This window comes from Dermacentor silvarum, chromosome 7, assembly GCF_013339745.2.
Source record: "Dermacentor silvarum isolate Dsil-2018 chromosome 7, BIME_Dsil_1.4, whole genome shotgun sequence".
NCBI classification, from domain to species: Eukaryota; Metazoa; Arthropoda; class Arachnida; order Ixodida; family Ixodidae; genus Dermacentor; species Dermacentor silvarum.
In genome coordinates this window covers 22,689,377-22,833,555 of record NC_051160.1, presented here as the reverse complement: position 1 = coordinate 22,833,555, position 144,179 = coordinate 22,689,377, and the positions used below count along the sequence as shown (strand labels likewise).

The 144,179-nt window shown below is 45.3% G+C and overlaps 7 protein-coding genes and 1 non-coding gene across 9 annotated transcripts; 5 read left to right on the top strand and 3 right to left on the bottom strand.

The window, feature by feature from the left end:
- Positions 1-17,762: 17,762 nt before the first annotated feature.
- LOC119459817 (U6atac minor spliceosomal RNA) lies at positions 17,763-17,885 on the top strand. Its single transcript, XR_005193818.1, has one exon. It is a non-coding gene; the product is annotated as a U6atac minor spliceosomal RNA (small nuclear RNA).
- A 19,658-nt stretch (positions 17,886-37,543) lies between these two features.
- LOC119457718 (leucine repeat adapter protein 25-like) lies at positions 37,544-49,604 on the top strand. Its single transcript, XM_037719368.2, is given in 3 exon segments — positions 37,544-37,876; positions 42,159-42,343; positions 42,345-49,604. Coding segments are annotated over 3 exon segments (681 nt in total). The 3' UTR covers positions 42,508-49,604.
- Positions 49,605-51,001: 1,397 nt separating this feature from the next.
- LOC119457715 (unc-112-related protein-like) lies at positions 51,002-80,030 on the top strand. Its single transcript, XM_037719365.2, is given in 13 exon segments — positions 51,002-51,358; positions 57,650-57,808; positions 64,524-64,757; positions 65,404-65,468; positions 65,470-65,598; positions 66,952-67,151; positions 69,886-70,096; positions 71,326-71,498; positions 72,503-72,633; positions 73,384-73,490; positions 74,862-75,077; positions 76,533-76,682; positions 77,072-80,030. Coding segments are annotated over 13 exon segments (2,154 nt in total). The 5' UTR covers positions 51,002-51,273; the 3' UTR covers positions 77,366-80,030.
- Positions 68,012-85,091, bottom strand: LOC119457721 (hydroxyacyl-thioester dehydratase type 2, mitochondrial-like). Its single transcript, XM_049670330.1, has 5 exons — positions 84,767-85,091; positions 83,432-83,514; positions 82,268-82,365; positions 82,090-82,159; positions 68,012-68,045 (listed from the first exon to the last, which is right to left on the bottom strand). Exons 1-4 carry the CDS (start codon positions 85,015-85,017, stop codon positions 82,106-82,108), a joined length of 486 nt encoding a protein of 161 aa, XP_049526287.1. The 5' UTR covers positions 85,018-85,091; the 3' UTR covers positions 68,012-68,045; positions 82,090-82,105.
- Positions 85,092-86,396: 1,305 nt separating this feature from the next.
- LOC119457711 (AP-4 complex subunit mu-1-like) lies at positions 86,397-92,556 on the top strand. The gene is given in 14 exon segments (XM_037719362.2): positions 86,397-86,724; positions 86,835-86,920; positions 87,419-87,540; positions 87,653-87,749; positions 88,273-88,389; positions 88,467-88,538; positions 88,659-88,724; positions 88,793-88,916; positions 89,345-89,454; positions 90,037-90,125; positions 91,088-91,186; positions 92,111-92,172; positions 92,175-92,227; positions 92,327-92,556. Coding segments are annotated over 14 exon segments (1,350 nt in total). The 5' UTR covers positions 86,397-86,666; the 3' UTR covers positions 92,522-92,556.
- A 68-nt stretch (positions 92,557-92,624) lies between these two features.
- Positions 92,625-97,293, bottom strand: LOC119457712 (NAD-dependent protein deacetylase Sirt6-like). The gene is given in 2 exon segments (XM_037719363.2): positions 92,625-96,698; positions 96,700-97,293. Coding segments are annotated over 2 exon segments (1,071 nt in total). The 5' UTR covers positions 97,168-97,293; the 3' UTR covers positions 92,625-96,095.
- A 1,316-nt stretch (positions 97,294-98,609) lies between these two features.
- On the bottom strand, positions 98,610-140,012 carry LOC119457710 (nuclear pore complex protein Nup133). The gene is made up of 31 exons (XM_037719360.2): positions 139,747-140,012; positions 139,475-139,611; positions 139,227-139,333; positions 136,275-136,484; positions 134,306-134,377; positions 133,517-133,627; positions 132,822-132,938; positions 130,677-130,736; positions 128,706-128,767; positions 128,526-128,593; positions 126,762-126,853; positions 125,458-125,560; positions 123,693-123,755; positions 121,352-121,439; positions 120,683-120,737; positions 119,091-119,162; positions 116,507-116,779; positions 115,714-115,820; positions 114,502-114,601; positions 113,045-113,164; positions 112,081-112,203; positions 111,337-111,541; positions 109,892-110,025; positions 107,384-107,423; positions 106,506-106,684; positions 105,160-105,235; positions 103,407-103,468; positions 102,125-102,181; positions 101,129-101,268; positions 99,268-99,353; positions 98,610-98,968 (listed from the first exon to the last, which is right to left on the bottom strand). The coding sequence occupies exons 1-31, from the start codon at positions 139,866-139,868 to the stop codon at positions 98,829-98,831; spliced, it is 3,381 nt and encodes a 1,126-aa protein (XP_037575288.1). The 5' UTR covers positions 139,869-140,012; the 3' UTR covers positions 98,610-98,828.
- A 223-nt stretch (positions 140,013-140,235) lies between these two features.
- LOC119457713 (protein ZNRD2) lies at positions 140,236-142,177 on the top strand. 2 transcript variants are annotated; one of them, XM_049670328.1, is made up of 4 exons: positions 140,236-140,362; positions 140,473-140,785; positions 140,868-140,955; positions 141,625-142,177. In XM_049670328.1, the coding sequence occupies exons 2-4, from the start codon at positions 140,636-140,638 to the stop codon at positions 142,116-142,118; spliced, it is 732 nt and encodes a 243-aa protein (XP_049526285.1). In that variant the 5' UTR covers positions 140,236-140,362; positions 140,473-140,635; the 3' UTR covers positions 142,119-142,177. The 2 variants fall into 2 exon arrangements, with proteins under 2 accessions (XP_049526285.1, XP_049526286.1); XM_049670329.1 differs by having other exon boundaries at positions 140,334-140,424; positions 140,515-140,785.
- The last annotated feature ends 2,002 nt before the right edge of the window (positions 142,178-144,179 follow it).

Genomic DNA, 144,179 nt, shown 5'->3' with positions numbered 1-144,179 from the left:
CAACATGCTGAAGCCCAAGTCTGAAGACTTCATGGATGGATGGATGAGGCTGAACCCTTTAAATCGGGCGGTGGCATACGCCACCTAGCCATGACTCACGCAGGCGATAAGAACGCCATCTCTCGGGGATATACAAATTGCGCGAACCCCCCCCCCCCCCCCCCCAAAAAAAAAAAAAAAAAAAAAAAAAACGGAAAAAAAAAGAACGCCGAAGTCCAGTCGTCCTACCAAGACTTCGCGCCGGCTATGAAAGTGGTGGCGCCATCTGTCGGGAATAAACAAAATCACGCGGAAGCCGGTGCGTCCTCCGAGAGTTGGGGAGTGGCGCACGGCGCGCGAAAGTTCGAGCGGAGGCAAATTTACGGGCAGACAGAAAGTACCGCGCCTTTCCCTTTCCTAGACGCCAACTATAATGGACCCCCGGCTTACGAATTACACAGCCTGCCCAGATACATTTCAACTACAGAATATCGGCCACGCCCCCACAAGTACACGCTCTTCTAAGCTCTACCATCGTTTCTCTACTTCTACCACGTGACTGGCTTCCCACACTTCACAAACGTACTACACATTCCCCCCCCCCCCCCCCCCCCCACACACACACACACACACACTTTTGCACTCCTAATGCTAGCGCATTAAAAACTACTAGAGGCAACTGTGGTGTCTACGACTAGCTGCAAGCATGGCGGTTCAGCCAGGAGTTGCTATCATGAACATTGTCGAATCGACCATCTTGTCAGCTCCGATTGGCCCTGCTACGGCCTCTATGACTGGCTCGAAACGGCCCCATTCCAGAATTCGACACTACGGCATTATTCGACGATGTCCGAAATGGCACAGCAGCGTGCATTTATCAAACTTATCATTTCTGCGCTTCTAAATGAAACCTCTGTTTTGTAAATACGCTCGCGCGCTAAGCATCACTGCCTTGCTGTTCTTAAAAAAAAAATAACTACGAGTGCTTGGAAACTTAGAAACATAGAGCACAATCAATAACGTCAGAATAAAGTTCGAAGCCACCAGCACCAAGATTTGGCAAATCAATGAAGCTAACAACCACTTCCTCCGTGACAGCCATTCCCACGGTAGCTCAACGACCGCAGCGCCAAAGGTAATTTTTATATGAAACTATGCAACAAACTATATAGCCTCCGAGATTCGGCGCACAGCGAACGAAGGCTCCGTGCCTGGTAGCAGTAGTACAGACGCCAGCCACGAGCCGGCGCCACTAGCCGAAGAAGCGTGAAAGAAGCGGGGGTACAGTGTAGCGGGGGGAGGCCCGGCGGGCGAAAAGCCGGTCCCAACTCGAGCCAGCCGAGCGGCCAGCGCCGCCAAGGACGACCACCTGGCGGCTCGTCCAGAACCGGGACGAACAACGGCGGGAGGGAAAACGCAAGGTAAAACAAAAATACAAACACAATCCGGTCATCTCTCCCACTCTCCTCCGATCGGCAACGGCACACACCATCAGAGGGGTGAAGGTGCCCGAGGGATCAGGGCACGTTCGACGTGGACCGGGACGCGTTTACGGCATTACGGGAGCCCAGGTATTGCGGCGTTGTAGCGGGATGAAAGAAATTATGGTGTTTTACGTGCCAAAACCACGATCGGATTACGGGGCACGCCGTAGTGGGGGGCACTCCGGAATAATTTGGACCACCTGCGGTTCCTTAACGTGCACCTAAATTAAAGTACACGGGTGTTTTCTGCATTTTTCGCCCCCATCGAAATGAGGCCGCCATGGCCGGGATTCGATCCCGCGACCTCGAACTTAGCAGCCCAACACCACAGCCACTAAGCAACCACGGCGGGTTGTAGCAGGATGAAACGCTCACGCGTTCGTCGTCATTGTACCGACAACCGAGAAACTAAACTCGAGTTCTTTATGTGCACGTACTTTTTTTCGTTGCCTTTAAAGAGATCTCACGAAATGCGAGACCGCTTAACACAATAATGCGGTGATATTTACCACTAGCTTGGCGGCGCGTATCTCGAAACTGCATGGTGCCCCCCCCCTCAGAATTCATTCCCACTCGATATGCCTTGCAAACCACAATTTCGTAGGTCGGAATGTGTGCTGTGAATTAATTTGTCGGAACTTAATTAGTGAGGTTTTGTTAATTAGTACATTACGCATTCGATTGCTCGTGGAAGCAATGTCCGCCTCATCGATTAACTCAGTTCATGAGTCAGAATTGTGCTATCTGCCAAAGGCGGTTTTTAAAAATTTGGTGCCGCCGAAAGACCCTATATGCAGCACTTTTTACTGATTTCATTTCATTTCGCAGTTTGAAACGTGTGTTCGTATTCAACAGTTATGTCCCCACCCGTTAAATACAGGTTTCTGGGAACCTTTTGTAAGTAAAAAAGATAGGCAAGAACCGGAGTTTGATGGCGCAATCCAACGGCCCCGTTTCAAGGAGGACGCGCACAGCATCCATCCATTCATGGAGTTGGACACCACCTATCAGGATCGAAGCGGGCAGCCTAGGCACCGCCACGTTGTTACGTGCAGTAACGGTGACCTGATGAAGCCGTTCCGGTCATAAGGTTAATATAACTTTCAGTATAATAACTCCACGTTGCCAGTGAACTTACCGGAGACAGGTATAAACTTTGCGCACGCGCAGTCGTAGCGACCGGTAGCAGTATCGAACGCTATGCGCTAAATCTCTAGAATGACAAAACCGCAGAAAAATGCGGAATGAAGGACTATAATAGAACAGCCGCTTCACGAAAAAGCACGCGAGGCGCGCTTTGATGGAGCGGGCGTGGTTACACGTCAGCATCAGGAAGCTCACTGTCTCCGACGGCGACAAAAGAGCGGAAGCGCAAACCGGAAGAGAGCACGACCTTATCTCGGCCCTAGGTGCTGCGAATGCTGTGCGAGCCACAGGGCGGGAGACGATCGCCTGCGGCAAGGCCGGGAGATTTCAACAGAGGGGCCCCCACAAGGGACTCGCGTTCATAACGCGTGCGCCCTTATTTTGTTCATTTTTTTTTTTTTGGACATATACTAACGAATTTCCTTTCCAGCCGACACTGAATATACGCACGGTGACTTTCTTTGATTACGTATCTCTGATGACGTATGCGTGCAAAATTTTGTAGTCTCTTTCATGGAGCTTATCGCGTCAGGAATCCTCCTCTTCCTTCGCAAATATGGATACGTTATAGTTGATCGTAACACTTTACTGTAGACAAGTAACTTCAAAGAAGGAACAAATAGAAAGTTGAGGCACTTCGGATCACTGACACCCGTTATATATACGGGGTGTTTCAGCGAACACTTTCAAAATTTTTTAGAAGTTGCCCGTGGCAGACAGCACATTCTATAGTTCGTTAGCTGGTCTGCTCGAAAAGGCGGACATTCCTTGCAAAAAAAAAATTAAATGCATAATAGACTAATTAACAAACATTCATTAATTAAGTGTTTAATTACCTTATGGCCCATATTGCAATGTACAAATTCCAGCCGTAGAGTTCGCAAGGCTATCCACTTGGAACGAATTCTAAGGATGTCACCACTTTCGAGATATTAATTCCCGAACTTTGCGGAGAAATGCATTGGCGTTCCAGTTACTGGTGTGCTCCAATGCATAAAAGGACGTTTTGTTAAGAAAGAAACTGGAACGCCAACGCATTTTTCCGCATATATTCCATACATATTTACCGAAAGATAATTTCCCGAATCGCTTTTTCTTCTTTTCTATATTTTTATTCCGGCTACCACTATATATAACCATTTTAAAACGGACGACAGGGATTAGTCCTAGGACTTACGTATAGACAGACACGACGAACGCATGAGAAGCGCGGTACAATGCTAATTGCCCTGCCAATTAGGGCCCGGAATTAGTCCTGAGGCATACATCTTGCTCGAATAAATTAAGCCTGGGTCACGCATCGCACGGACATCCTCTTATAATAATTCCATACAGATCGCTGCGGGATTTAGAGAGATGGTGGAAGGAGATTCATCCCGGCCGAGTGGGCATGCTATATATTCGTCCATGACGACAGTGAGGAAGAAAAGAAGAAAAGAAAAAAGTATTTCGCCATGGCGCCAGTATAGTTTTCTTTACGAGCGTTCCTCGCCGACCGCTCGACTTGCAGCTATCACTGAGGAGGCGGATTATGTTTATATTGCATTCATGCGGTAGTCACAGGAATACAAGAGCAGATATCCCACAAAACAAACGAACACGGCACAGAAGATGCACGTAAGCGCGCTGACACCTGGATCGAACTCCAGAGCGACCAGCATGTGCACAGAGCAGGATATGCTATCGAAAACAAATGAAACACGCACGATGAGTCGATATAGCACGATTACGAGGAGCAAATTTAGTTGAAGCGGCACTAAAAAAAAAAAAGAAAAAAAAAGAAATTTATTTGACCTGTAAATTACCCTTATACGGTAAAAAAGTCACTCTTACCATGTGTATACCAGCCTTGGTAAGCCACAATACACGCAAATATATATATATATATATATATATATATATATATATATATATGGGTGGCGACACCTAGCGACGCCGCCTTGAAGATCCCGCACCAGGCCACCGTGACGTCATGGATTTTGACGGTCTGCGGTTTGTAGGTGCTTCGTGGCCTAGCCTGCCATATATGTGTGGCTCGGGCTATGTATTGTTCAGGTTTATTGCGATTGCAATTACACAGAGGTTCTAGGCACGCGTCGTGGTCGTGCTGTCACGGTATCGACGCGCATGCGCAGACCATCCGTGCGAGCAGTAGTAGATGCTCTTTATAGGGACGCGCACTGCGCATGGCTGCAAAAGCGACGAAACCAAGTGGACACGCACGGTCACGCTTCACTCAATCAGCTCTGCCGGAGCCAGGTCAGCCAGAATTTACAAATACAATGCTTTGAAAAGAATACTTTTATTAGTTTTAACTAAATTAGTGTATCTCTTTATTGTCCATTTCTAACGCAGTGTGATTGGTTCATCTTATTTTTTTTTTATAACGCTAACTGACCCATATGTCCGTGAACTGCCCATGCGGAGAAGGAGAAAACTATTTGTAGAAGGAAAGCTTATAATTAAACACCATTGCTGGCCGAACTACAGCTGCTGCAACTAACAAGCTGAAAACACGAGCGTTCTGGCATTTCGCCCCCAATTAAATGCGGCCGCCGCGACTTGGAATTGCACCCACGGCCTCGAACTCCGCAGCGCTTGACGCCACTATATAGGATAACGCAGCGGGTGAATGACAATCTTCCAATTTCATAAAACTTCCTTCTTTTCGCGGATTTCTGTAGAACTGATTTGTCATGCCAGAAGCAGTTCCCAGTGTTCTCAATTATTCGAGCGAAAACGAAAAACTTTAAGCTTCTTAAGAGTGGAACGCGACACACATTTAAAGATCCCCGACTCCTCCTCAGGCTTCCCGGCAACTGCAGCTTACGTAACCGTAATGTTTACCGGGAAACGCTGGCGGCGAACGCTTATCGACGAAGGCGAAGCTTTCGGGATATAGAAACGCGGCCTCTTGCGGGGGCCGATCCCGGAGGTATAGTACACAGCCGCGCCAACCAAATTGCATTAGTTTCAGGTTTCTGTTATTGTTTCGCACTTTGATATTTCGGTCCGCGAATATTTAACATATTAAAGGCACGCGCTGTCGGTGTTTTGTTTCGTGACATTGGTTTGTGGGCTGTCGTCCTCAAAATTCCGACGCATAACTTATGTCAAGAATGTAATACAAGGTACGAGCAACTTTCGTGACATGCAGAATGGTGCGTTAATACAAGCCGTATGTACCGCATGTCATATAGCAAGGCGTAGCATATACACATACCTAAATTTATACGGAAACTTTAGCTCACGAACAACTCCGCCGACGCCGACACCGTATTTTCTGCGACACGGGGCCCTTCACGCTTTCGCGTTAAATTTCTTTGGCGCAAAAAATAACAGGCACGCAACGGGCGCCACATATTTAAGACACGGAGGTGGACCGGTGTGTATAACCCGAAGAGGGTTGAGTTTACGTGCAAGCCTGTGAAAAAAGCCTCTCAAAGACAACAGTGCCCGGCTACACGGCGAAAAAAAAAAAAAAACAGTAGCCGGCCGCTCGCTTCACGCCGAAACATCCGGTTATTCGACGCAATTAAGCGCTGCGTCTGCGCGGACCAATACCTGTTGCATCTCATTACACCGTTGCGCGACTGACGCCAACCGGGCGGCTTAGCTCGTCGCCGTCTGAAAATCAGCGGCGCGCGCCTTGCTTACCCCGTGGTATGCCAACACAGAGGACGGGAAACGGCCCGTCGGCAAGCCGCGCACGTGTAACACACACGGAAGGCGCGCACAAGGCCGCCGGATATTGCGAGCCATCGAGAGCCGGCCATGCGGACGAGGGCTCCCGGAATATGCTCCCGTACATGTACACAATGTCCGTCGGCAGCTACTGCAGAACCACACGCGCCTATATACAGTCGAACCCGGATATATCGAATTATTGTGCATAACGAACAGCAGTAAAATCCACTTGAAAATTTTTAAATATTTTTTATCTTATATATCGAATTACCTATATAACAAACTTTTGGGATCCCCTTCAGATTCGGTATATCCGGGTTCGATTGTATATGTAATTCGATATGTAAAATAAATAAAAAAATGTTCTACAAAAACTTTCAGGCGGATTTTACTTCTGTTCGTTATACACAACAAGTCGTTATATGCGGGTTCGATATATCCGGTCTCGACTGTATATTTACTAAAAGCGTATCGTGTACGGTACGCTCGCTAGTTTCGAGCACTGATGGGCACTGTACTTCAAGGCACGTGGCGGTCGGGAGCTGGTGCACAGAGCTATACTTTATGGAACGATATATGCAAAATCTACAAGTGCGCTTCTCCACACGCCTCGTCTGACCTAACAAACATGACGGACACAATCATGCCGCCTTCCATTTCCGCGCATCGTCCAGCCTGTCAAAACGCGACCCTCAGCTTTTGACAATGCGCGAACGAGACCATCTCGGTAATGGCAAGTTAGATGCGTGGGAAAAACCTGCTTACGGAGTTCTGCATATGCGGTTCCCGATTGCCTAAGTACGAACGCGCGCCAACTGCCCACCTCTCCGTCGCGAGCGACCTAGACGGCTGGATGTAAACGACCTCGGAGGCTCAGACGTGTCGTCTAAGAGGGTCGGGAAAACAAACTAATATACCGACCGAACGAGTGCCTTGTTGTCTTATAAAAATGGCCTCCGAGGTCCGACGGCGAAGTCCGCGCGCACCGCAAGATCACGGAGGCCATGTCCTAAGCAGTGAACTGCACTGGACGTACACATCGGTTTGACGTTGGGCAGTGAGCCACGGACAGGGGGCCGTATTTGAATAAAGTTTTCACTCGCTCTCTCCGATCAGGAGGCACGACCCATTCGGCCCGTGCCGTATGCCCTATGACGTTGCGGTCAGCTATAGTTGGTGCGTACATGTCGAAATGGCGAGGCCACCAGTCTTCCGTTTTAAAGCGAAAGCTTTACTAACCTAGTCGAGCCGAGTTTTGCCGTCGCCAGCAATATGACCTTCATTTGACCGCAGCTGCGCCGTAGCCTTGGCAACGCATCACGTGACTCGCCGCGCCGAGCTCCGCCGCCGCCGGCTTGGCACATGCGCTCTCCGCAGCTGGGTCGCCGCCTGACCACGTGACTCGCCGCACGCCTGGCTAAGAGGAGCGCCGCGTTCGCCTAGTTAGTGCGAGCTTGGCAGGGCAAGGCCGGGCCGTATTCCGTGAGCGTTGCGCGGGAGGTTTTGAGCCGTCGTCGGCAAGCGGCGTCTGACCACCCGCGGATATCGCCCGGCGAACTGCTTCACTGGAGAGGGTCCGGAATGCCAAGCGCGCAAAGCTAGCGTCGGAGACTGGGGAAGAGAATTACAGCTAAATCAAAAGTTAACCAAGTGAAACCAAGACTTAACCAGGCTAAATAACCAAGCTTTCGCTTTGCATATCCAGGGTTAGCTGAGCTAAGCCGCAGCAATTTTTTTTTGCACGTGGGAGCGGCCCGCGGTCCTCCCTCCATGCATGAAAACGGGGGGTGACTACTTCAGGACCTCAATAAAGTTTACTACCTACCTGCCTACCTACCCATTCCAGCATCCGAAGCTTCCGATGACGGTAAGAGTGACCAACGTTGCATGCCAGACGTTCTAATAAACCATATAACCTATATATAAAACCGCACATGACGCTTTGGTTATGTACATTTAGGACCCTGTTAATGCACAAGTGTCTCGCACTTGAATTTAATTTTGCCATTTTCAGTGATAGTGCTTACTCTACGAAACCACGTGTGTCCTGTAATAGTGTCTGCGAGCCTTGCCAAGTTGCTTAAGAAAAAGAAACTTCATCTTATCCCACCGTCGTGTCTCTCCAGATATACGAATAAACTTATTGTTGAAAGCCCCGCCATTATTCGACGCAAGTACGAGTTCGGAACAAAGGGTCCTCGTCCGAAAGCATCGCTCACGTCTCGACGGGAGACAAGCGGTCTGCCGTTGCTCCAGCGCAACGAACGGCAGCAGATGTTCCCGAGAAGACATTTACATTCGGCGCTAAACAAGCACGCATAGACACGCATTCGAGGTACAACGCAGCGAGGCAGAACGACGCAGATGAGCTTAGCGCGCGTAACACCTGAACGACATACATAGAGGGGAAAAAAAGAAAGAACTGACAGCTACGGGCTCTTCTTCCCAGCTGTTCTCAGCGCCTGCACTACGGTTGCCTCATGGAAACCACGCAGTGCATATGGAAGCTATGTACTATACCTCGCGCAGCGCCGAGTTCATGTAAGCCAATCAGGATATCGAGCGCGTCCACGCGCCGTCTGCTCCAGAGGGCTGGTAAAGCAGACGACGCGCCGAGAAGGGTTGACAACGACAGCTGCTAGGCCACAAGCTCGTATTGAGAACGGCGACAGACAAGGCTATCGGACGCTTATATTCTCACTGGCATCATTCTACTGGCTGACAAAAGAAAGGAGGAAAGAAGGAAGGCGAAATTGCTTCCGGTCAGCTCAGTGATTTTCCAGCACAACAGGGAGGCTGACGGCTAGCTGAACATCGGTCAGCACAGCGAACGAGTACGTAAGCAGATTGCGTGGAAATAAGAGGAATGAGATAATGTAGTCATTCCAGTAGACAGAAGGAATATTGGATAGAGTGAAGCGCGAAGATGCACAATCGCATAAATTGGTCAATTCAATTCGATACCTGGATTTGCCTCGTTTTTTAGGGGCGAAGCTCCTTAGGGTGCATGTGGGTCGTTCCCTCCTCTGTAGTAGTAGTAGTAGTAGTAGTAGTAGTAGTAGTAGTAGTAGTAGTAGTAGTAGTATGTTGCCACCTGTAGTTTTATGAAGTGTTCACTAGATGGCGTTCCGGTTCCGCTTCCACTTCCGGTTCCACTTTGCGCGCGTTCGGTGCGAACGCGGGCAAAACGCCGACGGCGTCGACAACAGTTCTGCGCGTTGCTGTGCTGCTGCATGTCCAAGTTTATACAGCTGATAAAACTACCTTGAGTCGACCCCATGGCTGCTTCGCATACTACTCAGGGTTCCCCTACGGGAAGATGGTGTAATTTTCTCTCTAGTTCCCGACGCGCGCTCTCTTTATCTCTCGTCCGTAGCTGTGGTTTACCCGAATGATCCCCCGGTGCTTCGCCCACTCATCATTCACTTCGTGGATATGCTGTATTTTCTGTCTACAAATGACTTCGCGACTTCGCAAATCGATCATTTTCAACAACATAAGGCGTTATAATAGCAGCAATTCGCAACAATTATGCGTGTGCGCGCAGAGTCATATTTACCTTCGTGCGTTTAAAATAACACGGTTGCTTGGAAATTTTAGGCCAGCATGTGGTGTCCGAATGCACGGCCCAGTGACGACTCGTACCGCGAGTAACGGAAACCAATCTCGAAGGCTATGTTTTTGACGACTGCACGCACCGGAATCAATCGCAGTGTCGGAAACGCGTCACGGGCGCCACGTTATGGAGACCAGCCAGAAAAAAAGCGTGTTAAATAAAGTCGCGAGAACGTTCGCAGCTATACAGGCACGAAGATACTAGACAAATCCATCTAACTACCACAGCCACTCGATCAAAAGTCTCGATCGAGCAGCCGCCGTGGTATCGCTCACTGTTCCCACGTCAGTTTAGCGATCGCAGCGCCCCATCCGTGGTTTTAGTAGGGACGTCTACGAATGCTCCGACCCACGACACTAATCAAAGAATCAACGCTATCGCAACTTCGAGCCCTACTTTCTTCCACGCGCGCCACCGGCCGATCTCGCAAGGCGTTTGCAGCACTGCGGAAGCTGCAGGACGCCTTAGCCAATAGGAAGGCCCCTCCATATGAGTTCATCCGCGCCGCGTCGTCTGCTAAGCGGCTGCTGAATTCTTGGTAAGCGATGTACACACGCAAACTTCCTAACATGTCACGCAGCGCTGTAACGTATCGTGAACCAAGCAAAAGAACAAAACTATCTAATCCTGCCAATAATCAAACAGTTAAGGCCGGAACTACATTGCGCTGCGCAAGGACACTGCCAGCATACGCCTCGTACCTTCGGCAGCGATGCAAACGACTTGTGAGGTGTAATCATTGGTAGTGAGACACTGTATAGAACGCCTCCGACAGCTTTCGCGGACACTGCACGGTATTAGGGAGGCGCACACGACCCGGGTCATCCTTTCAGAGGCGGGCGTGAACAGCAACATCCGCATATAATACATTATACGGGGTGGGGGAGAGGACGCGCTGAGCTCTCGCGCTGTCAGATGATGCGGCGCGCGCACTATACGTGCAGTTTCCTGCTCTGCTCGGCGGTATATCGCCGTGATATACAGCATTGATCGACGACGACGACGCCGAAGACGACGACGGAACAAACACACAGCTCGTTCATCCCGCAGCTGCTGCTGCTGCTGCTGCTGCAAGCCTCGCCGTCGTCCTCTGTGCTGTCAGCTGCCATCAGCGGGGGCAGAGACTCTTGTTTCGCGCGCGCGTTCGGAAAGACATATAAACCGAACCAGGATGACGACCGTATACACAGACGCATAGCGTATATTTGACGGGCGCCTTCGCGGGAAGTTTTCGAAGCTTTCCAATGGGGGGCATATGGACGTCCGCCGAGGAGACAGGCGCGTCTTTCGTCTTTGCGTCTATAATACCAGAGCTAGCAAACAATATACTTCTCAAAGACGAGATCAATCGGTTTCACACGGTGCGACTGCGGTCGCGATTTCGCAGGTGCTGCACATATGAGCCTTCATGGTCCGCTCGTGCGGACGATTTTTCGACGATGTTTGGAGGTGCTGAGCTTCGATGCGCAGTGGAGGCGGGACCAATAAAAAAACGGAGATCGTTAAACACGTCCCACGGCTGCTCGCCATTTTTTTTTTTTTTGGGGGGGGGGGGGGGGGGGGGGAGGTGTATACGAGTTCCGACACGCGAAAAAAAGAACGTTTCACGAACAACAAGATTCTTGGTTTGTTTCACCTTGTTTTAAGTGATGCCAAGAGTAATTTAGTCTTCCACCATAGGTGCTCGCAAATGCGAGCATAGCAGCCGCTATACGATCGGCGCATGTGTATAAAGCAGCAGCTGCGAGAAACCCAGCATTTGAAAAAGAAAACAAGAACAATTGCGTTTTTTTTTTCCTGACACTTCCGCGAACACGAAAATGTGTAATTCACGAATCCCAGGCCAGAACGCGAACGTGCAGGAAGACGTATACGTATGAAAATACCGATCGTGTGTCATATTTAAAACGTTTACGAATGAACAATATGACAGTTGAGCAAGTTGGCATTGGCACGAATCCATGGTGAAATATCGAGGCTAGCGCGACACACAAGGACGAAGAAGAATCGACAGCACAAGCGCTTGCATACTCGAAATTGAGAACGTGTTCGCGTAATAGCTCCTAAAGATGGCGGCGCCATCATCTACATAAGTTACCGCAGATAACGTTATGGACTAGTGCTGCCAATTGTTACTCGATTTTTTTAACACTCTCGAACGGGACACGCCTCCGTTACGACAAAAAGCCACGACCCACGGACAAAAAATTGCTGGCTCTCCCGTAATCGAGAGTAGATGTAAGCATGAAATGGGTACCGGCAAAGCAGATTGGTCGGAGATGACACTAGCCACAATCTTAAAATGGGTGTAGTGCATGTTCGCAACGGCACACCCCACTACACCGCAGTACGCCATACTGTGCACTGGTCCATATGGACGCTGCCCAGCTGGAAGAAGAAAACCGGCTGAAGGTGGCACGACAGGTAGCGAAAGACGCCAGGGAGACAGAGCGCACTGCCCAGCTAGAAGGGAAAAAAAAAAAAAAAGCACCTGAAGGAGGCGCCACGATGCGTGGCGCCATCTCTCGAGGCGACGCAAAACCAGCGCCGCGGAACTCACGGGCCGCTAGCGTTCAAAAGAGCACAGGCAATCCCTACCTCATCGGCAAAAGGTGACAATCAAGTGTATGGTGCCCTGTATCTGCCTTTTGAACCTCACTATTGAAATGTCAACTAAAACTTCAGCGTACTAGAAGTTACAGCGTGAGTGATATTAAAAACAAACATTAGGAATAACTCGGTAGCAATATTTTTGTAACTTGTTTGGGCAATAACTAGCCTTCGTAATGCGGTCCTTTACGAAGGGTTGGTTGGTTGGGGGGGGGGGGGGGGGGCAGAGACCGCATTTTCTTAACTCTTGACTGGTTGCCCGGATGATTTCGTTTTGCTTTAGCAACTTACCAGCATGTTCTCGTTTTGAGTGTCCGGATAACGGCTCTGTCTGGCTTTTGACTCAAGGTCACTCGAAGGTCGCCGCCAACGGCAGCTAAAATCATTTCATGCTTACAAGCACCCGAAAATATTGCCGGTGACGCGACTAGCGTATAAATCTGAATAGAATTCACGGAAACAGGGAATCAAAACTTCAGACAAGAGTTTCAGAAGAAAATGAAATAATAACCGGACATTAGCTGTCAGGCAAATCGCCTCCCGTTACACCCTCTATCGGAACGACCCGACAACGCCATTAGAGGGGTTATAACAGCTGACACGAATGATCCGCACGCGGAGGCAAATGCCGCCGCCGCATCAGGAATACGACACGGTCCTTCGTGCGGGCCGAGGCCGAATGGCTAATCGACAGCCGATAGACGTCGCGCGCTCGCGTGTGTAGCCACGCAGCGGGTGAATATTATACACGCACCATAAGGGTACAACAAGCTCGCGTAGCGAGAGAACAAAAACGCCACCGCGAGGTCATAGGGCGTGTGCGCCAGTGGGTTAATGGGATGCTTCACCTTGCGGCAAGCAAGCAGCAGCCGGTGCCCATGCACGCGTCGGTTGGCAGCCCCACAGGAAGGAGCACGCAACTTGTCTAATTCACGCACACGCGCACAAACACACCAGACAAGCGCGCACACAGAGAGACAGAGAGAGACGCACACACACAACGCACACACGAGCGTGTTGTGTGGTGGAGCGATGCGCGCAGAGGATGAGGCTGGCCGCTGATACCACGTGATCTCCCCCACTCTCGTCGTTGCGGGGTTGAGTTGCTCTTCCGGAGCTTACGCTCGCACGCGTGTGTACTACCATAGTGCATGCGCAGGCATGCGCACAGGAAAAGCGATTGCGTGTATAGCGCGCTATAGTGATCGAAAGGGCTATATAACATATACGCCGAGGCAGTTTACGGTCGGGAAGGGAGGCCCGGTTTTCGCAACACGCGTATATGAGCCGCCTGGGTGCATACCGCACACGATGCTCGATTTACATATACAAGCTCGTGCCGTTTCCGGATCGGCTCGCGCGCGTTCAATCGTCACGCCTTCTTCCTGCCGTTGCGCTATAGTTGTCCGAGCGCCGAGTTGTCAGAGCACATCGCGAACGGCGACAGCGCGTGCGACCTCTGCAATCGAGGAAAGCCCCGCGTCAACATTGCATTGGCCTTGCACGAGCGCGAAGCACACATGTAGTGCGCAGCCATATATTATAGCTGTCGCGGAGAATTACAGTGACAGATATACGTGAGTCATACAGCGTCTAAAAAAGAAGGAACGTCCGCACGTTAACGAACTAAATGCTAAGACGTTACTTGTCACAAAATGTCCTATACCTTGCTAGTAAGTGAAGGTATAGTAAAAGTGGCGATGACAATGTGATCCGCAATCGCAATGCTTGCACCGTGTTTCAAAACAGCTGCGGATGGATGTACGGTGCCCTACAATAAGGATTTCTCTTAACAAGTCGCAAAGCTCTGGCCTGGTGCACGAACTCTTACTGCAGCGCACTGCCAGTCGTACATTAGCATATACCTCGTGAGTTTAAACAAAACTGCACCGTTTCCAAAACAAGGCGACTTTCGAACGCGCGAATGATCGTCCGATCAAGTGCTCTTTTCTGTGTTCAAACCTGGTGTAGGGACGTCGCGAAATGCTCCAATCGTAAGTCTTAAAAGCTACATAAAAAATTTACAAATAAACATTAGGAGAAAATTCACGGCAGTACGTATACACCCGGCACTCTCAACAGTGTTTCGGCGGCCATTTTCACCGTCCCCTTTCAATGGCACACACACACGCACGTTCGTGCAGCTAGTCGGTGATAACCTAAGAATTACGAGGTTATGTGCACGTTGTCCAAGTAAAACAACGTTTGCATGCATAGACGCGCCAGCCAATCAGATTCGCTTCTTTACCTGACGTCAAGCGGTTTTCCGCGTGCTTTAAACAACTATTTTCTCCTTAAAGATCGGTCGTCGTGTCGCTGGTTTCAGAATGAAACCTGAACGTCTAGGCATATTTTACGGGGCATCCTGACGTCACTGCTCAGCCCAAAGGTAACATTTTAGCTTAAAACAAATTGCTTTTATTTTCTACTTATAGCATTTACATCAGCCGACCAAAGTCATTAGGCTGTGAGCAGACCTCCAATTGGTTCAGCACTCTTTCAGAGGTGAACTGGCAGATGCACTACGTTTTAGTGGCTGCAGAGCTTCTTTGTAATTCGTAGGTTGTCATCGACTATCGGCCTGTCATCTTGTATTAACCCTACACTCTTAGGAATGGCAAACGCACACAAACACACGCATACTGAAGTCCGCAGGCCCCTTTCGTCACGGCTTCCCATAAAGCGAGCTCGCACACTGCTAATAAACGAGACGCCGACTGAGGACGAATCCAAGAGAGGTCCACACCGCAAGATGATCGGCCGGCACAATCATACTCCGGGCTCTGCAGTGCCCTCCTCCCCTTATAGGTCTGCCTCAGAACTCGCCTTGCAAGAGATATACGTCCCTTAGTTCGTCCACGATTGGCCCAAGCGAAGTTATGACGGAAGCACGCTATACAAACACGTCTCCACTCGACGTATAATATAAACACTACCCTGGAGATGCCGGGCCGCCCAGCACCGAGTAGAGCTGCATATATATATAGTACACCGCGGCGTGCGGTAATTCTCGAGACATCGAGGCTGTTGCTGCAAACAGGGTGTATACAACATTCTAGAACGCACACGAACACCAGCAATTATGCTGTAATGTATACGTGGAGTGTGGCCGTCGCTTGGGGCACGTATATATGTAAACAGATGCCACTTCCCATTGTGTCGTCCCTATAATGCCGCCCGCGCCGTGTTGTTACAAGGTTTCGACGGAGACACTTTACGCCGCCGCTGCTATATGGTCCGAAGATTCAAGCGTACTCGCGGGAACACCACGTCGAAGCACCGAGCGGCGGCACAGACGTGTACCGAATACGGCATTCAACCTTCAACGCGGCATTGTTTACATGGGAAAGCCGCACTGGCGGCAACGTTTCTCCCGCAATGCCGATTTATACGTGTGCTTCTCCCCTCACGTCATAAAAAAGCGCTTACACCGCTGCTTCGTTCTTACTCGAATCGCCTTTTACGGTCCGGATCCTTCAGTATAATAACGCTTGGCGCTGTTACTTGCCTGCTTTTATTGCGATAGCAATTATATGGACACTCAAAGCGGATTTCTGCCGTCGGGCGTCGCAGTCGCCGTGAGGTTCCGTATGACGTGTAACGGCGATGAAATCCTCGGCGCGCGCCGTATACTTTGTGTGCGAGTAAAGCGCGCGAGGGATCGCGCGCGCTATCACGGGGAGCGAACGCACGGCGGAGAGCAAACGCGCTTTCTGCGCCGTGCTCCCTGAACGGCTGCAGAATTAAGCGTCTCTTTCCTCCTTTAAAATCACCATATATATATATATATATATATATATATATATATATATAGAGAGAGAGAGAGAGAGAGAGAGAAGAGAGCAACGCGACTTCTTCCGTCGCGCGAAAGGCCATGGGGGACGGGAGGGAGCGATGGGAGGCGACGTTTAGCTGCGGCACCAAATGCGTACTTATATAAAAAATGTCACAGTTTCGCCCTAAGGGCGAAGCAATGAATGCGATAGCAACACAGCAATGTCATACGAAGTAAGGTGAGCGGCTTTGGTAGCAATATGAATTGTAGTAAACATGAGCTGATTAAGTAAGCAGGTGTGCTGCAGGCGTAAGTAGACCGACATGAAGAGAGACTCGATGACCACGAGAAGGCGCGTGTGAAACGGTGGTGTTGATGAGAAGCGCTTCCCGTGGGCAGCGCGTGCGAAGGGACACACCTGTAGCGCTGCACTGCCGACCCGGGCAGCATTGCATGTGTAGCGTGCGTTGGAAAATGTGGCCCGACTATTGCTAACTGAATGAACAAGCGTGGTGTGAGCGCGCACAAACAAACATGAATAGATCACACTAAATGACTGCAGACAACGACTGTCAAAACGCTGGCAGCAAGCGCATAAGCCGCAGCAGCGGGCGAAGGTACGTGCGGTCTATCGCTTCAACGGAAACTGAGCGGCGAATGCACGGCGCATAAAGGTCAGAGCCGTGTGGAGATAAACGACGGTGCGAGCGAGCGACGAGCGCGGTTGTTGGCAGAGTAGAAGGGAATTTCACGGCGACGGCGACGACGACGGCAGAAATCCGGTTGAAGTGTCCATATAATTGCTATCGCAATAAAACGTTGCGAGGCGAGAAGGTGGTAAAGACTTCGGACGCTGCTCGACGAGTGTGTTCTGATCTCGTCGAAAACCTGCGAGCCGCCCCCAGAGGCACCGACAACAGTAACCAACGCCGCGCGCGTTCGGTGCGAACGCAGGCAAAACGCCGACGGCGTCGACAACAGTTCTGCGCGTTGCTGGTGCTGCTGCATGTCTAAGTTTATACAGCTGATAAAACTACTATCCTTACCACGTATAGCTCTACTAATTTGCTATCGCAATTGATGCTTCGCCTTTCGGGTGAAACTGCGACATTTGTACTACGCGAAATAAACAGCTGTAACAAACTACTTTGACCGAGGCCGTGCACAAAATAATTTAAGTGTACTTGAAATACTATGACAATACACACAGAGTCAGGAGTTGATTATTCACGCGGACGGGCCTCCTTCCAGCAATAGTTTATTTGTATCCTGGAATTAAACTTTCAGGAAATGAAATTTCCAATAAACAGATCGATGCACAGAACCTACGGTAGTAGGCCCATCCTCATATACCCTGCGTAGATTACGTAACTTACCTTCAATTTCGCCGCAACGACCAGACAGTCAAATGTGTGGCGGTCGCAATACGAGGGCTATATATAGCCGCGCACGACTCCCTTATAACGTGTTGTATAAAAGGAGAGACGGTTAGCACTCCCCTTGATAAGGACGGAACGGCCCCTGGGCCTCAACACACATACGGTTAAGGCACAGCCGCCTACTTCGCGGCACTTAACCACATTTTTTCATGGAAAGAACAATGAGAATTTGCCCTTCGTCTGCGATCCCACCCACCCACCAGCGAGAAGTGAACACCAATCTCGAAGGCCATGCTTTGCCGTACACAACAGACAAGACGACGGAGGAGACCAACGTATTCTTCCACCGTGGAGGAGACCTCGTGACGTCATAGCCGCCACGTTGCGAATCCACTCACGGCGGGAGGAACCTGACATACTTTTTTTTTTTTTCTTGAAAACCACGCAGTGAAAACGGCGCCAAGTGTCTATACTGAACGATCCGGACCAAAAAATGCGATCTCGACAAGAAACTTGAGCAAGAAGAGAGCAGCGGTATAAGCGCAAGATCACTCTATTTTATGACACGCAGGCAAAAGCAGACGTCTCTGCATGCGCGAGCTATAGCCATATAGGGTACTTTAACATTTACAACCTTCAAAAAAAGTACTTGACTGTGCATGCTGCAGCAAAGAAAACAAGAGCACACGCCCGAGATGCGATCGCTCGCCCGCGCGCTTCGTGCATTCGGCTCGAGATCCATACACTGGCGCCATCTATACACAACTTCCGCAGAGATGCACGGACAGACGCCGCGCAGCTAGCGCAGGCCGCCAAGTTACTAAGTGGTTTTGTTCGAGAAAGGAAAGGTTGGACGTTATCTTCTGCAGCCCTTGAGGGAGCACGGCTCAGCGCCAATGGCCGCCAAGTTTCCAAAGCGCGGCATTCATTCCTTCATCTAAAGAAGTCCTTCCTCCCTCCCCTTTCCTCCTCCGCCCATTCCTGAAGTGCCGCGCTTATCGGCTTGTCCGTTAGCGCGAATACCATCCACCAGCGGCCGTTGTTTTACAGCATCTCTCCCCGCCGGCCTACCTTTTCCCCCAAGTTGCTCCAGCGCTTGTTCAGATTCCGGTTCTGCCCGCTCAGCCCTTTCGCCTCTTCTTCGATGCCTCATTATCAATAGCTGCTCGGGCTCTCATTTCTTGCGTATTTTGTGTAACGTTTCGTATCATCTCCCCCAGCCCCCTCTCCATCTTCAAGGATCTGACGTCAGCACAGAACCGGCGCTGCGACGGAGTATGCGTGCGTTCAGGGGCGGCTCTGTGTAATGAGCCCCCATTACACGGCAGCCCGGTGAAGGGCGCCGATATAATGGCGACCGCCGGAAAGCAAAGCAAAGGCATCGCGATAGACGAGAAGCGAGATGCGCGATTACAGAAGAGACTGCGCGCTCGAGCGAAGGGCCCTGAGCGAGAGAGCGCCCGACAAAAGGCGTGTCGAGTCGGCTCGAAAACCGGTCGTCGGGTTCACGAAAAACGCTAGCAGTTCGACCGGGCCGGGCCTGCAAGAGGTGCATTTGCAAAACGTAGGTTGACTCGTTCGACCCACTCGGCAAGCTGCGTGTAAACGCGGTCTGTTCTAGAACTGGGTCGGTTCGACTTATACGACTCGATTTCGCTCGCGTCCAGGACGTTCACGCAAACGAAGTGAATGAAATCAACCGACTATACGTTACGTCTCTCCCCTATATTTCGTCGCTTGTCTGTTTCTGCGCTGTAGTTTCTCATTGTGGACTACCGACTAGCCCGTTCTTGAACCTGGCTTCAATAAATTTCTATAGATACCCGCCCGTCTTGAACCACGCATAAAAAGAGCACGCAAAATTTCGAACGCCCCCCTAGCGCCAATAGAATCCATTAATCAATCAACTTCGAGCGCTGCCGCAGGCATGCAGTCAACGTCACTAGATTAGTTGGCTTAATCCGCGCCGTAACGATGACCGTGGCCCAAAACCACCGCGGCCAAAACTAAACGTGTGGCCATTACGCCCCGAGGCGTCGTTGAAGTGCCGTAGCTCAGCCACGATGCGCTTGGCTGCCGAGTCGCTTGGCGACTCGGCAGGACACGTGTATGATATCAAGAAATACACAAACTACACGCGTTTGCGCAGACTGGAGAAGAAAACAGAAAGAGAGATGCTGTGCTGCCTAGTTAGTAGAAAAGCGATATGTAGAGTTGGGGGGGAGTCTGCTGCTGACCAGCATTATACACGCGTCAGTTTATCGCCGCTCCTCCGGTTTATCTCTCCCAAGGTGTCGACGGCGGAGTTGCGTGAGCTTTCGAAATCGCTCCTGCGCCCACTATCAAGACTACACGCACACAGTCTTTCTCACACCAGGCAAGCCGGTCTATCTATCTATCGCTTTTTTTTTCTTCTCTCTTTTCTACATTCCACGACGAAAAGCGGAGACGCACGCAACAGCGTGCATATGCCAGAAAAACCCTCGGCACGCAAGGCTTTGCCTCTCGGCAAGGACGACGTTAGCCACCATAGCGACGTGGACGAGTTTCTGTGCAGCAACAGCCGCGCCACCGAGTCCTAGCCATCTACAGTTCAAAAGAGGGCGCGCTCGAAACACGTGCCGACCGCAACGCGCGTCACCGAAGAGTCGCGCAAAAAGCCCCTTTTCAAACTGCGTGCGCGCTGTGACTCGCTCTCGGCAAAGCCGTCAAAAGTGCGTCGGATCGCTGCTCCGTTTTTTTTTTTTTTCCTCCCGCTTGCCGCCCTTCACTTTCAGTTCTCTCTCTCACTCTTCTACCTATCCTTTTATATACTATTTATTTTTTTTTCCCGGCTTTCTCCCCGTCACCATGCGCCTCGTTCGTAAACCGGAAGGTCGCGCCGCCACTGCCGCCGTCCCGCCGATCGCACAATGCGCGTCCCGAGTGTATGTACAGGCGTCGGCGTGGCTCCCGCTCGCTCCCGTGACAGTTGCGTGCAGTGCCTAGTTGCCACCTAGTTGGGAGTTTACCGAAGACGTCAGGCAAGGATTCGAACTTTCTCGAAGTCTTACACGTCCGACTAATGAATGACGCAAACTCAGCCATCGGGCAACGCCGTAGTGTAAATGTTGCGCCGGTTATTCCCGACAACGTAGACTGAAATCTGCACATTTTACAATAATTCACCGCCACCTGTCGACGAAGTCACCTCCACCACGTATGACGTCTCACTTGGGACGACGTTTATTAGGTCCGGGAGCTCGTCCGCGAACCAAAGCAGCAAATACGCGATGATAATAAACGCCCACAACAACAACAACAACAACAACAACAACAACAACAACAACAATAATAATTTAATGCGACTAGCATTTTTAGTTCCTCCCCCTCACAGATTGTACAAATACAGGTGTCTATACGGTGTCTCGCTACATTGCTTCAATGTTAATCGCATCAACGTGAACATTCACCGTGCGATAGGTTCTGCAGGATTTTCTCTTATTTTGCCACGTGGGATTTGCCGCTAGTCATACACAGCATAAAAATTACTCCACCTCCTGCTAAAGGGAACCATGTGTGGATGCGAAGCAGCGGGGAGATGGTTAGCTTGAGCGGGAGATGGTTTCGCAGCAGCGGCCCGAGCGCTCATCGCAGCGCTCCGTCATTTTCATACCGCGGAACTACCTTGGCGCCCCCAGCGGAGTATGCAGCTGTCGCACCACCTGTCGTGCGCGCCGCTCCGGATTCCTAGAGGAGAGAAAGGGGGGAGCCTAGGAGAGGAGAGAGTGGGAGGGGACGCGCATGCGCTGTGGGGGTGTGGGACGCGGGCGCCGCTTCGTACAGTAGATGATTCCTAGAGGAGAGAGAGGGGGAGGGGACGCGCATGCGCTGTGGGACGCCGCAGGAGGGACGGACAAAGCCCCCGCCATAAGCTGCTTCGCATCTAAAAGAAGCAGGGGGGGGGGGAAGGGGTGGACATCGTCTGATTTCGCCTTCACCTATAAATGCGGCCGGACATCGCACCGGCGACCTCGTGCTTAGTCAGCGCAACGCCATATAGCCGCTAAACCACCGCGGCGGCGGGTAAGGACATCAAATCTGCAAGTGAGCTTTTTCTTTTTCAGTTTATCAGCCCATGGAGGAACGTCAACTGTCACACCGGCGATCTGGCGTACGACATCGTGCTCGGCCGCTGACCAGCACTCACCGAACTGAACCACTCGTGACGATGCAACCACTATGTAGAGATTTCTGCCACTGCATATCGCTGTGGCCTGCCTCTCTTCATTGTCTCGCTAGTTCGAGCTGTTTTCGACAATCATCATCATCGGCAGCCTATTCATGTCCACTGTAGGACGAATGCCTCTCCCAGCGATCTCTTGTCTCGTGGCAGCCGACACCATCTTATGCATGCAAGTTTCCTAACTTCATCGCACCACCTAGTTTCTCTGCCGTCGACGAGCTTACGCTTCCCTTCTAGACACCACGTGCCAATTATCCCAGCAGCCAACTATCTCGAACACTCGGGTGAGGAGTCAAGCGCGGTTAACGGAGATGGAAAATAACGTTGCACGGCGTGGCGTCAATCACACAGTGGCGGCTGGATACATCTGTAAATGCTGCAAGAAAAAAATTGTGGGTTCGAACCCAAAACCTACAGAGAGAGAGAGAGAGAGAGAGAGACCGATCTCCTAATGGCAGGGTCACGTGACAGCCTCGGCACGACCGCTTCGCCCTGCACCTAACTGAACGCAGGCAGCCCCGGAAAGTATACAAAAGAGCGCGCGGGCGGAGGGAGGTTTGCATCGCCGAGCGTGAGTCATCGCGCTCGCAAACGGCTCGGCGCATGTGTGCGTAAGCGTCGTCTGCAAAGGGCAGCTTCTCCAAACCACACCTCGCGCCGTCGGCGAAAGGCAACAGAATCGGGCAGGCAGCGAGCAGTTGCAAAAAACAGAAAGAAAGAAAAGGAAGGGGAATAAAAAAAAAAAAAGAAGAAGAAGAAGAGAGACATGCCCTCTTCGGTCACGGTACGCTGAGAACCTCGACCATGTTACCCGAAAAAAAAAAAAAAAAAGAAAAGAAAGAATAAGCTGGAAAAAAAAAAAAAACTAAAAGAAACCGGTGGAATCGTGCTACTGTATACAGGGCGTTTCGCAGCTTCACACGGCGCGCCATTTGCGCATCCCCCACGCCCCCAACCAGAATCTCCTTACCGAACACATATTGCGGTTCAATAATGTTCGTTGGCGATGTATATTCCTCGTGGTAGTGTTTCAGCGCCCACAAAGCGTATAGCAAAGAAAGTAAGAACGAAAGGAAAAGACAGAGTGCTTTATTTGTCAATGCTTACATAGCGTGACAGCCGGGATTTTTTTTTTTTTTCCTATACACTTTCTATGAGCTGAAAACACTGCCCCGAAGAATAAATTGTAGGACGCCCTCCATCACGGGTGCGATCTGATATAGCGCTTCGGAAAGCGAACCGTTATATAAGATCGCGCTCCACACATTTCATCCCCTCGCGCGTCCAATATCTTGCATTCAGAACCACTTGACCTATTCGCGGTGAACACATGCGAAAAAAACAAAAAACAAATCGTCACAGCCTCCGAGATCGGCCCAGAGTACATCCTGTTAGAGTGCCCGGCCCATCGAGGAATGCTGTGCGTCGTTGAATAGACACACACCCAATCAAATGGTACGCACATTACTGAAAGACAATAATGATGTTTAATTATTTTTAAGTGCCCCGGCCCCATCGAGGAATGCTGTGCGTCGTTGAATAGACACACACCCAATCAAATGGTACGCACATTACTGAAAGACAATAATGATGTTTAATTATTTTTAAAACAAAAAGGATAGCTGCGACTGGCTGTTATGCATGTGAAACGTACACGCAATTAAGGGTAACAATACACACATAAAAAAAATACTAAACAGGGTGATAACACCGACTTTCGTTGGTGTACGCAGAGTAGATTGTGCCCGCTATTTTTGAAACTCGCACTAATTTTTGAAAAGTCGCTACGGGACAAAGACGGCGTAGATGCACGTGGAGCTGACGACGCCCATTCGTTGATAGATAGATAGATAGATAGATAGATAGATAGATAGATAGATAGATAGATATAGATAGATAGATAGATAGATAGATAGAATTCTTTTTTTTTTCGAAGGGATGGCAGTCCAATGTTCTACACCAACCTCCGTTCTGTCGTAACGTTTTCAAATTAGCGCCAAGTACGAACCAGCCATCCCAAAAACAAGGATTCTCGTCCGATTCTAAAGTACTCTATCTCGACTACTGTCGTTGGCCGAAGGCTGCCACAAATGACACTCGCAAAGGCTGAGAGGGTACACATCTGCCACGCATATATACTCGTATATAACTGCCACTCGCTCGTGGCGAGCACCCGCAACAATCCGTGGCAGATATGACGGGTCATCAGCACCGACCATTCCAAGATGCGATCTCCACACGAAGCATTCGGCCAGCCTCTTGTTTGGGAGACTGGAGTACTTGGAACATGACGTGGCTGACCGCTATTGCAAGAAAAACACTACCCTGGGTCTGTTGCGAGAAAACAACCCGGGTCCGTCGTTTGTGTTGAACGTTCGCCATTTCACTCAACTTTCCACACTGTAGCTTCGACCGGGAACGTTTATTTATCCGCGTCCACAAAGTTTTGCTTACCCCCCCCCCCCCCCCCCCCCACACACACACACACACTTGCACGTACCTCGTTTTTTGATGCCACCGATACGAGTCAAACTAAAACCACGCGTATTGTGTTATTTTTTTTTATTTTTTGCGCCCGTCATTTGCACACAACGCCGGAGGAGTGTCAGGGAGACGCTGACGTCATGGGGGGGGGGGGGGGAATTGGAGGCCAGCCGACCTCGCAGTCTCGCGTTATCGGCGTCGGTAGGCGTGGATCCCCGCACTCGATCTCTACATAGACGAGCCAGTGCTAAAGGGATCACCCTCGTTACGGCGAAATTTCATTTCGGCACCGTCGCCGCGTTCACTGCACCTCTCGGCTGCCGAACGTGCGGGCGCGGCGCGCGCGCATGCGCGGAACTGTCGCTGCATGACGGCGCCTCCTCCGGCAGGGCGCGGAACTTCTTTCGGGCCAGTCACGGCCCGCGCCGCCCGTACTTGCCGGCAGGTCGTAGACGAGAAGAGAGCGCCGGCGATGGGTCGAGCTGATATCCAAACGAGGCCGCCGTTGCCAGGCCAGAGCCATTATCACAAGGGACTAGGGGGGAGGGAGAGCACTCGCGAAGGCAGCGACGGGGATGACCCGAAGCACGTGCTTATAACGCGAGGAGAAGCGGGAGAAGGTGCCGGATCGCCGAGCTGAGATTGAAGCGCGAGCCTACGTACATGTGTTGTGGTGACTGGCCTGTGTTGAGGGCGCGCCAGGGTATAATGCCTAGACGTGTTAATTTTTCTTGCGCTACGTACTGTGTAGGACGCAACAGGGACGAAACGAACACTGGATATGAAGCGGACACGAAGTGACACGGGGCAATGAATACACACTAACTAGCCCAATTAATAGCTCGTGTTCAAACGCGTGTGAATGTATGTAAGCTTGCGGCGCGAACAGTGTATAAGCGTTGGATAACGAACGCGAGTGAACATTCGAAGAAAAGTATCGAGTGGCCGATGTTGTATCTGCATCACTGCTAGAACAGCTGAGGGGGTGAGACAGCGATAAGACACTGCGGAGGCCCATTCAATGGAATCCTCTCAGTGACACACAAAAGGCAGCGTTGGCCGACCGAACTGAAGACCCTCAAAGGCAAGGTGACGACCACTCGTTAACGTGGGGGGGATCAGGGGGGGGGGGGGGGGGGTTCCCTGCATTTGCGGGGTGCGCGTGTTTGTTCCAACACGGTAATGCTTATTTAATGTTTGCAAAGACATCTCGTTCATCGCACTTCGTTTTATATATAAATAAAGTTTACTACTGCTACTAATCGACGACAATATCTTGGCAAGTTGTATGGATGGACCCACCAAAAGCCCAATGAAACCATAACAGCTGTGCGAAATTTACTCGGCTCATATATACTTAAGTAATTTCCCTGCCACCCTATCTCACCCTCCTTCCGAGTGAAAAAAAAAAAAGTATTGGAGGAAGAGTGTGGGGGATGCTCGCTCGAGAATTTAGACCCGAAAACCAGTGTTATCACAACGCATCGCGAAACAATCGCGGCCGTACACAGGCAGGTACAACTGGACAGGTGTTGAACCACTTTTCCTTCTCCACCATGCGTGTCTCGCTTCTCCGCCGCGCGCGCGAGAGAGAGAGAACTTCGCGACGCATTCAGTTCAACGCTCAACGCAACTAACGCAAAGTGTGTCGGCCGCACATCACACACTTTGCGTAGGTTGCGTTGAACTGAATGCGTTACAAATTTATCTCGCTCGCGCCGGCTGCTTGTACGGTGCTCAAAGAGAGAGAGAGAAAGGAGGATGGAGGGGGGGGGGAGCGGACGGTATGGAAAGCAGAAATAATGGGGAAAGGGCGGCAGCTAGGAGAGCTCCTACAGCGACAGCGGGGGATAAACACGACGTATACAGCTTATAACGCTGCGCGCAAACCCCAAACACACACACGGTCCGCGACGGAGTCGAGTGCTCTCGCAGCAGCAGCAGGAGGAACGGGTCCGGGCCGGACGACCCGCTTATCACGTCGGAGCTCGCTGACCGCGAGAGACCAAGTGTTTACGCAGAGCGGTGGGACGAAGACGAGCGCGTAGTGCAAACGACGTGCCGACGGCAGGAGCGGATGGAGAGATAGATAGCCGAACCATCAACGCGGGAGAGATGGGGAGAGGGAAGTGCCTGGGAAGAGGGGGGGGGGGGGGGGGCGAACGGGGAGGACAGGCTGTTGCACGCTTGGAAAAAGTGCGCTAACCAATACAGAAACGAAACGAAGAGATGCACACACACACACGCAGCTCCAGCGCGAACGCGCACACACAAACACTACTATATATAAACGCGCAGCGGAGAGAATCGAAGGAGACCGGAGCAACTGTTCCGGAAAGAGAAGGCACCATACTACACACACGTCCGTACCACAGTCTCTTAAGAAGGGCGTGGCCCAAATTCGCTGCTCCCCCCCCCCCCCCCCCCCTTTCACTCACACACGTACGCCAACTTCTCATAGGCCACGTACTTATTTCCTTCTCCTCCCCAGCTAGCGTTCTTCCAACCAACCCATTTTTTAAATTTTATTATAACCCCATCGCTCTTCAGCCTGGATAAATAATCGCGTACATGCTGGTCGCACGGTTTACTCGGCAGAAGCACCCTTCTTGCCCCCAACTGCCAGCCAAACACGAGCCAGCGCACGCACAAGCTCCCATCTCGGTCAACCGGGAGGTTTGGAGAACCGTCTTTGGAGCGTACTTATTTCCTGGCCTAGCGTACTTAGAGCCCAGGCCCTCCCTCGCATGCCTGACTGTTTCAAGGCTTTTTTCTGCGAAACTTTCTCTTGGCGTCCTCTTATCGCGCGCCGAGCAGACAGTTTTTTTTTTTTTTTTTCTCGCGATGTCTTGCGCGAGCAAGTTGGCAGGCACAGCGAAAGGTATGGTTATCTCTCGCTCTTCTGACGGCGATAAACAAGCTCCACCTGAAAAAAGCTACATTCGAGTCCGTGTGGTTATAGTTACCTAGTAGGGGAGGAGAGAAGCTTCTGTAGTCGAGACGCGCAAGACAGCTGCCGATGCATTCAAGGTGAATCAGATACGTAAACTCAATCCTGCGATATTCAGGAAAAACGCAGTTGCAACGTTTTTTTTTTTCGCCGCATGTGTTTCATTGATTTACCGATAAATCAATCAATGAAACACCGGAGGTTCGATAGGATCACAGAACAAAGCTGAATCCAGAACAAGAGGCTCGTGTTAGTAGTTTCCTGTCGCTGAGCTCGAGGTGTTTCCGAAGGGCGCAGAACGAAAAAAAAGAAAAAAAAATGGGGGGGGGGGGGGGGGGCTGTGAAATTTCAGCGCGCTCTGCAGTATTGCAGGTGTTTCAAAATAATCCAGAGCCATCCGCCAATCCATCACGCCAGGTTTGAAACACAGAAAAAAAAGAATTAATATTGGCAAAAACGTAAATCGTGACAAGAGCACTGCGGAAAGCGCTCGATGTGACTCAATACCGCCAAACCAAAAACACTATCTCCCTTCTATAGTAAACCATGACCACCTTCAAAGATTTATGAAATTCCTTCGTTATGACGCCTGAAAAAAAAAATCAATTGCAATTTAAGCGATACATCCACACGGGCTCTGCGATTACGTAACAGCAAAAGAGAAGGGCCAAATACGTATTATGTATATCCCACGCATTGTGCGTATCAGTGTTATACGTGAATCATCCTGCAGTTAGCATGACTATTCAGGATATCTGTTCCCGCACATTTGGCTTTTTTTTTTTGTGTGTGTGTGTGTGTTCTAGGTGTGAACAGGGCTCCCTAGGTTGAGTTTTGGTCAATTTTAGAATAAACGGTACTATCTTTAGTTACTAATCAACATCGATCTGCCGATGTGCTACTACCGTGTGCGTGTCACGACGACCGCTTTGCTGCACTCCGACGGAGAGACGTTACAACCTGTTTCGTCACAACCTGGGTCGATCCAGACATGTACTGGAACAGGCAATTGTCACAGAGTGTCTCAAGGCGGTAGTTGCACCACAAGGGAAGGAAGGTGGTAACGCTGGTATCCACTCGTACCACGCCTGTGCCCTAATGGGTAGAGCTTCGAATCACAATATATATATATATATATATATATATATATATATATATATATATATATATATATATATTCTTTTGTAGACCCGATACGAGGCCAGAAAGACTCACAGCAGGCGCCCAAAGTGGCTGATAGAGGCAAAAAAAAAAAAAAATTGCTGCACGTCAAAACTAAAGGTCGACCCAAGCCATATGTTACGCAACGGCCAAACGCATTCAAGATTCACGAAAAGTTCGCTGCCCTGTCAAAGAGGAATAATTGCCTCCGAGATTGTCGCGACGATTTCTCCCGCGCCACGACCACCAATCTCGAAGGCCACGGCGACCAGTAAACACAACGCTACGCAAACGCGAGTCCTTGCGATGTAAAGATGACCTACTAGCCTCGCAGTAGACAGCCAATCAATTCATGGCGCGCGAAAAAAAAAAAAATTGGGGCGGCCCGTGCCAAATTATCGGCGGCGAGATCGTGTCACGACGAAAGCGTCCAGCTTCACCTTCCGAGGCGTTATACCGCGGAAAAATGATTTCGACCGGCTTGGAGGACTTGAGCAATGGAAGGAATGTCATATTCGCAAAACTATGTCAACAACGGTACACTTCGCGTCGAGGTGCTTAATATTTACATCTCGGTGCGCTATATGCGTATACCTATAGTCAACAAGCATTTACAGGGGGATTAAGAATAAGGAATAGAATAAGGAACTACTTTGGCACAGTTTCGGCGCTTAGTATGTCAAAAGATTGGAGCCAGCCACTGGTCGCACACAGCAGCACAAGCCTGCTCAGGATTGGCGGATACTCCGATTTCCCTCTTCGATCTGCAGACCTTGCGATGCATCGTAAACTGGTGTTGGTGGTATGTATTTTTCTCGTAACATCTAATTTATGGTGAACACCATAAAAGGTCGATAAATTGACGGCCAAATATCACGTCACGCGGAAATTTCCAAAGAAAAAAAAAAGTTTAGCGTGGTTCCATCGACTGTGCGTTAGTAACATGATTTTACGCTGTGCTGCCTTGTACACGAAGCTGTTGGCTGGAAAACGTGGCGCATATATATATATATATATATATATATAACAGACGAAGACGAGCGCTACTTCCGTGTGTAAATCTTTTCGCGCAAGTTTTCCAGTCAGCATCTAGCCCAACACTCAAGACCCTTCTGAATTATACGCAAATCAACCTTCAATATGCGGACCATGCTTCCATGCTGAAAAATCACCCGGAGAGACCCTTCAATTGAGCCTGTCTCGCTTGTGCTTAAAGAGTACGGTTAAGTTGTTGCGAAACTTCATATGTTTTCTTTTTATCCGTCTCCTCGCATGCTACTGATGTTATTGTCAATTAGATCCCTGTCATTTCTTATAGGCTTTAGTAAATGGACGCAAACATCCAGTGATCTTATAATGCCATTTTCTTTTCGCTCGCCGATGTTGCCGGGCCCAGTGTAGGTCTCTTTGTTGGCTTTGACAGGCCCGACGCGCCACGTATCATATTACAAGATGGCAATAAAGTATTATTATTATTATTATTATTATTATTATTATTATTATTCTTATTATTATTATTATTATTATTATTATACACGCAGCAAGTTCTCTTTCCAGTTTACCTGACTGGACCCACAACGTTCACTAATTGCACGGATCTGGTGAGATGGGACGTAATCAAGCCTTTATTTCAACATCACATACACACACACACAATGCTGTGGACGCAGTCCAAAAAAGCCACTACGAGGCTTGACGGGGACTGCGCCCGCGTCATTTTAATAATTAGTGACGAATATCTGGCGCCCCTATCCTATACACGGACGACTTTGAAAGAAGCGGGTAATGATCTTGAATGGCTTCAGATTGGTTTTGAGCATCGTGCAATTTATTCAACCTGCACGTGCACCAACGTACTACGAATGTTTGTCGCATCCCGGCGGCATCAAAATCCGGCTGCCGCGGGGGACGGTGTATAAATGCAAGGCAACATGTGTAATGAGATGAGTGAACCCGCTTCTGAGAACTTGTCGCCCCTTCCAGTCTTGTCAATGCTTTTTAAACGTAACGAGAGCATGGTAGTAAAGTTGCCCCAAAAACCCGATGCAGTGCTTTAAGGCGAAAGCCTTAGATCTCTATGCTTGAAGGTCGCCTTTGTGAGGTACAGAAAGTCACGTGACCCAAGGAAGGCCAGAAGCGAACCAAAGCAGGTGCAGCCGTGTATAAGAGATAATTAATGATTAGCAAAGTTAATGATTGATTAGTGATTGGATTAAGGTGAATTATGGTGTGTTAAGGAGGCTTAAAGTGGATTAGGGTGAATTAAGGTCGATTAAGGTGTATCAAGGAGGATTAGGGTGTACTAAGGTGAATCACAGTAGGCTTTGCAAGGCTTTCGCCTTCGCGTCCCTTAGGCGATAGCTAAGGACACCTGAGATTTTTTTCCCCCTAGATCACTTCGCAACAGAATAAAATACAGGGAGCGTTCGCCAGTCACCTCCAGCAGGAAACGTCGACCTACTTTAATGGCCACGCGTCGCAATTCTAACAAGAGAATAATAATAATAAAAGTACAAGCAGTTAGGCGAATGAAAGAGGCGGTAGGAGGCTTACCGCAGCGCTTGGCTCCCTAGGTCACCACAGCAGAACGAGGTTCCAGACAAGACGAAAATGACATTCTCGTCGCGGGCAGACGAAGGCCGATTAGTGGGCGACGATTCTTCCCTCGCTGTCACCGCACAAGAGGATGGCCAATTATTTGCGCAAGAAAAACGCAACGCGACCATAGGGGTTTGGCGACCGGAAAAAAAAAAAAGAAAGACAGAAAAAAAAAAACTTCCCGTTTATTCGGAGTCGTCGCGCGATTTCGCCGCTCGTTTGCAACATGCATGAGCTAACAGTCGCGCAACGACGTGTGTTCTGGGGCGGCCGGGGACCCTTGCGATGCGCGGAAAGAAAGTAGTTCCTGTTTCAAACAGAAATTTTACGCTCATTTCCGTTCAAAAACACTTTGCGACAACCGAAGCAAATGGCGATTGTATAGGCGAACAATAACGTGGTAGCGGCACATTTCTCTTTCGGAACTCTTTCCGACGTCGTTCGGTAGGAAAGGTGAGCTTTCGACGTGGTAGATGACCGTATTTCGTAACGATTAATTTCCCGTTCATTCCTTTCTAATGCGTCGCGTGAACTGGCCGATCCGTGCACGGACCGGCAAGTCGGCGTGCGAGCCAATGACATAAGACTGAAAAGAAGTTTGAAGTATTGAAGTTCCGTTACATAAGCTGATAGAAAACTTAATATTTTTGAATTTCGCGCCAAAACTTCGGGTCCTATGACGTCAATGTGGCGTCACGCATATGTGTTCCCGCACATTTGGCTTTTTTATGTGTTCTAGGTGTGAACAAGCTAAACAAGTTAAACAAGCTCCTAGGTTGAGCTTAAGTTAATTATAGGATAAACGGTACCACCTTTAATTAATTACTAATCAACATCGCCACGTATTCATCGAAGCAGACATTCTATCATTTATATAATTTTCGTGGCGGTTCAGTGTCCTGCCGCGTGCAAATGATTTCTTTCACAAAGTTGAAACCGTTGAAAACAATTTCGACGCCACACCTCGCATCACGCTTCGTCGTCTGGATCGCTTCGTGGCCTGGATGGAGTTCCACTCGAGGACAGCTTCTCACAGCAGGCGACAGCGGCATTCTGCGAGGCGGTTCAGTGACTGCAGCATTCAAACTACGCGCTAGAGTAATTTCTTTCACGAAAGTGCACGCGTAAAACCATTTTGACGTCCCACCGCACGTACGTCATGCTTACGTACGTCTTCTACATGGAGGAAGAAGAAATGATCCGTCTGCACAGAGCTTCATTTGAGGCTGGTTGCGTCCCAAAGCAGACGACAAGCAGCAGGAGCAGACGTGTCGCGGAAGAACACACTGACTACGTAAGAACAGCAGACTACGTCGCGGACCATGCCTTCCGCAGAACTGCACCGTTCTCGCGAGACAACGCCAAACAACGCGCAGATGGGCGACAAGGGGTGTGTGTGGGGGGGGGGGGGGGGACAAAAAGAAAAGGGGCGCGAAATGAAGCGGGCGTCGAACCTGGCCAGGCGGTTAGTCAAAAGCTGAGATCAACGAACCCACGCACGGCAGCACGTCACACAGCAGAGGCGTGTAAGCGTACTACGCCAAATGCTTCGGCGTGCTGGTTTGTAGTGTTTTCTTTAGCCCTCCCCCCGCGTATACCCACACCCGACACCGAAATGCAAAGCGAGCCGGCCGGCCTACGCAAAGCAATGCCGCCGCCGCCGACGGCCATACGTGCCTCGTCAAGAAATATGCGCGGCAGCAACTTTTGATGCCCCGGGGGAGTTGTAATAGACCATTGTTCTACGGGACCTACCTGCCAGGGCAGGAAATGTCGATTAAAAGTACTGCACCTACTTAATTCGTTTTTTTTTCTTTTTCTAACGTCAGCAGACAGAGAAGGTACTGCGGGCGTAAAACGAAACATGCCGAGCAGGTGAACTCGCGTCACATACCATGAAAACATTATCGCATTGAATTCGACCGAAACAGCCAAGTGCTGATTTTTCTTACCGTGTGTCCCAGCTAACGCTAGCCAAGCTATTTAACGAAATAAAATCCGATGCAACATTGAACGATAAGACACGACGTCGTCAGCGTTCTGACTAACACCGTAGGTCTTCAAATCGTGAGATAAACCAAATTTACAACAATATCCCATGAAATATATTTTTTTTTCTATCTTCCATACAAAGTATGCTCTCGTCGACTGGATACAGCAAATGACGTTTTGTTTCAGCGCCTTCACTGATATCAGTTTCGAGATGCGCGTGCCGTCGACAGCTGAACTGCGCGCAGTTTCAGTTTTGCTCACACGTGCGTACAGCTTCGCAAGCAACTGGATCATCGAGTTCACCCCCACTGCTCGCGAAAGTTGCAGCAAGCTCGACTAGAATTTGTGACAGTATCTGACCGGCGTGCAAAGCGATCACGACAAGATGAGTGATAAGAAGAACCACGTCCGAATGTCCTTCGGCGGAGAGGCAGCGGCTTCTATTGTCATATTTCGCAACGTGCGGTGTAGCGCGCTGGCGGATGCGATATTTCTCGCCAGACAACGAGCCGTCGTTCGAAGATAAGCTCGCGCCGCGACGACTACAAATCACCGGCCAACGACGGCGATCCGCGTTGTCGATGCCGCCAGACATGGCGCCGCGGCATCAATGAAAAATCCGCAATGTCAGCACAAGCACCCTCATAGCGCATGCGAGTCTGAGAAAAAAATACAAAGGGGAAAAAAAAATATAGCCACGGTGCACGTCATACAAGCAGCAGCAGTGGCAACGGCGTGCAAACAGCGTCCTTGCCGTTCTGTGCCCCAGCCTTCGCGGCGTGTTTGTCACACGGGCTGGCGCGAGCGAGAACATGGGAGGGGGGGTTCCGGAATAAGCAGCAAAAAAATGGTGTTGCTATGCGACAGCCCGGCGGTTGGCGGCGTAGCTCACAACGACGACAGGCTCGTTCACGAAGACTGCTGAAAAGCGAGCGAGCGAGCTACGAACGTCAAGAGCGGCAACTCTTGATCCGGTTTTTTTCTTTTTTTTCTGGCTCGATGTGTAACGGCGGCGATTGGGCGACATGAAACTGCAACCGCCGCACGCCGTGTTTTAACGCGTCGCTTTTTGCAGACGACAACAAAACGCGAGCTATCGGCGGCGATAGCTCGCACTCATCGAAAAAAAAGAGCGCGACTTCACGAAAAAGGAATCTCCCTGCATAACGATCTCGCCGCAAGCGGACCAACAAAACACGGGGCGCCGAAGTCTTTGCACGACGTGCTTAGGCCTGGAGAGTGAGAGAGAGACCGCTTCACTCACCTCAAAGTGCCGGGTTCGTTCCGAGAGGCTCTCTTCCCGACGTTCGTCGTGTCCCCCCTTCACTAGCGCGTCGTCGCAACTCCGTGGCGTTGCTCCCCCGGCGACACAGAAGCTGTGTAGTAATCCCGTCGGTGCACGGCCGTCGAGGAGCCGCTCATAATCCCTTCGCACGCGGCCGTCGTCTCGTCGGTACGGCCCCAGCGTCCGCGGCGGCAGAGCTGCCACGGCCTGTAGCCTTGTGCATGAAGAATATCTCGTCGTTCCGCCGCGCACAACAGCACACACACGCACGCACCACCACACCAGCAACCAGCGGAGGCAGGCTTCTCCCCGAGTACCGACCTGTCCCTCTCGAAAATCGAGTCAGCGGCAGCGAGCGCACAGCAAGCACCAGAAAGCTGACGTCATTTACCGGCCCGGTCGGAACTGGTGGCGCCACCTACGTAGAGTCGACGTAGGCTCGCTAGCCGCAGTGTGAAACAGGTGGCTAGCTATTTGTGTTTCAACGCGCTTGGCGATAACACCGATAGGACCACATACCGTAGCACCGTTATGCCAATATCTATGCACGTTTTACATAGAATTAATAAAATAATTTCTGTCTTTTGAGACACTGCAATTACGGCGGTAAAAACAAACAAGCCAAATATTAGTATGTTGCGGCAATCATAGAGTTAATATGCGACAATGTATGAGTTGGTCGGTGCGCATGCCACATAGCACGTTTGTGCAAAGCTTACAGAATGAATTCAATAGTTCCATTAAAAAGATTACTTGTTGTAAAGCACCAAAGAACTTTGTAAGAACAAGTGTGGACGTCTTGAGTGCTTGTCTTTTTTTTTTTTTTTTTTCGCGCTGCAAGCTGTTCACCATGACCCGAAACCAACCAGCCCACAAACAAACCATAACGAATTGGTTGATTACGACATGATGCGGTGTCAGTTTGTGCCATATTTTTATTCGTACAATTTCCTAATGTACACGGTGTCATCAAAAGCCAGTATCTACAACTGGAAACCACAGGTTGGCGGCGTGAAGCTGTGGCTTCTCCTCACAACACGCGCCGGCCTGTGACGTGCTGTCACCTGTCGTCAGTTAGGCACACTTCTGACAACCGTTTTCCTCTCTGTACGCCCGGTTCGTTGTTGCGGTACCGATGTGATCTGATCAAGCTGCCAGTACCGTTCAGCCGACGCGGTCGCAGTCTGGTCATTATTTCAGGTATTTCTGTGTGAATGTTTTTCACTACTTTTGGCTATGACGCGCTGCTCATTGTGCGATTGCGGGAGGCTACTAATCTAAACATACTACAAGTGCCGATCGTCTCATGGTCTGACATCGTGATCTCATTTCAGCGGTATGAAAGTAAAAACAGTGTTTTTCTTTCTTTCTTTTTTTTTTTTTGTTTTCAGAAGAGAGAGGCTTTTATCGAGATCAGAGGCGCAAAGCTTCTGCTATGTGTAACCAGAGTATAGTGGCCTTGGTAAACTTTGTTTCGTGGATCGCTTAAAAGTGATCGGCGTGCCAATTTAGTTCCGAAAGCACCTACGTGACTTTCGATAGCCGATAACATGGTTTCAATTTTTACTGTTACCCACGTTTGTTTAAGTTCGCGCTCGAAGTGTTGGTTCGCTTGTGCGTTCGATCGCAGAGCCTCGGCGACATGAATGGCCTTTAATCGCCTGCAGCGCACATCGGATACATATGCCGCTCTTTTAACTGTTTAGCGTGCAATTAGCTTAGCCACGCCCGTGAGCGAGAATTGAAGCGTTTTCTTCACATTTCGCGTTGAAGCACGACGGAAGACTTTCGCACATTAAGTTTCGATTTTCGTGTATCCCTGACACCATTTGCCATTCCCTTCCGCATGCGCATTTCCGCGATTGGATGTTGAGGCGCTGCGTAAATGACTCCAAAAATGTTATGCACAGAACGATGAGAGGCATTTCACCGGTAAACCTCAAATTCATTTTCGAAAGTAAATCTTTCGCGGTCATAAGTTTGTTGAAATGAAGAATATACGTCCATATCAAACGTTGGCCACATTACCACAATGCTGCTTAGTAAATAACAAATCAAAGATGCCAGCGCAGTATGGCTTAGTAACATACAGTCATTGCACTATAAGGAAGATTATCGATCTGGTGATAATTTCTAAATAATTATCTAATGGTGTGGAAAACTTCCCTTTCGCTTTGACATCATGAAATATTTAGCAGCTCCCATAGTGAACAAAGTGACTGTGAATATGAACATGAATTAAGACCTACAGACTATGTTGTACGGGCTGTTTTTGTCAGGACAGATAAAACGTATGTGCTTCAGTACTATGTAACTACTCCTTCAAGGTTTCGCCGTACTGTACCCCTGAAGAAAGTACAACTGCTAATTCACTTTGAACTATTGAAGAGATGTTTGCTTTGCAGAACACATTACCGATGAGATCTCCTAATTTGACATTCTCACTTGATGTTGTTGTAGTCAAGGTGGCAAGACGAAACCAGGCCAAACAAGCAGATGGCCCTCTCAAAACAAGCCGAAATAAGCGGCAAGGCTTGTCACAAGACGAACGTTTCATTTAGAAGAGTAGCTCAAAAATCAAGTCTTAAGTTGAGTTGAAGGTAACATGCGTAATATTGCAGTGCACCTAAAGATATATGCGTGGTTAAATTTGTCTGAATGTTTTAAGAACATCGAATTATTCTGATCGAATTAAACTGGCTGTCATCATTGATCACAAGTCTACCTTGTGCAAAGTAATAATAGTGATGGGTTTTTGGTGAGCAGTTCTTCCCATACTTAAAGTGGCACATAAACTAATGGGTGAGTCCAGGAGTAATCAACTGCTCTAGGGTTTGCTTAACCATTTTGTGGCCATTCCTAGTATGGTGCTTCCACAAAATGCTGGGAAAAGAGCAGGTCACATACATGCTAGTATTCGTGTTCCTGATGAAGTTTGTTTGTTAGCCCTGTAACAAGACAAAGAGCTGTTTACATTGACTCGAGGTGCAGCTTCATGGGAATTTCGAAGGCAGCCGCCGATTAGACGTAGCCAAGATGTAGCGAAGATTTGTCGAGTGCAGATTAGATATTTTCTTTCTCACCATTTTCTCTTCATTTCATTTTGACTACGCAGGTGCGAGAGCCTTCAAAGACTCGGTCCGCGAGAGTGTGTCCTTAGAAGCAGAAGGGAATGGAAGCACTGAGAGACTTGCCACCACTCCCCAAAAGTCTGAGTGGCCTCATCAACTTCAACAGCAGCCAGTGGCGCGAGCTGGAACGTGTCCATCTCATGCGCACCATGATTCAGCAGGATCTGAGCAGGGCGGCCCCCGTCGCACCGGCACGGAGTAGCAGCGCTAGCCGGGCGTCGGCATCTCGTCAACGAGCGGCACATGCAGAGACATCGCACGGCTCTCTTGGAAACAGCCGCGTCGCTGGTGGCGCTGGGAAAGAAGGGCAAAACACGTGGTCGGGCCGATCGTCGAGACTCGATGCACAGCTGGCAGTCCTCCGCAAAGAGATGGTGAGAACTTTTATTCTTATTTATTTATCGATTATTTTTTCTTCAACACATTGATTACAGTCGTAAGTTGCATCCAACACCTTGATACAGTTGAACCCGGATATATCGAACCCACATATAAGAATTATCGTGTATAACGAACAACAGTAAAACCCCCTCGCAAACTTTTGTATAACATTTTTATTTTATATATCGAATTACCTATATATCGAACTTTTTTGGGATCCCCTTCAGATACATTATATATCCAGGTTCGACTGTATATCTGATATTTGTATATCTGATGTATCAGTATCAGCGAGATAATTTTGAGATATGCTTTGTTACATTGATAATTCAATATGTCTGTGTTCGCTATATCAAGTTCAACAGTAGTAGTATAGTTACTTTGCTTTTTTTTAGTTATTGGCAAGAGTTGCTTACTAAATATATGTGTATGCCAGTCTGGGTCACACTGAAATTTGACCATGCATATGGGTTAATGGAGGCAAGATTGCTCATCACATTTATTTAAATTAAAAAAAAAAGAAGCCACAAATTCGAGCAAGCCCCCCAATATCCCTGATAAATTACTGAAATTTTTTATAGGAACATTAGAAAAGCCAAAAGCCCATATCTGCTTACAGTAAGCCATACAGTTTTTAAAGCTTCGCCTAGAGAAAAATGTTGCACTAGTGTCTGCGCACGTTTCTTGAGCAGCACTTCAGCTAGTAAGGGAGTGATCGCAAGTACACAGGCTTGGTTTGGCTCACGGCTCTGCACATAACGTAATTATGACTGTGTAAACGCCATTAAACAGTTTTAGTTTAGCGCATGCTATGCCATTGCGTACGCTATAATATAGCGGGTCATCACTGCGCGCGCATGCGCAGAACGCTATCCGACTGATAGCGTATAGCGTACGCACGCTATTTCTCAGATTTAGCGTTACCGTCTTTACGTGGTTTGCGTAGTTTACGTAAAACATGGTGGCGGTCCCCGCTACCCGCTTCAAATTGAATTTGGCGTGGCTTTTGCAGAATTCGCTTCATTCATAGCAAATGACTGTGTAAACAGCTTTCACTTAGTCTCCGGCCACTTCGACAACAGTGTATTATGGATAACCTTGTGGAGTTTTCGAGATTGCTTCTCGTTTCGAACGACACAAAGCTAACGAGGGAAACCTTCGAGATATGTCAGCGCCACCTGTCGGTGAAGTCAAGAGATAGGTGCGACGATGGCATATGGCCTCTGAGATCGGAAGATCTCGCAGGCCAACTAAAACTGTAATAAACGTGCGCTGTTTAGCGTACGCTGTACTATAGCGTATAGCGTACGCTATACTAAAACTGTCTATTTTCGGCAGGAGAAGTGCCGTGATGGTTTACTAAAACATTCTGTCTTATACTTTGTGTGCAAAGTGCGCCACTATAATCCATCTCACCAACTCCTGTGCGTGCGCCACAGTGACAGCTATGGGTTGTGCCAGTCAATCAGAAGAGTGGACTAGAGAAAGGGCTCTTCCATCTCTAAATGTCCATCGCGTGACAACAACCTAGCGAAACCTTCACGGAAGGATCCGTAGCGCACTGTGGGCGAGCATCGCTGTGGTGATGAAAGAGAACAGGTTGAGGGATAATATTGAGCTGGAAATGAGGCTTACGCGGTGACGGAAAAGGACCGAATTCATCTAAAAGCACACACACACCTCTACCGTGTGACTGGCTTTCCACACTTCACACACACACTTTTTTCTACTTTGACACTCCTAATACGAGCGCATTAAAACACGTAAAAATCTGCAGCAAAAGTGCAAAACTACAAAGCAACTGAGCAAATGGGAAGGTGGTTGAACGGCTGCTTCAGCAGTTTTTCTTCTACCAAGCTTTTGTGAAACTCTCTAATACCTAAGTGTGGCTGGAAACTCTAGTCATGAAGTGACTCACTTCAGGAAGATTGTTGATGCGTAATATAATGTGTGCATTTAGACAGGCTAGTTGGTTGCTAGATTCGTGAAACAGTATTAAGATGAAGCTTTAGCTCGGAAGTTCCTGTCTAAATACGTGGGAACAGGGAAATAATTTTTCTTGGCAACCACTGCACTGATCTTGATGAAGTTTGTCACATTTCAAAGAAAAAGCTAGAAATCTAGTGACTGTAGAAAGCATATTTTTTACATTGAAGCTGTATGTGGCTAGCCGATTCGTCCATCCGTCACCTGTTCGCCGAAAACTATCATCATCAGCAAGGGCTCGAGTGTCGTCGTCCTCTTCCACAGCTGGCTTGTTGGTGCTCCTCAGCTCAACCGCGTGAACGTGCTCGTGCCACTGCTCCCGTTTGTCGTCGTCGTCTTCTTCCACAGCTGGCTCTGTTGCCGCTCATCATTAAAACGTAGAATTTCACTTGATGGGGAGGCCGCTCTTAAGGTGGTATGAGCCATTGCTCAAGGAGGTATGAGCCATTCATTGTATTATCTGACGGACATATTTGATTTTGAAGCAATTTAATTTTGAAGAGTCGCAAGCGGCAATGGTGACAACAGCGGACTGCGGGCATATACTGTCAGTGACGTCGTTCGCTCTGTCACAGCCGAACATGTGTGTAACCTCATTAAGAAACACAAAGACGTGAGTGAGTGAGTGAACGCTATTCGGTCCACAGTAGACGCGAGTAAACTCGACGTCACCTGGCTAGGCCCACTCGGGGACCATCCGGTCAAACCTGACGGCCCTCTCGTGGGCCCTCTGGACTGCCAGGATTTGAGAGGTCTGATCCCGGGCCTTAATAAGCGTCATCATTTCCTCTTGGGTGAAAGGGGGACGGGCAGAGGCGCAGCCCCACAGGACATGCTCGAAGTCCGCATAACCACCACACAGGGGCAGTCTGGGCTTGGGAACCGTTCCGGGTACATTGTGTGTAGTGCCGCAGGGCTCGGGTAAGTGCTGGTTTGTAGAAGTCTGAGAGTGACTGCCTGGGCCCTGCACAGCTGAGGAATGCGGCAGAGGCAGGAGTCTTCTTGATAGGTAATTGTGTTTGCAGATCTCGTTGTACGAGCAGAGAGGCTCGGGTCGCCCTAGAGAGGACGCATTACCCGGCGCACGGTCAGTCAAACCTCGTGCAGCCGAGTGTGCCTCCTCGTTGGGGTTGAGCGAGGCACCCTCAATGTTTGCAAGGTGCGCAGGGAACCAGGCTAATGAGTGGCGTTTGAGGTCTTTAGCGTTTTCGATGATACGTAGGGCCTGGGGAGCCACCATTCCCATCTGAAAGGTTCTGATAGCGGTCTCGGAGTCTGAATAAATCGTGTCATGTACACCGTCCGTCAATGCAAGAGCAATGGCAACCTGTTCTGCAATGCTGGAACTAGAAGTGCGGATGGTAGCGCAGCTGATGATTTTCGAATCACAGTCGATGACCACTGAGGAGAACGCTTATTCTTCTTGAGCGCACGAAGCAGCGTCTACGAAGCATGTAACCAATCATTGAGAAATACTTTATTGAACCGTCGGGATTAACCCAGTGATAAACATCGGGGCTGCACGTTTCAGCTTGGCTGGTTAATCTTCTGTGCGGAGTGCTAGGGCGATAATTTTATTTAGACCGTCAGTATTTAAAAAAACAAAGATTGAAATTTGCAAGATTTAAAAAAGCTCAGCTATGAAGTTTACAACTATGTAACACAGAAATTAAAAACATTACAATTCTGAGAACTGCACCTAATAATATATCTAAAGCAGAAAAATTGATGTATTGTACACCACTCTGAAATACACCACTAATGTGTGAGTAGGATTTCTGCAAAACCCTCATAAACATTGTAACATTTTCATGTAAGCTGCAAATCCATATATCAAATTTGTTCACTTTAGATGCTGTAACAGATGCAGTTCACGGAACTGTGATATCTCTTTTCTGTGCGGAGTTGTGGATTTCTAAACTTTGTGCCTCAATTTATTTTTAAAACTTAAAATTTTTGGGAATATTTGTCAGAAATTAGAGGTCACGAATCAAAATTCTGCTTCCCAGAGTTGCTAGAATTAAACTTTCTCTCTCAAATGCAATAAATTTAATTAAAATCATCTTAGCGGCTGTCTCATAAAAGCATTTCTGCATTTTACATGTAGTATTTGAATAGGGAAGTCATAGTTGGCCCCAAACTAAAGCCTCCTCCTAAGTAAATTTCAACAATAGTCTAGCGCTTGCGTTTCCTGCTTCTTGTTTCCCCGATTGATTTTGCACTGGTAACACGTTTCACAAAGTTGCATGATGTGCCCCACACGCATGACGTGCTTTGTCCTCCACGTAGGTAGGACTCCGTCAAATGGACATGTCGCTTCTTTGCCAGCTGTGGTCGCTCAACGAATCCATCCAGGAGTACAAGCAGGCACTCCAGGACAGGTCACCGTCTTGGGACCCCACCCCAGAGGAACTGCTGAGTCAGCTAAACGGGGCATCGCCCGCCAGCATTGCCTGCCTTCGACCTCACTCCCATTCCGCCGCCTACTGCACGGCACCAACGGTCGAGCAGCGAGGGCTCCACACCGCGCCGCTATGACACCCGGCATCAGCCGAGGAACCTCATGGCCGTGCCAGAGAGGACGCTAGCCATCGACAGCTCATCCGGCTCCAGCGGCGAGTACGACGACGTTCTGTGAATCAAGCAACCATTGCTGCAGATGTGTTGAGAATGTGGGCGCTGGTGACCACAGGTATGCTTTATGGTGCGGTTTGTCGGGCTGGAGCAGTTGCTCAGATGGTCTTGTAAGAGTGTCGTCAGCTCGAGCAGTAGGGTGAATGCTTGTGACTCTTGGGAGTGATATGTTAGCATAACAGTTCAAGGCAGAAACCTGAAGCCTGAGCTAGGACTTCTAAAATTCCATGTCGGGCACTTTTTGAAAACGTCAGATCTGATGAAGCATCAGCATATTTGCATCTTCGTTGTTGTCATGTCTGCATCTTACTGCTATCTCTCTGTACAGAATTTTATCATCTTGTTGAAGAGAAAACGATGGAAAGCTGCTGAAGAGCAGCACAGTCACAAGTGCAGAGGGTTTGGCTAAAGTAATTGGGGGGTGTCGTAACATTCAGTGGCCATAATCTGTATGGATTCTTCTCATATTCTATCATTTTCTTATCATTAATTGTGCCAAGTGGCTGATGCTGGCAGTGGTGGCATGCCGATATGCGAGCCAATCATGATGGGTGAAAAGAAGACAAAATGAAAATAATCATCACAAAATCTTTGTCTAGCACTGCTTTATGCGCTAGCAGGCCAGGTATGGAACTTGAAATACTTGAATTGGACAGTCATGAACTATGGTCACAAAAAAAGCTATTGAAGTTGGTAGTGTGCATTTGGCAGTTCAACTGAATAAGATCACACAGACTTTAAAATGGTGTGTCACCATTGTTAGAAGGACCACAATATTGTAGCGATTCCTTTTCCGATGCTAATGCCTTTTTGGCACTTGTTGTGTTCGTGAGTGGATGGAGCGCCGCTCCAGCCACTCCTGAACGCAACAAGTGCGAAATAGCATTACCATCGGAAAAGGCATCACTACAAAATCGCAGCCCAGCACACTGGCATAGCATACTGCATCGTGTAAGCACTCAAATATTTCATGTCACATCTTATGTAACTGTAATAGACGTTTGAAAAAGAAAAGTGGTGCAGCATTAAGGAATTGTTTTATAAAAATCTTAAGGTTCCTCATAATGCATTTTTTTGTACGTCCTGATGCCTTCTGTGATGTATCAACAAACGTTGAAGCTTTCAAGCTCGTATGTAGACAGACGGAATGGACACGCATGAAAGCTAACTTCAGCAAATTCTTTTACTCATATTGACGACTCAGAAATGTAATGGCGCACAGATATGTAAGCACGCAGATGACGCTCATGGAGAATTGCACTTTAAATCACATTGAGGAATGATAACCCTTTGCTGACGGTTGTAATGTGTTCATAAACGCAGGACTCAACCTTGGATGTTGTTTCTGGTTCAATTAATCACTGTTGTAAGAGTATATTTGTGTCCTGACAAAAATCAGGATCCTCTTTTAATAGATGTCGTGCCGCTGTGTTGGCAAGGTACATGGTGTTTAAGTGGCAGCTGTTTTACCCTAAATTTAAGGCAGCTTAGAGGTTAATCGTCGTTTTGTAACTTTGGACATATACTGTTGCACGAGACGTAGAAGTACTACTTTTAAATGACGAAGAGAAGAGCTCCAATGCTAAGCGCAGTAGGAGAGCACTCTGTCATATCCATTTCATCAGGCTATCAGGCCATAGTGCTGTGGAATTTCCTCCGCAGGAATGAGGATTAAATTGCGGTCATTGAGTTCTTTAATTGTCCTTTCTTATTAATGCCTGAAACATCAATGCCTGAAAACGAAGCCTTCATATACCACTGTGGATTTGCATGGCAAATTCGGACAAGGGCGGGGTCTTTCGCGGAGATTAATGAATTGAGAGCAAGCTTTGAAGCTCATGTAACTTAGATATTCACACCATCTGGCACAAAATTACAAAATGCCAAGGAGGACATGCAGTGGACACAGGTTCCACAACCATGCAATATGAAAAACGGCTGCATGTGACCTGCAGAGGTACACGGCTCACCGACAGGAAAAAGAACATTTAATTTATATATTCAAATAGCAGAAACTATTGAGCAAGTGCAAATTTTAACATCACACACTGATGTTTCAAGTGGTCCTCGTGTTCAAGAAAGCATCAGTTGGTACCCTCTCGTTTTACTGCAAAAATCAGAAACATTTAACAGTCTCCAGCAAAAAACGGGCATTCGCTTCACGTTGGTGTGTTCTGTACGTCAGGTTGATATAACAACTGTCTGGGTTAAGTGTCTCGAAACAACATTGGCTATGAGAGATACCATAGTGGAAGACTGCAGATTAATTTTGACCTCCAGAAGTTCCCTAATGTGCACCCAATGCACCGTACACTAGTGTTTTTGCGTTCTCCACTCGTCAAAATGTGGCAGCTACTGCCGCGAATTGAACCTGTGACCTTGTGCCAAGCAGCAGCATTTTATAGCTATTAAGCCATTGCGTCAGGGGCGAGATTGCGCAAGCGTTCGCTTGCCCTCTTGTGATTCGCCGGGCGCCATGCTTTCATCAGCGGACATCCGCGCAGCCGAAGGCGGTGCCCTTTGAATCACGAGAGGGCAGGCGAACATTTGGTAATGCTTGCTGATCTTGCCTCAGGTGTCGTGCACTTGACAAAACGGCAAAGTACATTCACAGGCTGTATGCTACTTCGTTTTATGCATAGCAGGAATGCTATGAAGACTAGAAAGTAAGACTCTTCCCACAGCTCTCATTGGCTACCAGAGAATAGTGTGCAATTCGATGTAGCGTCAAGTGTCATTCTTTTAAATATTATATTACATGGAAGATGTCGCACATGTAAACCTATTAACCACCAAACGAGCAGAGTGGCACATTTCTGCAACCAGTGGCTGCAACGAAAACATAGTACGACACTTACTGGAGGCACAGCAGTGGATATGTGATTTGACGTAGTACGTCCAAAAGTTCTAGTTGTAATATGTGAAGCATGTATTTCACAGAAAGCATTGCAAATAAAGAAACTGCACTGCGAATGCACAGAGTCAAACTTCTATGACCGCAATACTAATGCAGCTTCCACACCATTGCCTGATAAGTATGAAACGAAGTGTAGGCAGCTGATCTAATCTTTCTGGTACAATGCCAGATGATATCAGTGCCCCGCTCCTTTCTTTCAAAATTTGGTTATCTCGGCACTTATGTTTGTAGCGTCTCTGAAGAATGCAACAGCAGTGCCCACGTGAACGTTGTCATTTTTGTAATGTGTGCCAGAAATGATAAGCACACATGAGCGATGCTGCACCTAATTGTGAAACACGTTATCTGGATCAGCACACTCTGATTTTTTCTGTGCAACATGAAACTCTATGTCGTGTGAAGTATTCTTTTAAACTCTGTATGAGCACAATGAAACTAACGTGTACTTTTCTGATGTGGAGGCTTATCAGCCTCATATGGTTCTGTCAACACACATCCTGTCTGTTTGAAGATATGTCATTATCTGTTACTACAGATGTGTTTGCGATGTGTGTTTGTTGCAGTTTTTTCTCGTCAGGATTTCCAAGCAAGCTGTCGTGTTAAGGGGTGTGAAAGTAAATTACTAAGTTAATTAAGCTAGAGTGACAGAGCTGGAACAGCAAGTCTTAAGTTTCGGAATAGCTTGCATTCATTAAGTTTTGCAAAATGGAAGGCCCAGATGTTTATTGGCACTTAAGTGTGGAGTTTTTGCACAACCAATTTTTTTGTGATTTTTAGACCATTCATGAAAATCATAAAAATTTAGTTATTGGTAGCAAGTCATGCTTGACTGCTGAACCAGTGCGAAGAGAGCTCTAAATGATTATAACTCTAGCCTAATTTGGCATTTGCCTTTTGGGTCCCTTTAAATACCATTTAAAAACCCTATAATCAGCCTTGAGGCAGAAACAAACACATGCATTTCAGCCATGTACGTGAAACGGGTCACCTTTCATATTGCTCGCCTATAAATACTTGAGCAATTAGAATAATATAACAATGTTGAACCGTGTTTTGCCGAGTCAGATCGCTATGTCATCACAACTTTACCTGGTGAAACTTGGTATGTTTACCATTCCAGAGTTTTATCATCCAAGTCTTTCTATAATGCTCACATATATCTCGGTACTCACTTCATTTATTCAGAAAACCGACAATTTTCGTAGTCGTAGATCTGCACAAATGAGTGGCACATTTTTTAAAACTTAGAACTAACATGAACATATGTAATTTAGCGTACTGTTTATACCGCGACTTCTGTAAGAAACGCTCTGGCTTTTTAAAACACATTTGTTGGTGCAGCTGTCTTTTTTTTTTTCCTTGCATCTTTATTGTGACTTGATTTAGTTGATTTTGTGTGTGAGAAACTTGTGCCTTGGAGTTCTGAGTTCTAGAATAATTGTCTCTCTGTGTGGCCATTCCTTGAGCGGACGACATATTTTGAGCCATATTTTTGCCTCCAGACGACTGGTTGAAGAGTGTTTGGCATTCCCTCATTCACTTTTATTTAACTGTGCCACACCAACAATAATTCTTCTGCATGATGCATGAACAAAGCTTTAAAACTGCCATTGTTCAATTGTGCCAATGGTTTGTAGTGCAACAGTATTTAGTATTTATGAAGAGAAATTCTTTTTTTTTTTTCCAGTGGTACTCGTATGTAGCTAATGTATGTCTCTGCTTGCATGTAATGTAGATGTAGTGCAGATGACTGTCAACAGTGCAGACGGTAGAAGATCAGGACATTGGTGTCAAACACAAAGAACAAAACTGCAATGACATTTCAGTTCCTGCATGAGAGCATTGTTGACGGTGAAAATCAGTTTGCAAGCAATTTGTTTTTAAACAAATTGATAAATCTGTTTAACAGGTTGGCCATACACCTGATGAAGGCTGATGAAGTCCAAGGTTTTGAGTCCAAGGTTGTAATGTAGGAACATCTAGTTGAGATTAAACAGGGTAGACAATAAACGCAATAATGCTAAGCGCGAGGAATAAAACTAAAACGATGTTTGGGCTGCCTCATGGGAGCATTGCTTACAATGAAAGTAACTCTTCTAGCAGTTCGTCGTATAATTTGTAATTCTACTTAACTGTAAGGAACATCAAGATTTGGCAGGCTTGCTATGCTTCTGATGCATCTTAAAGTTGCTTAGCTTTTAGGTGGGTCACGTCATTTTGTTTCCATGGACACAGCAGCGCGAAAATTGTGCGGTTTTTGCAGCTGAAAGTAGATGAAAAAAAGGCAAGGACATTCCTCGGGCACTAGGTAATCAAATTATGGCCCATGTATCAAATTTTACGTTGCGAAGCAATCGACAATACACCACTCGTTTTAAAACATGCAATGTTGATGAATGACGAACCTTGGTCCTTGGTTACATTGTGTGTGGTACCCGAGTTTATTTCAGCTTCTTCATAACAAAGCATGACAATATGTTTTGAATCATAGCTTCATCCTGTGTTCTATTACTCCCAGAATGTTCAAGCTTGTGATGAATAAAACAAGAACATCAATGCTCCCACGAGTGCAAAGTGATGTATCTCATCCGTATTGGTCACTGCTACCATTCATGAGCAATGTTTTGGGGAAGGAACTCAACTTTTGCCATGCTGTCGACTGTGTGTTGATTATCTTATCTTATCTAAACACTTTGTTTTGTTTTCTTGGTCTACATTGTGCGATATCCTTGCACATGTCAATTTTATATCAGGCAGAGCGCTGACACACCATCTGTGAACATTCTTTTGTGGACCTCTTTTGAGAGAATGCGAGATGCGATCATGGGTTAGCGCACACAACGTAATAAACACGCTGAACACAAAAGCTGCAAAAGCAGCTCATGATTTATTTACTTTAACTGCGTGCCATTTATCAATCATTTTGACATTCTGCTACTGTTCTGTGGTCACAATTAAAATGTCTTGTTTTTGTTGGTTTTACAAGTCATCATATTGTTTATACTTCAAGCAGTATTGTCCTATGTTTATAGTGGTGAACATTATGTGAAGAACTTCTACTGCCCTCATTTAAGAAGCATACCTTTTAAATAATAACATGTACAGTCATGATCAAAAGTATGGAAACAAATGGTGCAGCAAGAAACTTTTTAAGCCTACGTGTGCATGTTTGACCAATGCAATGTATTGAAACAACGCCATGTTGTGGAGCTGTGCTCGAAGAAATTTTAATTTTTTGCTGATGGTCTCCAAACCTTGGCTTGCAATTGTACACAGGCACTAATTTTCCGAGCATGGTATTTCGTTTGTTGCAAAATGTCTGCCTAGTTAGTTAAGGAATTGGGCATCTTCTATTTAATGAATGTTGCAGTTTTTGTTTTTGCAGTGCAAGCCTACTAGTATCAATTTCTGACACATGAATTTTGTTTGCTTTCGACAGGGTGACATCGGCTACAAAGTAATCCGAATTGTGACACTTTTCAGTGAAACAAATCCGGATTTTATTATCAGTATTGTCATTTACGTGTACTTTACTAGTTTATATAATGGCCATATGTATTCCCTTGACTGGCTTGAAAATGTGTGTAGCCTTATAATATTGGTGCCTATATTTTATATAAGTTAAGAAACCTTTTAATCCTCCTCTGCTATTACTAGCTCACATTAGAAGCGCACAAACCTAGCTGTTTTATCATTCCTAGTTTCGTGTTCCTGTCATTTAGTGTGTTGAAATGTTTGTTATTGCTCTTTGACCCATATTGATTCTAGTCACCCATTTGTGTCATCCTTGGCAGCAGTTTTCTAATTTAGCAGCTTTTGTACTGTTTTATTTACACATTTATTTTTGGCACACTGCTGATTCAACATTCCATCTTGCACAGCTGATATAATCTTTCATTATCTTTTATAATACACTTTCACGTTGTCGTGCTGATTGTGCTATTTGAATCCACATTTGCGTAATGTGCTGTAGAACATCATTATCTTTCGGGCTTGCTCGGTACAGCAACGCTAATTATCTTGATTGCATTTTCAACATTGCAGCTAAGGTTTTAAGAAGGAACTCAACGTCGTTGCCATAAATATTTGTATGCCTGTTGTTATAAGTTCGGAAAAATCACGGTGGATCTGTTTTGTGTGTACTGTGTACTCGTGGGTTTGAGAAATAAAATATTTCCAAGTCATGCCCCGAGTGTTCAGTTTATGACTCACGTGACGGGGATTGCGCGATTAGCGCGCAACATATGTGGCGCGCCTTGCGCTTCGATGGGCGTGGTCTCCGCACGAAGCTGATCGTTAACTGTGCAACTGTTCAATGTCCCGACTATTTACAACGCACGCGTACACCTTAACCTCAAAGCGATAAACGTCAGCGTTCAGCGAACTCAAAAGATTCGTGAATGCTTCAGTCGTCGACTTACTACAGCCTCTCTCCGTTAGTGCAAACATCGAACGGGCGCTGCTGTTTTGCATGACCTCACAGGCTGAGCGCTTGCCGCGTTGTTTGCAGGCGGAGCTGGAAAAAAAGGTTTGTTCCAAAACATTTCACTAATGCCAACGAAACCGCGAAGTAACCACCCAAAATGCAAAGGAAATGACAGAACCAGACGTCGCTGTAGCAGACAGTAGCATCTGCGAATATTTTCTCGCAGTAGATTTTATTCTTCCCCCAGCGTCTTCGCCATTTCCAACCAATCGGCGTGCACGCTGAAATGCCCGGCTTGATATGACGCTTCGTGACGTCACGCCTATTGCCCATATAAGGAATGACCATGGCTCCTCCCTTCGCGAATTTTCTTTTAGTAAATTTTTCTTTACGCGGAGGCTTTTTCTTGCGTTTCTGCTTAGTTCCCGTACCTCTTTTTGTTGGTTACTCGCTGTCGTCGTCCGTCGGCGCAGCGTCAGATCCTCGGCACGCGCGACAAAAATAAGAAAAAAAAAGAAAAGTTTCTTTTCCGCACTTTCAGTTTGCGCGAAGGCCCCAGCCAGCGAAGTGAGCTAAGTTCGTGACTCCGCGCGGCTCTATCATCGCTGCAAGGGTATGCGGCCGTCGTAGATCGTCGGGTGCGCCCGAGAAAAACATCGTGCTCTGCCCTCGTTCGTCGACAAAAAACTGGGGGCCCTCAGCAAAGCCAACTGGGAACGACTGAACGCCCGACGACGTTGAATGTCTTCGCCGAGATAACACAACTCGTCCGACTTGCTTATAGGTAAGTCCACCCTCCTCAAAATGTGGAGGCTCGTGAACTTTCCTCGGAGAATCTCGATCGGGTTGTCTGCAGCTGGCGTTACTCATTTTTGAAACGGCGTAGCTATACGGTACGACTTGATCGGCGCTGAACGAATTCGCGATCTCTGCGGAGCGAAAAAAAGCTCGGCTGCGTTCGGCCGATGGCGCGGTGCCGGCGAGGTTGTGTGCGCTTCTACTGGCACGGCGCTGAGCGCCACCCGATTTTATTTGGGACGCCTTGGCGAGGAACCAAGAAAGCGGCGCCGGGAGCTTCCCACGTCGCTCCTACGTCGAAAGGTTCGTGGGTTACACTTTTGGTCATGCCTGGCGCCGGCGTGGTCCAAACCAACCTCCTTCACTTCGCTCCCCGACGACCTGCGCTCGGCTGTGCGTTGGGGCGTTCTCGAGCCCACGTAGTAGCTCGCGCTCGCTTCAGTCGAGTACACCGGCGCAGAGGCCGATTGAACGAGTAGCATGGAGTTTGTTTCGGCGTGTGGCGTGTAGTGTGCAACCCGTGGCTTGCCGTGTTCGTGATCCCTCCAGCGAGTAGTAAAACAAAAGAAAGCCGCGCGCGAGCGAAATAACAGGCGGGCGTCGTGAGCTCTGCACGGCACCGAGCGAACATGGCGGCCGACGTAAGTGCGTTCTCCACGGCCACGGCGAGCAAGCTGCCCGTGCTAGCGGCCGACCCTTCATGGCCGCGCTACGGTGAGTAACCGGATAGCGACTATGTGGTCGCTCCGTGACTAAAAGGTCTGCCGGGAAAAAACACCGCGGTGACACAGTTTTACTTTCGATGATCATTCGAGCGGCGCGCGACTGGAAGTCTTTCCTATGCCCGGTCTCATGGTGTCGATGTGACGTTTCGAACGAGCACGAGCAGATGGATTTTCGGCAGATGCCGATCGATTGGGAAGGCGATAAGGCCCCGGCGAATGCCGTATATATAGTTGTGAGTCATCCCCTATGACCTCTGAATGTTTACCCGAAGGAGCGCCGAGCGTGCATCGAAAAGTTAGATCACACGGGGAGCCGTGTCACGTCGGCTTGTATATTGCGTTATCATAAATGGTGGAAAGACTATCGCGATTTGCCATCTTAACCGTGCTGTCGCCGCAGGCATGAAATTGCTTAGACATCACCTCTGGCTTGTCAATAACACGAACCGTCTCGGCTGTTATGATTAGCTTGCGTATGCAATTGGTGTTTGTGTGGTTTTTGATAACATATGTGCCCCTCATCCAGTAGCGACCTCTCATCTCTAGCTGCGCGCGTTTTATTAGTAGCAAGTGTCGGCTTTTCGGTTTATTTATTCATTTGATATTTCGCATTCGAGCCTTGTGGAAGCCCGCCGTCTTCTGAAGACGCGCAAGACCCCACCAGCTGTTCGATACACGCTTGTATGAAGGCTGTAGCCGAGAAGGCATTTTCATATAGAAATGTTACTTTTCGCACCATCGTGCCACACGGACGAGTTATGCCACTAAAGTTGTAATTGTTTTTTAATGCCATTATGGCGCAATCGTTGCCATATTCGTGTGTTAATGCAGAATTGGACATATCGATTGCGCCTTCTTTCTGCTGAAGCTTCTTTATTTGGCGCCGAAGATTTCTCACCACGTTTTCAACGCATGCGATGAGTTCCTCCGGATACGGACGACCTCCTTTATGACGTTACTTTTCGGCCTTCCTGGCGCGTCCGAACGGTTGCGCGCAACAGGTCGATCGGGGACCGGATTCCGGAAGCAGACGTAGCAGAAGCGCTCGATGCTGGCGTCGTCTGCTCCCGGCTTACGCAACTGCCGCACCATGAATGGTGTTCTGCAAGTTGAAAAGCTGCACCCGGCTAATGAATATCACCTTGAGGCCACGTCTCGAGAAACGAGTTCTGCACAAACGGCGCCCGCGAGTATAATTGTAGCCGAACCATGCAAGTTGGGCGTCGGTTTCAACGCAAACCAGCTGTTGTGGGGAAATGCTTCTGCCGTGATAGTACGAGGGCAGCAAGTTAACGATGAAGCTGCTTAACTGCCAACTCTTGCGAGCCATATGCTGTCTGGTTTTACTTCAACATTTTCTCTTTTTTTCTCAGTTGTCCGGCAGCCAAGAGGGGCAGAGAACTCGCCATGTTTTTGAACCGCTCTGTTTTTCTTGAGCTGCAGGCTGGCAATATCTCCCTCTAGTTATTAAGAGCGAAGTGGTGATAGTGTTTCTTTATCGGTATACATTAAGCTATCCACTGTGGACATCTTTGAGCAATACTTTGAGTAACGACACGAACGCAGAACCCGAAAATAACGTCGAAACCCGCTGAAGCAGACGAAATCCGATGCAGCGGAGCGGACAGGCTGAGCGCGCTTTTTGGATCATGTTTCGAAACGAAAATAATTCTCGCCTGTCACGAATAGAGAACAAGGGGAAAAAAAAGCATGATTGCTTCCCCCGTGAAATCGAAAAAAAAAAAAAAAAAACGCGCGCCTACAAAATAACAGTGATAAAAGCAGTGGAGTGCGATTGCAAGTTCGCATGCTTCGACAGCGGTCCCAAGGGTTGCAACAGACAGAGCAACGCCTTTCCTCCCCACAGGGCGCAAACATCCCCCTTGATCTAGCGCTAGTGGCGGTGATATTTTAGAACTATCCGCCGATTACTACATATTTTCGCAGTGTCACTTCGTTCCTGGCGATCGCATGATTTTTCGTGTCGCTAACATCAAGCGATATAGGTAACACGAAACTACGCACACACGCCGCACATCCACTAAATTTTAGTGGTTGCAACGTTGAACATTTTTTTTATCGGTTGGCGCTTCAGTAGCAGATATGTTCGTTCTGCGCCAAATGCATCGTTCACAGCACTCCTGCAACAAGCAGCTCTGTCTCAGCTGGCGTTAGTCGTTCCACGAGCAGAGCATCCCGTTGCAAATAGCGTTCCTTCCACCGCGGATACCACCGGCCTGCGAAGACAGTTCCCATCTTGAAGCGAGCGGCGCAGTCGTCGAGACCTCTCATCTCGCTATGACACAGCGGCCGCTCTTTCTTCCAACTCATTTCCGCGAGGGAATTGTGTGCCCGAGGGGGGTGCGGCGCCTCTCGTGTTTGCGATGTGCGTGGGGCATTGATCCGGGCTCTCTCAACAGTCGGCCTTGCTCGCGGTCGACCCAAGGAGCATTCGCATGCAGCCGCGCAGCGTAGCGAGCGTAGGGGTATGGGTCTGGCGCGCGCTAGAGAGACGGCGGGCGTTGTATGAGCGTAGGTGCGGCGCGCTTGCGAGACACACACTACGGGCGGCGAGGCTAGGCCGGTAAGATTTCATCCGAGCTGCCCACGCGTAGAATGTGTAGTAGAGGCGGCGTGTGCCCACTACACGTCGTGGCGTCACGCTGGAACGCCGAAGGGATCCGTGAATGGCGCGGTGGTGGGGCGATCGAGCGCGGAGGGGAAAAGCTTGCGAGAGAAAAAGTGGAAGAGGTCTGCGTAACTCTAGCTGGAGGGAATGATTTTTGCAACAGATGGTAGACCCCAAACAGAAAAGCATGACGTTTCGCACAATTCCGACAAACTGCTGGAGCAGGAAACATGCCATGGTTATCCTGATAGTAAAAAAAAAAGGTTGAAGGGCGTTGGTGAGATTCACGTAGATTGCCCCCAGTACCAGGTGAATCTGTATGCTTGGGACAGCTTTGGCAAAGACATAGATTTCTCTGAGATTGGCCTGGTACTCGCATCACAGCACAGTATACCTTGTTTTGATGTGTTAGTCTTTGGGTCATGTCCCTTCGAGCTATAAACCAAAAATATGTCACCGTACCAATTTGCCCAATTTACCATCCCTTTACATGATATCGTGATGACCACGTGCCATGTCACTGAAACAAGCACAGTAATTTTCATTGCAGATGCATGCTAGCTGTTTATTATGAATTCGCCCGGAGTCTCACCTCCCTTGATGCAAGAACTATCGTATAGTGCATGCATAATTCGGTGAAGTTTGACCTACAAGAAATAATTTTGAACTTTAGTGAAGCTTGTACCTCTAGTACACAGTGAACAAACAGCTGCCAAGAGCCTTGCAAACTCAATTGCAAAAGCAAAACTTGGCAGCTGCGTGTGAGACTATAGCAAGACTCCACAATTGTCTAGTCAATCGCACGCAGATGTCAGTTGCGGCGTTCTGGCAAAGAAAATGCTGAAACTACGACACAGGTGTACTGTCTTACTCATCCTGGACGTGTACAGGCTTAAACTGCTCCCCTCTCATGTATGCTTTCTTTTTTACTTTCAATTACTAGCAGAATAAACAAGCTCTCACTAGTTTTGTCTGATAAGCTTGCAGGAGTTGGGCAATAAAAGGTTATGCCGCTGGTTGTGACACTGCAGTTACAGAACGGCAGCTGCGAACATTGCTGTAGCAAATCCTTCGAAATATTTATGCGCAAACGTGAGGGGCATCACTGCTTCCATGGTTCATTGTCAGGAATAGCACACTAGTGGTGTTAAAGGAATTTGACTGTTGGTTGCTAAGCAGCCCTTTGGAAGTCTGATAAAAGTATCACTCGTTTGCAGAACACTTTCAACGTGGAGAACAACACAGGCAATGGGATAAGAGATACACAAACAGAACAGACACGCTGTCAGCAGTGTGAATATTGCAGACTATGGGACAAGGATCCTGTGCTGTTTGTACAGCTTTTCTCCCATTGTCTGCAGTTTGTCATGTTGAAGAAAAAAAAAAAAAAAAACAATAGCCCAACTTAATAAAATTAGGTCTACAATATGCAGTGGCTAAAAATACCATTTTGTAGGTTGTGAAATGTGCACTTGTCACATGCTTGTACAAGGGCAAAGCAGTCAGGGCAATGAAGCAGAGGTGGTGGCATTAAACTGCAATAAGTAAGAGGCTTTTTAAAATAGAAAATGTCTTTGCAGAGCTGTGGTACATGTTGACAAAGATAAAACAAGTTATTTATCATCATCATCAGCCTACATTTATGTCCACTGCAGGACGAAGGCCGCTCCCTGCGATCTCCAATTACCCCTGTCTTGCGCTAGCTGATTAAACTTGCGCCTGCGAATTTCCTAACTTCATCACCCCACCTAGTTTTCTGCCTTCCCCGACTGCGCTTCCCTTCTCGTGGTACCCATTCGGATAACCGGTGGACCATTAGGGTTACTGAACGGATACCAAAATATTTATATCAAGCACTTATTACAAATCGGACATTGTGGGCACCTGGGTTGTGTTTCTAACCAGAAAGCTATGCGAGTGCTGTGTTTATATAACAGATTTCCTGCAAAATTGCGAAAGTTGTGTGCGTAACTGCATCTGAGTGCAATAATTTGTACAGGACCTATGGCTTTTCTGCCACAAAGCTACATTGCAAAAGCATAGCAATGAGAGAAATTCATGTGGTCCTCACACAACAGCCATAAGGTTGCCATAGAATTTAGAATTTTACAGTGCTGAAATCCATTGTGAACAACCTGTGACTGAAGTTCAAAGAGGAGGTTGGATTCTTATTCAATGCCTATTTCTAATTTATTGCCAGTTAATATGTTTAGGAAAACATTTGTCACAAAATTTAAGAGCATTACCTTTCTAACGTCATCTTAAATTGTAGCCTGTGCAGTTTGCTTTATAGAAAGTTCTATCCTACACTGATAAGTTATCACTTTTGAAGGCCAATGCATTCTTTTCGTACTCAGGCTTCCATTTTCTAATTCTGGTGTTGTAGAGAGCTGTTCAGACAATGAGCACTGCCTCTCTTTCCATGAGCAAATGTAGATAGGAATTGAACTTATCTGCTGCAGTCTTTTCAGTCTGCCGCAATGGAAAGAAAAATGTGCAGTCTTGCAGTACGCTTGCATTGTGATACATTGGTTGATCTGCAACTGGTGTATATCGCACGAACAGCATCTAATCTCCCCCACATGGGCAGATAGCACCACAGTTCTAATTACCTATCCCGTTTTATATATGTGATCACAGATATTGCAGTATCCCACCTGGGTTATCGCAGCACTTTGAATGCCTAGCTGTAACGCCGACGTGGGCAGAGCAAATATTACGATCAACATTGGCTCATTTTACATTTGTGCCTAGATGTATCCCGTCTTCTACCCAGTCGAAACTAACTATTGGATATGTGTAAAGAGTATGTCAAGCTAGACTGGTATGTGATGCTTTTTGAATAATTCTCGGTGTTTGTCCTGTTGAGAGGGTAACTGATCAGCTAAGAAATTCACATCTTAAGGCCTAACCCCCACGCCTGCCAGTATTTAACATTTCTCCACGGACACGCCACCTCAACTCCTTGGAGTGGATGATAATTCCTGTCATGCGGAGTTGCATGATTAACACTCCTCCCCTCCAGTATGAACGAAAAGATGCTCAAATATGCCTCATTGGTAAATTGCAGCTTGGGAATGGCTGAGGTGCAAAAACGGAGCACAGTGGCAGCATCAGTCGAGGGTGCTGGTGTTCCGCTCCTAGAGTTGATGCGGTGCATCATGCCGAGAATTAAGCGAATATGGCTGTAACTGGGTTTGGTCCTTTTTTGTGTGTGTTTGGATCCCTCCTTCTCAGGAGAATCCCTGAAAGAGTCCGATTTTGATGTGAAAGAGTCTAATTTTGATAACTTTAAGTTCAGCATAATTATTCATTCTTTAATTTACACGCAACAAGCATGATCCAGCTATTTTAACAAACAGTATGCGACTCATCACGGAAGGCTGCTCTAAGAACACAAAGCTATGATCGTGGCTATTTATCTCTCACCCTTGCATTGCCTTCTGACATATTGAACGTCTGCTTTCTGCTGACGCAACTTTTTTACCACATTCAAAGTGTGATCTTTCTAGTCTGGCCCGACAGTTTTTTTTGTTTAGAGTCCCTTAAATATTGAAGTAATCTTCGGAACTTTATCATTCCCCCTACCTTGCCTCGTGACTTGCTCAGCGTGAACGACTTTCGTAATTTTATGCCTTGATTTCTACGCAGTGTACCCGCAACTGAACAACATGATAGCCGACGGGGTGAAAGTGGACGGCAGCTGGGAGCTGTGCATCCACGTCACCGACCTCAAGCTTGACCGCAAGCTGCGAGTCAAGGGAGACATGCACATTGGTGGTGTCATGCTTCAGCTCGTCGAATCACTCAGTGAGTTCTTGTTCCAAGAGATCGGCTCCTGTTGTCGGTGCGCTTTTCTTCTTTTGTTGCATCTTTGAGCATCTGCTGCATCGAATATAATCTTAGCATAGCGTTGTTGTGCGCTTACACAAGAGGCGCGACATTCTTTTGTTTGTTCAGAGAATGTACTTGGTCGAACACGATCTGCTTCGGCATGTGCCACAAGCAGCGAGGTACGCATAAATATTTATGGTATCCATATTGCCTTGTTTTGTCACACCTGTAGCGGAGTGACTGGTTCCGCTTAGGAGTGGATTTGGGCATGTTGCTTCTACTGGGTCACCTGGGAAATTTAAGCTTTCTTATAATAAAGAAAAAAAAAATAGCACAATATGGCACATATTCTAGCCTATTGCAAGTCCTTTCACAGACTGGAGCATTTCGATTCCTAGACACATAATGGAAACAAAAAGTGGCATCCCTGTCTCTGATGTCGCGCAGCTTTTTATAGTTTTTGCTCGTAGAATCTGTCATCTCCCAATATGCGCATGGTAATGTAATGTAAATAATGCATTTTTTTGGTCCAAATGAGGCAGGTTTTCAAACAGAGTGATAATATGTCCCACTTTTTAGGGGCTTTCTTAGTACAAGCTGTGCCACTTACTTGGGCTCATTTTAGAAGGGCCACCCATTTGTTGGCCCGAATTCATCTGTTTGCCCTGACCTTCAGTCATGCAATAACTAGATATTGCAAAAAAATAATAATAAAAGAAAGCTTCTGCTGCTTATGAAAGCCTTCAGGGCCGTGGTATGTACGTTAATGGTCATACATTTTTGTGTGTGTGTGTGTGCATTAGCGGCTTCTTTGTTTCCCCTTGAACAAAAGATCCGAGTCACACTGTCCCCCTCGCCTACTCCACTACCTTGCCTGCTGTCTACCAGCACCTAAAGCAACCTCTCACACCACAGCCTATTTTGAGTAGAAGGTGGGGTTGTCTGGAAGGATGAACCAGGGGAGCTCTTCCCCGCCTTTTGGTTGTGCAGCAGCTGTCGCTTTCCATCAGCACACAGGCAGCCAGGCAGCAACAAAGTTTCCGAGTTGCCACGCGGTCGTATCTGCAAGTCTGTGCAACTCATTTCTTTTGTCCCCTTGCCACTAAGCTATAGGGATCGTAGATGATTACCACATGCTTATCGAAGAATGCTTAATTGAGGTGAAAGCTGTAGAAACCTAAAAATATTGTGCAGCCTTAACACAACAGGTAGATGTAGACAATGTACTGCTTGATAATAGCGCAATTTGAGAAGTCATTAGGTACATGGTTTGAGAGGTTAGGCATACAATACGCCGACACAAATGTAACGAAATAGACAGTACGAAATCCTAACCTAAGCTTTCAAATCGCAAATTCTTACCTATTCACTCAGCTTTCTGTGGTTCTAAGTGATTGGGTAGTTCTGGACAGTTGACAAAATGAGATGGTTTTAGAGAGAGGAAACAACATGAGGCAGTTAGGCTTATTTGACTTGTTTCAGTCTACTATAAGCACCTTAGTACTACCATTGCGTTCATTACGAAAATTAGCTTTAATTATTTTACTGGTTGCATGACCATGTGATACACAATGTATATAAGGAAATGCTGGCCACGGAAGCTGCATGATAAAAAATTTTCATTACTGGCAGGTAGGGCAGGCTGTCACGAACTGCGGTGTTGTGCACACATGCAAGTATCTTATCTGAACGTGTCTCCATTATGTGAGGCGTACACAGTACAGTACATACTGAAACACAGTCTTGACCATCTTGCCAATTTTTTGCCCTTTAATCAACGCCACCAAGAAGAAACATATGTATGTGTAAATCTGCATTCAGCAGCTGTCAGGGTGTCCAAATGATTTCAAACTAATTTGAGGCAGAGTTCAGTGCGAACGAGTAGAACAGCCCTTGTCAAAAAAAAAACATCCAACAACAAATTGGATATTTCACATGAGGAAGCTCTTTGAAATTCAGTCTCGTGTAAAGGTACTAATTTTGTGCATCGTAGGTGAATTTGTAAGAGCATACAAGTGGTCGCTGTCATTGATTACAGGGCTCTTGTGCAAAACAACAATGGTGATTGCCTTTGGACTGCTTTTCTCTTTCCAACGCAATTTGCAGACTTAAAGGAACACTTTTTTTTTTAATTTAAGAAAGCGTGTATGTCAACAAGCATAAAGAAGCACGGCAAGCATACATCTAGAATAACAAGAACTGGTCTCTACTACTTTCGCAGTCAGGAGTCTAACGTGAGGGCCTTTCCCATCAGCTACAGCGTAACTGTGCTTGTATCAGCAATGCCACACCCGATTCTGTTCAGCTCGAAAGTCATGCACATAATCCCTAGTGGAGAAGACATACCAGCGAACATGACGGAACGGTGTTGCAGCTGTGCTGTCAGTTTTCCTGTCACCTGCCCCATGACACCACAATGGACAAACCTGATGACAGGTTCTTCCGCATTTGGCAGCAGTAACATTTTCCACCGTCAGTCATCCTGTGGTTGGAGAGAAGGACGGAAACACCCTCTCCCCACGAAACAAAGCTAGGGCAGGCGGGACGACGGCAGCCGGGTGGAAACAGCCGGTCGCGCTCTGGAGCCGCAGCAGTCTTTAAAAAAAAAGTTGGTGTGAATTAAGGCAACTAGGGCGACGTTGCCTCTGGCATGGGTCCCGAGCTCTCTTTTACTGGGCATGGATGCAGTTGCTGCATGGAGTGGCAGCCTCACAACTTCCGCGAAATTAATACCTGCCATCTCTCCAGAATTTTCCAAAAGTTAAGTTTAGGCTTGTTCTATAATTGTATTAATGTTTTGTTAAGTTTCATGAAAATACATTTTGTTTGTGAAAAAGTTTTCAATGTCAGTCCCTGACTGTATCCTTGGAAGTCCTCTGACTGTGAACAAACACCAGAGGGTTGCAATGCTTCGAGCAAGTTTATTCAGACGCATTCCTGATGCAGGTGAAATCGGAAACACTGTGGCCTAAAAAGTGTGTTGGTTGTCAGTTTGTGCTGTTCAATCGCTGAATTTCGGTTGCCTCACTATTCGGACCACTGCAAGGAAACGTATATCTGCAGAGCATTCTGCAGAATGGATCAAAGTCACATTAAAGGTACCGGAATTTAAGGCACATTGAGAGTTGCCGTTACGTGAGGGCCCCCACTTCAGCTGTGCACCTCTTAAATGGACTGTAAGGAGGAAAAGTAAGTTGAGGCGTAATTAATAAGTTACCTTTGTACAAAACTGAAAAAGACACAAAAACCAAAGAAGGGTGGTGACACGACTGCTTGACTGTTCCCGCACCAGCTCACCTGTGATGTCATAGATTTTTACGGCACCTGCTCTTGCCTAGTTAAGTTTTTTATTGGTCAAGACGGAACTACCATTGTATTCTAAAAGAGCCAAACACTGCAATTCGCAAGTTTCGAGAACGTTTGCTGCGCTGTTAATGGCTGACATACGAGAAACTACTTCGAAATCCATGAAGTCGCAACGTGAAATTCAAAAATGAAACTGTGACCTTCATTTTCCTTGCCTGATAATCGACCTCTTATACTGTACACAGTTAAAAGCAATGTTTTGTGGAATACTTTATCTGTCTAAGCTGATTTAATGCTTCTCTTTAGTGCCCCTTCAAGAGATTCGGGGTGAAAACAGCGAGGCAGCCGCTCTGTGCCACGTGTTCTCCATGTTGTCTGCCAGTGCCAGCCAAGAAGGCCAAGCTGAGCTGGCGAAGGCAAGGGTGCTGTCAAAGCAGCAGCAGCTGCAGACGTAGAAAGAGGCAGGGTGGTCGCTAGGGTCGGGGGAGAGGGCGGAGACCTATTTTTGGAACTTGTCCCCCTCTGAGATGGCGCCGGTGGACGACAGGAAGAAAGAAAAAAAGCTTCCTGCAGGGAGCTAAGGGGAGCAGTGGAAGTGTGAGGTCTTGGAACTGGTTAGCAGCAACCGGCGGCACAGACACAGTCGGTTTCGATTCACAAGCAAACAGTGGCGGGCTGACTAGAGTAAGGTGTGTGCGGTCTTGCCTTCACACTCCGACCCGGTCCCCTGTTGGTGTTTGAGATAAGGTTAAGGTCGGGAGCTTCCTCCTCTTACGGTTCGCTCTGCATATAGAACGAGGGCGTGAAACACTCATCCAGCGTTAGTCATGCGTCTGGCCAACCGGATACTTGGTTCGGAGCAGGTTTAGTCACAACTTTGTACTCGGGAAGGTGTTTCATACTTGAACTTGTGATATAACTCTACACTGGAGAAAGCAAAGAAAGGGTTTTTTTCCCTCCGTTTTCTTTTTTCCTCACATGTACACGTTTTCTCTGAAGGTTTTTCTGCAAGAGGAGCAGCATCACATTTCTATTTATAAATTCCATAACTAAAAAGAACTGTACTGGCTATTTAAGGTTTGGAAAGGAACTTAATAATTAAGTACAGCAACTGCGCTCAGAAAAGCTTTTAATGTGCCATTATGTGCGTTTCTGTCACGTTCGTGCCTTTGTGCACACATAAAGGCTTTCACCATGACACACAGGCTGGTCCACTTGCGAACCTTATGCATTGGTGTCATATTCCGTGGTCTATGCTGGTCTTTAGCACTGCAGTTTCCTCTTTGAGCTAGCAGTGAAATCACATATTGTTCATTTAGATATTTTATTTATAAGGATGACACGCTCTTTTTCTGTTAGTTAGCACAGCATATTTCTTTATTCCTCGGTGATGTTGTGCATGTCAAGGGTTGCTACATAACGTCGTACCCGGCATGTGTGTAATTTTCTTTTTATTTTTGATTCTTTAATAAATGGCCAATGCACTTCATAGAGTGGGTACCTGTGAACTCTACATCGAGTTAGAAAGGCCTTATTTAACAGAACTGCAGTGTCGGTGAGTTAGCTTTTGTCAGCGTAGGCATCATGCGGTAATATTTGCAAGAGTGGTAAACGATAACACACCATTTGCTCACAGAGATAAGGAGAGCTTATCGCTGTACTTGTCACACAGCCTGGACACACTATGAAGTGTTGATGATACAGTGTGGAGGCTGGCACGACACAGAGTAAACGAAATGTAGGCTGCAAACACACTTAAGGGCCATGCAGCAGCAAAGCACAGTGAATTATCAGCAAATGCTGATAGACATAGATGGCAGAAGAAGAACCGATTGATAAGCTGACTGTGAAAAGAGTTCCTGGTTGCCCCTTCCTCTTTCCTCTTATAGAAGAACTGCTAGATGGCACGTTCAGTCTGCAAACACTTTTCCAGAAGCGGTTCCGGTTCTTGTTGTCCAGTGTTCAATGCAACTCTGCAACTCTTGATAGCATGCCAAGGAAGTTGTTTATCAAAGGCTGAAGTTGCGGTGTTCCAAGTGAAAACTCGTAAATGAGCAAGAAAAATATATCCTTCCTTTCCTGCACGTGGCTGACCTCGCGATTGGCTGGGCTGTGCTACCCGCAAGCTTTTCAAATACATAGAAGCATTTTGCCTGTACTTGTTTTAAATACCTACACAGCAAATAGTGTGCGCTGTATGATTGGTTGATTGGGTACTTGACTGCAGTAAAATCTAGCCTAGTTTCTAATTTCTTTCGGACATAAGGTGTAGCTTTGTGCCCACATTTTCAGAGGACTTGAGGGACAACATGCAATGGTGTATAGCATGTTTTGGTGTTCCTGCATGGGAAAACTAGGAAAACTGCAATAAAATATTTCTCCATGCCTAGGTTATGTTGGGTGTCTTGATGGAGTTGCCCGAAGTTATATTCTAATGTAGCTGCGACAAAATTAAAAGCGCTTGCGCAGCATATTTCGACAGTTCTCGATGCCATGTGCTCCTCAACGCTTTTTTTTTTTTACATGCAGCTCCTAGTTTTGTTAGGACCAAATTCATAGCATTCCAATTTCTGCTATGGCAAATACATAGCACAGGCTCCACCCGCTACCGTGGCTTGGTGGTCGAATGATCTCGTTGAAAATGCAAGGCTGTGGGTTCTATATTAGCAGCCGTGGCAGATGAATCATAGGGCCACTAGCGAACAAAGCTGCCCTGTGCAGTCAAAATTGATCTGAGGATTTCCGCTACAGTGTTACGCATAGGTGTAACAGGTGTAAGCAACATTTCTAGGTTACTGTGTTTGTTGCTGTATAGTGTACAACTCCTCTCCGCCTTCTGCACTTGTCGGACAACGAAGTCTGTAGTGTGCACCACAACGTGGGAGATAACTGAGAGGGGTCGCGCAAGACATGTCTGCTGACAAGATTACATTCACGCACACACGTGCACACACTGTTCCAAGACCACTCCTTGTTGTTGGCTATGCAGCGGTGCACACTAAGGACTTTGCTCAGCGGCTGAAAAAGTCAACAGAAAATGGGGCCATGTTTCCACAGCACTCCCAAGGCAGAGTTTGAAAACTTACCAAGTATTTCAGTGCTGTTAGGTGCAATTTTGGGACATTTTAATTTAGTAGGCAAATTAGTGCAGATTTCATGCAGGAACATGAACTGGCATGAAATATTTTTATAATAAAAAAAAGTGGTAAAGAAATGGGCAAAATGAGAAACTTTACCTTGCAAGAATTAGTTATGCAATGCATGCTGCATTGAATAAGAGAATTATTGCTTTTCTCGTTAGCTGCACAGTACCATATTTTACGTGGGAAGCCCACAACTGCTCTAAATTCCCATGCCTATTGCCTCCCGTACCTTCTCTGTGCAGATGTCCCAACGGACTGGTCAGACCACGCCCTCTGGTGGCCCGAGCAGAACATATGGCTCACACGGACAAAGTCCACGCTCGACCAGTGCGGTGTCATGGCCGACGCCCTGCTGCACTTCACGCCCATGCACAAGACGTTGCGCATCCAGTTTCCCGACCTGCGCATCATGGACGTTCGAACGGATTTCTCGGTCAAGACCTTCTCGGCTGTCGTCAAAGTCTGCAAAGAGCTAGGTGGGCACCTTTCTCTTGTTCTTAGCAGGACATATAAAAGCATTGAGTTATGTTTGGTAAAGCTTATAAAGTGTGTTCATTAAGAATCCAGCAGAAGCAAGTGAGGACAACCTCCACAAGTGGGATGACAGGTGAAGCAGTTATGTGCAGGTTAATTACAAGATCTGTGCATAGTTTCTGACCTTTTCCTTCTGTTCATTGTAGTTCTTATGAAATTCCTAGAAATTTACATGCCTTAGACAGATGTGCCATGTAAATTATCGTCCGTGATTTAAAGGCACTATCTTGCATCTTGTTGCTATAAATCATGCGGCAAATAATGTTATTACATAAAATACAAAGTTCACAAGATACACACCACTTACATGGGACTAGAAGCTCTTCAGTCACCTAGTTTTCATCAGTTTAAGCTTTTACTTATATTTTTTAACTTGTAAAGATCTTGTTATAATGCACCGAAAAACAGACATTACCAGGCTACAGCCATTAGCCAAATCAACTAAGCAACTCCCAAGTTCCTTTATGGATTTGTGTCAACAATGGAGCTGTTCATCAGAAAAAAGTGTAATTGAACTGGCATAACGCACTAATGTGAACCGAGTCCCTTTGGGAACTTAACGTGTGTTGCATTTCGTGTTTTCTTCAGGCATCCGGCATCCCGAGGAGATGTCCTTCTGTAGACCACTGGTGAACGAGCACCTCAAGCGCAACTTATCGTGCCGTCGGCTGCAGCCCGCGCCAGCGCCCCAAGGAAGGCACTGACAGCATCCAGTTCAACCGCTCGAAGGCCAATGACAGCAACGGCACACTTGACGGTGCTCTCGGATCGCCCCACAACTCGGTCAGAGGCTTTTCATTACTTCCCTTCTTTCAGTACGCATTGTGTGCATTGTTGCTGTCATATTGTCTAGTCTATTGCCTGCTGAGTGCATGTACTTAAGGTTAAATGTTTACGAACATATTTACTGTGGGAATGCTTAAGGAGAACAAAGCTGAATGCATTTAAAATTTTTACATTTACCAATCGGATGAGCGAAATCAGTTCTACAGTGATCTTTGATTCATAAAGATGGTATTTTCAGCTGCCATTCACTGCCGTGAATTACAATTTAACTGCCAAATTCGTGCCTGTATACTATAGACAGGAAGATGTGGTAAATACAGCATATGACAGCTATAAGCTATTGGAAAAATCATAGTGGGTTAGATCATCTCAGCTGTCTCAGGTTAGATGACAAGGTTTCTTAAATTATGGGGGTTTACGTGCCAAAGCCACTATCTTATTATGAGGCATGCCGAAGTGGGGGACTCTGGAACAATTTGGACCACCTGGGGTTCTTTAACGTACACCTAAATCTTAAGTGCAAGGGTGTTTTCGCATTTCGCCCCCATCGAAATGTGGCCGCCGTGGCCGGAATTCGATCCTGCGACCTCATGCTTAGCAGCCCAACTCCATAGCCATTAAGCAACCATGGTGCGTACGTTGAGGTTTCTGAGGAAATCAGGTTAGATCATCTCAGCTGTCCTGCTAATGCTGCGTAATTTTCCTGTTCAGATCTTCTAACCTTGTTCTTTTGCTGAAGCATAAGCAGCTGCCAGTGTTGACAGTTCAGCTTCTGAGCTCTGCAGGACTCGAATGCCATGGCCACGACAAAACTAGAGCCACATTTCTGTGGGCCCATTGTCGTAGGCCATCTTGTGCTTGTCCTAGTCAAACCATTGCCTCATTGTTATGCAATGTGAGTATGCTAGGGGGCGGATTATTGCCTTGTGCTAAGTGCAACTAAAAGTGAAGAAAAATTTACCTGTTTGAAAGCCTCGTTTGTGTTATGTATGAAAAATGTTGTGAATATCGATCTGTTTAAAAAGTTTAAAACTGCTTATCAAAGCAGTTTAAGTCCTGAAAGTAGAATTCTTTCACAGAACTTTTACAAAAAGTTCATCCTTTTGTAAAAGAGTTGTTAGTGGCACCTGTGTTGTCGTCTGCTCTTGTGTATTGTTTTGTGCCATTTCTGCCAAGATGTAAAACACTTTGTAAAGGAGTTGTTAGCGGCATTTCTGCTGTCGTCTATTCCTATGCCATTTCTACCAAGATGGAACCTCTGTTCTGTGCATAGTAGCCGGCTAGAGCACATTTGCTCAGGCATATACCTCTCTGCATTTATTTCAATTGAAGATCTCTCTCTGTCCGCAGTCGGTGACACACTGGAACACGTCGAGCTTCAACAATGGGATCCCACCAGGCCTGAACGGGAGCTACCTGACTCCCGACAACAGCTTCAGCTCCCAGTACGAACTTCCCCTGGCCCAGAGCCCCAACAAGCCGCCACAGGACATCAGGGCAGCCCTGCTTAGGCCCAAGAGTCTCGTCGAGAGGGCACGTCTCAACGCTGGGTGAGCGATCCAACACATTTGCATTCTCATCACTCACTTTCAAGTCACTGCTCGTCATATTCACGAAGTTCTTTGATGCTTGCATTTCATTTTTGGTGACATGCCCTCCCATCTCCTTCTTGAGGTCATTGTCAATGAAAGGATGTCGTCTCCGGAAGGACGCAGGAAAATATGAACCTTCATAATTCCCACAAGGAAGACAGCACCTGCTGAAATCTCAGCATATTTTTTTCTTTCATATTCATGATGGTTGGAGCAAGAAAATAACACTTACGAGCTTATGTAAATTTAACGCCAAATAATGGAAAAAGAGTACTATTTTATGGTCACAAAATAGAAATACTTTATAGTGCCATGCTCTCTGGCTTTTGCAACCCTGAAGAGGACGGAGTGGCAGTGCTTTTTCACAATTGTTCGTCTTATTTTTCCTGTTTCTTCCTGTACTTGTAATAAAACTTTGCTGAAACATTATTAGGTTTTACGTGGTGCTCCTCCATGTTTTTCGTTTTGTATGAAATATTTTTGTGTTCATTTTAAAAAGCAGACGTGCTGCTCCGAAAAGTAGTGCCCAACTTCAGCTGAACTCGCTGCGAGCAAACAGTTCGAGCATGAACGATGTGCCCAATGACCTCTTGGCTTTTCTTTCTCCATTCTCAAAACACCTTTCCCTTATCTCAATTTTTTTTTTCCCCCTCTTGCTTTTCTTTTTTCTCCTGTGAAAGCAAACACTGGTGTGTTCTCCCCAAAGGAACTGAGCGCCAGCTTAAGCTGTCTTCTGTCATTCTTCCCTACTGATTTATGTGCTGCAAATAACACAAATGACAGCAGCGATGATGGCAGCATGCGGCATTTCTGCAGCCGCGTTTCCGAGTCCTCGTGGAGGGGCTTGGCACACTGGGCAGAGACCACAGGCAGGACGAGGTTGAAAGATGTACGAAACAAACCAAAACATAAAAGAAAAAAAAAAATGCAGTTTGCCTGCCAGCACACAAGCATGACCCCTCCTCTGAAATTGGATTGAGGCCAGCTGGCATGGTTGGTGTGAAAACAAAGAGCAGAAAGAGAGCAACCAGTGAAGAAAAAAAAAAATTGCCGTGACGAGCTTTGGGCAGGTTTGCTGTCCTGGCACCTTTTCCTCTTGCTCCACTTTTTCTTGCTTCTTTGGTGTCGCGACAAAGATTTAAACGCAGTGTTTAGTTAGCTAATGAGATCGACCTGTTGGAAACACTGTGGCTCTGTGCGTAAGTGCCCAAAAAGAGCTGAGGCTTAGCGGAGAAGCAAAGTATTGTGTGCCTATTCTTGGCGAAAGCAATGTTTGTACCCTCTTCTGGCAGGTCTGCAAAATAAGCAGCAGCTTAACTACATAGGTCAAGGTAATGTGCATGCAGGAAGCGAATCAACAGACATAGCTTGATCTCTTGAGGTGCCTTGCTTGTTTTGTAAATATACTGGCATTGCCAAGAGCCTGTAGTGCAGAGTCATCGTTAGTCATTGCCAATATCTTAATACTCGTATATTTTATGCAATTTACAGTGACTTGCTTTTAAGCCTTTTTACAGCCATGTTACATCTACCATTTGCAACTCATTGTCCACTCGATGCATAATACACTGAAAACCCATCACCAAATTTCATGGTGCTCTTTGGCCATATCTGGCCCTTGCGCCAATAAAAAAACCACATATTTTTAGCCTGTATTGCTGAGTGAAACCTCTTGAACTTCAGTATTGGTCAGTTATTTCAGTATTGGTCAAACCAACTATGAGCTTATTAGCAGTAACAACAGGACTCGCCTTGTGAATTGAACAACCAAAGCAGATAAGAGCTTTTAGGCTGAAACACATTCCAGAGTGGACACAGGAAAATAATAAAGAAATGCATCAAGCTATGACTAAACGACCGCCCCTTCGGCATAAGTCAGGATGAAAGTCAAAAGGAAAGCCACTTTGGTTTCAACACCCTCAATTCTGTGACACTTCTCCTGTCTTTTCTTTCTTCCGAGTGATTTGCAATATTGGAGCCAGTTTTCAAACACTTCAGGAGTAATGAGCCAAGCCTAGTGCAGTCCAACAGAGAAGTTGGGCTTGTTGTCCTTCCCTTAAAGGGTGCCTTTCAAGAAAAAAAAAAAAATCCATAGTATATGTATGCCAATCTGAGCAACTCGTACATGAAAGACAGCGAAGCTGTATAAGGGAGTACTCGCACCCTTCGGAAGTACTGCAGGTCTGTTTTGTCACTGCCCAAAGTATACCCAAGACTTTTCAAACGCTTCACTATATTGAGTGCAATTTCTTCACCATAAATGAGCTGCGTCCTGCCTTTAAAATCATAAATGATAAACTGTACTGCACCAGTGTACTTAGAACAAATACCAAAATTGAGCCTAGCCAAAAAGCCCAGATGCAATACCTACAAAAACCTCCAACATGGAGCCGATGAAACGCAATGCTGAGAAACAGAAATCACAGATTACAGGGTTGTCTATTCAAGTGATGTATACGCAAGGTAACATTTATTGATAATTAAGTTTCAAAGTGAATTCGAGGCTCCGACATGGGCTGCGTTGCTGGCTCATTGACATTTAATATTGACCATGCCGCCACAAGAAAATCGTTGCGGATTTGCCCTAACAGCTCTGCAGTAAAAAAAAAAGATAAGCTATTGAGAAGGCACTGTTATATGTCTTCCCTGACCTGGACTCTCGGAGCTGACATTTCTTGCCTGTTGCGTGCAGGTGGCTGGACTCGTCGCTTTCTCTGATGGAGCAGGACGTGCGGGAGTTTGACCTGCTGCAGCTGCGTTACAAGTTCTACTCGTTCTACGACCTGAACCCACGCAAGGATGCCGTGCGCATCAACCAGATCTACGAGCAGGCACGCTGGGCCCTGCTCACTGAGGAGATCGACTGCACCGAAGAGGAGATGATGCTCTTCGCTGCGCTCCAGGTGGGTGCCGAACTGCCATTAACTGGTCAACCTTTGTGTAAAAAAAAAAAAAAAAAAAAACTGGTGCAGTTTCACCCATAGGGCGAAGCATTGACAGTGATAGCAAGTTATTAGAATATTACCATGAACTAAGGCTTGTTCTTTATGGGCACAGCTGCACCCTCACGTCGGACATGGTGGCATTTGCTTCCTGCTACCGAACTGCAGGTTCTTGTCGACATTTTTGCTTTGCCTCAACCATGTGTTCCTGCACTGTTTCGGTGCCTCCAGTGTTGTACAGCAGTGCTCACTGTGCGTGCAGTTAGCATTCCACCACTTCTGCTGCCCTCGTGGGTATTGCACTAGGCTTAACGTTCGAAAACGTCATAACGCAAGACAAGCTTCCGGTAGTGAGAAAATGGGAGGGGTGGGCTGCTTTTACTTCCACCTTATCCTGAATAAAAACGCAACAAGCACTTCAGCAGGCGAGGTGCACCGCAGTTTCGCAGATGGGCAACGCGGTCTTTTAGGGTTAGCGTTGTGATTGGTATACCAAACGCCATTCCCCAGTCCGAACAGCTTGTGAAATTCATGTGCAAAACATGAGTAAGCTTTTGTGTATTGGACGTAACCTTGGGGAAACAAATCAGTAAAGTCCTGTTTTTCACGATCTCGGGAGACTATCTGAGGCTTGCAGTTTTTAGATAAGATCCAGATAGGCATATTTTATATTTCGAATTATCAATATATCGAACTGTTTTGCAATACCCTTCAGTTGGATATGTCCAGGATCAATTGCAACATATCTTCCCAAACAGCCAAAATTAATATTATTTTTTTTTTGCAGCTAAATACCACACCATAGTTCTAGGCCCTGGCATATTTACCACTCACTTATGCCAACTGTAGCGAGTTCAGTTGTTGCTAAGCGAGGATTTTTTGCCTGATACTACAATTGCTTCTCAACTTGCTGCAGTATTGTGATGGAGGTGGAGGTGGAATGCGAAAACTGCTAGTGTAATGTGCTTTATTTAGGTGCAAGTTATGGGTGTATGATACCGGAACCGCCAAATTGTCAACCTTATATCTTCCTGCAGCCTGTGTTATTCTTTGGGACATTCAAGCCCCGCAGCCTGAGTCGGAATCACTCAACCATTACTTTTTCTTGGAGAAAGTGTAGCTGTGGACTCGTCAAGTCAAAAATGGAAAGCGGCTCTTGACAACATTGGCCTTCTAATGTATGCACCCAGCTCCAAGTGAACCTGCAGGCCAACAGCAGCCAACCTGACTTCTCGCAAGGCGAAGACGACATCGATGCTGCCCTGACCGACCTCCAGGTGACCCTGGAGGGCAGTGCCATCGCGAGCGAGACCTCCAACATCACCCAAGTGCCTGAGCTGCACAGCTATCTGCGATTCCTCAAGTGAGTCACTCCTCTTCCTGCCCATTGACTGGCCTTGCATGGTGTGGTGAACCAACCCTGGCATGCTTTTTTTTTTCTTTGGGTTGACTGAATACATCAATTTTTTGTGTATTTCTGCTACAAGAAGGGAAGAAGTATCTGTAAGGACGACTAGAGAAGCATGAACTGGACAGACATAAACCGCAAAGAGCACTTGCACACACAGAAACGCACTTTTATGTGTGGTTTAGGTGCCTTTTCTCTTTCTCTCTCTGTGTAGAGTTCATGCTTCTCTAGTCATCCTTATGGAATGCCAATGTGCACAAACTGCCAACCTAACAAAGTTGTTGATATTGAAAATGTTGGATGGATTCTGTGCCCGCAGATTTCCTAATATTGTCATACCGCTTAATCTTCTGCTGGCCTCGACTGCATTTACCTTCTCCTGGCACCCATTCCTCATCCTGATAAACCACGAGCCATCTGCTCTGTGACATGACCTGTGCAACTCCATTTCTTCATAGTTATCTCGACTAGAATGTCGTCAGTATTTGCTCTTACATCTGTACAACTGTCTTCCTGTACCATAATGTTTATCATAATATAATTTTTTTTATTCCATTGCTCACATCATGGTCCTTGGCCTTCTTTCAAGTTTCTTTATTAATGCATTACTTTGACTTTAGTAACTGCAAGAGCACTCTGAAACACATCGAAATTCTATATACTATTCAATGTTACATGATGTGCCTGCAACTATCAAAATTCCAAATAGAGAGTTGCCTTTTCTGGTACAGCTTCACTCTTCTCCACCCATTTAATATGGATGTTGATCCTTAAAAGCATCAGTTTTGGGCTATCTTGTGTGAGAGAGCAAGACACTTTATCCAGGCCGTTATGTTTGCTTATGTCTGCAGTCTCAACTTCCAACTAACATTTAACACATCTTAGTTGTACTAATTGCTTTACAACAGTACTTTTGTCTTCACGAAAGTTGAGCCTGCAACTGTGACTTTGCTGTGCAGGCCCAAGCGATTCACGTTGAAGGGCTTCAAGCGCATGTTCTTCATCTTCAAGGAGACACGCATGTGCATCTACAAGTCGAGGGAGGAGTACGAAGGTGGCGGAAGCCCCTCGTACGTCATCAACCTCAAAGGTGGGGGTGCCAGTATTTGGCTTTGTACTCTCGCCAAACTTCAACACCTGGCTAATTTCTTAGTAATACTGCATGAGCGTCAATAGGTGCCTAATAGGCAACATTGTAATGTTGACACGTGTGTACACAAAAAATATGACACTGGCCGTTATCCACTGAGCTGCTCTCTTCAGTGTGCCACAGTTTCATCATCTTGTCGTATTGCAATGCTCTCAGCAGCAAGATTATGTACAAAAAATGAAGAAACCAGGGCACCTATTTCAATTTTTCATGTTTTTGTCGTAGCTTATGCTGCAGCAAGTAATGGCAGATATGCCATTTTCTCTTTTCTCTCTCCTAGCATCGAGAGCTTAGAAAAAGTGAGGATGCTAGCATGCTGAAAAGAGCAGCCTGGCAACTGGCTGTGGTGCATTTGGTGCACACGTACATGTTTTTTACCATTCTACTTCTACTCTCCAAAACATGGTGCTGCCATGATTGTACCATATTACTAAAATAAATCGGCACGCTGCGCATTTGAGATCATCATGTTGCACTCAACTGGCTTGTAAAGCTTCACCTTCCTGTGGTTACAGGTAAAAAGTGGTTATTAATAACTGCAGAACTGTGACAGGCAAAATGATCGAATTGATCAGAATAGCAACGTGAGCAGCCGAATATTAGTAGGCATGTTTGAAATATGTTTTAGGAGGCAGTTCTTGTACGATGTCCTTTAGTAAGCCAGTTTATACAACTCTCTTGTTTTCACAGGCTCTGAAGTCACACCTGATGTGTACCTCGCCCAAGGCAAGTACGGGATTCGTCTTGAAGTGCCTGGCCCCGAAGGAATGACTGAATACTGGCTCCGCTGTGAAACGGTAGGCACTGATTAGATCAGCTCTACTCTTAACAAATAATTGCATCTGTAAAACCTGTAAAAAATAGTAAAACCGTAACATTTCCCTTCTCCACGGACTACAGATTGAAAATTTTAGAAACGTTTGTCCAGAAGCTTCTGCCCCTATTTATTTACGCATTTCTTGAGACATTGTTACAACAAGTTGCATGTTAACACTTCAGCCTTGGCCAACTTGGTTGGGATTGCAAGCAGTCTACGGACGCTGAACAACCCCATCTTGAGCTGTTGAGTCAGAATTAATGGCTCGGGTTCGTTGTTCGCACCGGCCTTTGGTATCTGTTGCCGAGAGGCCTTGGATGGGAATTAGTGCATTGTTGCCAGTCTTTTGTTCACCCATTGGCCAGTCTTTAAATCTTTCCCTGTCTGTAGTTGAAGGCCTAGGCACTTGAAAGGTGCAAGAGCTATAGAGCAATGATGTTGCAAGGAAGTCGAAGGTTGAGCTTGATCCACGATGATAGCTCTTGACAGTGCAAACAGAAAGTGCTTCCTAGTCTTTTTGCCCGCATTGCTTTTTGCAACACAAGTGCGCACATCGCTGGATTGAGGAGGGTTTTAAACACCAGAAAACTCTATTAAGGCAATCAAGTCCAGCACTTAGAAAAACACAAAGGCCACTAACCAAGTCAAAAGTTCATTGATATTTCAGAACCCATATGGGATCGGAATTTTACACTTCTGTAGGGAAGCCATATGGGTTTCAAAATGTTAGTTAACTTTTGACTTGGTCAGTGACTAGAAGCCTTAGTGTTTTTTTCTGAAATGCTATCTGACCCTGGAGGAGCTTTTGTCAAATACTTGATGCTTGACTAGGTCCAGCACTTAATGAAGATGCAGTTTTTATTTCACATCCTCCAAGATCCCTGCTCTGTGACTACTTCTAGATTACAGCACATTTAAAGCGAAGCTTTCTTTAGCTACTCTGCCGGGTTTGTATGGCAGTGGTTACCTGGTGTCTCTTGAGCACAGTGCATGCGACGCATATGTCACGCAAAACGCTAAACCGAGCACAGTAGATTCATCGCATCAATTACGCCAAGCAATTCGCTCACATGGAAGTGTTAACGGGCAATCTTGTGGTATAAATCCTAGTGGCGTTGAGATGAGACCACCAGAAATGCCTAGGCAGACTTCCGAAGAAGTAAAACAAAGCCGAAAGAGAATGTCAGCGCTATGCAGCAGACAATGTCAGGCATCAGCATCGGGCAACAACATCTGGACAAATGCCTCAAAAGCTTCGCGTTCTCGCATTTCAGACCTGCGCAATTTTTTTTAAGGTCGTGTGGTTTTCTCTGGCAACTGTGTGTTGATTAGGTGCGTGTGTCCTTTCCAGGAGGACCAGTACGCCCAGTGGATGGCTGGCTGCCGGTTGGCGGCCAAGGGAAAGACCATGGCGGATGCTTCGTACGAGGCCGAGGTGCACTCCATCCAGCAGTTCCTGCAGCTGCAGAGGCCCGCACCTGCCCCAGCACTGGTGCCGTCTCAGCTTGACATTGACGTTGAGGACTTTGTCGCACCCCGCTTCGTCAAAAAACTAAAGAGCAAACAGGTGGGCATGACGGCTCCTGTTGGGCGCCCTTGTGATAACTGCCGAGCTTTACAGGAAACCAGCGGAGATTGGCGCGTCATCTAATGTGAAAGCAGATGACTGGTGTCCTATTAGCGCCACAGAATGGATGCCAAGAGAAAGGGAGCGCAGTCGAGGATGGCAGAAAACTAGGTGTTGTTGAGATCAGAAAATTTGAAGCCCTAGGCTGAGATCGACTGACACAAGGCAGGGAGGGGTAACCGGGGATTGCTGGGAGAGTCCATCCTGCAGTGCACATAATAGGATGATGATAGGAAAAAGACACTTGCACGCTCAATCCTCATGTCCAGAATATTTTTCTTGCTTTATTTTTTACCCCGTGTGACAAAAGTGCCTTTTCATATCACCAGTGGATGCTGCAGACTGGTACCGGAGCGAGCTATGCAGTGTGTGTTTATAAAGGTTGGGCATGCCCAGCTTTGAGTGGCACATGATTACAAGTTAATTTTATAAGTTATGCATATAGAATTTGATGTCACTGTGCACATCAGAAATTATTCATGGAACAGCCCAATGTGGAGGCACTAATGAGTTTAAAATAAAATTGTCTGTAAGCCATCACTGGTCATACTCATTTCCATAATCTTCTGACAGCACTTTTTTTTTTATCAGAAGTGTTGCGTGCAGCAGGTTATAGCATGCCACGCGGTGATCTGAGCCACAAGCACTGCACGGTACAGTGCAAGAAGCTATTGCTGTGCCATACAGACAGCATGCAGCTTCATAGTGTGCAGCCTAAAGCTTGACTTAGTGCTGTACCTGTAACAAATGTTTACCGACGCAAAGACCAGCGGAATCTTGAGCAGTAGTAACAAAACATTGTGCTACTTTACTGTGCAATGCCAGAGAACAGCAGTACAGTGCCTTTACTTGAAAAGAAACTTAATTTGTCCAGTGAAGTACGGAATGGTACTTTCTGCAGGAATCCGCAAGGTGTTTCACGCTCTTGCTGCTTGGGTAGTCAAGTACAGTCGAGCTTCTTTAAAATGAAGTTGCATACAAACCAATATATATTTAATTCATTATAAGCATATATAGTTTTACATGCTGACATTGATGACATTTTAAGATTTACTTCGTTATAACTGTATTCGTTATTATTGAGGTTCGACTGTAATTTGACCTTGTGCCCAGTTGATGGGCCAATTGTTCTTACCTAGTGGCAGCTCAATGATGAATTCTACAACTAAGCATCTTGCTTTCAAGGCATTGAGCTGGCATCCCTTGTAGCATTCTACAACAGTTTGACAAAAAATGGATATTCCTTTGCTGGAATTGTGAAGCTAACTTTTGGCTGCAGAATTCAGGTTGGCACAGCCAGTTGCGATCTCAGCACTGGTACTCGGGGTCTTTGTGTTGACTTGCCTGCTTTCTATCACGCGCGGTGTCATAGCAGAGTGCTGTTGTTGCGTGCAGGCCATTGTTCAAAGGATTGTCGAAGCGCATGGGAACGTCAAGGACCTCAGCCTCGTAGATGCCAAGATGAACTTCATCAAGGCCTGGCAGGCGCTGCCCGAGTTTGGCATCTCACTCTTCGTGGTACGCTTCAGCGGGAGCAAGAAAGAGGTGCGTTTTCCTTGCTCACCTGCTTGGTTTTACCACCCCCACGAAAAAGCTGCGTTGTGAGGAAGGCTACAACGAAGAGCTTTCACGACAACTCCAAACACCTAGGGTTCTTTATCATACACAGAAATATTGGCAGTGAACATTCTTGCATTCCACCCATACAGCTGAGACCCTGTTTGCTCCTAATCGCCGATTCTCTCCTGAATTTCAGTTTTATGTAAATGTCAATGTGCATGCTCTTGTTGTCACCCTTTTTATGTGTTCATCTCTTACTCTGAAGCTTTCACGTCATACAGTAAGCACCAACCAGCTTGCCCAACAATGTTTATTAATGAACCTTCTTTAAGTTGACTCAATATGTCTTATGCTTCCACCACATTGCCTTGCAGGAACTCCTGGGAGTGGCCTTCAACCGGCTCATGCGCATGGAGTTGTCGACGGGCGATCACATCAAAACCTGGCGCTTCAACACCATGATGGCTTGGAACGTCAATTGGGAGGTGAAGCAGATGAACGTCCAGTTCGAGGAGGACCAGCGTGTCGCCTTCTCATGCCTCAGTGCCGACTGCAAGACTGTGCACGAGTTCATCGGCGGATACATCTTCCTCAGCATGCGCTCCAAAGACCAGAACCAGACGCTGAACGAAGAGCTCTTCCACAAGCTCACAGGTGGTTGGGTCTGAGTGACCACAGTCGCGGCTTACTCGACTGCGGCATTCCGAGTTGGCGTGCAAGACTGCCACAACCTCGGAACGTGCATTCATCATCAACTTGTGACAGCACGCGCAAGCAAGACTGGCATCTTCCACGGGAGGTCGCCATCATCGTGGGTCAGACACAGTGCAAGAAGATGCCGATAACTCGCTGTTTGCATCAGAGACTTGCGTCATCTTAGTTGGCTGTTGTTGTCACAGTCTGTTGAGTCCAGTGGCATTGTTGGACTCCTGCACATGTTGTCGTTGAGACGATGAGGGATTGGTGAAGAGCTGGTTCAAGTCGGACGGACTGTTTTCATCTGCTCATGGGAGATAAGCCTGGTGAAGTGCCAGCTGTGAATTTTTGGTAAACTTGTCTCTTAGGAACTGTGCCCTAGCAGCATATTGTTGGCATGCAGTTGGTCATAGGCACCTGTGAAAAGGCAGACTCGTTGTTTTGCCTCTTTCAAAATGCTCAGCAGTACCTTTCAGTGAAGAAGTTATTACAATGTTTAATTTTTAATTAGAAGTGCTGCTCTGTCAAGTGGCTAGATGTTCATGCTTGGACCACTTTGGGAGCAACTACGAAAAATATTTCAAAACAGGCCAATATGCCACTGTTATAGCAAGTATACATTGTACTACAGGTAGGGTTCGCTTTCAGTAGCAAAACATGCCAACTGTCGTACAATGCACTGTCAGGCACAGTTCCTTTAGCGCTTTTTTATTTCCGCAAGAGCTTAGAACAATGCACGGTATTTCTTGGTGAAAGGTAACGCCGATTGTATGTTGCCTCTGACAGCACGTGGTAAGCTGTGGAAATGAATTGTTCATCCAACTGCAAAGATTTAATTTAAGACGCTGGCTGCCAACACAGCTGAAGCTTTCATCACATCACCACACCATGAAATGCCATGACACTTTTCTTTTTCCATTTCATAAAACAAGTTTTATCCCTCCCTATCCCTCCCTCCTTCGACACCTCTGAATAATGAATATACCACTGTCGTCACACTAGGATGTAGTGAACACAGAACTTAACTGTCTGCACATTCGCAATTGCTCTAGAGAGCATGACCCACACTTGGAAGGCACTTACTTGTGGCAAATTTGTCACCACTGATCGGTTGTGATGTCGACGTGTAATGCAATTGCAGTGAATTTCGTATCGTTGAGAGTGCCAAGTTTTGGCTGAACAGCCTCATATTGTACAATAGTATCGAGATAATCGTTACCAATCATGCATTTCAGGCAACCGTCTTGTCAAAAACTGAGCACACACACACCTTGTGCCTAAAACAGTGCCACGCAATTCACCTGAAGACAGGGTTACCTGGCCCTAGCGATAGAGCCAAGCTTACACTTTTCTGTAGTGTTGTTGCCGACAGGAGAGAAGCTCGACTATGGCCGTTTTAAATTTATGGGAAATCTCTATCAGACAAACTGAGTGCTGCTGAAAGGAAAGCATTGAGCTACTAGAAAATGCTGTACTCTAATGAATAAAATTGGAGTAATGTTCGACTTTATGGCCAGCTTTTGCTCCTCATAATTCTCAGGGCTTGAAGCGTCTGTTTTCTTTTTTTTTTTAATCACATGTAAGTACTGGAAGAAATGTCTTTTCAGAAAAGTATCTGCATGATCGCCAGAAAGTGGCACTAACTGCATTTCACGATGCAAGCAGTTTCTTTTTTCTATGTCCCCATGTTGCAACATATGCAAAAGATATATATACCTGCCTCCATGCATGGTCAGATGAAATCAAATTCTCTTAACTAGTTGTTAAAGTTTATTTCATATTTACATACATACCCTTTATATATATACATATGTATATGCATACACACATTAAAATGCTATATTATGTCCTGTAATTAGTCCCCTGTAATAATATAGAATGCAAATGACAAACACTTCTAGAAGAAGCTCCCCATAGACAACTGCTTCATTTCAGCACTGCATTTATTTGAATATACAATTAATCCTTTTATTTTAGTTCTGTCCCGCTATGATCTTAGAATAGGCTCAGTATAGGATGGTTACCTTATGTCATGGTTGCCTATGTTTGCACATGTAAATATGATAACTTCTTCAGCCTTTTCAGCGTTATGATGTGCCGCCAATTGATTGTGTGCATTTTTTCTCACATCTGCAACGAACACAGACTGTGCCCATGCCATCAAGTGCTTTTTTTGCGCATTTGTGCAAGCTTTGTAAAAAAAATTTTTGTCAATATACTTGCTATTGTAGCCTGCACGGCTGTGCACCCTGTGCAATTATATTAATAGTTGGTTAGCACTTGTGTATCGGATGCTTTTTAGCTGCGAGGCAAGAGTTAGTTTGCTAGCAAAGGGACGACTGCTGGTCATTTTGCGATCAATTTTCCTTTTTGACAATGACGTTTGTTACACGAAAGGCTTCGTTGAATGATGTTTGAGCCCAATGATGCTCGGAACTTGTTGACTCAACAGAACTGCCGTGGTTGTTACCTGAAGTGGCACAGTTTCCAACAGACAGAATTGTTTAAGGAGTGTCGTTTTGAGTCGCGAAATTTTTGTGAAGTGCCTTGTGAGTGTTTTACATATGTTACAGTGTAACCTAAATGAACTTACTGTCATCTTCCTATTTAAGAGAATAAAGTTTTTCCCCCACATTACATTTATCTTATATTTTATTCTCAGAGGCTTTGTAGTGTATGCAGCCACATTTTAACATGCATCCCAAAGGTTGCGATGCACGCGGCTGCAATGTTGCCCAGCTGCTATAAAAAAAAATAATCTGACAAGTAAGAAATTGTGGAAACCAAAAATTACACCAGTCTTTGGCCAATTTTGTGCGCCAAATATTGCCCCTCAGCATTTGTAATGAAATGCCATCCATGCTTCAGAAATGCAGAAAAACAGATCCTTGCCGTACCTCTTCCTCCATAAAAGAGAGTTGTATATGTAAATAATAAAATGTGTCATATATTCGAGGATCTTTGTATTCAGAGCAAATCTGTACGTGTGCCCTGCTTTTACATCATTTATTCACCATGTAAGTGCGTTAGCATCCGCCAGCGTAACAGCAGCTGGACTGGCCACGGCTCACAATTCTCTGTCATTTTCCATTGCTGAGAAAACACCTCTGAAGAGCACACATCAGTGTGAGGTTTTGTTCCTTAAAAATTTAAGAGATGACCAAACTCAAATATTAAAAATTTTTAGAGACCTCACGGTAGAGACACTATACTCCACCTCGCAAGTTATTTGCAGCACTGTGAAAGCTGCAAGACTCCTTATGCAATGGGAAGGCCGAATGCCCCTCAAAATGTGTTCATCCGCGCTGCGTCGTCTGCTCAGGAGCTGCTCAATTCACGGGATGTGAAGTACATGCGCAAAGGTCTCAACATTTCGCATAACACGTACAAAGCAAAAACAAAGCTCTATAATCCCACCATTAATCAGACAGTTATGCTTGAAACTGCATTCTGCTGCGCAAGGATATCGCCTGTGCATGCCTCCTACCTTCGGCAGTGCTGTAAACGATTGGCGAGATGGAGTATGATTAGCGGGCCATTATCATACATTTTTCAGCCCTTCTGGCTGTGAATCTGGTTCGAAGCGGGTCAGAACGTGCAAGAAGTGCATTCCTGCTCTTGTCTTACAGCAGCGAACATTCGAGTGGTCCAACCAGCTCCAGCAGCAGTTTAACTTTGTCATGTCGCGCCACAGAGGTATTGTATGCGTATTTCCTTCGTCCGTGGCAAGGTTGAGAGGCGGCAGAGTGCACCAACGAATGGCTTGGGAAAACAGAAAACATAGCTGATGACGACCCTCTTCTCACAGGCTACAATGCTGTTTTATATTTATTTCAGACAGATCACATGATGTTCGCACCATTCTCAGTACAATACTTCAGCCACGGAATTGAGGTTAAAGGCGATATGTCACCCGACGAGACTTTGTGCCCCGCGCATTGAAAACAGCAACTAATCTTCAGTAACAAATATTTTGATTACATACCAAATGGTACGCATAAGACAAAGTAAATGAGTATGCTCAGATGAAGGGAAAGAAAGTCTCCGTTTCAGCGAGCAATAATTTGCTTTCTACCTGCTGATGCTGCCCCCCCCCATATGTGTACCTTTTAATCTTTATATGTACATTCCTGTGTGCGACGTTAATATTTCTCTAGCAATATATGCTTCCAAGTGTGCACACCCGTAACGGAACAGTGACAAACAAATGCTGCCAGCAAATGCACACAAGGACACACACCATCTCCACACCACCATTTTGTAAGCCTAGTATATGTTGAGGAAAGCAATAGTAAACACAAGACTTGCATTTAGGCTTACAAAATGCAACCTATGTTGTGTTCATCTTTTTCGTTGTTTTTTTCTACCTCGAAGTGTGTTTGCTTAGCTGCATCGTTAGTAACACAAAAGCCCACATAACACTGGAGTGGTAACTGAACTCTGTCAGCCTGAGGGTTCCCTTTTTGTCATGTGCAGGAATTCTCAATCATCACGCACCCAAATGTTACCACTGCAATATTATTCACACTAACAGCACATATGATAAACATTCATCATAGGAAGCATGCTCAACTACGACACAGCACAGCAATACAGCACTGTAGCCACTCCTGCAGTGGTATGCGAACTTTTGATCTCGACAATACTGGAACCCTTGTGCATAAATCAAAGCAAAATTGACTTCACTATGGCTCACCCCATTTGCTTGTTTACTAAGCTGGACTTTCAGGCCGGATGAAGAGTTTGACTTCGCCAGACATGACCACCTGTGACAAAGTAAAAAAAAGGCAGGCAAGCGTGTTTTGCCTCCATGCAAACTGTGAACACTGCAGGTGGCATAATTGCTTTGAATGAATGCCCTTCGTAGAACTCACTTTTTCAGGTCCCGCCTTGCACTGATAGGTGCACTGGACAATGGACTTTCGGACGGATGTCACTTCTACGTGCGCGCGGACTGGCTCTCCTACAAGAACTGAAGGAACAATGCTCATTCCATCTCTCAATGCTCAATTCAACAGTGCAGGCCTGTTTGGACCATGCAAGAGCAAAAAAAAAAAAAAAAAAAAAAGGGGAACCTCAAGTCTGACTGACGTAAGTCACTAGCACGTACAAAACACATTGTAGACACGTAGAAGATAAATTGTGAATGTTGCATAACACCTACAATTGCAACTAATAAAGAAATGAGCAAGCTCAACACTGCTCATTACTAATGCTGGTTATCACTTAAAAAATATTGATACGAAACAACAACAGATGAAGGCAGCCTCATAGTGACTGCAGTGAAGACAGCGAGGAAGATGAGCACATACTGTTTCCAAGAACAGAAAACGTTGTTATAGACATCTTGCCAGTTTCAATAAAACACCAGCTGATAGTCTACAGTAGCACAAAGGTGTGAGGGTAAAAGTACACATATGCTTTGGCTCATGCAAAAAAAAAAGAAAGACACATCACGGAACAGATCATGTAATAAATCTGGCATTCACATTCCTTGCGAGTGCGCAAAGAAAGCTGAAGTTGAGGTAAACATGCTTTCGCAGCCTACTATGTTCGGTAAGTTGGTATGCACAGCTAATAAAGATAATGTGGCACAATGTAAAATAACATACGAATAAAATGGAGGAGAAAAAGAGCGCTCTTTCTGGCGTTTTCTTTTTTATCCTGTACGTTATTTTACATTGTGCCAAAGTACCTTTTTTTTCAGGTAAACATTAGGCAAGTGTCAAAATGTCCAACAATTATGAGACAAAAACAGCCATCTACTCTGGATTATTAAATTCTGCTAAGTGAACTGAACATTTTTTTTTTTTTTTGTTACTTTGCACTCAGTTCACAACAACAGAAGAAATTATGAATTTGGTAGGAAAACGTCTCAGCGCTTTGGAAACAAATGTAGTACCAAGCTGGCTGCACTCCTATGCTGAAGTCAAATTCAATTAGAAAAAGTGAACTTGGTAAAAGTGTTGCGAATAGACTGTGTTCCCATGAAAAAGTCGGCTACATTTCTTTAAAGTGTGTTTTGTTGCTTAACTTACGTGGCTTGGGAAACTCGAGCACTTGATGGACAACAACACAGCCAGGGCCTGGAAGCTTTGTTCCAATAACGGCTGATACCAAACTGCAAAAAAATTAAATCATGCATTACTATTAGTGGCAGCAGCATATGTACTTCTTTGCTCGGGAGAGCTATATTATCTTAGGACAGCTTATCAATAGGTGCTCGACTTCATGCTTACGTGACCAGTAAAGTGGTCTGCACTAAATAAATGCCAATCCACTGAGAAACAAAAATGAAGACTTTTCTAAAAGACAGTGCCAATGTGGCCAAGACATATGCCTACATCGATGCTCTGTGATGACAATTAAGGTTAATTGCACTGGCTTTATCTACAGTAGATGCATGTTTTCTGGTAGCACTATAGGTTTCAACTATTGGCTTTTGTCTAGTGTACACATCACAGCATGTGTGTATATATAATTGAGCTCACGTTTCATTTTTCTTGTTTACCAGTTGCTGCTGCACCATTGGCCAATGTCTAAATAACGTGCTGCAGTTGCACACGCAGTTGTCTATAATGCTCATGTCAACAGTAAGACTGTTAGTGTAGCTTAGCTCGTTTAAAGTACATACCATGACTAGGAAAGCAATAGAGCAAAACAGACGATGATGACAGAAACCGCTCCCCTGTCCGTTATGCACTTCCAGATTGCACAACCATCAATCTCACCCCAAGTGTACGTACATTACACAAACAACCCAACATCTGTTTTACCAGTTATTGCGCACTCTGCCGATAAATAATTACAGCAAATTTTGCTTCTGTGCTTAAAGCTGCCACCAGGAGGTCAGGGTTGACAAAAATTAAGTTCTCGGCTCCGTACGTGCCAAAACCACGATCTCATCATAAGGCACGCCGCAATGAGAGACTCCAGATTAATTTTTGACTACCACCGGGATTCTTTAACGTGCACCCAATGCACGCTGCAGTAGCGTTTCTGCATGATATTGCTGCATGGCGCCCGCAAGGCACGTCTGGCGTGCCGTCCTGAGTTTTGCATATTTCTAGGATGTTGTCACCACGAATGGCCAGTCGTGAGCGGTGCACGATAAGTAACAATCGATTGAGCGAAAGGAATCGCTACATTACATCAGTCCAGTCTGCAGAGCTGTAATAACGTTGTCAACTTTGTTAAAATATTTGCGGGCCTAAATGAAAACTGTGCGACCATCATTAGTGCTGTTTGTTTCTTTTCCTTCTTGAAATGTACTATTCTTGACAACTTTGTTATAATATTTGTTGGCGTAAATGAAAATAGCGCGACCGTCATTAGCGCGGTTTCCTTCATTTTCTTTTCGAAACGTTACTTACCCGTTAATGAGAGCCCCGTGAACGACGCATGCCGGCAAATTTTTGCTCTGCGCGTAAGCTATGTCCAGGTGGATGGGGTTGCAGTCTCCCGTGAGAGCAGCGAATTGCTCGACATCCGCCCGCGTGAAAGTGCGCTCCATGCTTGCTGTGTCGCCCACTGAAAGGAACCGACTGATGTTAAATATGGGGACGACGAGTAACCTCCGCTTCGCAAAGAGCCCGGCAACGCGCTCGAAAATTATTCGCCCCATCACAACTACAAACGAACTTTCGACCAATTTCGACTGCTTCCAATCAGCTGAGCGGGCTAGCCACTGGAGCACCGTGCACTGGAGAGATGAGCACAGAGGCCACAGATAGAAGCAGTCACTACTGGATGACGACCACGGTGCACTGGACATTATTGCTGAGTTGAGTTGAAATGGCTGAAACAGTTACAACTTTACATATGTCTGCACGTGTACAGTGGATGGAGATTTACTTTACCACTGCTACATTATGAAGGAGAATGTTTAATTTATCGCATCAGTCTTATGAAAACGAGGCGGCGCTTGCCACCACCCCGTTTGCTAGTTGTAGAGTGTACTAGTTGAGTGTACTACTCTACTAGTTGTACTACTCTGCCGGATGAGCCAGAAAAGGCCGTCGTCTATGGCGGCGCCACCTACGTAGGGTAGGAGTCAGCATATTGAAGGGAGCGGCAAACCTCGTGATGGAGATGTCGCAACTGCCGCATGATAGCAGTAGCAGACGACGAAAGTTGTTTACACTCTTGTCATAACAAAGGTTTGAATCGGCGGTTGCGGTGGTAGCAGACGATTTCTTTTTTGGAAGCCGCAGAATTCGAAACGTCGCTGTGAATGTTTCGCTGCTTTCCCTAAGTTTTTTTTCTTGCAGCGATATCGTCGAAAATGCGAAGTTTACTTTCAAAAACTTTCAAAAAGCGCACCTTAAACCCCTACGTAAGTGGCGCCCCTATCCCAAGTTTTGACGACGACCGCTTTATATTGCTATATTATTACAACACTAAGATATATAAGTATTTACACAATTTTTATTTACTTTCACGTATTTTTTGTCACCTATGAGCACCAAAAACGTAAAAAGCTCGCACGCGACCACCCTACGTAAGTGGCGCCACCACCATAGTTCCGACGACGGCCGCTATCAATGGGATCGCCGATAATCCGGCAGGCATAGAATATATAGGAGGCTATGTTATTCCTACAACAGCGGCATGTTAATAAACAAAGGAAGCGGTACGACGCACAGTGTTTTGCTTGCCACCACAGAGTTTCACGCAATGTTCGCACGAACTTCTGTGTGGATTCATACAATATTTGTATGCCGACTCAATGCGTCGACATCCATTGACGGCAAAACATAAACATAGACATAAACTGACTTTCGAATTGGATTGGATCGGCCGCGGATCGACTGTGTTGCATGATATATAGGAGGCTATGCCTCTACTAGTGTACTACTCATAGAGTTTCATATTACTATATAGTTTTTATTTAGAAACTCTATGGTACTACTCTACGCCAACTAGTAGAATGTACTACTCTACTAGTTGGCGTCATGCAACACAGTCGATCCGCGGCCGATCCAATCCAATTCGAAAGTCAGTTTATGTTTTGCCGTCAATGGATGTCGACGCATTGAGTCGGTATACAAATATTGTATGAATCCACACAGAAGTTCGTGCGAACATTGCGTGAAACTCTGTGGTGGCAAGCAAAACACTGTGCGTCGTACCGCTTCCTTTGTTTACTAACATGCCGCTGTTGTAGGAATAACATTACCGTGCATTTTTATCGCGCTGTCTCGGCCGCTATCTACTAAAATATTACGGTAACGCTGACTGTTGATGCGGCAATGAAGAGGGTGTGAAGTCATCATGATTGTTCACCTGGGAGTCGTAAATCTGAAACGACAAGTTCTTGTGCACCGTCAGTGTATCCTTCTCTGCCTTGCAGATACTGCGCTCTTAGAAAACACAAGCTGGTAATCGCAAGAGCACAAACGCATTGAGCGTTCACAAAACGCCTTGACTTGCTCCCTACAGACAGACATGACATCGGGGCAAGAAGCTTCCAGGAGTGCGTCGACCTCGTATTGAGCACCAATGGGCATTCCGTTGGACCTGAACAGGTGCATGCCCAAATAGCAGCCGTTTCTTTAATGCAGCAGGAAAGCTATATATGAAGTTTTGTGCTTATCCATAAGCTTATGCTTATGCTTATCCATAGTACCGGCCTCTTAAAAAACTGCTAAATCATCGAGAACGTGACTAGCGACGCCTGTAGCTCATGGCTAGCGCTATGTGTAGCGTATGTCAATAGTCAGTACCACTTCCGTGCAAAGGCCTCGGAAATAAGGGCAACCCTTGTCCTTAAAACTGAGTGCCGCGCTAGTCGTACCTCTGGCTAGCAGCAGTTGTCATGCGCGCATGCTTGGCCTGGGAACTTTTGAAAGGCAATGTGTGGTCTTTAGAGAAGTCATTGAGGTTGAAACACGATTAACTCTTTTGGCAGGTGCCATACTAGCGCTTGTCTTAGAAAGTGAAGTATAATATTCTAGAAAATAAAATAAAATAAAGCGCTTTTATGTTCATTGACACAGCAGTGTCTTCAGTGCCTGTCTTTCCAGAAGCTTGAGGATGTTTCCGTTTACCACATTTGCCGTGAGAACATCTACTACCTCCTCTGTTCAAAGAGGTCCACTGGAGACACATTGGCTTCAGATGTTGCAGCCACTGAATTTTTAAATGAGTAAGTTCTCGCACTCAAAGTAAGCAGCCTGCATAGAAAAATCCTGTTCCCACACTTGCGCATGTACACGTTGCGTTTGACATGGCAATCTTGTCTGTTTTCTTCATTTCAGATTGTACATGTTGATCAAGAACTTTTGTGGAACCACAACTGAAGAAAGCCTCCGTAAAAATGCGTTGCTCATTGAGGAGATACTTTCCGAGATAGTTGTAAGGAGTGTTTGAAAAGTTCATTCTGCATTTTTTCGTGCCTGTTGAGAAATGAAATTGCATTGGCCAAAGCTTACTGATGTATGCTGGGAGAGAGATCGCTTCAACTTCTCAAATATGCAGTGTGTTATGCTGTGTAGTTGGCGATTCTTGGAGTGAGTGCTAAGTGCGTGATCCATGTAGATGCATGCATTTTTTAATACCAGCAGCACTATTCACACAATTCAAAACAATGATTCACCGTAATTGCTTAAATAACAGTTGCCACTGTGTTTTGTCTTTGCCACTTCTAACGGACTGATACTCTTAATTATTGAATAGCATAGTACAGGTCATGAGCTAAGCTAATGCCAGATGCAGGCATGTGTCTTTGTTAAATGATTTACGAGTTGACCTCATTATGTAACATCATTCTGAAGGCGAAGCATGCCTATATATCTTTGTTTTATAACACCGGTTAACACTCCTCACAGCTGGAAAAAGTAACACCCTGTAATAATGTACCTGTACCCCTTGCTTTCAGAACCGTGGCCACATTTACACCACAGATTTATCCTCTCTGCGACCCTGCATCTATAGTGAACCAGCTGACACACCCATTTTAAAGAAGACGGCTTTGACGTCCACTCTCTTGGCATTGGTAAGCACACAATCACAAAAACATTGCCTTTCAATCAATGTTTTATTTTCAAAACGATTATTTTTCTGCATTTGCAGGACACAAAGTCAGTTGTACCAAATACCACAGCTCTGAGGCCAGTGTTTGGATCGAGGTTGGAGCAAAGCCAGGTAAATACACTGGGTAGAGTTGTGTGATACGCAATGCAAAGTAACTGGTACAAGTTCCGCTCTGGCTAAAACTTGTGATTTCTTTATTATGGCCCAACTGAATGGTTCACTTAATTGCAGAACCAGCACAAGGCTGAAATATTTCTTGACGTTGTTGAGAAGGTCTATGCCTCCATCTCCAAAGAGGTAACCACAACTTTGCTCAATTCCATGCAAAACCACTCACGTTTGGTCTCCCATTGCTTCGGAACCAGGGAAGTGTCACAAACTTTCTACTGTGCGGCAGCGTGAACTTAAAAAGCTGCCTCGAGTCCAAAGCAAGCATCACACTTGGATTCAACGAGGATTTGGTTCTTGCATCAGCACCATCTGAATCAGGTATGCTACGTTGTAAAAATTTTGGTCTAATTTGCTTTGAGGAAAATATGGAACACATGAAAATGTATGTTCACACACAAAAAAGGATGAAGGTACCTACCACAGATACATTAGCTATAAAGAATTGGTTTTGTCAGAGCTAGTTAAATACTGCTTGAAGGGTCAGCTTGAATGCAAGCCATATTACAGATGTATATCTTCATTTGTCCTCTTATGTTCAAGCTGAATGTTATTGATGATATTGTGCTAACACATTGTCGCTAGCACATTGTCACACATTTAGCCACTTATGTATAAGCATCTCGAAAAGGGTTAAGTCAGTACACCATTGAGGTTGTATTACTCAGGTGCTGCTTGAGTGCTGAAAAATGCGCAAGTTACATTAAACCTCGCATTGCGCGACATCTCTACCGCATTTGTTTTTCCAGAATCCTACACCACGGACGTCGTTCTTTCCAACTACATCCTTCATGACACGGTAAAAAGTGACAAGTTCTCTGTGGACCGGACGCTGACTGTTCTGGCCCCTCAAGGAGAGGTGAGCATCAACTTGTGGTTTACATGCCATTAATTGCGCTGCAAAAAGATCTAAGCATTAAATTTACATTCGTGAATTTCATTTTACTAGTGCTATTGTGTTGTTTATTCTCTATAGACGAGAACACTGTGCTCTTGGGAGAGTTTCCAGTTTTGCAGACGAACTCTCCAGTTTTGCCGTAATAGTTCTTCATGTCTGAATATTTATGACCATACCCTAACATTGGCATAATATGAACCACATACAGTAGAATCTTGTTGATACAATTTTCACGGGAACCGTAAAATAAGGCATATCATGTCAAAATCGTATTATCAGGAAAAGAAATGTATTATTCCGAAAAACATATTATGCAGAATTGTATCAATCGGATTCTACTGTACTAGGCTAGAAGAAAAGTTTTTAGTTTCCCAGTCAGCTCAGACTTATTCTGCTGGCAGTTTTTTTTTTCTTCGCAGTATTCATTTTTCTCTGAACATTCTTATTTTATGAATTTCACTGCTCAAAAGCACTGGCATGTATGTTTGTTGACTCTGCTTTCTTTTATTTTGTTTCACCCCTCCCCGGCTCACGGTACTGCAGGTTCCAGTGCTGAGGTACTCCACCACTAGGCCCAACAATGGATACCCATTTTCAATTGTTGCAGCGGTGGAGGAAGTGCCGGGCTCAAGGTCATTCTTTTTCTCTCATTTGCAAACCTGTTTTTTGGTTTGTTTGCTGAGGTACTCCACCACTAGGCCCAACAATGGATACCAATTTTCAATTGTTGCAGTGGTGGAGGAAGTGCGGGGCTCAAGGTCATTCTTTTTCTCTCATTTGAAAACCTGTTTTTTTGGTTTGTTAGCTTTTCAGCCTATTGCGGTACCTGAACAGATAACTCCACTTGAGAGGAAGCTCTAGCTGGGGACCAGCTCAGACTTTCCTTATTAAATACACGTGAGACACATAAATGCTCTCATTAGACGACTTATGGACTAACCTGAATGATATTTGTTGCACTTTAGAGAGAAATAACTAATTCCTAACAACTGTAAGAAGCAGAATTTTGATTTATAGTCTCGAATGTCTTACAAAAAGTTTCTAGAAATAAGTAAGTTAAAAGAAAGAAACTTAAACATAAACTATACAAATCTGTAACTCTGCACAAAAAAGAGTATACAAATCTGTAACTCCGCCTGAAAAAGAGATATCGTAGTTCTTTTAATTGCATCTTTTATAGTACCTAAAGCAGAGAGGCATGATACACAAGTTTAAAACTTGCATGAAATAGTTACAATGTTTATGAGAGTTCTGCAAGAGTCCTACTCACATATTAGTGGTACATTCGAAAGCAGCACATGACGTATAGATTTTTTTCCGCTTTAAATGCCTCAATAAGATGCAATTTACAGAAATATGATTTCATTTTTTATTGCAGAGTTACAGAGATGTAAACTTGATACTTGAGTTTTTTTTTTTTTTTTAATTTTGCAATTTTAAAGAATTTGTAAAAAATGAAAACTACATTCTGCTTGATACACATTAGGGTGACATAAAACACAGCAACATTCATGCGAGTCCCGTCAACGACAGTGAAATCTGCTTGCAATCGCCTATAAATCACAAGAGGTAACAGTGATTCACACTACGACAGGGACCTGGTCCTGACAGTGAAGCTACGCTGTGAAGGCCATGTGGGATCAGAAGCTGTTGGGACTACTCTGGAAATTCCCCTGCCTTGCAACACAAGCGGGTAAGTCTGCTGCTGCCAATCACTCTGCTGGTGGTTTTGACACAGCCTGCATTTGCACGATCAAGTGGTTTCACTGTTTGAAACACTGTTCCATTATGAATACAGGTACTATACGAGAAGGAACATACAAAGCAACAATAGAAGCCCTCCTCTAGTTACACAATAGGACCTTATTGATACATTCTGGGAAAAAAAAAAATACGAAAGAAGCTTGTTATCTGAGAAAATGTATTTGAGTCATCACCTCATTGCCTTGCACAGGCTCTTTGTGTGGATTTAGTCATCCCACGCTGCCAGGTACAAGTGTTACATGCAACTTATCTAAAAAAAAAAAAAAAAAGTGTATTTTGATTTTAGCAGTCCAGTAGGCTTGCTACAATTCAAACCAATCCCTAAAATTGCAATTGGCCCTTGATTACTTTCGAATCTGCATGATTAAAACAAGTCTGTTTAAGTTGAGCCTTTTACTTTCAAGTGCCATACCATTTTCTAGAACAACTGATAAGAGCACGTTTATTAAGGCATCAGTGCTAGTCAAAACGTACTCGCTCTTAATATTTTGGCTGCTGTGCAAGTTTATGATTGCCATTACAAGATAGTGTCACTTAGCCGGTTGCATGTTTGTACAGATATTCGAGACATGGGGGGCTATCTCACTTTTCTCTGCCATGAAGCCCTGCATTCTATTGGGTATATCAGTATAATGACCCATAATTCACAGCGGACCACATTTTATTCAATTTTGGGCAATTTAGACAAAAATGTGCAGTATCTAGGGGTTTGAATTAATGCGAGTTGATTGTACCTTTATGCATTTTGAAGGCATGAACACAGAGTGTGATGATCCACAGCTACTACACTTGCAATGATCTCAGAGTCTCCGTGTTAAATGAGCCCTGCCCATCTCTTCTCAAACCAAAACAGGGTCATGAAGCGTTTCAATGAATTGGAACAAAGTGCAGAATTTCAATACGAAAACAAAAAATTATTTGGAGGATAAAATGTCTGAAAGCCAAGTCGGAAGCCGTGGCCAAATTCCGAGTAAGTGTTTGAGCTTTAAGTTTGCACAATATTCTTTTTGGCTAGACTCTTGGAAAATGTCCTTCTGATGCATGTCTTCTCACGCACAATTCTTTGCAGCTTGCCAATGCCAACGAAGGTGGTTTCGGGAAGCTTGAGCTTGGACCCATCTCCATGAAATTCGAACTTTCAAACCAGTCCACATCTGGGCTCAAGATCCGTTTTCTCAAGGCTGATCAACACTCTGGCAGCAACATTCAACGCTGGATACGGTATGTTACGACGTCGGACTGCTGGGTTCAGCGCTTGACGTGATGAGAATAAACATGTAAAAAGTTCATTAAACCGTTCACGTGATGGATATTTGCGATTGATCAAAAGCACTATGCCATTAGCTCACAAGTGAGCAGCAGTCAGATTGCCAACTTTGCAGTTTATTCCTCTCACAATGATTTACTGTGAAAGTACAGTGCATGATTCTATTTATATGGTAAGTACAAAGCGGGATGTCATGGGACTACAAAGTGAAGTCAACCAGGTTGGTAGGTTGTAGCATGTAGAACAAAAAATTCTGGTGGAACCCATCTCGTGATGACTGTTTACAGTAATGCGATGAGCTTTAAAGCAATGTAGCAACACACTGTATTGCTGAAGACACCTTTGTTTACAATCTGTAGAGGTCATTCTCAGATTTACATTGCTTTGGGACCCTCACCAACTGCACATGAGGGGTCTGTATGGTGAAGTATGGTCTGTATTTAAGTGCTTTGAAGTCAGTAAGTCCCCTAACAAACACATGGTCGATGATCACTCACGTTCACGCTCTGGGCACAAAGTCTTTGAAGGCCCTTTCAACACCGAGTGCTTCTCTCAATCCTCGGGGAAACCAAGCATTTGTGGGTCTAGATACACTGACATTGAAGTTCCCTGTTATCATCATTAACATCTCACCGACGGTGATGTCATAGTAAAGCAAGACAGTTTAAAGTGTATCTAGTTAAACTTAAATAAATTAGTTTCATTTTGTGTTTCAGAGGCTCCTGGGGGAATGTACAGGACTGCCAGTACATTTTTTTTTTGCCCATTCTACTTAATTTGTGCTAAGCATATATTTCCAATGTGATCTGTACAGGTACTGGGTTTCTTCGCATCGGGTATTAATTTTAGTCTGATTGGTCCCACAACGAAGGGGTTCATTTTGTGCTTCTTGCAAGGGGCACTAGCCCACCTCTGGTTAGGCGTCATAGTGGGAGCAATGTGCAGCTGTTGTGTTTTGTATCGGGTGATCTTGCACATTCGCGAGCAAGAGTGACATTTCAAGGGCCGGACAGCAGCAGCAAGTCAAAGGGGGGGAAATGCTAAGAATGCTAATTGCATTAGAAGAAACAGACAGTGTATATGCAGTATGAGTCCTACACTCTAACATGAATATGTTGCATGGCTGGCTACATCAAAAACCTGTGATGCCTGCACACGTAATGAAGATTATTCAGCAACATAAAAGAATACATGGTGGCAGCTGGCGATCAAACTCCAAGGATCCGTGTTTGCAAGGCCGACATTGTGATGCTACACTATGTCTGCAACATGACAGCTGCAGTGGGTTCCGGCCTTGAGTTGAGACATGGACCAAGGCTCCTGAACAAGAACAAGATGCAATTCGGCTTTTTTCCCCATTTCAAGCACAGAGGTCCGGTGATTACCGAGCACCTGGTCGGGAGCTCGCCTGTACATATTTTACCGCCATGTTCCCGACACCATCACCGGTGTGATGATGATGATCGCCGTGGCCTTTCTCTTTCCGTCGGTCGATGTACGGGAGAATCTGTAGTCTGCATCCCACACCCATCGTGAATGCTCTACTACAAGGTTGGATGGTTGGAGAAGGGTTGCCAGATGACCCGCCAAATGATCTCTAAAGGACCTTTTTTGAGATGAGAACCACTAGAAGCAGCCAAGCACCAGGCCAGGGGACACCTCTACACATGAGAAAAGCCAGTGTGTTTTCGGAGGTGCCAGTATTTGAACCCAGTGCCTACCACATACGAGGCCAATTCTCTGCCATAAGGCCATTACTGCAGTCACTGCTGAGTGTTGCACCGCCCTAGCAAGCTATAACTAAGGAACTTTAAAGGAAGCTAATGATGGCACTATGGGCGATGAAACAGGAAAGTGATAAACATGAAGGTGAAGAACAAAAATATGGGAGCATGGATGAGAGAGGCAAACATGGGTGCACGCATGGGTGCATGGCATCATGGATGCACTGCATAGTTCTAACAGGACACTCACAAAGAACACATGATCATTCACACATGATTCTTTGTGTGTGTTCTGTTAGCCCTAGGCAGTGCAACTTTGCCTACATGCAATTCTTTATTGAAGGAGTGATTAGGCAGGTCATGTTGTACATAGAACCAGCATCTATTACAGTAGCAGAATGGGTGCCGGGACGGAGGACGCAGTTGAGCACGATAAATGGCTAGATGAGGTGGTGCGAGATTAGAAAATTTGGAGGCATAGCATGGAGTCAGATGACATAGGACTGGGTCACGATGATTCCATTCCTTCATAAGCAAAGAGCAGGTCGCAATGGGTACAGAATAAATGCATTGCTTCACAAGGGCTGCAAGTTTTCAGGCAGCAGCCACCACAAGGATGCCCAGCTGTCCAGGATAGTGCGTCGACAAAGGAAACATTTGTCAAGGTATTCAACCCTTCAGCTGTTGCCGCGGCAAGTGGGCCACATGCATCACTTCATTCAATAGGGCAACCTCTCACAAGCAGTGCTTTCTTTTCATTGTTATTTTTTCTGCTCCAACATGTGGTGTTCTTAATTTGACCCTTGGCAACACTTATTTTTTTCCCAGCACATCACAAGCAGTGTTTCAGTGGACTTCAGTGGACTTTGGTGGTCATTTGCTCTTGGCCAGATGCTGCATTATGGACTGTCATTCACTGAACCAAGACCAGTATACGAAAATTTATAGATGCACATCTATAAATACTACCTTGACATAAATGGGTCACATAAATGCCATAAGCTATTACAGGGGCAAATAAGTGCTAACAAAATACACTGGAAAAAAGCATAATAAAATAAAAAATCTATTTACAGTGCACATTTCCCACAAATAATTTCAATTAAAAACAAGAAATAAAAGGTCTTGCTTTTCAAGCAGCACACATCATATTTAGCTAAAATGCTCAAAATGACTGAGCAGGTCAACTTGGAAGGTGTTGTATGAATCCATAAAGGACACTGAAATGCACTTTGTTTCAGTGTTTTGTTTGCCCTAGATGCAGTGGTGAATGAGTGGGGGATTTAAATGAAAATTATGTTTAACTGTACAATTCGTCCAAAAGGCATTTTACATGAACGCCTCACCACTGAGTGCATACTTTCGAATGAAACATTTGTGCAGCAAGGTCTGCAGCATTTTCTATTCCGAGAGCATTATCTGTGAAAGACGTGTATAAACAGATGTTGCACTAGCTACTGTGATCAAGAATCGTGTAATCACGGGAAGATGCCCATATCAACACAACAGCTTCGCTGCTTCATTCTTTACGCAATTAAATAAAATTCATCACTCAATATCATGAATGCATAAAAGCTTACAAATCATTAGCTATGCATGCAGCATGGATAATATGTATTGACAAAACAACGATAATAGATGTGATGCACAAGAGATTGCACGCAAAGTGGAAGATATCGAGGTATGAGTGATAACACGAGCACGTCACAAACTAGGCGTTTGTTTGGAGCAGCATAAACACGTGAGGGGAGTTAAAAAGAGGTGGTCCCGAACGCCACCTCATATCACATCACAATCACGATGTACACGTAAACAATTGACACCTGCACGATTAACAAGAGATGTCGCTAAGCTGCAAGAAACGTGAGATTCTCTAGCACGTCGTCTGTCAACCGGTCGCGTCGGTGGACGACAGGCGACGTTCTTTTTTGATCGCTTTCCGCGCTGGTCGCATCGTCCGGCGAGGTAGTCTCTCTCTTCGGGGGTTTCTTTTTGTACTTGCGAGGCGCAGGCGGCTTGGCATCCGGCAGTCTCAACTTTGGATATTCCATTGGGGCGTCGCGTTTGATCTTGGTTGGGTCGCACGCGGCAGAGTAGGCCGGTATCGCGATTCCCAGCCGCTTCATCAGTTTCTCCATGACGTCGTCGACGTAGGCGCGCAGGATCAAGTTGGCCGATTTGTCGATCTTGGTCGGCTGGAGGTTGCAGATGACGATCTTGCCTCCCGTCTTCTTGGCCAAAAGGGGCAGCGCGCCGCACGGCACGATTTGAAGCGTCGAGCCGAGGCAGAGGATAAGGTCTGCGGCCCTGCAATGCAGGTCGGCAGCTTCGATCCCGTCCTCGGGAAGCTCGTGCTCCCAGTCCAGGATGGAATCGTGCAAGTGACCGCGACACAGCCGGCCGTTCTTCTTCGGAACAGGGCACGATTCGCCGGTGGGCTTCTGGCCGACCTGACTTGGTCGCCGTGGTCCTCACGAACTGCCGGCCGCACTGGTTGCAGCGGTCTAGAAACATGTTTCCGTGCAGGTCCGTGAGGATCTCCGGCGGGAAGCCCGACTTCAGGTGCAAGCCGTCGACGTTTTGGCTGACGAGGAACTTAAGTTGCGAGCTGCGCGCCAACTCAACCAGGGCCATGTGCGTCGGCGTCGGTACCGCATCGTCGAACGAGATGTTGACCTGCGGCTTCTCACCCTGCTGCTCCAGGGTCCAGACTCCGCGCGGACCGCGGAAGTCGGGGATCCCGGCCGAAGTGCTGATGCCAGCGCCGGTGATCACTACGATGTGTTTGGAGGCCTGCATCCAGTCGGCGAGTCGAGCGATCTTGTCTTCGAGCAGCGACGGCTCGTCGAAATTCTCGGGCTGGCCGCAGATGCCTTTGTCGGCGTACTCGGACAGCCCGCTTGCATAGTCGCAAGACATGGCGAGCTTTCTGCAGCAAATTGCGATTTTCGCTCACACTTTCATCGGCATCGCTGCTGTTTCCTTTGGATACGACGAAGCGGCTTGCAAGAAAAAGGCCTAGCTTTCATGAAAGCTTCAAGATGTTCAGAAACTACTGCAAAATGATAACGTCGCACAGCTTCAAATTAAATTATGGTGTTAAGTATGGAAACCGTAAGAACCCGCATGCAAACACAGATACAACAAAAACATTCTAGCGACATTTTTTTTGTATTAGTTTCGGTTCCGGTTTCGTGGCTACTGCAAGCAAAGCGCACTGCCCCCCCACCCCCTTTTAACTTCGTGTCCAATTTGCTAAGCAAGGAAGGCTTTACTTAAGCATGTCCTTGGATATTTCCCCACGCGATTTGCGCTTCGCACGTACGCCCTAACGCGCGAGGTCTTCGGGACTGGTTCATCCACTGTTCCCACGCACGCGCATTGCACATGTAATCTCGTTAGTTTACGCGGGCTTCAAATGACGGTTACCTTGCACATAAAATGCTCCTCAGAATTTTTCCTGCCACTTTTTCACCTCTCTTCTTGTTCTATATCTCCTGCTATCCTTAGGTACGTAGAGCATAAAGCTTTGCAAAATGCACGAGGCCAGCAAGTTCAACTGTATTATGGATTGCTTGAACTTTGCATAAAACAACAATTTTATTTTGCCGACTATTTCGAGCGTGGGACTCATCTCCATCTTGGCAGGTTATTGACAAAACATGCTACTCATTGAAACTGCTGGCGAAACAAGTTTCTGATGTTTTGTAACTCAACTTGCTTCATTGTGGAGGGATAACCAACATACACAACCAAATAAGGGTTGTAGTAAAAGCGGTGTATACGAATCTAGAAAAGTGAATGTCTAAAATCGCGAAATAAGTGAGAGCGAAGTAAAGAAATAGGGAACTATGGCAAAGAGCCAGAACAAATTTCTCATTGATTTTGACAAACTTTCTGCTCTATAATTCTATCACACAGATTTTTCATCTACCAGATGACCATTGATCAGTGGGTTGTAAAGGACAGGTCAACATCAGTGCACCCCCATCCCTCTTTTTTTTTTTCTTTGCCTTGTCGTCGGCATGGCTCCACCACTCAAAATGGTTAGGACTGCTGTTACATCCTTCGAATCCAGCAGTACTTGTGGAAAGCTGTAACCTTAATTCTTAGCAATTGGTCAGTTTGTTAAAAAAGTCACATTAAAACTACTCAAACGTTACCCACACTATTAGGAGGGTTGGATAATGCAGGTTGTGCTGATCAAACTTCAACAAGCATACCCTTTTCCTGCGAATAAGGTGCTAGGTCTTGTGCACTTGCTATTACTGCACAAGGTTCTAATAAACCAAGCATAACCATGTTTCATTACAAGGTAATTATTCAATTCCTAATTTCCGATGTACAGTTATAACAAGGAATGACTGCTGCTTCCATCATATGAAAGCAGCAAAATGTTTTTTATTTTGTGGGCATTTGTTAACTTCCGTTTGATGAAGTACAAGCAACGGTATAAAGGTGGTAAAAAGCACAAAACAGCAACGAAAAGACTATGGTAGCGAAAAAAAGCAGTCCAGCATGAATGATGTTCTTTTTACACTGAGACGAGTGTTGCAATCTTGGATGTCACGTCAGGGTATCTAACATGCTGCCACTCGTTGCATGTGCTCGTAGCCGGCACCAAGCATAAAAGAGAAGGTGGGGTTGCTTCCCAGGTCCTGCAAGTCCGGCATCTCGAGAAGCTCATCCAGAGAAGGCAGGAACTCGGCCAAGTTCAAACCTTTGTACCACAGCAAAGGAACACAGAGGGGTGTGAGTGGTGACAGCATATAGATGCACATAGAGATAACTGCTTATCATTAACAATGTGAGAGATCCATCCTCATCATCATCCCATTTCAAGTAATACTGAGCGAAACCTCGTCACAGGGATCTGCAATTAACCCCAGTCCTGCTTCAACAGAAGCAAACATGCACCAACAGACCTTGAAATCTCATAACTCCTTGAAACCCTTGACTGGTATTAAAGTCTTGTGACTTATTTCCCATTAAAAATACAAAAGTGTGAAAAAGGCTTACCCTTGGAAAAGTGCAGTTCTGCAATTCTGAAGAAAAGCAGATCGGGCATGATGCTAACAGGATCGTCAGTGTTCAAGTCCTCCCACCTAGAAATGTCAGATGTGCAAGTAAATATGAGAGCTAAAAGAGGGCACTAGGTGTGCTTATAGTACGCAAGAACATCTGAATCTGATTGCTTACATAAAGCCCTCTTCTTTCTGGGTTTTCACGTGCCAAAACCAGTTCTGATTATGAGGCATGCCGTAGTGGAGGGCTCCCGATTAATTTTGACCACCTGGGGTTCCTTAACGTGCACTACAACGCAAGCACACGGGCGTTTTTACATTTTGCCTCCATCGAAATGCGGCGGCCGCGCCGGGATTCGATGACCTCGTGCTCAGCAGCGCAACGCCTTAGCTAACTGAGCCACCGCGGCGGGTACATAAAGCCCTCACTGTTCCTTTTGAGCAAGATATGACTGCCACATGAATTCTAAGAGGTTAGTATAAACAGAAGAACTGGTAAAATGCAAATGTGCAAGACCAAAGCCCTCTTGACAAGAGATGGGAAGTCACTATGAAGCCCTCTGTGAAACTGCATTGACAATGTTCAAATCATTTGGGAGCACAAGGTGTCAACACAATTATATGACTAGCAATTTAATTTTAGACAGCTGGAGAAGGTTTCACCTAATATTCACCATTTATCTCTGAAGTTCATGCATTTGTAGTCTACACCAATGTGAAGTTACCAAAAGCGAATCCTTTAAGTCTAGGCCGTGGCTTTCTTGTTTTGCTGGTTACGAACAAACCACACTGGTCAGCCTACTTCAGGTCTTTCCACTGAATCAAAAGGAGCGGAAAAATTATTTTTTAGCCACTGAGCTCATAGCATGGCAACAATTATTTGAAAATTGCAGTACACATGAAGTAAGCATCAACATTTTTCATCTAACAACTGATATCTAACCAGTCAAATGTGTGAGCTCCTCTTGAAAGAAATAAAAAGAAAAAGCCAGAAAACACATTAGGGACACACAAAAATGAAAGGGCTCTAAATGAGCAACAACAAGAGCTTGACATGAAAACAACAGCCTTGTGGAATGTCTTAAAAGCAAAGTGTTGCACACAGTACTAATTGGAAGTCCAACACAGAATGCCAACTTCTGTTCCAATTACGGCATATCCAGAGACCAGCAAGATGAACAACCTGGCTAGTTGGTGCAGATTCAGTGTTACCGATAAACAGTGCAACACTAAAACAAGTGCGCAGAGAACGGCAAGGACAAGGCACATGCTTGTCCCGTCATACTTGTTCCTAGTGTTGTGATGCGTTTCAGTAATAAACCTGGAGACTAGTAGAGAAGTCTGCAGCTTAGTGCTCATTGTAGCCGAGGGTAGATGTAAAGACAGCAGCAGTTCCAATGTGCGTACGTACATGCTTAGTTTCTATATCTATGTTAGGCTTAGCGAGAGGGGCACTAAGTGCACCTCTCTTCCTGTCACCTTATCTGTTGACTCTTCTACCCATACTGTCTACATGTGAGGTTGCCAGACATCACCCATGGAGACAATATATTTTTAATGCTCAACCAGAACTTAGTAATAGGGCACTTGCAATCACCACTGAGCACTTTAAGCTCACTGATAAATGCAGCATTGTTCGAGGTTACCTGTCCATCAATGCCACCATGGCCATTTTAGGGGAGACCCAACATGGGCTAAATTTTCAACTTGCTCCCCAACCAGCAGGCTGGGCGAGGCCACTCCCTTGCATGTGAAGTAGCCATAACATTTTTTTGCATGTTGAACAGCTTTGCTGTATCCTCGGTACTGGTACTGATGCAGCGGTACAAAGAGTGCCTGGACAGTGCTCTGCTTACTGGTTCCTGAGGATGGCTGCACACCAGATGCGCATGCGCAGCATCTGGGCTCTCGTCTGGTCCGTGACGAAGCTCAGCAGCTCGAGAGCCTTGGCAAAGTCATACTCGTCGGCATTCACATTGTCTCGGCTGATGTACATCTGCACGCAAGGAAAGTGGGGTCACACCACGGACAGTAGAAATGGCAGGCGTGGTTTGTAAAATGATCCAATCTTGAACGACAGATAGAATATTATAGCTGCACAGTAGATGAAAGCCCACATTTAATGTGGCGCGAGGTAGCTGTCATGCTCGTCCACGGTCGATCCTCCAACACAACAACTGTGCTAAAGGCACTGCATGCAAGACAACCAAATGATGACACAGGCGCTGGTCATTAAGACACTAAGTTGAACTTGCCAGTATACTTCCCATGTGATCCGCTTCTGCATATAACTTGCTACCCGATTAACCAGCCCTCAGGAAAGGAACACACAAATAACTGCGTACGACAATGTTATACTTTCATAAGAGTGACTTGACACAGCTGTCAGCACTAAGCAAAGCTCCAGAAATGTTATTTTGTATGATAATTAAAATCTTTTTTTTATTTGTCTGATGTGTCAGCATGACGTCTTACAGCTGCTTTCTGTTGAAGTGTTTACGGCACACTAGAGTGCATCTATGTATAGGTGAACTTTGACATCAGATGTAGCTTCACTGGCAATGTGGTACACATAGTCTCAAATTATGACCTTCTTAAGTTGTTCATCGATACCAACTTATACAAACTTGTCATTTTTCTGCTCCTATCCTAAGAGCTTTCATGAACTAAGTAAGAGCGAGCCTCTAAACCACAGAAAAATTAAAAACTTCGGATGCTGTTTCCTCCCTTTCTTGATGCTAACTGACCACTGGTAACAGTGTTCTCTGTACCATGTGGTAACAACATAGGTTTCGAAAGGCTCACACGATTCAGCATGCACTGAAAAACAAACAAAATGTCTGAGAACCCACCTCTATCAGCTCCTCTGGTCCAAGCACACTCATGTTCTTCGGGTCTAAGCAGTAAGCCTGCAAGCGTCAGGAATGCACTTACAGCGGTAGCACAAGAAAACCGAATGAACACACGAAACCCCAAAGGTATTCACTCACACACGTCTTCATTCCACCTGGACTCCAATCCTTACACCTTTGTATTGTTACAAGCCTCAATATTATATTACATTCCTCACTGCAATCATCTATGCAGGCATGTGCTACTTCCTTTTGGTTTGTCCTCATCACCACCACAGGCAGCATTTAAATTTACTTTTTCCATTGGTGTTACTCTTAATTTCAGGCTCGTATCCTGTATTTACTGTTGTTCACTTGGTACTCGAATTACTTAATTTACTTAATGGGCTTCACTTCATCTGTGGTGCATCACATCAAACGTGATAAGCTATCAGTGGATGCTAAGTAAGTATGAGAGCAAGTAAGCAAGCTAACAAACAAATCAATCAATCATTGAAACAAAATGTCATACCTTGCCTCCTGGTTATTTTCATGTGCACACAATAACAAGAAATAGAAGATGGGAAAAATAGCTTTTTCAAGGCTTCAAACAGGTGGTAGCATATAAGCAGTCAACTACAGTGGAACCTCGTTGATACGATTCTGGATGATACATTTTTTTTTCTTTTCCCGATAATATGATTTGGTTGGATAATACGTTGGATGATACGCTTTATTTTCCAGTTGCCGTGAAGATTGTATCAACGAGATTCCACTGTATGTGCAGATAATGCCTTTACACACCCAAATTTACTGCCTGATGAGCATGTGCTGTTTAGAGGGCCCAAAAAATTTAAATTAAAAAATTTTCTTTTCCTTTTTTTTCAGTATACTAGAAGCGAAAAAGCTTGTTGGTAAAACAAGCTTTGAAGATGCCATGGCACAGGTGGACAAGTTATTGTGGTTGCTGACTACAAAGATTTCAGATATTTAAAATTTTCTATGTCGCCCAGTCTAAAACACTTGAAAACAACAGTGATCACTTGCTTCTCAAAGATATCTCAAAGCCCATGCTGCTAATCATTTCATAATTTTTAGTTTGTGCCAGTGTTTCATTACGCATTTTAGTCGGTCGTATTGTGTAAAAAGCACTGACATGCAAGAAACTTCTAAGGGACATGAACAAACCGGGTAATTCCAACTGTTCACATAAGCATATGTTGTTTGAAATTGCAGTAATGTATCAGCTCATCTTTACGAAGATGAACATGGTGCTCCTAAATTCAGTGAATGTGCAGCTCACCTCTTTCACTGCTGCTGGAAGTGATTCCTGGTACATAATCAGTTCATGCTCTTTGTTGATGCCTGCAGCGAGAAAATAATGAATGAATGAATAGGGTTGGGGAGATACCAAAGAATAGTAGTCTTATCTGCTGTCATTTCAGACCGTATCTACATAGGCTGTTAAATGACTTCCTTTTCGCCATCAAAGTCCTGAATATATCCTGCGTCCCACTTATTGAATTCTAATTAAGCGCATTTGTGTTTTTATCAACCTATAAACACATGCACATGCATGCACGCACACGCACTTTAGAAACAAACTTCATGGTGCCCCTGAGGTTTGAATCAGGGTCCACTGGGCCTGGAAGCTGCCTTTGCAAAGCATGTCACGTAGCTAATCTATTGGGAAAAATGCGGCGTGAGCAACAAGGAAGACGCAGAAAGAAAAAGTAGCAGATAGCAGAAAAAAACCTGCAAGGAGAAAATGCAGTGCACTACATATAGGGGCAGATAAAGAAATTGGACACGCATGGTGCCAACTCGCAGCAAGTTTGTTTGAAAGTTCGTAATCGTCCTTATGCTAGCTAAAGGATTTCACTGTGCATATCAAGCAACAAAAGCTTGACATGCACAGTAAATTGCTTTACCTGGCATAAGAACAGCAACAAGCTTCGAGATGAAGTTATTGCAAGTAAGCAGCATCTGAGTCCCATTTGTTTATCTGTCCCTGTCTACAATGCAGTGTTCTTTTGCTGTAATGGAGCAACAATGGGCCCAAATATAGTAAGTAGCAACAATAATCAATCTATACAAAGTTTCACTGCAACTGTAAAGACATGACTAATGAACTGTCAGGTTTCAAGACATGGTAATGAAATGTCAGGTGACATGCCCAAACACCGCCTCTTGACTAGCTCTCTTGGTGATAGTAGCCATGCCATATGGTGGCCTCTTGTGCCTCCTCTCAACTGAGACCCTTACTAACAGCTGAACACTGGTTAAACAAAACGGACTTTCGAAGACCTCCACACTGCAACCTCTAACTGACAGCTGTGTGTTACTTGAAGCCACCATCCAAGTTACTGCAACGCTGAAGAACCACAGCCGCTGGCTCTTCTTTTCTGTGCAAGCGCACAAGTCGACATGAGTCCCGTGAGACATTTATCCCCGTAGAGTTCACACTTTATGTCTACCAATGTCCTGACGGTGCAGTTGGATAGAGTGTCAGTTTCCCAGGTGACAGGCATCGTGTTTGGGACTGAGTGAGGTGCACTGTTTTCTTTAAGAATGCATTTACATTTTCCATATTATGACACCGACATATTATTCCTAGTACAACATGGCAGTATCTTTGTCGTGCCATACCAGCTATCCTTGACGGTTTGGGGCTGCAACTGAAAATTGCCACTGGCATTCCCCCCCAATTAATCCATTCTAAAAAATTCATGGACACCTAAGCGCTTCATAATGTGCTTGTGCCGTGGCATCGCAGCCAACAGGAACTCCATCGAGGCACGTTCGTGACAGGGCGTCGCAGCCAATGGGAATCTAAGTGCCGTTTCGCTGCTACAGACGCCAGACGCTGGCTTTATCGCTCAAGAGTCATTTGTCACTTTCGCATCAATACGAAATATGTGCTAGATCCCTTAGGCGACAAGATTCAAAGAAAGAACAACTGGCACATAGAACCTAGATCATAATGCATTAAGCGGCTCTCTTGCACAGCCCCTAGCAAACAAGGTTTCCACATGTATGAACAAATTTGCACGCACTTTTGATGAGGTCGGCACGGGACTCAGGCGGGCCACCATTGGCAAGAGCTGCTAACTTGCTGAGGCTTAACAGCGTCTGCAAAAAGAAAAAGAAGAGACACTGGCAACTATCGAGCAGTGTAACAAGAGGCAAGCACCAAAATTTCATCAAGGGAAAAAATTGTCATCCACCCAAGTGTAGCTCGATGCTTCTAAGGCTTTCTCAAAAAAGAAAACTTTACAGTTGACGGATAATTTGTCCTAGCCCGGGACCACTGCCTTTCCAGGGCACTCGCCCTGCTATTTGAGCTGACCAGGAGGCTAGCTGACCGAACAGCGAGGCTGAATTAAATTAATCGACATCTTGAAGCACCGGGACACTGCACATGGCAAATCAGCTCTGTAGAAGCCTTCAAGGTGGATGAACATTCATGAAAGGGAAAATGTTGTCATCCAGCATATTGTTACACTGAAGTGGATGACTATCTTTCCCCTTTCATGAACCCTCTTTCCCCTGGGGGGATTCCGCAGAACTGAAAGTTGATCAGCGAGTGCCATGGCATATTGCTGATATAGAATAAGCTGCAAGGAGTGCCCCCCCACATGCACATGTGCGCGCACACACGCACGCACGCACGCACGCACACACGCACCGCACACACACACACACACACACACACACACAAAAAAAAAACTCAAAAGTGCTGGAACAAATCAACACGTGGAACACAGTTCAAGCTACGCTGCGTTACAAGCAAGGACGCAACTGGCATGTGGGACTACGTCGTGCACATTGCAATGGTAGGTCAATAAAATCAAGAGCTGGATTCGAGCATCTCTGCTGGTTGGGATGCATTGTAATAAGCGCTCAAGTGCTTAAATTTACTGGTACACAGTTTGCACAAGAGATTGACGTAACTTTTTTAGAAAACATGCACTCCGTTACAATGTTTTAAAACATACAGCTGTTTCACATGATTTCAAATGTAAGAGCTGTGAAGTAAACTTCAAAGTGTTTCTTGAACTTCATCTGCTTGATACTTTCATTTCTTTTAATAATAAGCTTTACCTACAATTGCAAGGGATTTGCATAGGCTCGCATGCCGCCTAACTCCAAGTCCTTTTGATCTTTGACTGCAATAATGCAACTAGGTGAGCTAGTCGGTACATGTTTTGGAAGCAAACAGCACTAAAAACGTACGTCTTGTGTTTTCTTGCTCTGACCCATTTTTAGCGCTCTTTGCTTCCCCCTCCCCAAAAAAGAACTTTGACTGCTCTGCACGGATTTGGCGCAATAGTGTATATATAAGCTTTGCCTTCTTGAGAAGCAACTTTACAAAATGCATGTGACGACCCAGCAAGCTCACCTTCTTTCGAGCCAAGTATTTGTCCTCCCGCAGGCCCAGACTGTGCAGTGTGTTTGCAGCCTGGCCCATCTTTCCCATTTGGATGGCATGCAGCCAGCTGAGGGAGTCGTGGCCCTCCAGGAAACGCTCGAGGTTGCGGTGCTGTGAAGCCGGCTGACGCAGCAGCTCTCCACGTCGTCCTGTACAAGAGGGCAAGAGTGAGAGAAAACAGACTTGTCAAGCACGAGCCACTGAGGTCACTTGGCATTCAACAACAGCAACACTAATTGATGGAGCCTGACATCATAAACCAATGCCTAGGTCACGACAGATGCCACAAACTAATCCTACAGATGACTTCTGACCACATGGGATTCTATAAGATGGAATCTAAGCAGTACACAAGTGTTCTTGCATCCCATCCCCATTCAAATGTGACTGCCCCGGTCAGGAGTCAAACCTTCAACCTTGCGCCCAGCAGCAGAACAGCATATTGCCGAGTCACTGTGGCAGGTGGTACTATTCAACAATGCAGATGCTAGTGGTGCTAGCTGTCGAGCATGGTTACATGGCCAGAAGTAACGAAGCATAGAATGCTTTGAAAACAGATCCTAGTGACTGAATATGCCCACACATTCTACAGATCTAGCAGACAAAATGTGGAAGACCAAGAAAACACACATACTAATTTAGGACATCCAATTTCCTTAACAATCTTAACCTTTGTTTTGCACATGCTTGTCCATGGAATTAAATATGCTCAAACTATAGCATGGAATTCTGGCCACTAGTATTTTTGCCCTTACTTTAAAAAAAAAAAAAGGGTGGGAGGAACAGAGAGAGAACACTTATACACAAGTGCTGCAATGGAGAAAGATGGCTAATACTTTATAACTCACCTGAGTCAAGCTGCCACTTGAACACAAACTCTGGAAATCCCTACAAAGAAAATAAGGCAGAAATGAGACATTGATAATAATATATGAGCAATTGACAATTGAACCAATATCTTGAACAGTGCAGCCTTAGTCAAACCAGGATAAAAAGATTTAATTCAATACAGTTTATGAAGCCAGTGAAAACCACTGCCCATTCATGGTCTGAACACTACAGTCCACGTAAGCAGTCAACACAAGGTAAAGAAATACACACTATGGAAGCGCTGTCACTATTTCTGCACAACAAACTCCGTCAACCTGTCCTTGGTCTTTGCAAAACCTACCATACACAACTCTTGCGCTGATGCCACACACAATCTAGCACCGGCTGTTTAATGTTCACCGCTTGTTCAAGCTCTGCTTTTTTGACCAGCCATGTGAAGGAGCAAACACAGTAGACAAGGTACAAAGTGTTGCATCATGCAGCAGCACTGCTGGGTGACTTCGTGCGGGGAAAAAAAATAAATAATAGAGACGCTCTATTGTCATGAATTTTCTCGGGCATGACTAATAGATGCAGCCGAAAATTTGCAAAACTACTAGGCAAGCATTGTTGCTCAAAGCGGAAAACAGAGCCGAAGAGATGTGTCAGCTCTTTCCACCGGCGCTATGCTCGTTTCTTTACAAACATGTAGTTGCCTGTAATACTCTTGTATAGCAGTACCAGGGCAGTGACAACATGGTGCTCCTACGGGGCGCCGACAGGACAATTTCATCACCATACTCCATTTCATACATAACATTGCAAGAAATGCTACAATGGCTAAACTTTTCTCACTGGTCACGTTCGCGACCGAAAGGTAACGCGCCACATATGAAAGAAAGGTATGGGCATACATCATGTAATTCGATGTAACACTGTCTCATACTATCATGACGCAAAACATGACATACCACAGTTGACTTCCGTTAATTCGACTGCGATGGGATCAAGAACATTGATCGAATTATCCGGCCTGTAGAATTAGGCAAGATGCAGTAAAAATGCCGCTGCACACTGTCAATTCATTGTGGCAGTATGTATTTGCCCGATTCTAATACGACCCCAAACAAAATGTGTGCTCTCTTTCTATTTGTGCAACATAGAAACCTAATAACCCGCATTTGATTTCTTAGCAAGAGAATTGGCAAGGGTGTAATACTTGTTACACAATGGCGGCTGGTTTCCCATAGTCAGCTTCGCTGCAGTACAGCTGTACTATGCGAACGCCTCGAATGCCGTTTTGGTTTTGTATCCAATTGCACCACTCAGGCAATTTCCAGCCCCCCAAAAATTAGTGTAGCTGGCACTGGAGGCGCAATGCTAAAGAGACAGTGGAGCTGATGGGCACTTAGCTAGTCCTGGCTTTTGGGATAGGCTAAGCACTACCAAGTCATCCCCAGCACTTTCTTGAATTTATTGAGTATTGATCGATTATCCATTAGCTACTGATTGACTATCGATTGGCTATCGCAAGGTATTGGCCACATATTTAGGCTAGGCTAAGCACTACCAAGCCATACCCAGCATTTTCCGGAATTTATTGATTATTTGTCGACTGTCCATTAGCTATTGTTGGCTATCGCAAGGTATTGACCACTTATTTGGGCTAGTCTAAGCACTACCAAGTCATCCCCAGCATTTTCCAGAATTTATTGATGATTGATTGAGTATCGATTAGCTATTGATTGGCTATCAATGACTGACTAAGCTTAAGTAGTCCCAACCATGCTTAGCTCGACTTAGCCAGGCTCAGCTTCGCTAGTTCACAGGGGTATGTGCCACTGCGCTTGGACCCTTTCTGCACTACCGCCATACTTGGCCCACTTTTCTTTTGTTTACGCGTCACAGACTTACGCCCGGCTTAACAGCTCCGCTGTTAATAACTTGGGCAAAACAAATGCACGCATTACAGTTTGGTAAATATTGTAATCAGCCATTGTGAGCTACTGTTACTGCTTGCAAATCTTCCTAGAGAAGGCTGAAAATAGGCGCTTTCGACGAGAAATGACGTGTGTTCAATGCATTCAGTCCCCTAAGCTCCGCCAAGACATGCTGCCGCTAAAGAGGTTGCTATTGGGGTCACCATAGTCGTAACATGTTCCATGCTGAGTGGTCAAGTTCGAATTATCTGGTGAAGGCTAATTTCAGGATCAAAATAATGAAAATTTGCGCCCATAGAAATGCATGGGTGCCGGCCGGGACCTTCAGTCAGGATCGAACTAAACCAAAAATCTAACAAACCTGAGTTGAAATAACGGAAGTCTACTGTATTAAGTATGTGATAATGTATAGTAGTATGTAAATAATATGCGATTTGATGCAACCTGATGTCTGCAAGTTGTAGTTGTACTAATACTATTTGAAACAGTTATTCCGTACAGGGAGCACTGCAGATCAAAGACAACTGCACTTGCATAGCTTCTGCAATGTTGTCCTGCTAAGTACGAAACAGAGTATACAGGCAGAAGCAAGATGATTTCGCACACCTGATCGGCAAACTGGATCATGTAGTTCTGCAGCTTGTCCTTGTTCTTGGTGGTCTCGCAAATTTCAACCAGGGATGAAAAGTCGTAGTACTTCTCCGCCAGTGCTGCTGCCCTTTCGTACTGGGTGGCCTTGACTGCAAAGAATAGACAGACAGACCACGGTTATATGCGAGGCTGATAGATTCAACGGATTGAACGTGGTGGCAGCAGCTCCACATTTCTGGCGATCCGGATTTTAGATGGCAGTGCAAATTGTAACAACTAATAAGCCTTGGCAGGTGAAGCAGTGCCGTATTATTGCACATATAACCTGCACTGAGAATTTGAAAAATTTCGCACTAAAGGCAGTAGCAGCAAAGGTTTATGGCAGTGCGCACCCATTGCTGTAAAGGAACACCTTACAGTGAAATTCGCGCTGCCGTGAAGGGCGTCTTCTGATTATATTCAGTATATTGGGTAACAGCTTAGTTAATTATTTAGTTAATTATATTTAACAGGTTAGTTAATTATTCAGACTTGGCAGGAACTTAGCGAGTCCCTGCTGAGTCTGAATAATTCGTTGGCATATTAATGTACATACGCAAGTTCTTTTTCTCAGGTCCTCCAACTATACCCTCACTTTACGTTGTAATACGTTATATACATATTAAAGATGTTATAAAGCCGAAGTCGAATGAAACAGGCAGTGTTGCAAGTACACACTTAAATATTTTCAACAACAGTTGGTAATTTCACAAGTGCGAATAAAACAGAGATAACACATGCACTGTTAAGTTAGCAAGTATGCAAAAATTGCTGCGAAATCTGTGCTGTCCTGCTGACACCCAGAAAAATGAAAGTGAACTGCCAAAAAGAGCAACTGTAACGCACTTAGCAGACGCCCATGAGCGACGCGACGCTGCTGAAGGCGTGACAGTTGTGCTATTGGGCAGTTCAGTTACGGTTTTCTAAGTGAAATCGGCCGGAAATCATTACAGCTGCAGAAATTTGCAGCGTCAAATTTCTGGATGTCTGGAACCGGCTATGAACTCCTCAGATGACAGGCAGATGTCTTGTAAATAAATTGTGCGACTCGTTCGGCTAAAAAGCTTATTAGCCTAATTTTCATATTAGTATTAGTGGTATAATTACTACCTCGAGTCATTTTACCAAGCATGCCTGTGTGTGAAAGCTGACGATATCACTTAATTATGACACCTGCCCACTTTGAGGAATTTAAAATGCGTTTTTGAAACACCCTGTATAGAAACTGCCGTACTGTATTCTTTACCTAGTGATATATATCACATTTGCTTTACAGAATAGATGAGACAGCTCCATTGTAACTATACTCTACCCTGGATGGGAATTACAGGTCAAGCAAGCAGTAGATTTCAGACTACACCTCCAACACCAACGATGTGAAATACTAAATGCAAAACGAAGTGACACTGAAGAGCACCCACTGAGAGGAGCAATGAGGCGCTTCCTGTCCTGCTGGTACTGCAGCTCGAGTGCCTCGTACACTGCTGGGTCATGGCCGAGCGACTCCAACTGGATCTTGTAGCCACTGAGCACCAGGTCTGCCAGGTCGCAAAGCTGCTGGAACACCCTTCCACGAGACGCAGCGTCATCGGCCAGTGGAACTGCGCTTATGGCCGTCATGTTATGCTGCAAGTGAAGCGAAGAGAGAGACAGACAGGAATGTCACCATGTTGTCACTACTTACTCATCATCATGTTTGAAAATGGTGTACAGAATGCAAGGAATGCAATAAAACACGAGGATGACTGTCGTGACCATGCTGCTACGTATGAAAGGGCCTGCCGTGCTAAGGGTAACACATTGAAGGGCGACACTTACTGAAGGAAAGTAAAGCTGTGGTTCTTCTCAATTAGCAGGAATACATTTTGATCATGAATTACAATTAATATGCAAGACAGTGAGTATAGAAGGCAATAGGTAAAAAAATGGAGAGACAAGGGGGAGGGCTGGGGATGCAAGCCCACAACCTGCGCAACTTCCATGTGGCAACTTCACCCAATGGCAAGTTTAATTCACTATACCACCACTGCTGCAATAGATGATGTGGTAGTCCTTAACAGCATTTCTAGCTAAAGAACCTATTTGCATACATATATACTTCAGCTACTAAAGAATCGAACTAGCACCAAAAGCAGTGCCATAAACCGAGTCAGAAATGTACACACCTGCTTGCAAAGGACATCTCGAAGTGCTGACGTCCACGGCCGAAACTCGAGGGAAATTTCTCGGGCAGCTTCGTAAACTAGCTGCTCCTTCTCCCTGAACAGGCACACCTCTTGCAAGACTTTCTGAAAATGGGTGTGGCAGTAGACGAGAATGAGCGTTTTTCATAGAACAATGGCTATACACAACAGTCGACACTTCAACCAAAGACTTAACCTGCTCTCCCAATTCCAACCCACAAAAAGGAAAAAGAAACACGCACATGTTATCGCGTGCAAATTCTTGCAAATGACAGTACTAAACGATCTGCAAGTTTTTACTGAAACAAATCCCAGTTGTGATTCAACTCAAGTCTTAACCTGCTCTCCAAATTCGAACTCTTGAAAAAGCAAGATGTTGCACATAACCCATGCAAATGACAGCACTGAACAAGGCGCAAATTTTTATGGAAACAAACCCAGCACTACTGCCAGCATGAGGCAAAGCTACGCAAATAATTTTCTGTCCATTTAGACACGCCCCCAGTTACACTGCTACGTTTTGTCAGAATGTGGTGCAGCTACCGGGAAACAAGAATTTATATTTAAGTGCAGCTTCACAGCAATGCGTTGCATTGTCACAAAGCTGCTGCAACTGAAGACAAAATTCTACCATAACCTGCATCTTCAATTTATTGTCATATGTTTTTGCATTTCAGTGCCTATTATGCGCAGGAAAATACAGTGCGCAGTAACAGGAACAACAAGAACAGGACAAGAGGATCAGCCTCTCCAAGGCAGGAGGTGAAAGCCAGGAACAGGGAAACAATGTCATTATACCTGGCTTTATAAAAAAATTACTAACGAATTATGTATGAAAAGAACTGCAGTAACATATCATGTTATCCGTAAACAAACACATGCCAGCGAATATTGCCGAAAGGCAACATGAACGGAATAGCATAAAGAATACAATAAACTCACTCACCACAAAGATTGCGTTCACTCCGGTGATCAGTGCAAACTCGTCTTTGGGAGATATTCCCTTGTTCAGCTCAGCTTCCTCCTCTTCAACAAGGGCAGGAAAAATTTTGTCAAGTTCTGAGACCTGTGCAAAAATGAAAGGCAACGATTAACGAGAAAGTGCGCCAACTTGTGAGGGCACAACTGTCACAACAGTGTTTCAGTGCATTCACACCGCTGCTTATCAGCAGGTTAGCAGTTTTTTGTAGAGAAATTGCGCCAATGCAAACAAAGATGCAGCACAGAGAAAGACAAATAGTCTTGCAGAGTGAATGCACTTCTCAAGCAAATTGCTATTGTATGAATAGCAATGAAGCATTACTGGAGTGCAGTGTCAATTTTGCTTGAAAGGTGCTAGTTTCCTACAACACAGTGGAATCTGGGAAGGACTACGAGTTCAGGCCTGTAAATAACAAGTACACTAAGTGCTCTAAGGATCATCAGTGTATATTCGGAAGTGGCAAACCTGCAGTTCTTTGTCAGCCCATTAGCAGCCACACTTGGTCAGGTAGCAGAGGGACCAATTACACTTATTACAAGCATATCTGGACTTGCCGATTTCGACGAAGTGATTTTCAAATTCTCTAGTCGCTTGTTGCATTTAATTTTTAGGGGTTGTTGACATCTGAGATAATTCAATCAATGATATCATAGAGTGACACATCATCGTGCAGTTACGAGCACTTTTGCACAATCAAACTTTCCATGTGGCCTGGACTGGAGCACACATTTGGACCTGTAACTCTTAGTGGGAATGAAAAGTGCAACCAAATATTCATTATGCTAATTGGTCAGCAAAGGTAGCATGGCAAATCAATGATAAAAACCACTTTCCCTCAATGTTATTAATTATACTTTCATTCATCTTCCAAAACTGAAAAAGTTTGATTTACAAAGTACAAGCTATATGTGCTGTACTGTAAGAGTTTTGGCCAAACTACACACTGTTGCACAAACTTAGACATCTGCCATTTTTGAAAACCAGGCAGCGTTTCCATTCTTCTTTTTTTTAATTCAAAAGTTGTCTTTTGGTGTAAAACAAGTGAAGCATCTTTCATGTACGTGTATGATTTGTTATGTTCAATGAAGTCCATGACGTCCAGCAGGGATCTATGCTGTGGAGGCTGGTGGACAACAGATCCACAGATGGTAGTCAGGTAAACGGCTCGGTTGTACCCCCACTTTTGACAGGTAGTGGTACCTTGATGAGCGCAGTCCATAACTCCACAAGAGGTGTGGTAATGTGGCGTCGTGAGAAAGTGTTTCTAAGCAGGGTGGGAAAAGCAGTCAAAAGACAGCCAGTGAATGAAGTCTGCAATTCCTTTGTCTCCTGCGGCTCATGAACAGAACTGAACTATTTGGTGGCTATTGGAATGTCTGATCAGCGACCCAGAGCTACAGGATTAAGACAAGGCCTTTCACCTGCTGGTAAAAGTGGTCCGTTGCTGTCAGTCGCCCAGACGCAGAGACCCTACGTGCCTCGATTACACGCTTGATGCCAGCGTCGATCACAGCACAGAACCTGGAACAAAAGTGTGGGCAAGTGAAGGAATTACAATGGCCATACGATGACTCTGCATATGCGCTGTTTCTTGGCCAAGTGAAAATAGAACGGCAGCTGATTTACTTGCTAATGTTTTGGCCATGGCGCAGCCTTTACCAGAGTTCTCCAGACAAAATTATATGGGGAACATTTTCTTGGAACGGGGTGGAAAGGAAAAGTTAAAGATGGTGACAGAGTGGCCCGATATTCACAACTGACACACAGGAATAAAATAACACGTTTTGAAAACCTCAAAGCAGCATGTAGCACTTCCCAAATAATTCACAGTGGAGTTAACAGAAAGTAGTTTGCAGGACTCCCTGCATATTTTTCTGGCACAACACCCCATTAGGAAACAAAAGCTTACAGGTCCTCCACTGTAATGGCTCCTGAACTCGTAGAGTGCATTCTGCAATTCTAAGAGTACACAAATAGCGACATGCAGTGCCCCTTTTACCCCATGCTGACATTCCGCAAATACAGCAGAAACCCATTGATGTTTTGCTGGTTTTCAAGTTGTCCACACAGCTACTTCGTGTTTGCATGGCCCACAGACTTCTATTATTGCATTCCCCACTCTTGCCTTCTTCAATACTACTCCAAGAAAAATGTAACAATAAATTTCTACTGCACATGCACTCATCCTCTCCAGTTTTCAAAGCCCTTCGCAACCACTTCAAAGCCCTTCGCAGTGGTTGCGAAGGGCTTTGAAAACTGGAGGGGCCACTGCGAAGGGCTTTGAAAGCCCTTCGCAGTGGTTGCTCTATGTAGTGCCAAGTGGTGTCATAACTGTAACAATGTGTTCTTTTTATTAATCTCTAGCACCTGAACAACTTGCATTTCAGTTACACTTGTGGTCATGTTACGTAATTAAGAAGACATTATTCTTAAGCCACCCTATTACATGCCAACAGTGTGCTCTAATGAAGACAAAGGCGGCACAGAAACATCAACAATGAAGGCAAATGTGCACCTGGACAAAAAATGCAACTAAGAACCAAGAGTGCCATAAATGGTGTAAACTGTGCAGTGCAATGGAAAAACCCAACACTGCGATGTTCAATTGAAAAATGTCGTGGCTTGTTACTCACTGGGCCTGGAGTGAGCGCAGCTGCATGGCAGCGACTAGCTTTTCGGCCTGTTCCTGCAGCAGCAAGTTGGTGGCCATCGGCGATCCACGCACAGTGACGGCATAAAGCTGCGAGTGACATGCAGCTACGTCAGTATAACATCCAGAATCTTGGCACCATGGCAATCAGCCCATCTCATTATGTTCCCACAAGTGTTTTCCTATGGATATCGCCTCGGCTTTATGGCATGCACCTTATCAAACTTTCAAACATGGAGGCATAAGAACGAGTCTTCTGTGAATCTCTGCTCACATATTAAATCCCAGCTTTTCCCCTGGACCACATTTCACATAGTTTCGCATTACTTGAAACAAAAATCGGTGGTATCCATGACTTTAACAGAACTGGTACCAGGCCGAACAGTGCAGCATAGTAAGACATGTAAAACTGACAATGCGAGAAGCTACCAAGAAACACACATACCAAGAGAAAAGGCATTTGTACGATTACTTATTTGCGCAAAGAAAAGGCACACACACACACACTATGTATGTATATGTGTGTGTGTTACGTGTATTTGCGCATACGATTAGGGGAGGAAGGTCGTGTGCGTACCACACAATAGGTAATTATGGATCACTGCCAACTACACCAAACCCTCACGCTAAAAGTTTGAATTAATGTGAATTGGCTGCAGTTCCTTTCGAGCTTGGCAGTATGTTCTCAGATAAACAAATAATTCAATGACCATGGTAAGACACTCGAAACATTGGCACGCCCAAACACCAGGTAGTGCTTCTCGTCTGATACACACCCTTTGCCAGAGGCTCACGCCCTTGAGGAAACTAAGGAGCAGCTGGTGGGCACGCAGCTTGTCTTCAAGCTGGTGGTGGATGAGGAGCGACAGAGAGGACGATCCAAGGCCGCCTGCTGCGTGCTGGTGTGCCCATCGAGGATCCGAAGCTGGCACATCATCGACAAGCCGATAGCCCAAGCGAGATACACAGGTGTCCAGCGCAGAGTCTGGCTCGCTGGACGGTTCCGTACGGCCCAGAAAGATTTCGTCAATGATTGCCTCGCTCCTCAGCTGCAATGTACAGAAGTATTTGTTCATGGGATAGCTGATACATTTTTCTTGAAGAATGAGTTTACAGTTGAAACTCGATTTAACGAAGTGATGACCACGCTTGCATTATTTCGTTGAATCAGGAAGTTCGTAAAATCGAGAAAGATTTTTCGGTCCTTCGAAATCTAAAATTGCAACGTAGTGACACCCAAAAGCTACCACGGCATTGTATTTGTCGCTAACCCACGCTGCTTGCACGTGTAAAAAGTCCTCGAGGGCGGCCCAAATTTCTTGTGCGATGCAGGCCAGGTAGGCTGTCTGTCAGCTGTCAAGCCTGTCATAGCTGCACGGTCATGTAAAGCTATGACAGGCTGCCAATATGCAAAGAAGCGGAGAACAAATGCAGTGATTGTGTGAGTAGGCCGAGCAAGAAAGTTGCAAGGAGATGATCAGTGCCACCCGTCGCATAAATCATGAAATAACAAAAGCAACCACCGCCACCCCTCATGCCATCTGGTACGTAAGAGCACTACCGACTGCCGAGTCCATTGTTTTCCGTGCATGGGCATAGCGTGCAGCCTCGTCAAAATAAAGTTAGGGCCGTGACAAGGGCGCGTAGATATTTTAACGCGATAAAGTTAGAGCACACGCTCCAAGAAAAACCCATCTGTGTCAAAATTAGAACGAAATCACCGCGTTTTTACCTCATTTCAGGAAAAACTTTGTTAAATAGGGTTTGGTGGCCATTAATTTTGTTAATTCGGGTTAATGACAGCATTGAACCCTACGGTTCCTGCCAGGGAATGGAAATTTCTTCGCTAGATCGTGAACTTCGTCAAATCGGGTTTCACTCTATCGAGCTTAAACTGTATTTGCAGCAAGAACGGATGGGACATAAATATACACAAATGACGTATGTGAACACTAACTTCAGACTGTTTATTTAGAAAGCTGAAAGACATATTTGCCTCGAGGAGGACACGCACAAAAAGGAAGACACATTGACCCCAACACGGGCGGCACTTCCCACTGATTTATTTAGGGTGCTGATCCATGAATAATTAGGCAAATACAACACGCATGCGTAAGTTAACCACACAACTTCAGACCAACACCAGTCGAACAACCTCATCTCCGATTGTTATAACAGAAGCGATGTATCACTTATACAGCCAGAGATTTCATTACCTCCCGTGTGGTCTCATCCTTTCTTCTGCCGCGAATATCTCGCCAAAACGTGGTTCACACATGTAGGCCTTGCAGTGGTTAAGCAAATGCACCACACCGTTTTTCTTAAGATTTAGGTTGTGTTTATTTAGAAACTATGAAACAAACTTCATACAGCAGTAGAAGGAAAACTTGACGGCAAGTTGGTGTACATTCATACTAGACAAAAACAGTGCCCCCTCCTGTGTGAACCTACCCTAACTTATTCATCCAAGCTTTCGTTAGAGCTGTCTTTGTCAAGTATAAACTTTATATACGCAGACACGTTCTGATCACTTGTGTGCATGTAACAAAGTTCCTTTGACACTTCATAAATAACCACTTGGAAGTCGGCACTCATGTGCATTAAGATAACTCGTTCTTGGGCAGGTTGGTTGACACTTTGTGAAACCATTGTAGCGTGAATAAAACAAACACATAGAACAGAAGACCGGATACCACAGACATTACATTCTTGGTGCACATTACCGTCTTGTCCACTTGCACTGCGAAAACTCTGTTTTCAAGAGCATTATACAATGTTGAAGGTCGGTGACTAATCACCATAGACAAAGCAGTTCTAAAGAAGCCCGCAAGGTGGAGAAAAGTTCACGAATAGGAAAAAAATTCGTCCTGGTCCATCCTGGGACGAATTTTTCTTCAACTGCGAAGCTTTCTTTTTAAGAAACCCATATAGATTTCCTTTGGAGCTTCATGCCACAAATTGGGTAGATGTCAGTTTTCCCTTTCGTAATCTCCTTAGCATGCGAACAGGCTTCAATCAATCTCATCAGGCAATTTGTGCCGTTGACCTCATGATGCAAGAAGAAGGTAAAGCACAGTGAAATACATGAAGCAAGGGAGAATCTGTACGTGGAAGCTGACTGATAGATCAACACACGTGTGCACTGTTGTCATGTCAACTGGAATAATGGCCACAATGTCTACGTAACACATGCGCAATGTTCCCTGGGTGCACCACAGAGCAGAAATTATGTCTGGATATTTTGAAGCACTAAGTTATCACTCAAGCAGGATTTATTGTGTGCCTTCAAAGGTGTTCACCAGCCACTAGTATCAACGCAACAAAAGTGGTGAAGAGATGAGCACATGCCACAACACTTACCATTTCACTCTTGCAAAACAGTACAAATGCTGAACGCAGCTTGGCAAAATTGCTGTCATCGACACTTGTCACCTGGAATGAAGCAGACAAGTGTAAGTAAAACTGCAAGAGGAATATGGGGCACCAAATTTTAAAAAGTTGCCAGCAAACTGAATATGATACATTAGACGCTTACTTGTAGGTACAACGTAATGGTTAGAGAAGACCTTGCATAATCAGCCAGAAGTTGAGAGCGATTGAAATTGAGCTCTCGAGAGGGAGTTGAATATCACCTTTAAGCACCAATTATATCTGTTTATGGAAAATTTAGCTTCACCGGATTTCTTGTATCTTGAGGAACGTGTAAAGCGCGCAGCTTTGGCATAGATTAACAATTTTAAGTTCTTAAGCGAGTTTTGTCAAGTTTAGAGATTGTTGACTCTGTGAGAGAACTCTTTACGGGAACGTCACATAATAGAACCATCTATTTAATGTCTGGTACAGTACTTATAGACCACCTATCGAGCCACTTCATAAATATGTTGGATTTTAAGCATTACGAAAAACAATGAAAGAAGTGAACCCACCAGCACATGAAGGCATGCCGACACTAAGAGCAAGCACTTAGCCAAGTTCTTTTAATCAAACACTTTAACACATTAGTGAAATTTGCAGCACAGGCCCAATCAGAAGTGCATCAAGATGTGCGCAATATGTTTTAAATATTCTTATTTTATTCCATGCTTTTGCTTTCGATGCACTGTCTTGGCATGCACAATTATTCATGCAGCACCTGAAAGGGACTATGACAATGCGGCCTAAAATTTAAGCCGAAGCACACACTAGTGTTAAAAATATGACTGCCCCAAAAGAACGAACAGCTTGTGGGCATTCAACAGAAGCCTTCACAATATATTTTGTAAAGAGAAAGTGCATATGGGAAACGTTGGAGAAAATCTAGAGTGAGCTAGTCAACCATTATCAATCTGGCAATCCTTCTAGTTCCTACAGTTACATGATGTTTCTTGCCTTCTCTTGAAAGAAGTGTCACAATTTCAGGAATTAGTGCTAGAAGCAGGTTCTTAGTGACATGCCTTTCTCCATCATTAGTATCACTGACAAGAGGTCATCAAATGCCTGTGTGATCTACATTTTGTCAGCTTTCTGTGACCACATTTTCTGATGAACTTTATACTAAGCAGCAACAGTGGTAGCTTCTCCACAACTTTCATTGGCATGTTATGAATACCAAGGGCTAGAGTAGCATTGGCTCTTACAGATGTGCCACTGCGATCGGAGAATCGTACAGCAGATTCAATAAAGTCAAAGGACTCTTTTACAGAGCAAGGTTGCCAGTTTTGGTAATCACATGCTGCATGATAATGTGGGGAAAACTTGTGCCCTCACACTCACTGAAAGTGTTAGCGGGAACTCCACTACATCAAAAAAGGCATACCCATTCCCCCCCCAATGTTTCTACATGCATAAATCTCCCCCTGGTACTTCAACACAAGTCTATCTTAGAATACATAGTAACCTATGCATTACACATTAATACTCAAACTACCACACAGATGCACTTAGAAATAAACAGCTGGGCTTGCAGTACTGACCTCCATTTTATCATCAGTAGAACCATGATCTTGAAGCAAAAGTTCCACGGTACGGCTGTAATAAATGAATAAATAATTATCAAACTATTATCAATCGAGGCAAGATTGCTTGGCAACTGCCATTATCTAATGTGCTCCAAGGGTCCCAGAATGCATGTGCAGTATGGTCCTCCGTTAAAGAAAATGCAAAATTGTATTTCGGGACAAATTACAGCTCAATTTGACACAAGTTCATTGGTGATAATTTTTTACCAATATAGGTCTACCTAACAAAGCACATTGGGCACATTTTTTCTATAAAGTTGATGATACATTTAAGTTCTGTCAGTCTGAATATTATTACTAGTAGGCAATCCGTTCAAGAGTGGACCATACTATACAAGGCAAGGTGTGGACGGGGAGGAGATAACTGACAGTTCTGTGCAACTGCCAAATAAATATATTGCCTCTAAAGGTGAACTGTCATTCCTGCATTGCAGTTCAACTAGGACATAGCTTACATGGCTAGCAATAAAATTTGTAAACTTGTGCACAACAGCAGAACATCAACCATTAAGATATTTACATGCTTTTGGGCATTACAGTCACGGGCATTAAAGGCATTACAGAGAAGGACTGAAAGAACGAGATAGGAACCACGAAGGTCCTGAACACTGAGGACCAACTAACCTTGCATCATGCGCAGGTGCATGGACTGAACGAATGCAGACAATGCCGTGAACATGTGAAAAGAACAGCGGTGTTCCTTCGTAGGAACCTGCGAACAAACAGGACAGCAGTCATTGCTGCATAAGAAAATAATAAAACCAGTCTATTTTCTATTATTTTTTTTATTCTGTGGTTTTAAGTGCCATAACCACAATCTGATAGTGAGGCACACCGTAGATGAGGACTCGGATTTATTTTGACCACCTGGGCTTCTTTAAAGGGACACAAAAGGAAAAGATATCAAGTTCAGCTAAATTGAAAGACTATGCTTCTGTAACAATGAATTCCATCATTCGTAGTGAAAACAGAGCTTTTGTTAGAGAGAAAATGATGAAAATGGAAAATTGGAGTGGCACCACCTCTTGTGGACTATGGTACCTCTCATGTGACGTCAGCACTGGCTGATCGACAAGAGCGGCATAGAGGGAAATCAGGTGAAGATTACGTCAACTTGGTCGTTATGGTGCGGGCGTTTCAAATTGAGAATCAGTGACGGGAGATCCGGCGGCAATTTTCTACACAACAAAGTGATAAATAGGCACGCTGAAAATGATGATAAGACTTCTAGACATACAATCTAATGATTTAACTGGACCAAGTACTTTCCTTTAGTTACCCTTCAACGTGCATCCAATGCACCATACACGGGCACTTTTTCATTTTTGCCCCACAAAACCAGTTGATGGTTGTAGGCTGTTAAAATTAAATTCTGGGGTCTTACGTGCCAAAACCACAATATGGTTATGAGGCATGCCGTAGTGAGCGACTCCGGGACAATTTTGACCACCTGGGGTTTTTTAACGTGCACCCAATGCATGGTACACGGGTGTTCATTGGGTGCATGTTAAAGAACCCCTGTTACTTGAGCGGTGCTAGCATCATGCTAGGAGGGTACAAATTGTGTAGGTGTGTGTGTCTCTGTGGGATGCCACGTTGGGTGCACCTTATTGGAACAGCTGAATTGCTTGCAATTCAGCTGAATAAGTTGCAATTTAGCTGTTCAACCACTTCAGGAAAGGCAGTGAAGTGACTGCAGTCGAATTTTGATATAACAAAGTTAAGCATTCAGCTTCAAGCTCTGTTGTTCGGTTAAGTTAGGTCCCAGATTCTACATTCCATAACCAGATTCAGAGAAAGCACAGATGCTTTTATTAGACAACTTCCGGTGGCTAAGACCACTTGTGAATAAAATTGAGCCTTGCCCTTGAAACCACTGTCAGATGGCACCACACGCCATCACTAGCAGTACATCCTCGACCTCCATCCTGTTGGTTTATTGTTTATAACACTGTAGTTAACTATAATTCTCTAAACCACTCTGCTAGGGACACCCGAGGCAATTACATATGCCACAGAAACCAAATGCAGCAACAAAGCAAAGGCCTCCTTGACCTAAGCCTGTGCTGACTGGGCAACACAGACTTAGTCAAAACAGCAAGCTGGGCAAGTTGGCAGGTTAATATATCTTTGAAATCAAACAGTGCAGAATGGACAAAGGACAGAGACTAAGCACCTGTGTTGTCCGAGTCTCTGTCCTTGGTCGGTTTCGCACTGCTTTACTTAGAAGACGAACTTGGTGTGGCAATTCTGCTTGCGTGTGTGCTTCACGCGGCCAACGATAAAATTTTCCCATCACGTGCCTTTTGCATGGCTTTGAGCATCTGCAAATCCTGCCTATCATCAAGTCAGGAGTCACATTCCAGAGGTTGCTAATACACAGCTGTAGATTGGCCCACACACACACACACATACAGATTTCTTTGCACATAGCTATCATGTGGCGGCTTGCTTCCTGCATGCCATTTAGAACAATGATCACCTTGCTTAAGCTATCCATGTGATTCACGTGAAAAAATTATTCTGTAAATTTAACAGGAATGGATCAGTTACCTTTCACGTGCCTTCCAGCCTGCTTCTACAAATACAAGGCTCTTAAAGCTACAGCAGGGGTTATTTGGAACTCGAGGTAGAGAATAACGCCAGAGTTTCCAAGGCAACACAGTATCAATGCCACGAATTCAGCTTGGAAGATACTATAGTCGAAACCCATTATAACGAAGTCACATCTGACACAAAATTGTCTCATGTAGTTATATTTGATATTTGCTATAAGCATATATTTAACATGCTGATATCAGTGAGAAACGTTTTAGATTTAGTTTGCTACATCACAATAATTTGTTATATCCGTGTTCCTTGTACCAATGTTCGACATTATATAGCTGCCTGCTGTCGTAAAAATCCAGAATAAAAGACAGCAAGCGGTCCTTGTACCGAGACCAGTGTTGGCAGGTTGCCTCACCTGCTCCAAGAAGCTTGTCTTTCTTGAATTCTATCACATCTGGGTCGTCCCCGTTGCTGCCAGCTGAAAAACACAACACAAACACAGGTATGTACTCCTGTGTGAATCCAGAGCACAGTCCCAGTGATAGTGCTGCACTTTATCCGACCCTTAAGTATACTTATGCATGAATAACCAGATAAACTCGGGCCAAAAAGTGACAAGCCTAAATTAATAACATGGCTTCATTATAAAACAAATCAAACAGTTTGCCGAAAGCATCTAGTAAAAAAAGGGAGAAATTCTGAATGAAAGATATGGTTTCTGCACTACTGTATCATTTAAAATTCATACACATTTGATTTCACAATGATTCTGGGAGATCGTTAAACTGTATTAAAAAAAAACTGAGTAAAAACAATAGAAACACGACCATTATTAGTCTAACGGTGCCATGTGCTAGGCAACGAAAAGTGCAGCTTTTGACCCCCCCCCCCTTCAGGTGCTGTGTTCACAACTGTGCACACCAAGATAATGCATCAAAAGCAAAGTGCCGATGAAAATAATTATATTTAAAACTTGCTACACATATACAAACACATGATTGGACCTGTGTTGCAAGGTATTATTGTGACGAGTTGGAAGATAAGACAGCTGGGTGTTTGCACTCTGCGTCAGTATTACAGCAGGTTCATTTCTTCAATTATTTTTCACGATGCATTACATAAGCTATATATTTACAGTTAAAATAACTGAAAAGTGGTGTTAGTTGGTCTTGATTCATCTTCAAACAGCTTTTCCAGCTTAAGAAAAAACACGGATGACGAAGAAGCACACATCGATGGCGCTGACTCTCAACTGAACGTTTATTACACAAGGCGCAAACGCTAAGGAAATGTACATTTACAACAAGAAAAGAAAAAGACAAAGAAAGCCCGAAAGGCAAAGCAATCTGTTTAACACTTGTGCATGGTTCTGAAGAATTCGATCTCCTTAGCTCGTTATGATCTCCTTACGAGATTGAAGGCTGACTGATGCACTGTTCCAGGTAATGTGATATGCTTGTAAAATTATTTTGTGCGTGTCGCTGTGCCTGTCTAAGATTATGAGACAAGCAACTGGAATTTTGCAGGCAATTCAGCAAAAGAAACAAGAACTGATCTGCTTGTACTGAACATAGTTGGTCACCCTGCCTTATGCAGTGTGATCTTGCGATTAACCTATGTGAACCTTGTGACACAATTTGACCTGTATGCAAACCTGCGGAGTTGATTTCAGTGACATTAAATGCCAACAGCCCTTGAAGAGTTCAAGTACGTAAAGTAAGTGAATCAAAAATATAATTCTGAACCAGGTGAGAGTCCACCACAACAGCTATTGCTGCAATAGTCAGCAAGAATGGTTCCTTGCTCATAGGCAGAGGATTGTGCTATGCCAAACCCAGAACTGAAAAGTGACAATCATAAAACAGCTTAACCTCTCACAGTTAAAATTTGTTCTGGTTCAAGTAATACTAAGCTGACTGTTTACCAGTCTACCGTTAGATCCATCTTTTACCATTTTGTAGCCTGACCTAATTGTTTTAAATACATTATAACACATCACCGTAGCATTTCTGTTGAACTTCTGAGCACAACATGAAGTTCAAGCTTGTATTGCACTGGCACTTTCAATTAGAGAAGAAGGTCTGAGCATAGACAGCACTGTATGAAAAAATTCAGGAATGGCACTTGTTTGAGAAAGATTCAATGCTTCAATCTACACCTTCCCCAAAGTGAGTACTTACGGGTCACGCAGTACACTTTGGTGGCACCATAAACAAAGCTTGTACGACGGTTCACCGATGGAAGGACAAATTTGTAGCTCAGCAACGATTCTTCATTCCTTTCCTGAAAAAAAAAAAAAGAATGGTGTCATCAGCGATTATCAGTGATTTACCATTTCTAAAGAAAAAAGAAAACTAAAGCTAGCACAAAGCAACTTTTGAAAACACCATGCAGTGCAGATATGTTTTAGCCATGCTATAGTTTTAACATGGGAAACATTAGAAGTGTGTTGTTGGTTGGCATGGACCTGTGCTGCCTCAAGGAAAAGTTAGGGAGTCTAAAATTAATAGGTTCAAGCAACGATAGTAGTACTGGGTGCTAATTGTGTTTCAAAGGTATAAAAATTCTGAATTTAGTTCTGGCACATGTGGAGCCTGACTGTCACGTTACGTATTCACTCTAGTCACTGCAAGCATGTTGAGGGTGCTCAGCTTAAGTGTATGAACTTGTTGGAGTGCTACAGCTGTTTGATGCAATGCATGCTGCTGACCTCTTCTACAGATTTCGGGAATATGTGATGCAGCACAAAGCAATTAAGAATGTACGGTGTTACTTGCACTGAACCGTGCATGGGTAGCTATCATGTAAATGCCTTTGTTTAGGATTTACGTAGAATTTTTTTTTTCGCTGTAAAATGGCCTTTCAAAGAGACACTAAAGAAAGACACTCAATTAGATTAGACTGATTAAGCGCATTCATTGATTTGTTAATTTCATGGTAATAGGTTTATTAATAGAAGAGCAAATTAAGGTCAAAGCTTCATGTTATGAATGTTTTACAGAAACCACAACACTGGTACAACAGCGTGACAGGACGGATTTCAAGCTATTTTCTCGTATTTGGGCCGTCGCGAGTTGGTAAAAAGTCTTGAAATTTGCTCATATATTTGCTTATATCAGTCTTTGGCTCTGTTAGAACACAACACGTTCTACTCTTGCAGATGAAATACAAAATAGGCTCGAGCAGACACCATTAAATACTGCGATGGCCCAGTGAGCTGGTGCGGCAACTTCAAGGTGGTATAGTCGCCCATTTCTCGTTTCAGCGTCTTTTATGGCTTTCCGAACCTCTGCTCATGGAAAGAGCTACTTTCGATGTTGTAGAAGGCTAATTTACCAACTGAGCTGAAACAAATTTTCGTCTTAGTGTCCCTTACGACATTTTCGAACAACTGCCAAAGTGAAGTAACTCGGGGCTTCCACGAACAAGACAAGTTCGTGCATTAGCTGTAGCAGAAACCTGGGCAGTAGTAAAAACAACCAACCGTGTACTGCTCCGAGAAACGAAGCACCGTGAAATCTGTAAAGCTGACTGGGATGTCATTAGGCGAGCCCACGTTTCGGACGTCCACAGTGCCTGGAAAAAAGGGGATGAACAGGAATATCAAAATGCACACTCGGGTGCTTCAGTCTATGTTAGCAATGGAAACAAACTGCGACATAGTGCTGAAGAAAAAGAAGCGAGTCGAAGCAAGGCAAGAAATTCTGTCTGCAAAATTGATACTTTAGCCAAACTAGCTTAATTAAGAAAAAAGTCACGGTGTCGCCCGAAAGGCGAAGCATAGAATGCGATAGCTGAATTAATAGACAGCTGTACGAGTAAGGACAGTAGGTTATCGACCGCATAAACTTGTAAACATTCGCTTACTAATTAAATTAATAAGCACAGTGTCACACGCGCACAAGCAAACATGAACACATCTCATTCGATGACCATGAGCACTCGCTGTCAAAACGCTGGAGTCAGGGAAGCGCTGCAGCAACAGCAGCAAGTGAATCGGCCTTCATGGTGCCTCTCACTAAGCTAACTCAACGCTAACTAAGCGGCAAGAAGACGACGCACACGAAGATATCAGCACACAGCGCACTCTGTCCCCAACGCAGACCGCTTTCAAGATAGGGCCTGCACAGCCACACCAGTCGCAGGCACCGCCACAGCAAAACCTCCCCCCGGTGTCTTGCGTGCTACTAAAGGTCGCACGATTACTTCCCACTTTCCTCTCTTGCACGTGAGAAATTGAGCCGCCATTGTAGGCTCACGCTCGCACGCTTTCACTCGCACACGGTGCCGCGCCGACGATGTTATCGTCCTTGGACTTTATACGGAACAGCACGGCGATGCCGATGGCAGAAATGCACTTGGAGTGTCCATATTAATGGCTATCGCAATAAAACAGCTGTCTTAACAGGACAGTAAATCCTGTTTAGGATACATATACATAATTGCTTGCAGTTCTTAAAATTTTGTGTTGCATATCAGATACCTGAAATTTAACACATACAGTCGACTTCCGTTAATTCGACCCCGATTAGATTGACAAAATTGATCGAATTATCCGGTGGGTCGAATTAAACAATATGCATAAAACATGCCAAAACACACCACCAATTCATTTGTAAGTATTTGCCAGAGTCTAATATGCCCCTGAATCAAACGTGGCCCCACTTTCTAAGTGTCCAATGTAGAAAAATAATGTAGAAATCTAATGCGCACCCAATTTTTTAGCAAGAAAAATATGTGTTGCACAATGGCGGCCGGTTTCCTGAAGTCAACTTCAATACGTGCTTTATTGCCTGAAAATCTTCCTAGGGCTGGTCAAAAATAGGCATTTTCGATGGGTGATGACGTGTGTTCAACACATTCACTCTCCCCTAACCTGCACCGAAACAGACACTGCCCCTAAAGGGTTCGCTAATTGGGGTCACCATAGGGGGTCAGGCACGTGTGTGCCCGTGACTCGCCGTGACTGGCCAAGTTCAAATTATCCAGCAAAGGCCAACTTTAGGATATAAATAACGAATGTTTAGGATCACAGAAATGCATGGGCGCTGGCCAGGACCTTTGGTCGAGATCAAATTAACCAACAGATTAAATTAACCGAAGACAAATTAACAGAAGCCTACAGTACAAAGCGGTAAAAATGTCTGTCTCCTAAATGGTTTACTGTTACGTTTAGAACACTGTGTAAGAAAAGCTGGCTTGCCAAGACTGCTTTTATTCATTGTGTGACATACTAGTGAAGACTCACCGATAGCATAGTGAAGCTGTTGAGAAACCTGGGGGTTGAGGGCAGCCATCAGTACGGCCACTCCATTCCTATGAAGAATGCGGTGAAGGAACAGTCACAACCACGTATGGAAAGCGACCTAGCTTGTGTGGCATCGAAAGCTGTAGAAAAAGCCCAACTAAGTGCCACAATGGTACGTACGCCGACAACTGCATGTCAATGCACCAGGCCTTCAAGTGCCTCGGATATGTGTTCCCATGTTCCTGTGAACAAAACAGGGAGGGAGGGAATGTGCCATGTACCAACGCATGAAACACTGTCACTATGGCATCGAAGGCACATGTATGATCAACCTGTGAAATAGGTTGAGCAAAGTGATGCTGCCAAACGTAATGCAGGGTACAGTCAAACCCTGTTATAACAAATTTGTTCCCAACGTGAAAATACCGATATATATTTGTATATAAATACTAATATAAATACTAATCATATATTTGTTACACTCTGATACCAGCGACAAACATTTTATATTTACTTCTATCTACTTTAATATTCAATAATTCATTATATCCAATAAATTATATCCAGACCTGACTTTACCAGGGACCATGTTCTCGGTAGATCATTTTCTAGGACACAATGAGTTTAACAAGATTTTGTGCGACTTGGCGCCGCATGTGTTGATGTCTACGGGCGACAGCATTCCATGAAAAGCGCAAGACATGCCATCTTAGCAAAGTGCCAGGAACGCTGTCTACTGTAGACGCCAATGTGTCTGGTGTCAAGTCATGCAAAATCTTGCGAAAGCAATCATATCCCCGAAAGTGATCGAAAAAAAAAAAAAGAAAGAAATATAGCAAGTTTTACGTGCCAAAACGACCTGATTATGAGGAACGCCGTAGTGGGGGACTCCGGAATAATTTGGACCACCAGGGGTTCTTTAACGTGCACTGAAATCTAAGTACACGGGTGTTTTCGCATTTCGCGCCTATCGAAATACGGCCGCCGTGCCTGGGATTCGATCTCGCGACCTTGCTGCAACCACGTCGGGTTGATCGACCAGGAATACTGCTCCAGTATCAGAATAAAGACGTCTTGGAATTCATTTCAGGCATCTTGTTTTCTTGTGACACCAGCATAAACCATGAGGGGCTTGAGAGATGTTTTCATTTTGACTGCAGCAACATACAGCTGCAATACCCAGGGGGAGGAATCTTTTCATTTGTGAAATTAGACACAGACAAAACATCCACAAAAAGCTGCCTGGGATACAAAACCCAACACGAAACTGCATGCAAAGCATAATTTTACATCTATATTATCACTAAATTTATACACGCTTTACTGCTTAGAAAACTACGACTAATATTTCGAGGATGTTTTTTTTTTCAAGAGGAAGCTTTTTAGCTCAGGACCAACTCCGATTTCCCATTTCAAATACATGTAAAATGCAAATACGGTTTTATGAGACAACTGCAGGATCGATTTGAATGAAATTTGCTGCATTTGAGAGAGAACCTTAAATTCTAGTGACTCTAGGAAGCAAAACTCTATTTGGGACCTGGAAGTTTTTTTACTAAAATTCCAAAAATCGGTAAGTTGAAAAAAACTGAAGCACATTGTTTAGAAATCTGTAACTTTGCACCAAGAGCAGACATCACAGTTATGTGAACTGAACCTGTTACAGCATTTAATGCGGACAAATTTGATATATGAAATTACAGCTACATAGAATCGTTACAATGTTTACGAGGGTTGTGCAAAAGTCCTACTCACAAATTATTGATATATTTTAGAGCGGTGTATAATAAATCAATTTGTTTGCTTAGATATCTTAATAGGTCCAATTTGCAGAATTGTGATATCATTATTACTGAGCTAGAGTTGAAACCTTTGTACTCAAGTTTTTTTTTTTTCCCCGATTTTAAAATTTTGTTGTTAAAAGAATGACGGCCTGAGTATATAAAACATCCGCTTCTTACATTCACTACATTTTTACTTTTTCTTTTAAATACAATAAACCTCATTAAAATCTGTGCAGTGGTTGCCGAGAAAAACAATTTCTCTGTTCCCATGCATTTAGATAGAAGCTCCTGACCTAACGCTTCCCCCTGCTTAATTCTGGCATATCGTTCAGCACAGTGCTATGCTTAACCTTAGTTGTGTACGCACCCACAGAGCTTCGTGGAACTGTTCTTTCATGGCACGATCCAAGTCACACTCGCCACACAACTGAAAAGAAAGTGACGAACGCATGAATGAATGTGAAAGCACATCAAGAAACAATCCTGATCAGTGAAAGGTTGCGTGTAGGCTAGTTGGTCTGTGATCACGGATGTGAAGTTACACTGCAGTAGATGAAACAAGACACAAATGCAGGAATGTTATCGTGTTATGTATTATCATCCAGCATGTCTGATCGTGTTTTCTTGCACCTTATTACAACTATGCAGTGCAACCATGAACACTGTTCCCTGCAACAAAAAACACCATATCTCCACTCCCTTACTGGCTCACGAGAGAAGGCACAATTAATTTTTTTGGGGTATACACAGCCAACAATGACGCTTGAAGGATTTCCAGAGAAGGAACATAATTTCTCTCTTCAGTGAACAGAGGACTTATCTTAATTCATCCGAGCAGTAAGATTTCTTGCACCGTGAAAATTCTTTTCCTGGTCACCATGATGATGGAACAGAAACAAGGACAGATACAAGTCTGGTGTATTTTGTTACGTGGTCATTCCCTCGAAACACCTGCACTACAACAGATGTGCACTGTCTCTAACTAAGTCTTTGAAGCAGAAGATAAACACTTGATGGAGATTACAGTCTTCTGGGGCCGCAAAAGTCAGTCTGCCCTACCATGTCGAACGAATTCTGTGGTCTTCAACTGAGTGTTGTTAACAATGAAATTTTGCCAACAATGAAAGTGGACTTTTGCAAGGAGCCAGTTTCTGACACTCACTTTTTGACAAAGTAGGTAAGTTGAAAAATCAAAAAGCCATTTATTTTGTTATAAAAGTTGTTCTTGAAGACTAGCCTTAAGGTTTCAAAAAATGCATGCATCATGCTAACGCAAGCAGCAGCAGAACATGGAGCGCTGTTCACACAGGCTCTCTTGAAAAATGGCTCGCACGTGATGCCAGGGTGCCACAACATTAGTAGGAAAACAAGGTGTCATTATACTTGCTGAATGTAGAAAAACTGCAAATAGCATAGTCACCAACCCTGGAACATTAAACTTCGTAAATATGCCGAGAACACGACACGACATAAGGAGAGGAAATAGCATGCATTAAAAAAGAAACAAAAATGTGTCGCAGTTTCACCTGAAAGGCGAAGCATCAATTGCGATAGCAAACTTGTAGAGAGCTATACGGAGTAATGATATTAGCTTTATCAGCTGTATAAACTTGGACATGCAGCAGCATCGGCAACACGCAGAACTGTTGTCGACGCCATCGGCGTTTTGCCCGCGTTCGCTCAAAATGCGTGCGGCGTTGGTGACTGTTGCCGGAGCCTCTGATATAAATAGGCACTGCGTGCCGCAGCTAAACGTCGCCTCCCTTCCCTCCCCCTCCCCCACGGCCTCTCGCTCGTCGGAAGAAGGCGCGTTTGCTCTACATACATGGTGATTGTGAAGGAGAACAGAGACGCCTACTTCTGCAGCCCTTAAGCGAGCACGGCGCAGAACGCGCGTTTGTTCTCCGCCGTGCGTTCACTCCCCGTGAAAGACGCGCCCCTCGCCCCCTTTCACTCGCACATACAGCGTTCGGCGCGCGGCGACGATTTCTTCTCCAAATGACGTCATACGGAACCTCACGGCGACGGCGAAAGTTGCCCTGAGGGCACACCGTTTGAGAAATACGTATGCACATTATTAACCACTGTTTACCTTTACACACTGCACAAAAGCAGCAGCAAATTTAAAACAGTAGATATTGACAAGCAGCACAACGTTTCTAGATCACAGTGACACTTTTAGTGACTTTGCTGTTGCCGATTTCGCCTGCTTAAGGAACTTTTCAGAATAAACTTGCTCGAAGCAAGTACCGTCTGGTTTATATGCCCCCTGGCACTACCACAAGAAGGCGGCACAGGTACCATCCCAATTCCTTCTTTTCTGGGTGCATTATTTTGCAATCTTCTGCCACCACATTTTTCAAGAGCTTTCATGAACACTTTCACGAACAGAATTTACTTTTGGTAAAACTAAACGCAATTTTCGTAAAACTGTAGAACAAGCCCGAATTCGTGAACCTTTACGAAAAGGCCAGGCAAGGTAGCAGCTGTGGAGTAGTGAATGACTACTCACCTTTTCAGGTCCTGCTTCTTCCAGAAACCACTTCTGGAGAGTGTTACGCAGCAGCACGTACACATACTTCTCTTCCTCCTCGTCTGTTGGTTCCACAAGCACCTTCACAAGGTGCCTCTGGAAACCGACAAACAGAGCAGAGCCTAGAGCGTGATTTACTGCTCTAAATCATTTTAAGACTCATTATACTTTTTTGCTTTCAAAAGCATTCCAATTTCTTGGAGCACCATTTTGCGCAGTCCTGACCTTTCTTTTTGATGGGTTCTCTCGGTGTGATTACAAACATTAAAGCTGGGGGTTGCAAAAAACAGGAGTCACAGGAAGAACTCTGGCACTCATCTTAAGCATTTCAGTTTCTGAATGGCTCCATACCGTATTTAGAAATTGGATTACTTCATAATAAGCAAGTAAGTGTTGGTCACAGCTGCATAACACAGCAGTCATAGAATTTAAATCAATAAGGAGTTGGGTTCTAGAGTAAACAAGCAAATATTAATAAAGATATACATAACAGGCAACAGCAAGATGAAAACTGGAAAACCATAAATGTATTTTTTTTTTTTTTTGCTACAACATACAAGAACTAGGCCAGCAATATGTGTAAATGTTCATGGATGGAAGAGGTAAGTTTCATCCCAACCTCAAGATGATGCATTAGGAGAGCTATCTCAATCATGGTCTCGCACAAGACTCACCGCTTCGGACGACTGAGAAGGCATGGCTCCAAAAATGAATGAGGACACCCGTCGACCTATTCCAGCCAAGAGTCCCTGAGGTGCCTTGAGAGGCTTGATTAGCAGCGCTGTCTGTGTAAAAAGATTGTGGTATCACAGTGAAAACCAAATTACATCTGGTCATGACATACTGAATTCACACTGGAGCAAACATTGCACTAACATCACTTCTACAAAGATAGTGAAACTGCCTGCAGCAACACGAGGTACTACATATCAGCTGTGAAACAAAACTTAGTTTTATGGAGTTCATCAATTTGAAGAACTTGTTCAATTTTATTTATTTCTAACAATATTGCGGTTTGTACAAATTAAATGATTGAGTCATGGTTTAGCCTAGAACAAATATGCTTGAGCCAAGATATCTTTATTTGTACCAGTGAAAATTATAGGTGACAGGAATCTTGGAAGACAAGAAACAGCGAAGAAAATCAACATTTAAAAGGCTGCATTCAGAGTTTTTCTACACCAAGAAATCCCATTAAAAAACAGCTTCACCGTGATGTTACATACATAGCATACGGTGGTTCAGAATTTTAGATGTATTATTTCACTTAACATCCCCAATTTCACACCACTTGTGTGCATATCATTGAGAGATAGCTGTATACAAAATAAAATAAATACAGATACAACAGATTCCTCACAAATTTTTTGCTTCGAGATAACAGTTTATCAGGTCAATAAGTGGTGCACAGCCCACATAATTAAAGATCAAAACATCATAAGCAATGCTGCAAAGGAACTTACTTGTCCGTCAACCACGGATGGTGTGACCAGCATCAGGGAGCTTGTGGTGGTGGCCAAAATGCAGCCAATGGGCTGTCATGGGAGCAGATCGAGTGAGAGTCTATTACGCATTAGCCTTCGTGGAATGTTGTTTTATGCAGCACTGTCAAACTAATCATTCCTCTCCTTCCTAAGTAAAGGTTGGTTTAATAAGTGCTTAACAAAAAGTAAAAAAATTCTGAAGCAATTATCAATAAATGAAGAAAGAAGTGTTAAATGTGAATACAATTCAACGCATTTTGCACAGTTTACGTAGAGCTTATAGAAGACACAAGAAGCATCCTGAATGTTTAGTATTTGACGAAGGCAATGAGAATTTTAGACTGGCATCATTTACTCCATCCAACTCCAACTTTGCCTGAAAAGGTCACTCAGCTAGTCATGCAATGACTGCAACTCTTAATGATAACATGCTTAACCCTTTAACTGGCAAGATAAGAAAGACTTGACCTAGAATGATTTTATTGCTTTAGTTCTTCTTTACTTTGCTCAAATACATACCAATTGAAATATTAAACGGTTTCTCTAAAAAATAAGCGAGATACAGTACGTCAAAATTATTGTTGACCAGGTGGTGGAAGGTAAATGTATAGTCCAAATCTGGTCCCTGGCACTTGTTTTGGCAAGGTCAATGCATGTTCTTGAGATGTACCTTTATGTAGCTAAGAAATAAGAGCTTGCTTAAAAAAAGGGGGAAAAAATTCACATTGGCGAGAATATGAACCCCATGTGCGCTAAGATGATGACGAACCCTACAGGTTTTGTGACCAATACATCTGCTGCTACTCGTGCTCGACATTTTATTGAATACCACTGTTGAGCAGATAAATAAATAAAGGTAAATTGAAAGGCACAGACTAATACATATTTGGATTTATCTAGTTTTTGCAGATGCTTTTGTTATGTCAACAATATTGTTGAGCTACCAGTTAAAGTGTGAAAGCAACTAAATTCTGGAATTGTTGAGGATTGGTTAAAAATATTACTACTAAGCTAATCACATCCTCTGGACAAACGACACTGGAGTCTTTTATTGACAATCACATGATGCTGTAACTACATTCCGTAGTTGATCATGCGACAAATACCAGTCACACAGACCGAGCTTCACAGCCAAAAGTGAACTCGTAACACCATGCTCAACAACAGAATGCTGCCGCCACTGAGCCACCATGATCTTTAATGGTTAACAATGTGGCACGCTCCAGGTTTACCCTGAGCAGACACTTTTTGTGGGATACACACACACACTTCATTAAGCACGATTCAACTTTACATGTGACACACAAACAGTATGCCACATGAAAAAGCATTATAATTAGATCACTGACTTCTACAGAGACATTGCTGTTGCGAATTTCGCCTGCATCAGGAAATTTAATAAATAAACTTGCTTGAAGCAGGTACCCCTCTGGTGTCCTTTCACGACCAGAAAACTTCTAAGGGTATGGTCAGAGACTGGCGGGTGAAACTCTGTTCGTCTCTTGTTTGGAGTACCAAATATAGGCTTGCATTCAGCATTACTGGCCCGAATTGATAAGATCTACAGCATTTTCACTCTGGTTTTCTGGAAACTCATGCGCAGACAATTAAAAGTATACAGAATGCTATGCTTATGGAATATGGCGTGTTACTCTGTTGCAAAAAGGCGGCATAGGTACCATCACCACTTATATTGCATGCTTATTTTTGCAATATGCACTGGTTAATCTCTCAACCACTTCAAAACTTTTTCGTAAACAGAATTTATCTTTCGTAAAGCTTCATGCAACATTTGTAAAATTGTAGAATGAGCCCGAACTTGTAAACCTTACAGAATATTTTGCAGAGTTGGCAGGTATGATGATACCATACCAACTCGCCCAGCTATCTATACTGTTAGCAAGAATTAACTACCAATGAAAAGATTAATTTTACTAAGCCTACCAACCTGTGTATTGGTGAGGGAGTAGCATTCCTCTCCCTGGAGATCTGCCAGGGCATCAGTCGAAGAGCCTTCATGGGCAATGTTGGGCCAGTAGCGGAGGATGCCTGCCGGGGCCACTGCCAGGGCAGCAGGAGCAAGTTCGTCCCTCAGTAGCACGCAAACCAAATCCGCACGATGAGCCAGGTCGCTCGGCGGCAAAGTCAGCATGCGGCACTGTCAAAATTTCGGAACCACCATCAAAACCATTGTGTTCATGCACAGCAATCTTGATTAACACTGATTCATACGACACCGGAGCATATGTTTATTATCTATGCATGCCTATAACCCAGAGCTCAATCCGCTGATTGATTCACGGGGTTTATCGCAACACTAAGGCTATGAAAAACACTGTAGTGGAGGGCTCCGAATAAATTTTGACCAGCTGGGGTTCGTTAAAGGGATACGGACACAAAATTTGAAAATTTTATGAAAATGCTGAAAATGAATCCTCAGTGTGTGATTACACCGAAAAGAAGTAGTCACTTAGCTCATTTCTGAGCCGATGGTTATTTTTGGCGTATTTGTGAGCTCGCCGTCCGACCCGCGGGAGTTGGAAGGCGTACGTCACGACAACCTCGCCGGATAGCCAGCCGGCCGGCCGCGGTCATTCGAAGCGCACCGACGCCGCCATGGCGAGCATGGATTTGAGTTCTGGTGTGCCTACCAGCGATTGGTACACGTCTGAAGACGAGGACCATTTGAACTTGACAAGAAATATGACCGCTTACGGTTACGAGCCTTCCGCATCAACCGACGAAGAAGCGCAGGCGGCCGTGGAAGTGCCAGTCAGGTTTTCGCGAACCGTAGCGCGAAGATTTCGCTCTGAACCAGACACTTATGCAAGAATTATTGGTCATTTCCTGGTGTAAATTTTTGGCAGTGGCGTAATTGTGTTGGTGCCGAAGATTTACACCAGCAGCGAAGTAGAATACACTTAGTTACTGCAATATTAGCTGTTTTTGTCTGAGCTCTGCGCCACCAGGTGGCAGCACCAGGTGGCCGCTCACGTTTACGGCTCCGCCCGAACGCCCGCGTTTACCCGATTACCGGACAAGCTAAAGCTCTGTAATAGGCAGGTATTCAAAGTTTACGCACCTCTCGTTTCTGGGAAACGTGTGCGACGGCGTGTCACGACCGACGATGCTATTATAACAGCAATGTCTGGGCATTTCTTCCGCCGCGACAAACGCGTAAATACCGAGTGACGACCGCGGGAAGCCTCATGTAAGACGCATCACCTGCGTGGAGCGCCGACGGGGATAATGTTTCAGACGGACCACGTGCGAAGATCATCGAACGGGGTTAAACAAATGCTGCAAGGGACCGACACCCCTGGAAACACTGCGACAGCTGTGGCCGACCTTGGCAGCGGGTGGGTGTTATGACGTCAAATTTCAGCTTCTGCCGGCGGCCGCTTAGAGGCAAGGTGCAATAGAAAATCGCAAAAAAAAAGATGTTTCTCATTCTTTTTTTTCAAAGCAGCTTATTGTATTCGTCATTTTCAACAGTTCAACTATTGTTCCGACGCAAAAAAAACACCCGCCAACTTTTGTGTCCGTATCCCTTTAATGTGTACCTAAATCTAAGTACACGAGTGTTCTTGCATTTCGTCCCCATCGAAATGTGGTCTCTGCGAGAGCTCTTTCCACGTTCAGAGCATGCTCTTTCCCTGCATATTGAACTGCATACTGAAGTTCATCTATTTTTTTTTTTTTTTGTATTCGGTAACGCGGCTCAAAAGTTGTATTGATATGGTTGCGTGATGCAAATGGCTAGAGTATAGTTACAGGTGATCCAGAAAAAAAACTAAATAAATGTAGTTGAAAATGTCCCGGTGTTGTGCTACACTTTACCTGAATTCAATATGACTGAGCAACAAGCCCACATCACGACTCTCGTCGACTTCCATTCATGCACTTTGGCCTTTGTCTCAGACCGACTCCTGAACCCAAATAAACAAAGGTGCTTTGCAGATGAAATCTTTCTGAAAGGCATTTATGGAGCACATCAAACTGCTTACTGCAACCAATTTGTTTTTGTACGCTTCGTCCTGCTGCTAAGTTCAGCATTCCAGGTACTTAACAGTGATCCAACAGAGTATGTAGGAGTGGTGCATACTTAGGGCCCATTCACACTTGCGACTAGGCGAGGTCGCGCGACCAAGTTGGTCGCAAAGCGACCAGTCGCAAATGGTCGCTTTTCTCGAAATCCGACCGTTTCGGGCCAGTTGCTCACTGCTCGATTTTTCAGTCGCGCGACCACAGTCGCAGAACAGCTGAACCAATCAAATGGGAAGGAACAGGGCGTCCGTATATGCTGACGCTTATTTTACGCGGCGATGACATTTCAAGCAGACGTGAACGGCATATCGTGATACATTTCAGTTTAGCGACTCGTCGGTCGCATTTGTAAGTGTGAACATCGTTCGTCTTGAGTAGTTTTCTGGTCGCCAGTCGCAATTGGTCGCGCGACCTCGCCTAGTCGCAAGTGTGAATGGGCCCTTAGTGTGGTCCACAAAATACTTTTCTCAATGAACACGGCTGGTCTTTATTTACAAAAACAAGAGTGCAAATCCAAATACGCTTCCCATAGGCCATATGAAGCCACATGCTGCCACCCACAAATGACGGCATGTGAGCAGAACCTGATGAATGGTTATGTCGTGAATGGAATGGGCAAGCGCTAATTATCAGTGTGGCAGAACAAATGGCTATACACAATTGGGCTTAATTACTTCACAATTTATTGGAAAGTGGTCAGCTGCCAAGTTGTTCATGAACAAATATGTTCATCACTGGCCCCCTATGTTCACCAGCTAGTAAGAGGCTCTTCCTCCCCAGCCAAAAACTTCGACGACTCACGCAAGAAAGCAGTTGAACAACAGAATGACAGATTGAGACGCAGAATACTTACACTTCTGTTACGTGATCCCTGTTTGTACTGCCACACAAACAACTTTCGACCACAGACGAGCCATGCCCAGCCGCAGCTCGAAATGCGGGCACTGATATCTGTACCAGCTGCGAGTAAACAAAACAAAACGGAAAAAATAATTAAATAGCTAGGGGCGCCCACGGTATCCGGTACGCTACTCCCACTAGGGATAAATTCAAGAAACCCAACACGCAGGGGGGAAATCGTACTAAACAGTCTGTGCTTACGTTCGGCATCAACCAGAGCTTCACTGACAAGTACTGGTAAAATGTTGCCGAACAGTTCAACGACGTGGTCCGCAGTCTCCTCAAGCACTTGGGACTGGTGCAGGGAGCTGTCTTGAAGTTGACTGAGCGAGAGCATGCTTAAATAGAGAGGAAAAAAAGAAAAGAAAGCAACACAAGTGACAGGAGCATTACATGCCAGTCATATTTCACTTTGTTCAGACGGTAAGATTTAAACAAACAAACGTCAAATACGTAAATGAAAAGATAATCACCCAGGCGTGCATGGCGACCGGCCGTACGCTAACGGTGTACCACTGCGTCGACTTTTGGACAGCGAGTGAGGGGTTGTGAGGAAAGAACCTCCGGAGGAGCCTCCACGACGCGGAGTGAACATGGTTTCGCGTAAATGTCCCAATAATCGCGACAATACCCTGGTGAAACGTGGCGACTCACAAGTTAGACACTACGCTCGCAAGGATCACATCGAAAACAAGCGGCATCTAAACTGTCTAAACGGCGCCGGCAAATCCCACGTGATGCAACGGATTCCTGTTTTGACGGGAGACGTGAAATTAGCGCTCCTCAAGCGCTGCTGCTGTTTTCGATTTGACTTCTACGGTTCTAAAAAACCGAAGCACGAACAAGAAAGAAGTAAACGACGTGGGCACAAGTGAAGCTCGGCGTTCGCTCTTGCCGGCTGAGTATAATTTCACGTGTGAAGATCACTACACAGACCTTAAGAGTATATTGAGTAATAAGGCACACGCCAGTCTACAAATTTCATGACAGCAAAATTGTTGCCAAGGCGACGCTTTAACTGGAGGCCTACCAACTACTAGGGGAGAAATAGGCGCTCGTGATGCATTCGTGAAAACATGCCGTAATCGCGTAAGTTATGCTATTTGCTTTGAGTTCCTATCGTGATGGTAAAGTCCGTAAAGATTGCTATGGTAAATAACCCCGTTTACTGATTACTCTGACCTTCCATGTTCTTGTAGATCAGTCGTTACTGCCCTCTTGGCTCGCCATTTCTCTTGAAGGAGGCTGCCTCTCGAGGCTGGAGATTTGCTTGGACATTTGCTTGGAGGAAAAAGACGTACAGCCCGTCCTCTTCTAGGTGATCTAGGAGGTGTCAATTTTCATTCATACTCTGTGCTGAAGATGGAAGACTACGAATGGAAACCGCCGTCAGAAGCGGAGCTAAAGGTTCTCGAAGCTAGGCGAGAACGAATGGACAAGATCAGCGGCATCATGGGCGATTACCTTCTGAAAGGATACAAGATGCTCAGCGAGGTTTGCGATGTCTGCAGCGTGAGTAAAATTTCAGCTTACGGTTAATTGTTCCTCCGATTGTACCAGCACTCCAAATGCCTGCCTGCTTGTATCACTGCAGACCATACTCCTCGAGGACCGCCAGCGCAGAGCGTACTGCATCGCTTGTTCAGAGGTGGACACGATGGAGAACTTCAAAGACAACCCGGGTGAGCGTCTTGAAGCTTGTCGCCGAGATGATTGTGTGATAACGGGCTTGGCGCGTTGGTTGGCGGTGCACGTTATTGCAATATTGTCTAGAATGATGCATAAGAAAGTGAAATGCCTGGCAGTGTCTGCTTTTACCATCTGCTGCTTCCGGATCATTTGCGGTGACCGAAGGTGGTGTGTCTCAGAGCACACACACACAGAAAAAAAAAAAAAAAGAAAAAAAAAAAGCGTTAGCTGCGCTGCAGCAAGGTGACGTTAGCATATATTTTATGCTGATGTGTGTTGGTGGATTTTTTTCAGAATATAGGTCAGCACAATAAGTGGATACTCACCAAAATTTTTGCAGTCTATTATACACTTGTCAGCACTCACTCACATCCATACTTACACTCGCTTAGATGTTCATGTCCACATCTACTTTCACCCTTGGTCGCTCACTAAGGCGCTATCTCATGCCTGTGAAGTGAGTATGGAGCAAGTATGAGCCGATGTACTCGTTATCGAGTGAGTATGCCAACCTATGTGCACAGCTCACCAGCAGCGGTGACATAGCAGTTGACAGAGTTATTGTGTGCTTATCAATCCCTGATCTTCTCAGAGCATGCAGAAAAGCATTGTATTCTCATAAGTGGCAACTATTACATTGCAAGTTTTTGCGTGTGTTACAGTTCTCTCCGATGTGGCAGCGCAGCGTCTCGTCGAGGAACGGCAGGCAAGCTCAGAGTTGACTGCCCCTTCGCGGAGCACGCTCTCAGAAGAAACGCATATCAACACTGCACCACCACTGATCCCACGCAGAGCCACAACAGTCATCTCAAGCAATGCCTCTGTGCCCACAGCACCTGCCACCGCCGAAAACATGACACCATGCATTTTAGCATCGCGAAACACTGGCTTGTACAGGAGCCAGCAGCTGGAGATGAACGCCTCAATGCCTCCCGACTCGACGCATCGAGAACAGGAAGTTGTGGCAGCCATGCAAGCTGTTCAGGGGAAAATGGTCTGGGCCACGCAGGAACTGAAAATGTGCTCCAGTGTCGAGCTATCAATCCAGATGTGCAACCTCATCAAGACGTGTGCGGAGGCCATCACAGCCTTGAATGACTTGAGGTCTGCCGATGCAGGGACGGAGTGCACTGCCAGGCAAGGCAGGTGTGAATGAAAACATTTACAGCAAAGTTTGGTCATTTTGAATAAATATGCGTGGAAATTTTTTGTTAACTGAGGCTGATTACTGGTAGGGAGCCTTTGTAGCTGGGAAGTGCAAACCACAGTTGCTCGCTGTTCCACCATCACTATAAAAGTTGCAAAATCGTAAATTTTATGTTGGGAGAAAGCCCTTCCTAATGGTCGGATCAAGCAAACTGTGATAGCCCGAAGCATTTGGAGACACCTAGGGATTCTTGAAAGAATTCAAAGGGACTACTCTAGAGGTGTGCTGTAGTTAAGTGCCATATATATTCGAGTGAAAAAGAAAGCAAAATATTTTTCAATGCATTTGTGACAAGCTATTTGTAAAGCCACAATTTCCTTTTCGACTCGTATCGGCAAAATCTTTAACCAGACGAGACTGCCTTGAACCCATCATCACCATCATCCTTCAGCTTTGGTTATTAACTTGTAGTCAAATGCAAAAATGTGACCCCTGGCTTTCTAAAACTGCACAACTTCAGTTGTTCTGGCCCCAACAAATTGCGGTCTCTTGTCTGCACTGTTTCTCTAAAGACTACCAAGCTTCTTTGCATTTGCTGAAAAAATTGAGTGACTATGGTTATTTCTCTGGGTTGTACCCATGTTGTGTACCCATGCTGTGTACTCATGGCCTCTGCTTCTTGTGCTCGCTGGATTTAGTTTTAATGCGAAGCATTCTGTAGCTACCTCAAGTTGCATCATCATCGTGATAGCTTCTCCATAGAAGGCGGTCGTGTTGCGAATAAGTGTTTTGCTCTGATGGCATACATACAGTTCGGTTAATTTGGTATGTTGGCACATTGCAATTACATTGTCAATGTTGAAAAGCTAGACTACTAAGCCGTTATACTAAAACATTGTGCATTTGGCTCATGTTAACTTGGAAAATTTAGTAATTCCCACTAGCTGTCCTCGCCAGCCTGTGCCTTATTAAACCGCATCGAATGCCCGTAAACTTGGAGGCATTTGACCCTATTCCAGTTGTCACTAGTCACACTTGCTGTCAAGCAATAAGCTCCGATTTGGGGTATACGCTGCACCAAAAGAATAATAAAAAGTGCACCCTCACTATTCGGAAACCCATGCCGCTTGCTACTGAGGGGCTGGCCTTCCCGCGAAGTTTAGATGTTTAGCGGCTAAGTGCCTGTGTGCTTTACAGGCGGAATTTCGCTAGCAGCACGAAATCCTCGTGATATTGTCACCCAGCTAGTATAGCTAGAATAGTTGGCCAGCAGCAGATAGGCAAAAAAACACGTCAGCCTTTAATAATAGCTGGACCTCGGAGAGCGCGCGCGCAACCACGAACTTCGTCGTTCTCGCCTCAAGGGGCCAGTGTCACCACGTGCCAACTTATTTCGCGTCATTGCTCCCCTCTCAAAAGCGACCGACCCGGTCGCTTCAAGGGCATGGGGCGAGCAATATGGGCAAGAGTGCCAACATGGAAAGAAAAAAAAACAAAACATACAGGCATGTACACAATGCTGAAGCGGTTTGTGAGGGATGCTTATCCCTCGCGTGCGTAGTACGGCTTCATCCGTACTACAGGGACGACTTCAGCACGGGGACGGCGTCGGTTCGAACTAGCATCAGAGCTTTGAGGCACCACCTCATAGTTCACATCACTGAGGCGGCGTACAACTTCGTAGGGGCCGAAATAGCGGCGCAACAATTTCTCCGAAAGCCCACGGTGTCGGATAGGTGTCCACACCCACACGCGGTCGCCTGGTGAGTACTGGACGTTCCGTCGGGTCCGGTTGTAACGGCAGGCGTCGGTATTCTGCTGGGTGCGGATGCGATTCCGAGCAAGCTGGCGAGCTTCCTCTGCTTTCTCGACGAACTCTTCAGTGGTGTCATTCCTTGTGGTTCCGTGGTCTACCGGGAGCATGGCGTCTAAGGTGGTTGTAACGCGACGTCCGTAAACGAGCTCGAATGGTGTAAACTCGGTGGTCTCCTGCACAGCGGTATTGTAAGCAAACGTCACGTATGGCAAAATTGCATCCCATGTCTTGTGTTCCACATCAATGTACATGGA

Coding starts and splice junctions, on each gene's coding strand:
- LOC119457713 (XM_049670328.1), top strand. CDS start 140,636: ATGGAAGACTACGAATGGAAACCGCCGTCAGAAGCGGAGCTAAAGGTT. Junction 140,786..140,867: donor AGGTTTGCGATGTCTGCAGC/GTGAGTAAAATT, acceptor GTATCACTGCAG/ACCATACTCCTCGAGGACCG. Junction 140,956..141,624: donor GAACTTCAAAGACAACCCGG/GTGAGCGTCTTG, acceptor CGTGTGTTACAG/TTCTCTCCGATGTGGCAGCG.
- LOC119457710 (XM_037719360.2), bottom strand. CDS start 139,868: ATGTTCACTCCGCGTCGTGGAGGCTCCTCCGGAGGTTCTTTCCTCACA. Junction 110,026..111,336: donor GCGCCTCATTGCTCCTCTCA/GTGGGTGCTCTT, acceptor TATTCTTTGCAG/TCAAGGCCACCCAGTACGAA. Junction 106,685..107,383: donor CAAGTGGCAGCTTGACTCAG/GTGAGTTATAAA, acceptor CCTCTTGTACAG/GACGACGTGGAGAGCTGCTG.
- LOC119457721 (XM_049670330.1), bottom strand. CDS start 85,017: ATGGGGCGAATAATTTTCGAGCGCGTTGCCGGGCTCTTTGCGAAGCGG. Junction 83,515..84,766: donor CACGGGGCTCTCATTAACGG/GTAAGTAACGTT, acceptor ATTTTTTTGCAG/TTTGGTATCAGCCGTTATTG. Junction 82,366..83,431: donor GCTCGAGTTTCCCAAGCCAC/GTAAGTTAAGCA, acceptor TTGTTCCTTCAG/TTCTTGTAGGAGAGCCAGTC.